At 54.4% G+C, this 139,961-nt stretch overlaps 2 protein-coding genes, 2 long non-coding RNA genes and 1 other non-coding gene across 9 annotated transcripts; 3 read left to right on the top strand and 2 right to left on the bottom strand.

Moving 5' to 3' along the window:
• Window positions 1-18,403: 18,403 nt before the first annotated feature.
• Window positions 18,404-28,326, bottom strand: GLRX5 (glutaredoxin 5). The gene is made up of 2 exons (XM_042990476.1): window positions 27,961-28,326; window positions 18,404-19,049 (listed from the first exon to the last, which is right to left on the bottom strand). The coding sequence occupies exons 1-2, from the start codon at window positions 28,253-28,255 to the stop codon at window positions 18,871-18,873; spliced, it is 474 nt and encodes a 157-aa protein (XP_042846410.1). The 5' UTR covers window positions 28,256-28,326; the 3' UTR covers window positions 18,404-18,870.
• LOC107180875 lies at window positions 22,153-27,799 on the bottom strand. Its single transcript, XR_001511632.2, has 5 exons — window positions 27,217-27,799; window positions 26,579-26,699; window positions 23,380-23,490; window positions 23,153-23,295; window positions 22,153-22,708 (listed from the first exon to the last, which is right to left on the bottom strand). It is a non-coding gene; the product is annotated as an uncharacterized LOC107180875 (long non-coding RNA).
• A 367-nt stretch (window positions 28,327-28,693) lies between the features above and the next one.
• On the top strand, window positions 28,694-33,442 carry LOC102962301. 2 transcript variants are annotated; one of them, XR_006219073.1, is made up of 6 exons: window positions 28,694-28,830; window positions 29,093-29,270; window positions 30,088-30,257; window positions 30,525-30,583; window positions 30,618-30,771; window positions 31,817-33,442. It is a non-coding gene; the product is annotated as an uncharacterized LOC102962301 (long non-coding RNA). The 2 variants fall into 2 exon arrangements; XR_006219072.1 differs by lacking the exon at window positions 31,817-33,442 and adding an exon at window positions 31,056-31,161.
• Window positions 29,529-29,803, top strand: LOC122239962. The gene has a single exon (XR_006219347.1).
• Window positions 33,443-45,545: 12,103 nt separating the features above from the next.
• On the top strand, window positions 45,546-134,425 carry SYNE3 (spectrin repeat containing nuclear envelope family member 3). Of its 4 annotated transcripts, none has more exons than XM_042990471.1 (18): window positions 45,546-45,615; window positions 79,383-79,540; window positions 87,341-87,513; window positions 88,555-88,864; window positions 96,849-97,010; window positions 98,718-99,065; window positions 102,736-102,872; window positions 103,989-104,163; window positions 111,501-111,683; window positions 112,652-112,795; window positions 113,680-113,814; window positions 116,858-117,019; window positions 117,177-117,349; window positions 117,776-117,905; window positions 119,141-119,299; window positions 122,484-122,633; window positions 123,641-123,679; window positions 134,062-134,425. In XM_042990471.1, the coding sequence occupies exons 2-18, from the start codon at window positions 79,397-79,399 to the stop codon at window positions 134,260-134,262; spliced, it is 2,925 nt and encodes a 974-aa protein (XP_042846405.1). In that variant the 5' UTR covers window positions 45,546-45,615; window positions 79,383-79,396; the 3' UTR covers window positions 134,263-134,425. The 4 variants fall into 4 exon arrangements, with proteins under 4 accessions (XP_042846405.1, XP_042846409.1, XP_042846408.1 ...); XM_042990475.1 differs by lacking the exon at window positions 134,062-134,425 and adding an exon at window positions 126,289-127,083; XM_042990473.1 differs by lacking the exon at window positions 45,546-45,615 and adding an exon at window positions 71,630-71,918.
• The last annotated feature ends 5,536 nt before the right edge of the window (window positions 134,426-139,961 follow it).

Here is a 139,961-nt window from a genome sequence, read left to right as displayed (position 1 = left end):
TTCTCTCCGTCACCACGGTCCCCATTAGAGATGAAATCCACTCACATAACCTGAAGACACAACAGAGCGGGAGACGGGACGTCTTGGGCAGGCAGTGTCCTTGGAACCTCCTAGGCACAAAGTACCGTGCCCAGTGCGGTCTTCGCCAGCCCTCTTCAATACCTGCCACGACCCTTTAGGTGGGTATTCCTGCCCCCATGTGACAGATGTGGAAACTGAGCCCAGAGACGTTAAATAATTTCCGTTACTAGATGAATAAATCCTGGGGTTCAGATGCGCAGCATGGTGACTGTGGTTAATAATACTGTGTTGTATACTTGGAATTTCCCAAGAGAGTAGATCTTAAGGGGCGCCTGGCTGGCTGAGTCGGTTGAGCCCCCGACTTCGGCTCAGGTCATGATCTGGCGGTTCGTGGGTTCGAGTCCCGCGTCAGGCTCTGTGCTGACGGCTCGGAGCCTGGAGCCTGCTTCGGATTCTGTGTCTCCTTCTCTCTCTCTGCCCCTCCCCTGCTCGTGCTCTGTCTCTCTCTCTCTCTCTCGCAGAAATAAACATTAAAAAATTAAAAAATAATAATATGCCCATTTTACAAACCGAGGCCCAGAAAAAGGAGTGCCCTGTCGAAGGTCTTCCAGGTGGTTCCAAACTCAGCTCTGCGCTCTGCTCTCACAAACCGCGAGATCGTGACCTGAGCCGATGTCAGACGCTTAACCGACTGAGCCACCCAGACGCCCCTAAAATGGGCGTATTATTGAGAAACTGTTGTCACCAAGCAAAACTAACGATTTGCGGTGATTTTCTTCTCGTTCTTTTCTTCATTCATCGATTTTCTGACTACCTACGCCAGGCCTGACACCCATTTACTGTCCGAATAAGGGAAAACGGTGTGTGTGGAACACAAAGTGTTGGACGTTGTTTATCTACTGTGTCTTCGGTGTTCCCAACAGAGAGTATGAGCTCGTTCATACCATAACGAAGCTCCGGTGGCTGAATTAACTTGCCTGGGGTCACGCAGCTGCTGAGTAGGGGTGTCAGGATTCGAACCCGGGCACGTGGCCCTGGGAGTCCATTCTCCTCGTGCGGTGGTGACCCGGGGGACTGGGTCCCTTCCTGAAGGCCCTACAGCGAGTCGTGTCGAACACACGCATGCAGTGAAGCCTAGCACAGGGCTGCTTATACAGAGGCCCAGGCTTCCAGAGTGGGGAGGCAGCATTGTTACATGGATGAGTCCGGGAAGACTTCTTGGAGGAAGCGACATGGAGCTCAATTTGCCGGCAGTGCAGAAGAGGGGTCCTCCACCCCCACCCCCCGCCCCAATCCATGCTGCTCTGGTCCAGGTCCCTAGTGACCCCCATGTGGCTAAGTCCCATGGCCGGCTCTCCACCCTAACCTCACCTGAGCCCTCCGTGCATGTGCCCCAGTTGACCTCTCCCTCCTGCTGCAGACTCTCAGGAAGCACTGCTTCATCCCTGCTCACTGTCCCTTTACCCTCCTTTGCAGGTTTCTCCTGCTCTCCTCTCCCTGCCAACATCGGAGAGCCCCGGGGCTGAGGCACGCATCTTCCCCATCCGGACCCCGACTCACTCCCCGCTCTCCCCACTCCCCGGTGTTCTGGGGCGTGAATCGCCACCCCCAGAGGTCCTCTCAACCGCGGACCTGCTTCCCCAGCTCCCCCAACGTGACATCTCTACTTGGGAGCTGCGTTCGTTCCCTGGGCTGCCCTCCCCCAGAACCACAACCTTACTGTCTCGTAGCTCTGAGGCTAGAGGCCCGAGATCAGCGTGTCGATAGCACTGTGCCCCTCGGAAGCCTCTACACAAGAGCCCTTCCCTGCCTCCCTCTGAGCTTCCGGTGATGGCCGGCCACCCTTGACTTTCGGCCGCCTCACCGCGGTCTCTGCCTGTGTCGTCGCAAGGCCTGCATCTCTGTGTCCGTGCCTCTTCCTTCTTCTTAGCAAGACGCCAGGCATATGAGACGTAGGGCCCCCCCTACTCCAGGATGACCTCCTCTTAACGAACCATGTCTGCAAACACCCCGCTTCCAAATAAGGTCACAGTCTGGGTCCCAACTGTCCCTTCCTGGAACGTATGGCACATAAGTAACCACACGATTGATACAAACAATGGGATATTCGCACAAATGTCCCCTCTCATCAGGCACCAGGGCCCTGCGTTGAGGCCACATGGGGATGAACCACCTGGTGTGTCCCTCAGGGCCTCCAAGAATGTTCCAGAAGAAACCTGAATGCAGAAGATATTGCTGGTTGGCCTTCACAGGGCCAGCCAGCCCTGCTCAGGCCTAAGAGGAATTATACACGTCTGTCAAACACAGAGATGCCCCAGTGGCATCTCTCTGCCCACAGCCCCCTCCTACGGTGTTCTAGAACTTACCACTCCCTGATGACATAGGACACATCTGCTCTTGCTTTCTTTGTCCCCCTTAAAGCGAGGGCCCTAATTCATCCTCCAAACCCCTCCCGGAGATCCAGACCCCATCCTGCACCCCTATCCGCCTTGTTGGCCCACCCCTGCACCACAGTCCAGAAGGCCCTATCAGCTCGGACAGTCCAGAACAGGGGTCTGACACTGTGGCCCAGGGACCGAAGCCAGCCCACCACCTCTTTCTGTATGCCTGGTGAGCTGACACTGGGTTTTACATTGTTTAAAGAGCTGGGAAAAAAAAAAGAAAGAAGAGAGAACAAAATAAAAATAGTATGTCACGGCACGCGAACGTTATATAAAATTCTAATTTTAGTGTTTGTAAGTAAAGTCTGGAACGCGGTCACGCGTATTTGTTTACATCTTATGGACAGCTTCTTCAAGCTACCCAGGCAGACGTGAAGAGCTGTGGCAGAGACAGTACGGCCTGCCAAGCCTAAAATATTTACTGACTCGGCCTTTGCGAAATAAGTTTGCCGATCCCCGGTCTAGAACGCAATGATCTGCCAGCGGGGGGCCAGGGAACCGACAAGCTAATCCAGCCGGGTCCCCCGCGAGCAAATCCAACGCGTGCGAGTCCAGAGTGGCGAGAGCAAACTTCAGAGCTGTCTCCTCACTTGGCAGGTGCCCCTGTCACAGCCGGCCCGTCCGCTTCAGACTTGGACTTACGCCGTCTGAGGTCAGCGAGCTTGACTTTGGAGTTGTATCACCATTTCCAACTGGCTTCCCACCCAGCACCTTTCTAACTTAGCGAGATGGTTCCTCGATTCACAAATGTCCACGGTTCTGAGAAAGAGTGGCCCTCATCTAAGGAAGTGCAGTGCAGAGGAGGAGTCTCCCACTAAAATTGGCGTTTATTGAGTACCTACTACGTTCTAGGCACCGTGCTGGGTACTAGATGGGATACAGGAAGAAGGGAGACATGGGCCCGCCCCCTGGGGGCTTACATGGAGTGGCAGAGGCAGGTGAGGGCTGCCATGGAGGGTCCCAGGAGACACCAGCTGGGACTGGGGGGCTGCGACTTCCTCGAGGAAGAAGAAGGGGTATTTTCAGCTGAGGTCAGTGGGGCGAACATTTTCTCCAACTTCCGAGGGGGCAGCATCTCTCAGACCGTGGGAAGAGAGTGAATGGAGGCATGGCCAGAGGGCACCAGAGCCAGGAGGACCCAGAAGTCCTTGCGAGGGGCCTTCTGGATGTTCTGGGCAGTGGGAATCATTGAGCACTCTGACTGACACAGGGTGAGTTTCACGTGGTGTTCTCAGCAGGGAGAATGGACAGGCAGGGTGAGTCAGCCAGTGGGGCATGGTTGGGGGGGCGGGGGTGAAGGACGAGCACTGATGCAAGAGGTATCTGGGGCAGATACCAACATGCCTGTCTGGACAGGGCAGAGACAAAGAACGTCTGGTTTATGCAGCTGGCTGGAAAGTGGATTCAGACGACATCATAGCGTGTAACACGCGTGTGACACTCACGTTTTCCAGCACAGCATCACATCTATCCTTCCGGCCTCACGGCCACCCTGGGAGGAAGGACACGGCCCCCTGATAAGGGAATGGAACGTGGAACACGGGAGACTGGGGTGCTATCCGATGGCCCCGATGGACAGATGCAGGGACAGCCTGTCCTGAATGTGGCAGAGTTAAAACCCCAGGTGTTTTGGAGCTCCACGGACAACTCCAACTGCTTCCCTCGATGACCCCCCGGCAGGGCCGGGGCAGAACACCCAGCCTGGCCCTCTGCAATGCCAGCCACTCAGCGCCTCACCCAGACAGACAGCTCCTATCTGTGCCTTTGCTGCATGGACATCCATTCTTTGCTGGTTTCCCTCGTGGAGAAGCAGGATAACCTGCTGAGTGTTGCCTGCGGCCGCTTTATTCTTTGACAGGAGGCACTGTGATGAGGCAACTGAGGCACGGAGAGCTGAGGAGGCGCGTCCGAGTTCAGCGGGAGCCCAGATTCCCATCCTGGTCTTCGGTCCCCAAACTCCTTCCTCGCCATCCCCTCCACCCCCCCCCCCGCCCCCCGGCCCCGGATGACTCTCAGCCTGAGGACCCGGGACCACCCAATTCTGCCTGTTCCGGGAGACATTTCCAGGGGGGGGGGGGGGAAAGGATGGACTCGAAACTCACCAGGCTCCTCTCTATGTGGTTGGGCTGCCGGTGCCAGCATATACTCGCTCACACCCGCGAGGCGTCAGGGAAGAGTGCGAGACCCCTTCCGCGGAAGTGAGGGCTGTGGGGGAAGCGGGGGCTGTACCCGGGGACACGTATACATCTGCCTGATTTGCTTCCCACGTGGAGGATCCTTCAGGAAGGGCAGAAGACGCCTCAGCGTGGCTAAGCGGGGGACAGACCCCGAGCCGGGCCGCACCACCCCCTAAGTGGAGGGCTCAGCGCCGGGGAAGCGGCGCCACCTGCTGGACGTCTGGAGCGTGACGCTGTCCGCGACAGAAGAGAACACTGAGCAAATAGCATCTCGGACCCATAAAAAGCTAACTTGGTATTTTACTGTTTGCAGTGGAATTTGGGGTTATGCCACGGTGTTATCTACTTAACATTTAAAACGAAGCCCAAGTGAGTGTCAACTGTGCCCTAAATCCGTGTTGAGCACCTAATAGAATAAGACAGACGTGGTTTCTGCCCTTCTCGGAAGTTGTGTTTGGTAAAGGGTAGCCACACCTTCCCGTGCACACACATGTACAAACAGACCTACCTACATACATACCTGTGCACACATGCATATGTACATACAGAAGCTCGGTTTAGGCATTGACAGATGCCATGATTAAGACAGGATATTTATACAGATACTGATACTGATATTGATTTTTTAAAAATTTTTTTGATGTTTATTTATTTTTGAGAGAGAGAGACAGAGTGCAAGAGTGGGAGGGGCAGAGAGAGAGGGAGACACAGTATCCGAAGCCGGCTCCAGGCTCCGAGCGGTCCGCACAGAGCCCGACGCGGGGCTCCAACCCACAAACTGCAAGATTGTAACCTGAGCCCAAGTCGGACCTTAACCGACTGAGCCACCAGGCGCCCCTCGATATTGCTATTGATACAGATATTGACCAGGGTTCTGGGGGGTGTAGGGTTTGCCCCCCCCCCCCCCAGCCAGGGTGCTAGACATGGCCTCTCTGAATAGAACTGAATCACAAGAAGGCAGCAACCCCGCGGGAAGGAAGAACTTTTTAAGCAGAAGGAAGGGTGAGTGCAGGCGGGGACAAGCCCGACAAGTGTGAGGGACAGAAGGAAACCACCACGATCGGGGCACAGCTGAGTTCTGTAAGCAAAAGACCTGAACTGGTGAGACTGATTTTTCTTGAAATTATCTCTTGAAAAAGAAGACACTTCTTATAATTGATCCTTTGCAAAATCACACGCTACAGGGCATTTTTTCACCTACGTTAGTTGAAATAACTACCTTCCATCTGGGAAAGCCTGAAATGTCCTCACTGGGAGCTGGTTTGGCCAAAGAATTTAAACAGGATGCAATCGATAGCCCCCGATGGAATGTTGAACGTCATTATAAACAAATCTTTTAAAGATAACTTTAAAAAGCAAAACAGAGGGGCGCCTGGGTGGCTCGGTCAGTTGAGTGTCCCGAGTCTTGATTTCAGCTCAGGTCGTCATGCCAGGGTCGTGGGATTGAGCCCTGCGTAGGGCTCTGCACAGAGCACGCAGCCTGCTTGAGATTCTCTCTTTCCCTCTGCCTCTCTCCCCCGCACACACACACACTCTCTCTCTCAAAAAAAAAAAAAAAAAAAAGGTAAAAATTAAGAAACAAAACAAAACAGTAGGTGGTTATACCATGGAGACTGTGGGGAAACACCTAGAGGAAAACAAGAAAAATTCAAGTGTCCTAATATGCATAAGATAAGATTCCCATGCAAGTGGTCGTATGGAGACTCAAAGCTGCTCCTTCTCAGGCAACTTAAATAAAAGCCAAAGGTATGTGCTCCTGGAACCTGCTTCTCACTCCACGGTCTTCAGACCAGCAGCAGCAGCGGCATGGGACTGGGAGCTGGTTAGAAATTCGGAACTGGAAACTGCATTTAAACAGGATCCCTCCATGAGTGGTTTGTATGCACCACAGGGTCTGAGAAGCACTGCTCTAGAAAGCCCATTACAGATCTCAAAACGCGCTCTCATTGTGACAAGGACATCGCTGTTGAAAACGCAAATGGAGAGTTTTAATAGTGTTTCCTAAACAGTGGGAGGGGGGAAGCAATGCTCCTTAAGAAATATGTTTCATAATACATTGTATGTAACTAAACTGATAGCACAGCAGTTACGATTATGGGCCCTGGAGCCACTTGTTTGGGCTTATTATCCAGCTCTTTCACTTTTTTTTTTTTTTTTTTTTTTTAGCTGTGTGTCCCTGGGCAGGTCGCTTGACTTCTCTATGCCTCAATGCTCTCGTTGGGAAATTTAAAATCAGTGTTAAAAGCGGGATGGTTGCGGCATATATTTAATGTGTTTGAGTGTTTGGAAACATGAAGCGGTTCTGTTTCAGCTGGAATTCAGCTAGCTGGTGGAGTTCCTTTCAGTTCTTCGTTCTTAGCTGGATTCGGCCCAAGTCCCGGCTTTCAGGCAGTGTTTGTGTTGACCAACTCTGCTAACCTCAGTAAACACTTGGGTCAAGTCTTCAAAGGCAAACAATCTATTCAATGAATAGATGTAAATCCAGGGGACTTTGAAAAGCACAGGAAAGTTGCAGCTTGCCCAGTGTCATTCTACAGGACGATCCCCCTAAGTGCCCCTGACCGTGGGTGGATAACGGCCGGCTTACCACCTGGCACCGGGGCCAGAGGTCTCTCCCAGAGACACCGACATACGAAGGAGGCTGGGACCCAGATGGGAAATCCCAGCTCAGAGATTGGCTCTGGGTAGGTGACAGTGAGGGCTTAGAACCGTTTGTCTCTTGGCTTGGGCCTTGAACAGGGCGGAGTCCCAGTGTGAGTGTTTGGGGGCGGGGGCGATCAGGGGTCTGATCCAGGATGGAAGGTCGCAGCGGACAAGTCCAGGTGCAGAGGCTGCATCTATAAGCCGGCTTGTCTACTCTGAGCGTGCTGGTTCCCCAAGTCTTTAGAAAAGACTTTGGCCACGTGTCGCAGTCTTGACCCGGCTATGCTAAAGGGCACCATGGGAAGGGGCATGGGTCCCCGAGTCTGAGGTCAGCCTGGGAACGGTGGAGGTAGTTTTGTAAGGAGTTAACGAGATACGGTCACTCTTCGAGAAGAGTGTAGGGGATTCCGAGCGCAGCCGGTTGGAGATCCTCCCCATTGCCAGGGTCCCCAAGAGCACCTGACAGGACTCATGGGATTCAGAAAGGCTACTACATGGCTTATACAGTGAAGAGATATAGATAAATTTTTTAAAGTTTATTTATTTATTTGGAGAGAGAGAGTGTGTGTGTGCAGGAGGGACAGAGAGAGAGAGAGAGAGAGAGAGAGGGAGAGAGAATCCCAAGCAGGCTCTGCACCATCAGCATGGAGTTCAATGCTGGGCTTGAACCCACAAACCGTGAGATCATGACCTGAGCTGACGTTAAGAGTCAGACGTTGGGGCGCCTGGGTGGCTCAGTCGGTTGGGCGTCCGACTTCGGCTCAGGTCATGATCTCGCGGTCCGTGAGTTCGAGCCCCACGTCAGGCTCTGTGCTGACCACTCAGAGCCTGGAGCCTGTTTTAGATTCTGTGTCTCCCTCTCTCTCTGACCTTCCCCCATTCATGCTCTGTCTCTCTCTGTCTCAAAAATGAATAAACGTTAAAAAAAAATTAAAAAAAAAAAGAGTCAGACGCTTAAACAGTTGAACCACTCAGGCGCCCGGGATAGAGATAATTTTTAAAGCAAAGGTAAAAGGTACACGGGGCAGAGTCCACGCGGGACCAGGCAGAGCTCCCCGGTGCCCTCCCCGGGGTGGCCACAGGGACAGCACCTGATTCTTCCAGCACAGGACACGTATGCTGTGTATGACCGAGCAGGGGAGCTCACCCGAGCTGGGGGCCCGGGGTTTTTCCTGGAGGTCAGTGGTGCACCTGCTACTCTTGAGCCACTCAGTCTCCAGTCCCCGGGGCCCCTGGCCACGCAGACACTCCCAGCAGGCAGGATGTCCCAAGGGCCAGGGGCTGTCACCCAGGAGCCAAAGGCCAGTCCTTTCTCTGAAATGTGCAGGGTATTGAGCACTCCGAGCCTTTCCTACACCCTCCCACGTGCCACACTCCTAGGTTCCCCTTTCGTTTCACGTGGGAAGGTGACAGATCAGCGTACACAGGCCCACACTATGGTGGCTTGTGGGAGGCGGGAGAAGAGACACTGGCCAGTGTGGCCAACACCAGACGGGGGCCCCAGCCCCGAGGTCGGCCCGCGGAAACCTGCAGATGCACACATACAGGTAGGGCCAGTGGGCCCGTCCTGTGCGGCCCGTGCCCCTCCTGGAGCCCCGGGGCAGCGCTCATCGGTGGTGAGCCTCGTTCTTGGCACAGAACCACCAGAAGAGCGAACGTCCAGAGTCGGAGCAGAAAGAAAGCCTGCAGCTCCACCCAGAGTGTTCCAAGCCGGTGGCTCCCACCTCTTGGTGGGTTCCCCTCAGTTAGTCTTAAATCCAAACTGAGCTAAGCTCCTGCCAGTACCTTCCTCAGAAACACGGAGAAGAATCCCAAGGTAGGAAGTAAAAACAAACGTGAAGGGGCGCCTGGGTGGCTCAGTCAGTTAAGCATCTGATTCCGGCTCAGGTCATGATCTCGCGGGCCGTGAGTTCAAGCCCCGTGTTGGGCTCCGTGCTGACAGCTCAGAGCCTGGAGTCTGCTTCGGATTCTGTGTCTCCCTCTCTCTCTCTCTGCCCCGCCCCTGCTTGCACCCTGACTCTCTGACCCTCAAAAATAAATAAACATTTAGAAAAAAATTTTAAAACAAATGTGCAAAAGGGGCAAGAGACAACCCGGGTCACATCCCTCAGCAGGTGTAGGGGGAGCACGTCTGTTTCCTCAGGGAGCCTATCGCTTCTCGGCCTTTTGGCTAAGATCAAGTGTTTCCGCAAGGAGCCTGCACGCAACCATAGGACCCATGGCAGTGTGAGAAGGGAAAGCCAAAAGCAGGTCTCTGGAGGTCCTGGGGGCGGCTGGACACCTGCAGGAACCCAAGAGAGCCCCAGCAGGAAGCGGGGTGAGGTCCTGGGCTCTAACAGCAAGGGAGGGGTGGCAGGTGGGGGGCCCAGCCCTCCTCGGCCAGATGGCTCCCCTCAGTGCTATTCACCACACACGGCTTCCTCATTCCTAGAATGTTCTCGGCCACGGAACGGCTACACTGGCTTCCAGGCGAGCATTTCCAGCTCAGGTTGCAGCCTCTACCTCGGTCTCCCCAGAGCTCCCTTCTGCTCCCCCCACGAAAAGTCATCAGGCATGTGTGGCATGAAGGCTGCTCCAGGCTCGTGTCCCGCTACTCCCGGCTTCACCCCTGCCTCTCCCCCTCCCCTCGATCTTCGCTGTCCACCCACCAATCACCAGTTGGCCCCCACCCGCCTTGGCCGTGCCGCAGGCTGCTTTCTGTGCCGGGATGCACCCCCCCCCTTGCCTGGGGAGGCCCTGGGGAGACCTGAGACGCCTGGACAGCCACTACACTATGTCATTATGGTCGTCCTTCCTACATAGGTGCAGCCAGAAGATCCTGGATGAGACAGAGACAAGCCCCATCTGGTACGAAGCTACATCTAGAACCCCCAAATGGCCTGCTAAAAATCTTGCTATGCACGGGGCAATTCGGGCCATCTCTGACAGGTGCGGCGTAGGGACGGAGTGGGGACTCGCCCTTGGTCCTCCCGTTCTCCGTCCAGTGACTCCATCCAGCACCCGGGTGGGGGTGGGCAGCTGAATGTGGACGCTGAGCTCTGTGTCCAGGCTCTATCCCCAACTGCCCATGAACTCTTGGGCAGAAGGTCTATCCACTGGTATGACGGCACTGTCCTCCCTCAAGAACACGGACTAAGAAGCTTTTGGGCCCTTGAAGCAGACGCTGGGCACCGAGGCGGAGAGTTCCCAGATCTCAGTTACCTGCAGGACGGTCTCGGGGAGGAAGAGAACAGGGTTCCAGGTAGGCACGGCCCTTTGGCCCCACTAACCGTCCTGCAGGAAGGGAAGCAACTAGGAGGGGCCAGAGTGGGCGCAGAGGAGGGGCCCTGATGCAGGGTCCAAGGGTGGCTGCCTGCAACTCAGTGCAGTCTCTGGCCAGCCAGCAACTCGACCTTGCACACGTACGCACGCACGCACACGCCTGCGTGGCAACCCAGCGGGACCACGCACACACTGGGGCCGACGCACAGATCCTGCCGACGCGATCCCTACCGAGCAGGACGCAAAACTGCACGGGGACCCTGGCCACTCAGACGGGCGCACCTCCATCACCTGCAAACCAACATGGCCCCTCGTCACCAAGATCTGGCCATGATGGGACTCGGGTGACACAGCTGTCTGCTGTGGCCTGGTGGCCCCCCCTGGGTCATTGTCCTGCAAGCCCAGCAGAGGGTCCACCTCTTCAGTGACCTCAGCCCAGGAGGCCGCCTGCTCTGTGCCTCCCTGGCCACCCAAGCAAGCTCTACTGTCGCGTTAGAATTTTCTGTGCACTCACGCTCAGCCACAGCCCGCACTAGACTGCTGTGAGGAGCGTGGGTCTTACTCAGAATTGGGCCCCTGTCACCTGTCTATCCGTCCGTAAGTAGATATGGAGTGTCTGCCCCGTGGGAGTGTCTCAGAAGACAGGCTCACGCCCCCTGGATGTGTGGCCTTAGAAGAGGGATGTCCAAATGCTCCCAGACCTGACAGTGGATGGCCGGGGGGGGGGGTGTCCCCCCAAAGATCCAGCCTCCCTAGCTGCGGGCTCCTATGGGGGGTGAAGACCGAATTCAGTGATTCAGTGGCAGGAGCGGTTCTTGCCCTCAGGCCTGTGCCCCCAGACCCGGCAACCACCACGGAGGGTGCGGTTACTTGGCTGGGCCTCCCGTGAAGTGTGATATAACATGAGGACTACAGCTCAACCCTCGGCCCTGCTACACACAAGGCAGTGACCTTGGACAAGTGCCCCAGCCTCTCTGAGTCTGCTTGATCATCTGAGGCAGAGATAATATCCCACATTTGCAGACCTTTGGTGGCAAGTGTGTTAGGGATCTGAACGCCTGGCACGGGGCAGGGGCTCAGTAAGCGTTTGTCCCCTGACCCCTGTCCACTCCTACCAAGTGGTGCCTACCGTAAACATCCGGGTAGCCAGTGGTAGGAGATTTCTGTTGCCGTTGTAGCAAATAACCCCAAACTCGGGGGCCTACGACAAGCTGAATTTTTTTTCTCTTACAGTTCTGGAGGTCAGACGTCTGAAATCAGTCTCCTTGGGCCAACGGCAAGGCTGGGAGTCCTTATAGAAGCTCCAGGGGAGAAGCCGTTTCCTTGCCTTCCCCAGCTTCTGGAGGCCCCGTGCATCCTTGGCTCGTGGCTGCTTCCCCACCTGCAAAGCCCACCTCTCCACGCTCTGCCTCTTGACGCCCCACCTCCTCTCTGACCGTGGTCGTGGCTCCCCCCGGTAGGACACGTGTGACTGCACCGGGCCCGCCGGACCATCCTGAACTTGACCACGTCTGCGACGTCTCCAGTAACACAGTCTCGAGTGCCAGGATCAGGACGCAGGCACCTTCGCAGCTCCTTGTTCAGACTGCCAAACCAGACCGTTTGGGAGTCTACCCGAAGCGTAGTGATTTGGACGGGTGAGACGGCGTCCAATCCCTGCGCTCGTCTCCGTAATAGGGGTCCGCTCTGCCAAAGATCATTCTAAGGAGACTTTACTAAGTGGGGAAAAGCTAAAAAAATCAAAATTAAAAACGCCAGCGGCATTGCCAGCTTCCCAGGATTCCAGCTTCCTTGTCAAAGTACTGAGTCAATGCAAAGTCCTCCCCCAGATTCCAAGGGTTCTGACACCTGTATCGGACCCTGGCCCTGCCTCGGCTGACCTCCAGCGGGAAGGCTCGCCCCGACCAGCCTGGGTCCGGGGCAGGAAGAGGCCCCCAGGCAGAGTCGGGGGTTCAGCGTCGACCCTCCCCTCCCACCCAGGGGGACTGGCGCATCCATGGCTGCTGATTAATTAATAAAGCCCCTGCCTGCTCGGGACTAGTGACAGACACCAATAATCTGGAAATGCTTTCTACACTTCATCCCCCAGCTTCCTATGAACCAGGAGACATTTCTACCTCTTTTTTCACCCCCCCCCTGGCAAAACGCATCCCTGTGAAAACTGTTGATTCGGTAAGTAGAACCCAGTACCATCAACCTGGCTACTGGTAAACTGGAATTAACTAGTTTGATTGTGTTTATTCAAGCCTGACTCTGCACACTAAACGCGTAACCTATCCGTTCGCTAAAGAGTTCCCTCTGTAGGACATAAAAGTAATATTAAAAAAAAATAATAAAATTCCATGGCAGTCAGTGAGATTGTAATCATAGGAAGGTAATTCACAGGGAAGTCTTTGTCCAAGGCCCTCCTGTCGCCAAGAGCAGTGGGGTAATGCGCTCCACTGAGAAGACTGTCACAAATTCTTGTCATTTACCTTCAAAGAGGAGTCTCCATGCTTCTGGGGTAACCAACTATTAACAAGGGTCTGTCAATAAGTAGGGACTTAGCTCTGCTCCTTTAGATCTTAGAGTGCTGGTGAAGAACATAGCACAAAACAGTCTAGATGTGGTCCGAGGGAACTGCAGGGGTTCTCTTTCCTCGGAGCTCCCTGCGGGCCGAGCTCTCCATGGGATTCTCACGTCTCAGCCTTTTGACAAGCCTGACGTAGGTGACATCGGCCACTTTCCTGATGAGTCGAGTGGGAAAGGGAGGTTATTAGCGTCTGAAGTGTTACACGCCTGGGAAGAGTTGGGATGAGAATCCAGGAGGTGTGATCTTAGCTTCTGCCCCGGGCTTTGGCTGGTAAACCAATAACCTAACACTTCTTGTGACCAGTCCAAAAGGAACGGAGAAAGGGAATCCTTTGCTCATGATTTACGTATTGCTTTTGAGCATTACATCTGCCAGATGTAGGGGGTCCCTGAGCAAAGTTAAGAAGGCGGCCATTAGAACCCAGTATGATGGACAAAGGGGCTGGGAGGGAAGAGGGGGATCCGGGAGGGCTTTCGGGGCAGCGACCCAGGGAGGGTCACAGGTAGGGGAGTGAAGTGGCCCGTGAGGTGTTTGTGGAACGCCACTCTGGCTGAAGCTGGGACAAGGTCTTTGAAGCCGGGTGGACTTTCTGTACCAGCTCCCGCCTTAGACCCAGGCCAGACCTGCTCTCGGCCCAACTGCCCTTGGCCCACAGCCACAAAGAGACTATTCTCAGAAAGTAGGACCGGGTTCCCTCGGTCACCTTGTGTGTCTGCGCCTGGGCTTGAAAGCAGCTCTTCTCCCTTCCCCCCTCCCCCACTCACTCTCGCTCAAGGTGGCTGTCATAGCCTTCTTAGGTATAACTTAAAGCTGTTTTGGGGTTTACTAGACAATTCATAAGCAGAATATAAAATCTTTTTTTTTTTTAATCTATCGATTCAGCTACTTTTTTGACTGTCTACCAAGATCTATTTTTTTTCCTGTCAGTGACTCTCAGGAACAACGTTGGAAGCTTCCTCACCTCTGGTTTAAATTTACTTCAACCAAACCTTGCCAACACAAAGTTTAGTCCCATGAACCCTGAGCACAATCTCCCCTGTCCAGGTAACAAGGGACTTGACCTCTGATACACTTTCTCCCTAAATATCAAAATAAGCTATTTAACAAAGTTACAAGAATTCTCTCTCAAGCTAGGTGCTGTGGCTTTATTAATTACAGGAAAGCTGAATGTCCCGGATTCTGCACATGTCAGTTCACTAGGGCCAGTAACAACAAACCCGAGAGACTTCTTAAAATCTACTGTCTGTCCTCAAGAATCTCCAACACTCACTGCTCAAATGAAGTGCGATGACATTTATGTAACCAGCTTAGGAAACAAAAACTACCTGAAACCATGCAAAGGTCTAAGCTTCTAAAACAACGTCCGCTACCTCTAAAGGGTCCATTAACACAGACTTTGAAGCTGTGACAATAACCCAATAAATCACAATGACACAAGCCAAATGTACTCTACTGGAAAGCTGTGAAGCGGACCTTGCATTTCAAAATAGATGATGTGTGATATTGCTGTTTGTACAAGGAACTCTGGTGTCACTGTTGTAATTATCACAGTGAATTCTAATTATGCAGATCATTAAAATTATTCCCACTGACATAAGATAGCATCTTCAATTTTCTACTTGGTAAAGACTCGTTAAGCATATAGGGAAAAAAAAAAGTATTAATTAACTTCTGGAAAGAACATTTCTGCTTCTGTAGCGCTTAGCGATTTCCTTAAACATCGAAGCTCTTGTGAAATTATTCAGTTGGGAACCCTTCCCCCGGTCCTCATATTCTGGGGGGCGGCGAGGGGGGGAAGTTCTCCCCACTGTTTCCATGCTAATCTTATCATCTCATTTTTCAGACAGACTCAAAGGGCATATAGGCAGACCTAAGGAAAAGCCAAAACAGGTAGAATTAGGTTAAGGTACTGGCTACACAGCAGATCTGAAGGCGAGGAACAATTGCCATGTGTGAGCCCCGCGGCCCCGGGGCTCATCCAGGGACAGTATGGAGCAATTTGTCGATGATCTTCTCTCCAAAGGTCAAGGTTGCAACCTTGGCTCTGCCGCCTCGTAGCAGCAGCACAGGGGAGACCTAGAGCCTTCCTCGTGTCCACACTTTGATTTGTAGAACAGGAAGGGTCACTTGGCTGAGCTCCAACCCCCTCTAGGGGGTCTACGTAAACTCATTTTGAGCAGACACCAAGGCAGTGATGGGGTGGAGTGCCCAACTCATGTAATAAAAAACCTTGTGACAACAATCTGCTTTTCTCTCTCTGAAGCCCTGAGCTCAGAGACTGGCCAGGAGCCGCCCTCTAACCCTACTGGTCTCCAGTGCAGTGGGGGTGGGGCTCCCACTTTCCTTTCCTTTCTTTTGGGATCCCCAACACCTCTGCGGGAGGGATGGTGGCAGGAACTCAGCAGTTTCTACTTACGTCAGTCTGTTTTCAGAGCTTTTTTTCAAGAGGCGCTCGAGCGGACTAAACACACAGAACAAGCTTCGAGACCGGCTCTGGGGAATGAGCCACGCCGTCCTCGTCCCTCCTGCCCTTTTCACAAAAACCTGCATTCTTTGTCCTTCCTCTGCCACCGGGAAAGATGCAATTCCAAGAGATGTTCTGTTTAAGGCCCTGGAGATGAATGAAGGCCTCTGGGGACACAAAGGCGCTTGGTGACAGGATGGGCTTTCTTCCCAGGAGCCACGGTAAAGCTCACCTCCAGCTCCGCCTCCAGCCTCAGGACAGAGACACATTGAGAGTCTTATAAAAAGATACCATACGCTGGAGGCATCTCTGCTAGGATTCCAATTAATCCCTTTTGTATAAAGACCTTTTTTCTTTTTTCATGTGCCAAAGCTTTTTTTTTTTAATTCCAGTATAGCCAACGTAGTGTTAACATTAGTTTCAGGTGTACAATATTCAACAGCCCTGTATATTACTCGGTGCTCATCAAGGTTAAGTATACGCTTCATCCCCCACCCCCACCCCATTTCACCCATCCCCCCACCCACCTCCCCTCTGGAAACTGTCAGTTTGTTCTCTATAGTTAAGAGTTGGGTTTGTTTGTTTTTTTTTGGGAGGGGGAGATCTTTTTTTTTTTTTTTAACCCCTTTGTTCCTTAAATTCCACATAATAGTGAGATCAAATGGTATGTCTTTCTCTGACTTACTTCGCTTAGCATTTACTCTCTAGGTCCATCCACGTTGCTGCCAATGGCAACATTTCATTCTTTTTTTATGACTGAATAATATTCCATTGTAAATGGACACCTGGGTTGCTTCCATAATTTGGCTATTATACATAATGCTGCAATGAACACAGGGATGTATATATCCTTCCAAATTAGTGATTTTGGTATACTTTAGGTAAATACTCAGTAGCGCAATTACTGGGTCCTATGGTAGTTCTATTTTTTACTTAAGGAAACTCCATACTGTGTTCCAGAGTGGCTGCACCAGTTTGCATTCCCACCATCGGCACAGGAGGGTTCCCCTTTCTCCACGTCCTCCCCAACACCTCCTGTTGCTTCCTGCCTTGTTGATTTTAGCCATTGTGAGGTGGTATCTCGGGGTTTTGATTTGCATTTCCCTGAGGATGTGATGTTGAGCATCTTTTCATGTGTCTGTTGATCATCTGGATGCCTTCTTTGGAAAAATGTCTGTTCATGTCTTCTGCCCATTTTTAATTGGATTATTTGTCTTTTTAGGTGTTGAGTTGTATCAGTTCTTTATGCATTTTGGATACCAACCCCTTATCGGAAGTCATTTGCAAATCTCTTCCCCTATTCGGTAGGTTGCCATTTCGTTTTGTTGTTTCCTTTGTGCAGAATTTGATGTAGTCCCAATGGTTTATTTTCACTTTTATTTCCCTTGCCTCAGGAGACAGATCTCGAAAAACGTTGCTATGGTTGATATTAGAGAAATTGCTGCCTGCGGCCTCTTCCAGGATTTTTATGGTTTCGCATCTCACATTTAGGTCTTCAATCCATTTTGAGTTTATTTTTCGTACCGTGTAGGTGGTCCAGTTTCATTCTTTTGCACGTAGCTGTCTAGTTTTCCCAACACCAATTGTTGAAAGGACTTTTTTCCATTGCATATTCTTGCATTCCTTGTTGGAGATTAATTGATCATATAATTGTGGGTTTATTTCTGGGTTTTCTATTCTGTTCCATTGATCTATGTGTCTATTTTTATGCCAGTACCATACTGTTGGTTACTATAGCTTTGTAACATAACTTGAAACCTGGAATTGTGATGCCTCCAGTTTTGTTCTACTTTTTCAAGATTGCTTTGGCTGTTCGGGGTCTTCTGTGGCTCTATATAAATTTTAGGATTGTCTGTTCTGAATCTGTGAAAACTGTGTTGGCATTTTGGTAGGGATTGCATTGAATGTATAGATTGCTCGGTTAGCGTTAGTGAGTTAGTTATTTTTGGTGCAATTATAGATGAGATTGTTTTCGTAACTTCCCTTTCTGCTGCTTCATTATTAGTGTATTGGAATGAAACGGATTTTAAATCCTACTTTTCTGAATTCCTTTATCAGTTCTGGTAGATCTCTAGTGGAGTGTTCAGGGTGTTCTCTATATAACATCGTGTATAGACCGTATTTTTTAAGAAAACACAATGCTCAGTGGATTCCTGTCTTTGGAAGACCGCTGGTGACGTCCCCCTGACGGTAGCGCAGCTACCAGATCTCAGGGGCGGGCGAGCGGGGCTGCCTCCTCCAGCCTCAGCCACCTCCCTTCTCCGCACGCCACCCGGGCGCCCAACTTAGCCAGTCAACACCACCCGGCACTCACAAGGCTTACCTTCCCTCAAGAAATTAGACCATCGCTTGATGGCAATTTTTATGTCAAATTTAACAGAAGAGTATGAGAATCACTCCGCATTTCTAAAAACGGAAGGTCACGGGCACTCATAATCCACACTGCTACGGACTGAATGCCTCCCCTCAACATTCCTGTGTTGACCCCAAACCCCCAGAATGGTGGTGTTGGCGGCGGGGGGACTTTGGGAGGTGACCGAGGGCAGGGTCCTCACAAATGGGATTTGTGCCCATTTAAGAGGGACCCCAGAGGGCTTCCTCATGAGGACACGGTGAGAAGATGCCGTCAATGAACCAGGCACAGCCCTCACCTGACAGCTGGTGTGCTAGAGCCTTCATCCTGGACTCGCAGCTCCCGGAACCAAAAGAAATAAACATCTGTTGTTCATAAGCCCGCCCAGACTGTGGTATTTTGTTACAGCGGGCCCGAGCAGAGGAAGGTGCAGTGTTCCTGCTATTCAGAATGAACGACTCACACACAGGATCCCTGGGTTGGCAGTTTATTTAAAAAAAACAACACCCCAGTTATCACATCTTCCTCCCTGTCCATCATTTTTCTTAACAGAAGCAGCTACGAAAAATTTGGGGAGATATAATTATCTTTGCAGACTGACACATTTGCAGAGGATTCATGAAGAATGACTCAAAAGCTCCTCGTTTTACTCCTGAATCAGGCAAAGAGCAAATGACAACCTAAGAACAGATTTTGTTGACAGCAATATCGTAATACAACATTGAATCATTACAGTGCAGTGGTTCTAATGAAGTTCACGACAGAATATTCGCAGCCCCAACGGCAGACACACCAAAATCGCCCAACTGCTTACAGACTGGAGAAATCCGTGCAAGCAGCTGCCGTCGGAAGAGTCAAGACCAGAATCGGTAAGGCTTGGCCGGCGGGGAGTCTGGGCGCCAACAGCCCCTGCTGCTCAGGGAGGCCCCGGGCCGCCCTCACTTGGAGTCTTGGTCTTTCTTTTCATCCAGAAGGGCAGAGCGGATCCCCAGCTTTTTCAGTTCCTCCACCAGGTCCCCGTTCTGGTGCATCTGCAACAGAATGTCACAGCCCCCCACGAACTCGCCGTTGAGGTACACTTGCGGGATGGTGGGCCAGTTGGAATAGTCTTTAATGCCTACGGGGAGAGAACATTTCAGTGTCATTCACATGGTCAGAGCTGAACTTCTCGTGGCAAAATCTGTTTTCCACGCGCTCCCAGCAGGACATCCGGTGCCGTTCCCTTCTTGCTTCCCCCATCCCCGAGGGACGTGTTTGCCACAGACTCGGAGCTGCAGAGTCAACTGGGTCACGGTTCAAACCCCACCTCCTCCAATTACGAGCTGTGAGGCCTCGGCCAAGTCTTTCCACCACCCGCCTGTTTCCACCCCCATCTCGAAAAGCTTTCACGACGGGACAATCAGGTAGGCGAGGCTGTCGTAGAATGTCTGACACACACACACACACACACACGCGCGCGCGCGCACACACAATCGGCAGGGACTGATGGCAGAGAACCGACCGGTTCATGTAAGTCACACAACACGTACGGAGCCACATTCTCCATTCATCTGCCAGTCATGGTTTCAGTGAGACCAAACGTTAAAGAAATGCCAGGACTTCATTTCCAAGCGGACTACTTAATATGGGTCTATCATGGACCCACGGGTCCAACTCTGCCAAATGAGGCAGTCCCCGCCTCACGGTTTTTATGCCTATCTAGGTTGGTCATGGGTTTTTGCCTTTACTTCTTTGACCCAGAGAAAAATCTCTGTCCTAGGGCAGACTGCAGCCCTCGCCCTACTCAGCCCCTCAGATGGGCTCTCCACAGGGCAGGTGGATTCGGCTCAGCACAGAACTCGCAGCGACCAAGTCAAAGCAAGGAGAAGCCCGAAGCTCGCCTAAGGCCCATCTCCTGGGCCAGGAGCGGTGCCAGAGGGTGAGGGGGCCCCCCCTCCTCGTTCTCAAGCGCTCACGGAGGGCAAGAAACCAACCAGCATGCACGGGATCAGTCCCGTGTGTGAGCGGTGTGGAGGACACACAGAGATGAGGCACATTCTAGGACAGTGAGGCCGTGTGGTTCTTCTGTTCAGCTCCGGGCCATGAGCCCGATGGTCTTGACAGCAAGGTAGGGAAAAGGCGTGGTTTCGATCTCAAGACAGAAGGCTGCTCTTTCCTCACATTCTTCCAACCATTCTACTTCCTTCCTACTTGTGTGCTGAGATGAGAAAACACTTCCAAAAACATGGCCTTCCAGCAAAACGTGTGTTGGCTCTATGAAAAACGGACGATGGTCAAAACCATGGCACGTGACCATCAATCACTATATACTTGCCATGTTTACACTTCCATAGATATTTTCAAGTGGCCAAAACGAGCAAACAAACAAAACAGCAACGTCAACAGGCCGTTCAAACAAAACACAATACCGTGCAAATTAAAAGTCGTTCACGTGGGGGTTTTCATGCAAACCAACGAAAAATACTGGTGCTAAAAAGCTGGTCCTGGATACCCTATCATTTACCCAGCATTTATTTTCCAAATAAAAACACCACCTTGAGCGATGGCCCAAATCCTAAGAGGCAATGTGTTTTTCTCTTTTAAATAAGTCACTGCCTTCTAAAAAACGGTAACTTAGCTCCTAACCACAGCACTAAAGATGGCCCCCAGCTGAGAGCTTTATCTTTCTTCCCCAGACTTCTAGGGAGATAATGGGTCCAGCGTTATAGGCCCCAGAAAGCACACTTAGTTTTGGGGTTTTTTTTGAGGTATAATTGACATATGACATATTATTTCAGGCATACAATATAATGACTTGATATGTGTATATAGTACAAAATGATCACCACAATAAGTCTGGTTAACACCTGTCACCGTATAAGGTTACAGAGGTTTTTTCCTGTGATGAGAACTTTCGAGATTACCTTAAAAGCTTATAAATGTGCAATACAGGATTGTCAGCTATAGTCACCATGCTGTATGTTATATCCCCAGAAAAGCACAGTTCTAAGCCACTTTGAGTGTCTTAAAAAAAAAAAAAAAAAAAAAAAAAAAAAATCAGCTAGAGGTAGGGGGGTTACTAATAAAAGGAAAATTTCATTTAGCCTTCAGAACGTCTTTAGAATACCAAATATCTAGATATGTTAGAGTATCTTGATGAATTAAAGTTTTTCATCATTCTGATACTTGATGCCACAGAGACGACTCAGCATATGAGTTGTATTTAAAAAAAAAAAAAAGCTCTGTCCTTAAATAGTCTGTTAGAACTTATTTCACAAAGAAGCCAGTGATCCATCTTTTTTTACTTTCATGTGACCGAGAGTGGGTGTGGGAATTAAGAAATGTTTAAAGTCAACACGAATCTCTTGTAATTCTTTGAAAGCTTCTTAAGAACCTTCTGTATTGTGTGCATGTGCCACTTATGTGCGTGCTTTTACATCTGGGTCTTTTTCAATTGGTAATACGTTGTGTGAAGCTTTCCAAGACAATGAATATCTACTGATTCTTTCGGTGAGTCCCTACAATTTTTGAAACGCACCATAAATGAGAGTAAATCTGCCATCTGAGGTCGCCCGAAAACCACACGCATCTGATCCTAAAGAGTAGTTTTTTTACATAAGATCTTTGCTAAGTAAAAGAATGATTTGCTTCCATCAATCGTATTTATAGTACCACACTCAATCAAAGCTTTAGGCTCGATTCCTGCATTAATTTCATGCTGCTGCAGATCACACGTCCAGACAAGACAGAAGAGGCAGAGACGCCACCATTAAAACTACCCAGCCAGTGGGCTTTCCAACCTTCCCGAACATCCACCCCCTCCAGTCACGTGCGAGGGAGCTGGGACTCCTTCCAAACCCCAGAGTCACACTATCTTGCCCAATAACTTACATTTCAGGAACTCAGAAGCACCGCCCCTCGGAGCCCATGATGGCATTGTGACAGTGGCCAACGGGCCTACCAGCTGACAGTTGATCAAAACGAAACCTACCTGCTTCTTTGGCTTTTAGAGTAACAGAGGTTACAGGCAGCTGATAGCAAGGCAAAGCTTCAGCGTCTTAAAAAAATACTACGTTCCTTTTTTTAGAAGCCTGATTACAAGTTTAAATATTTAACGAGATAACCAGTGGATTCCTATAGCACGAAGCGAGTAACTTCTGATAATAAGAGACCGCGGCTCACAAGTTGAAAATTAAAATGAATCCCATCGGTCCACCATTAATTGTTTAAACATGGCTAATTTCTCACACTTTTTAATTCTCAAAACCTGCAACATACAGTGGTAGTTAACTTTCACTCCAAATAACTCAGGATCGGAGAAACTCGTGAAAATGAGAAAATCGTATCCAAGAGTGGATTTTAATGACAATGGCATTTTAAAGACGATAGATGACAATGATTCAATTTGGGACAAAAGTACTGACTGCGAACTTCTACACAGGGTGACACTAGGAATCTGGAGCGACGAAGGAGGTGGTCTTACAAAACCGGTTCTACCTCTACCTACTGCCCCACCAAAAAAATTAATATTCCAAAGCATCAAACCAGAGTGGAGAAAAAGTACTTCCAGAACTTCCGAAAGGGACTTTTCAAAATTCATCCCATTTCGGAACATTAGACTTCGTTCCCGGTTTGGACAACAAACAAATGGTAAGAGTTTCCTTTTTTTTTTTCCTGGTAGATTTTCACCATAGGAGCTTCAGAGTCTGATGCAGGTTAACTCTGCCTGGGGCAAGTCACATCACCTCCTCCTGAAGTCCTTAGGAAACAATGACGTCAGCACCCCCATGAGATCACCTGAGCAGAGAGAGCAAGGGAAACGAGACCCTCAACAGGGGAAAAGCAAAGGCTGGGGACAGAGTGAACAAAGCAATGGCTTTAAGGGCAGCCGACTGTGGCTTGCTAGCTTGCAGATGTAGCTTCAGATAAATTTGCTCATGTCTTAGCCTCAGTCTCCCTACCTGGGAAGTGGGAAGAAATCCATGCCTCACGGATTTATTACAAAGATGAATTGAGACCTAACTGGTGAAAGGATTGAGCTCGCACATTCCAGGTGCAAGGCGGATACGCTCTCCTCTCCACCAATGCCCCCTACTCCACCCTTCAAGTCCTGCCTCTCTAGAAATACGTGCAACAGAGGACGCCCAGGGAAGAATGCTGGAAAAATACCAATCAGGTGTGCCAGGCACTTGCTGATAGGGTTACTGAATTTCACATTCTTTAAGTGTTTTCAATACATACCCTCACTTAACCTTTGTAAGAGTCCTTCCGGGAAGGCATAATTAGTCCCTATTTATCAGAGGAAGAAACTGAGGCTCAGAGAAGTTCTTTAACCAAAGTCACAGTGCTGGCAAACGGCCGGGCCTGGATTTCCATCCGGGTTTCTAGGAATCCAAAGGACAGGTTCTAGACCTCCGCAGGTGGCCTCTGGCTGGCACATCCCACCCCTGCCCACGATCCATACTTACAACTGACATGTGTCCGCAACACGTCGGGCCGTTTCACACCGGTAACGTCTGTATACACGAACGGCATTATGCCATGACTACCTTTTTTGCAACTTACTTCGTGACTGCATCCTGTAATTTTTGAGATTCAGTTACATGAGATACATCTAGAACTAGATCACTCTACCACAACTTAGTTTTCTATCGCCTGGCTAAACCACAGTCTGTTTATCCAGTCTGCTAATAGGCCAAGATCCTCTCTTGCCAAGTTTTCATTATTACGAGCGGTGCTTCTTCAGGGAGTATCATTACATGCATCTTCTAACTCAAACACGGGGGTCTTCCTCGCTGGAGAAAGAGGTGGCAAACTACGGCCTTTGGGCCAGATATGGTCCACTTCCTACTTTTTGCAAATCAAGTTTTATTAGAACTCGGCCACACCTACCTGTCTAGGTACCATCCCGACTGCCTTCAGGCCCCCAATAGCAGAGTGGAAGGGTCCACAAAGACTGAAGTACTTACTCTCTGGCCCTTTACAAAGGTCGTCTGTCAACCCCCACTTTATTTGTTTGTTAACGTGTGTTTATCTTTTGAGAGACAGAGAGAGAAAGAGCGGGAGTGGGGAGGGGCTCCAGGCTCTGAGCTGTCAGCACAGAGACCAATGCGGGGCTTAAACTCACAGACCACGAGACCATGACCTGAGCCGAAGTCGGACTCTTAACCGACGGAGCCACGCAGGAACCCCTGGCAACCCTCACTCTAGACTGTATACCCAGGAGGGAAGCAGCTGGTCCCCTTCAACTTGACCCGGCACCGACAGTTACTCCTCCCAGGTGTTGGTGCGACTGGATTCTCTCATCCACAGCATGTATCACATCCATCACAACAAAGACCCAGAAACACCCCCCCCCCCCCAATCTTTTAACATTTGCCAAGGTCCCAGATTTGTTACTGTTGCCCAAATTCCCGGATAGTGAAAAGGCCGTGCATATCTTCAAAGGCTTAATAAACATTCACCAATAAGATAATGGCTATTCATTCAACAGACACTGCTCCTCGTGAAAGCAAAAAACAATGGTGATCTGAACAGGCAGAAATTTAAGAGGGTTTGTTTTTAAAGAGCATGGAAGATGGTTTCCGATATGATAGATAAGAGAAGTGTTTACTTATTCATTAAAATCCTCACCGAAAGCTCGCGCTGCATAAGCAATATACAGGGTACTCAGGTAACGCGGTCAGACATGGTCCCTGCTCTCCAGAGGGCAAAATGCTAAGCATGGACACGTGTGATCTCAAATGCATTTAAAAACAAAACAAACAAACAAACAAAAACCCAACTAGAAACTAGGTACAAATGTTAACGGTATATGCAGAATTACAGGTAGTTTTCGTTTATTACTTTCGGCATTTCCAAGTTTCCTCTTTCCTCGGTGAGCATGTTACTTTTACAAAGGAAAATAAAAGACAGGCTTTGTTAAAAGGAGGATTTGGACATGCTGACATCTGTCTGCCGGGACCCGATCCCTTTGTGGCTCCCTTCTGTGTGTATTCCAGATAAACAGGAGAAAGAAAAGACCGGAGGAGGACCTCACAGTCGTCTTTGTTCCCTGGGTCACAGGTTGAGACCTCTCTGCATCACACCTTGGGAACCGGGCAGCAGGAACGAGACAGAGTCTGTGGGTGTTCTTCAGGCTCTGAGCCCTTCGCAAAGCTGTGGCACAGGGAGAAAGGAAAGGCAGTTTGGCAGCTGCGCCTCTCCAGTTACTAGCGGGGACCTTGGGTCTAGGAAAGGTGCACAGAGGTAGCTCTGACTAGCAAAAGCAACCATCAGACAGCCTGGCAGCTTCTCTTGGTAAAGTCAAAAGTGTAGAGAATAAAGAGAAGAAGAGTCTGAATGTTTTATAAAGTCTTACCCTGGCTAAATGAGTCCCCACTGCAGGAACACGCACACGCTACCCTGCTCCGTAATAGTTGCACGCGAGTTTATTTTTCTAAGCAACACAAAAGGTGGATGTTATGTTCAACATATATGCAATACATTTATCGACCAAGATGACAATCTGGTATGAAACAAAATGGGAATGGAAATGTCGAAACTCTACGGTCAAGAAATTTAAAGGCTGGGGCGCCTGGGTGGCTCAGTTGGTTAAGCCCCTGACTCTTGGTTTCGGCTCAGGTCATGATCTCACGGTTTGTGAGTTCAAGTCCCACGTCGGGCTCCGCAGGGCTCCACACTGCGCGGAATCTGCTTGGGATTCTCTCTCTCCCTCTCCCTGCCCCTCCCAGGCTCATGCTCTCTCTCTCATATACACACACACAAAATAAACAAATAAAGCTTAAAAAAAAAATAAATTTAAGGGCTAAACTCCTGTAGCTGTTGTCTGAACACTTAAGAAAGTGAGACTTAGGACACCTGGGTGGCTCAGTCAGTTAAGTGACCAACTCTTGATTTCAGTTCAGGTCATGATCCCTGGGTCGAGGGATCAAGCTCCGTGTTGGGCTCTGCACAGACACCACGGAGCCTGCTTGGAATTCCCTCTCTCTCTCTCTCTCTCTCTCTCTCTCTCTGCCTCTATCCTGCTCATGTACATACACTCTCTCTCTCAAAAAAGAAAGATAAATAAACTTGAGAGAGAGAGAGAGAGAGAGAATGTGAGAGACTAGAAACCAGACAGGTGAAACAGAAGCCAGGAATCCAAGTGCTATGAGTCAGCCCTCTTATTTCTGCTCCTACTTTGTTCTTACATTCCAGCATAGCCTATCTCCGTTGTATTCCACAGGAGAACAGAAACCACAAACCGAAGAGCTTCAAAACTTCGTACTGAACAGGCTGTTAACAACGCAACTTTTTATGAACGGCCATACTAGCAATTTGCAGGGGACCTGTGGCGAGGTCCCCACGGAAAGATTACAGAGTAGTTTCTCCTATCTTATCTTGTAAGTAGAGCAGCCACTGCTGGGTGAAGACCGCAGATACTCCCCATACATAGAAAAACCAAAAACCAAAAACACCCCAAGGCCTAGTGACCGGTGGCATCCTAGCAGGAAAACAAACAGGGATCATGAGCATAATACACGGTAAGATCACATAAAGCTGGTAATGTTAACCTGCCTTCACTCCTCCTAGTTTCCACCCACAGAAACCAACAGTTTCCCAGGGATTAATTTGGGGGGGGGGGAATACTTTGAAAACCAAATATCCCAATAATAAAATAGCTACCATTTAGTGGGTGCCTTCTGTGTGCCGGATAAAATGAGGGGCACTTTTCTAAAAAGTTTTACTTTCTCTTTCTTCCTCATCAAAACTTTGTCAAGTCTGCTTTCCTCGTATCTTCATACGACTGAAAAGGAAAATGCAGGGATGGGATTTAAGGTTGCACAGCAGACTGGCTGCAGAGGGATTACAACCCAAAACCTTTCCACCACAAGTGCCTGTCTCATCAAGCAGAAAGGACTACGACTGATCATTTCAACTGGAGAATAACAGTCGTAAATATGTAATAACAAAATGGGAGAATTTTAGGCTTGGGATAACAGAGAAGCTGGCCCCGTAAAACCGTTTCTGGAACACTGTCACTAAAGAACAGCACTAGGCTCAGGGAGGTGCCAGGATTCAGTCACTGGGAGTCTCTAACGGGAAGGCAGGACACCAAGCCACCCTCTAGGAGGTACATACAGCCTCCCCACTGCTCCACCAACTCTGACCCAGGACCTTAGCCAAGGGGCAGGTCAACACACTCCTCTGTCCTCTTCCTCCTCCCCCACAAAACAGGAGAAAGCATGTCAATAAGGTTCCTGGCACGGTGCTTATTAGAAGAAGTACCAATTAGCTGTCCGGGCCCTCCCGCCTCTACCTACCTGCTGCATCTGGCCCCAGACCCTAACTGGTCCCTGGTTCCTTCAGCTCCAAGCTTCAGTTACCTAGGGCACGGGGTTCATTCCTTATCTCTCTGTCCACAGGCCTCTCCATGCCCCAGCACGCCCCCCCAATCCCAACCTGTCCTTGAGTATCTAAAAACAAATTTCATGACTTTTCCTCCCACACCAAGTGATCCCAAGTAAGACTAGTCTAAAAGCAGTGTCAACCCCCTCCTTGTGGCAACAACAAAGGATGGTTCCGGACAGCCCGAGCCTTGAAGCACCAGGCAGCCTCAGACAAAGGCAACCCCGGCCCTTCCTCCACCATCAACAGTACCGGCTCCTTATTCGTGAGGCAGGCCGACCTTCTCAACGTGTCCCCCAAAGTGCCTACCTCCTAGTGGTTCTTACTGTATTCCTTCTTGCCTCCCTTCCCCATCACTCTCCCCCCGACTGAGCCTGAGAGATCTGGCTCCGAAACGCCTCCCTGGGCTCAGCGTGGGGACCAGTGAACAGCTGGGACTTACCCAATGCCCAAGTTGGCCAGAGAACCGGATGCCCAGATCCTCAAGATCCACTTCAAGCCAACCATGCCCCCCACTCGACCCCGAATACAGTGCAGGAACCCGCGCCCTTAGCCCCGCTCGAACCCCCCCCCCCCGCCCCCCGACCTCTTGCGCGACACACCCAAGCCCCGCGGAGCGGCCCCGGCCCTTCGCCCCTCACCCGGCGGGCCCGCCTGACCTTGCCGGAGCTGGGGGTCGTCCAGCACATTGTAGGCCGCGTAGTCGCGGACGCCGTGCAGCCGCAGGATCTGCACCACTGCGTTGCTGAAGCCGCACTGGGGCTGCTCCGGAGTCCCCTTGAGGAAGACCACCACCTTGTCCTTCTTCACCAGCGCGTCCAGTTGCTCGGCTGAGCCGCCCCCGCCGCCGCCCGAACCCGCCGCCCGCACGCCTGGGCCCCAAAGGCCGCCGCCGCCGGAGCCGCGCCCCCAGCGGAGCAGAGCCACCGCCACCCGGCCCAGGGACCCGCTCATTCCCGCACGCTGGCCGGAGCCCTCGACGGCCCGGGACCTCGGCTCACCCCCGGGAGCCTTCCCCGGGCCCGCGGCAGCCCGGCCCGCCCCCCGGAGGCTCTCATTGGGCCGGCTCCGAGCTCCTCCCCGTGATTGGACAACGCTAGCCCGCACTTACTCGATTCTACCAATCGTATGACTCGCCCGGTCCCCGACAGGATGGAGGTGGTCCTTAAGCCCGCATCCTACAGCCCTTACTATTGGCCACTGGCAATCGCTTTGTCAGTTGATTGGAGAGAGTGAATGTCCATCAGGGTCACGCTCCAAGGCGAGGAGAGGCGAAACCAGAGGGAAGACGACTTCCCTCCGGAGGGTAGACGGGCCTGCTGGGATACTCCCGGATGACTGCGAAAGGCAGTGGGCGGGCTCCGCCGTTCCGCGGCACGCCGGGAAGAGGTCACTTCCAAGGGAAGGTTCCGGTTCCGGTGTAGGCGGTGGTTGAGTTGCCGTGGCAACGCGGTAACCCGGCTCCGGGTTTCCGCGTTAGGGGCGGCGGCGGGGCTGGAGCCGGCCTGTGCCCGCCTTTCCCAGCCTGGGTGAGCGACGCCGGTACCTCCGTGCGGCCGCGGCGGAAAGTCGCCGTTCGTGGTGGGAGCGGGGCCGGGGCCTGGCGCTGGGGGCCGGGGCGCCCGCGTCGAAGCGGGCGGCCACGTGTCCCGGCTGTGCCTTGGCCGCGCTGCCCGCTTGGGAGCCGAGGCCCGGCCCCGGCCCGGCGGCGCCCGCCTCCGGCGTTCAATTATGTCTCGAAAATAACTTTTAAAATTGTGTAACGTGCTCTCGTGTGCATATCCCTTCCAGGTTTGGGGCCTCGTGGACTTTGCAGCCCGCCTCAGTCCTTTGTTGCCCAGGGAGCCACGAGGGAATTGGTTCCCTGGACAAACGTTTTCTGAGCGGGTGCTGCGTGCTAGGCACGGTGCCTGCGCCGGATGCCCGGACTTGGTGCCCAGAGCTCGTCAGCGGGAGAAGTAAGAAGCAGGTACAAAGCAGGGTGCGGGTACAGAGAGGAGGGCAGAAAGCCTCCCGGGCTCGTTGCTTTCTCAGTTTTCCATTGTACTTAGTGCACCTTGAAATATATATTCGCTAGCTCGTTTATTGACCCCCCCCCCTTCCCGGCACTGGACTTTATTCACTACTGTAGCCTCAGTTCCTAGAACGGTGCTTGAGACGTGGCAGGTGCTCCTGTTGGTGGAATGAGCGATTCGGGGAAATCGGGACTCACGTGAAATCGAGACGTGATCTGTAGTCTTGGAGCCGCCCTGGGTTGGTGGTACCCTAGAGCACACCAGACTTGCAGAAAAAGCATACTCCAGAGGAAGCTGAGGCATGACTGCTCAAGAGCCAGCCGTTCTATGTGCAATTTTCCTCTGATAGTTCCTGGGTGCTGTTGCCACGGTGATAATGACCGCGCGGTGTCATTATCTATCGACCGACAGCAAGAGAAGCCTTGCAGTCGAGATATTGTTTAACAGACAGAGTGGTTTCTGTTGGACACTGAGTACTGCTACATTTTTTTTTTTTAACCTTACGTATTTTAAAAATGGTTTCGAGAGGTGACCTGTTTTGGAGGTTCTCAACTTTAAAACCAGAGAACGAGGCCGTGCTGGTAACAAGTAATCTTGCAACCATTCTGCCTGAAACTGGGACCCTGGTGAATTGAGAATAAACTCAAGATATTCCTCAGAAGTGCTCGTCCCTGACATATTTATTTCGTCCTTATTGACGGTATGGATATGTGATAGTTTTCTGACATTGATCCGCTTCTTACAGAATCCTTTCCCCCCCCCCCTCCCCAGCTTCATGGATTCCAGGTAAATCAGAGGAGCAAGCATCATGAACAGAAGTATGTACAGGAAATGCCGTGGTGCTGAAGCCTAAGTGATGTTGCAGAAGTCCAGGACCTGGTGTGCTTACCAGTTGGGAATGTATTATTTCCCAAATCACCTAATTTTTCCTCATGCTTATAGTAAGTTGGGTTTTTTAAATAAATAAATAGATAGATTAAAAATATAAAAATATAAATATATATTCTTATATATAAACATACATATATTTTTATATATTGGTATTGTATTGGTATATATATTGGTATATATATGTATGTGTGTGTGTGTGTGTGTGTATATATATATATATATATATATATATATATATATAGGTAATTTGTTCCTGCAAAGCTAAAACTGTTCACTGCCTCCACGAAACTGACCTGTTTCTGTGTTGACTGGAATAGGGAGAAAAATTCGCAGACTTCTCTTCTGAGGATCCAGGGACGTAGAACAGTAACGCGAGGTGACACATCTCTGACGTAGAACAGTAACGCGAGGTGACACATCTCTTACCTAGTATGTAGCATTGGCTTGGAAGCTTAGATGTCTTTCTTACTGTCAGACGTTTTATTGAGAACACAGCTGTCATCATAAGATTACAAGTAAACCCTGAGCAGGAAGAATACCCGGCCTGCGTTCTGGGAACTTACAGTAAGTCGAGTTGCTGTGGGCAGTAGAGCATAAGAACGCAGGTGAAACCTAAGGCTATGAGAGAGCATGTCTGTGTTCATTCAGAACACTCGGTGGGGCGGCTTTGATAGCACGGTCAAGGGCAAGGTAAAGCTAAACTTTTGGGTTAGGCATCGCAACCAAAGAAATTAAAACAATTTGAAGTTTCTAATAAAGCAGCCAAAAATACAAAATTTTATGGATGTTGAACATACTCCTTTCTGTCTTTGATTTAAAGCCACCCTTATACTCTGGTTTCTCTTCAGATCGAATAAATCTTTCGCCTTCTAAAACCACCGTTGAGGGCGCTTGGGTGGCTCAGTCAGTTGAGCGTCTGACTTGATTTCAGCTCCTGTCACGATCTCTCGGTCCGTGGGTTCGAGCCCCACGTTGGGCTCCGCGCTGGCAGCACGGAACCTGCTTGGGATTTTCTGTCTCCCTCTCTCTCTGCCCCTCCCCTGCTCACACTCTATCTCCCTTCTAAATAAATAAACACTTAAAAAAATAAAAAATGAAACCACTCTTGGAGTATTGCCTCCAAACATCGTGATTTAAAGAAACCAAGAAGATGGCACGTGAGATATTTCTTCCAAAGCATCAAACTCTCATGTATGATTTGGCATTTTAGTTTTGAGGTTTTTCTTTAGAAATCCGTTCTATTAATGCCGGAATCACTGTATTGTACACCTGAACCTGATGTAAAACTATACCTTGACTATACTGGAATTAAAAGCAAAACTATTTTCTGTAATGAAAACATGACAAAAACTGTTGTCAGAAATCTGCTTTTATACTCCAATGTATTTTGGGCGTTTTGAGCACGTAAGTCAATTATCTTTATCAGTTCGTGATGTCTCCCATGTGAACATTAGTAGAAGGTGGAGGTGGGAAGTACACAGAAAGTTATTTAAATCCTGGGATTTTGGTCACAAAATGTAATTAGACCACAAACTAAATAATCGTGCCGTGTATAAACATGCTGGCTCAGTCATCCTAAAAACGTTTTTCTCTCTGTGCTTATTTATAGATAAAGTTTTACTGTGTTTCGCACAATCTCTGCTTTCTACCCAGCCCTCCAGAAGCAAATTCAACATTGAACCTATGGTTACAAACCTTCACAAAGTTGAGCTAGTTTCTTCCCATATATCAGCTCTAAATGAAGAGTCCAGATTGTTGAGCCTAAGACAGTACGTTTTCTGAACGCTCAGCAGATCAGCGTTTCCAACTTCAGGTCTTAAAGTCCCTGCTTTATTCTTGCAAAGAGGGTGTGTTTCTATGCATAGGGACAGGTGATACAGACCTGTTGGTCCAAGCCGGCCAGAACATTCTGCAAGTGTCATTTTAAGAGAAAAGTGGCTGTTTGAGCCACCAGACATGCCTCAGCTAAAGTAAAATAGCATCGGAGACCCCGAGTTCCACAGTCATGAGCTGGAACCTGAACCCTTTTGCTGTGGTGCACGGAGCTAGTATCCAGTAATTTTAGAGCATCAGTGTGACCGTGGAATTAACTGGTTTCCCCAGCCGCCCTAAAAACAATGGAAAGTACGAGAAACCAGGACAATGCCCAGCCCTCTGGGAGAATTTTTGCTAATCCCTAATGCCAGACAGAAACGCCTTTGGGGATTCCTAGCCTCTATTTGACAAGACAGCTGGTTTTATAAATACTGCTCTGGCCATGGGAGTGGCCTCAGTTTTTCTAATCTGTGTTTCCCACATCTCGTGGGCTCAGCCTCGAGTCAGGAAGGAAGGCCTCGTTAGGACCCACCTCTACTGGTCCTGCTCTCCCCTGGGTGAAATGAAGAGAAACGGTGCGCTGTAAATTGGGTTAAGTTTAGTCCGGAACGGACGGGGAGACGCCTTCCCTGAAGAAGCATGTGTGGAAAGCTTGGCTGCCACAGCAGAACCTGCTTCCCTCCTGGGATTTGGAATGTAGAGGTGTGACGTCACCGAGACGGGTTCCTTCTTGGCACTTTCCACCCCTTCCCACCTTCCCCTTCCCGGGTTTGTGAATATTACGTTTGCGGTGTCTGCGAAGGTTTACGCCGATTTCAAGATGTCTCTATATGAGGGCTGCAGAGTTTTAAGGCCTCATCTGTACTCCGTTCCTCTGCTTCAGAACATTCGCCGCCCCCACCCCCTGCCCCCAAATAATACCGTCTTGCGTGTGTCGCGTACCATTTTGTTCTTCCTGTGTACGTGAACTCATTTGATCTGTTCGTTAACCCTAGGATAATGGTGCTCGGACGTTGTGGTCCCCAAATTACGTTCTCCAGTATTTGTTGATCACATCTTTTTGGCAGACTCCAGCACTTTGGGTTCCTCTATGTGTTTTGTTGCCTTGAAAGCACTTTTTTTTTTATTTTACTGCTGAATCATAGCCTCACAAGCAAGTCCCGCAGAAAATCAAATATTCCTGAATTATCTTTGCTGCATGTGTATATATTGGATACAGATGTGATTTTTTAGACGCCCTGAAACTAAAATGGCAACAGTTTCACTCCAAAAATCCAATGAAAGAAAATATCAACATGGCTGTTCAGTTCAGAAGCTCTGTGCTCCTTTGTCCTCATGCTGCTGTTACACAGTGAGGACCAAACTTGGGAGTAGCCCTTTAAAATGACACATATTTAAAAAAAAAAAAAAAAGGGGGGGGGACACATATGCTGGACTTTGTTGAGAACCTCATTTTATTCAGAGGAAAAGAATCCAAATCATAACCTCCTATAAGGTAATAATAAGAATGAAGTGATGGGGCGCCTGGGTGGCTCCGTCAGTTAAGCATCTGACTTTTGATTTTGGCCCAGGTCATGATCTCATGGTTTGTGGGCTCAAGCCCCATGCCCATAGCGCGGAGCCTGCTTGGGATTCCCTCTCTCTGCCCCTCCCCTGCGCGCGCTCTCTCTCTCTCTCTCAAAATAAACATTAAAGAAAAAAAAAGTAATCAGAAACCGTGTTAAGATGAGATTAAAAGTGATAAAACAGGGGCACTTGGGTGGCTCCGTTGAGCGTCCAACTCATGATTTCATCTCAGATCATGATCCCAGGGTCATGGGATCAAGGCCCTCGTCAGGCTGCGTGCTGAGCTGAGCGTGGGGCCTGTTTAAGATTCTCTCTCTCCCCCCCTGCTGCCCCACTCCACCCCATCCCCTGGTCACTCTTTCTCTAAAATATATTTTTGAAAAGTGATAAAAAAAAAAAAACCTTGATTAATCTTGAGATAAAAGAATCTCAACCGTTCAATGAAATTTTTCATCTTTTGCATTATGTGCTTTTTTTTTTTTTTTTTTTTTTTTTGCCAGCAGATATTTTCCATAAGCTCAAACTGCTAACTATATCCCAACAGCTTCTGAGAAGCTGCCTGGACCCCAGACTGTGGAGAGCAAGGAGCCAGTGCTGTTGTGTGTCAGACCTGTTACGAGGATTTATCCGTTAGCAGAAGGTTATGTCTCCCTCCGATGATCACTGAGGTTGAGGCCAGACGAACATAGAGGAAATTTTCATTGTTTTCTCTTGAATGACCGCTAAGACGTTTTGCCAAGACCACAAATACTCTTTCCGATGAGTCAGAATTGCACTCTGTACTTCAGCCTTTGAGTCTGAACCCGTGCCCTCGAAATTAAATCTTGCCATCACAGCGATCCAGTTCCGGCCTTCTGCAACCATCCAGCCAGCCAAGGAAGGGAAATTCACCCAGGGTTTGACAGAGGAAGGGGGTGGGGTGGGAATGGGAGGAGACATTCATTAACTGTTCGATTCCTTTACAGGGAAAAAGTGGAGGATTTTAAGTAATTCCCCCCCCCTTTTTTTTTTGCTTTTATGGCCGGAAAGATCCCTTTTGTTAATTCTAAACTATACATTCTGAAAGTGTAGCCTACCGAGATACAATTAATTGACATCAAATTTCTGTGCGTGGGAGCTTCAGAGTTTCAGGAAAAGACTGTATGAGAAACCAGTTATACTCTGTAAGAGAAAAAAAGGAGAAGTGCTTTGCAAAAATTGAGTGACCAAGAGTTGTGTATGAAAAGCCTTGGGCAGAAGGTGACATATTTCAGGCCCGCCACCCTCTGCAGCTACACACGCAGCTGACCTGGCATTCTCACTTCCGGGGGGGGGGGGGGGGGGGCCTGTATCAGCACAGCCCTGTGTGAGCCGGGTCGGGGTTGGGGGCGAGAGACCCCCACTGGTTCATCTCGCTTCCTCCCATGCAGCTGCAGCCCGGTGATAGTTCACACATCCCGCTGGCTGGCTGGCTGGAGACGGGGCCGATATGATACCCTTTTACTTGAAGGGATTTTTGCTCGTGTTCAAAAGTAACACACGTCTTTCAAAATCATTCTTTCTGTCTTTTGAGAAACTTGGAGCTCTTCCCTAGTGCCTGCCTTTCCCGGCAAGGCAGGTAGGGGGCACTAGTCCTTCTAGGAAGCCAGGGCAGTAAGAGCCAATACCTGCCGTCTCTGTCCTTGCACAGAGTGTCTGGGAAGTCTTCTGCTGGCCGGATTTTTGGAAGAGCCCCTCCATCCTCCCAAGGCCCGCTCTTGTTTTAGGGAAGGCCTAGCTTGCTTACTTTTCTCCCATTACAGCCACAACACATGAGAAGCAGTAAACTTGCAAGGCTAACGCTAAATGCAGGAGGAAGCAAGGACTACAAGGCCAACAGGAGATTGCAAAAATTAAGAAGCCAAAGCCGACCGTCTTTGGGATTTGTTTTAAAGCAGCATTCTGGGAGCATTTGATGTGAGTGGGGCCAACAGCCCTCACATGGCACTATGCCTTGAGCGTTAGAGCCTGGTATAAAAATTCCAAGTCACCAAGAAAAGACTTACGATCCATGTGCTTTGGTGAAGAAGTCAAGGAAACATAGCATATATTAGGTTGCCAGCACAAATTATGCACACTGGCTTTATTAAAGGGGCGATGGTAAAAAACAAACCAGAATACTTTCTTCCTTCATTATGCCAGATAAACAGAATATTATCCTCCTCCTGTTATGTACGTCCTTTTAGTCCATGGTAAGCCCCTTAGAAATACTCCGTTGAATTAGATGGTGAGGGATTGAATGCTATGGGCGTACAGTTGGGTCTTTCTAAACCGCGAACCAACTGTTGGGCTTAAGAGAGCTCAGCTAACAGCAGGCCTGCAGACGGCCGTCCGTACAACGGTTTGAACAGTGTCGTAGCGTGCAATCCAGGAGGCAAACTTGGAGGCGTCAAGGAACATAACCACTGCGTGTCCTGTGGCCCAGCCCCGTTTTCTCGCTGTTGGGGGCCAAACCCTTCAGGGGTTTTGTACGGATTATGGTGGTGGTTGTTGTTGTTGCTGTTTTCCTGCTCCCCTCCCCCGCCAGCCGACCATCAGCTTCTGGTCTGACAAAATTCATTATTTTGCCCCCCAGTCCTTAGCACTTAGTACACGCTCCATGCATAATTCTCAAGCGAAGAACTCGTACCACGGTGAGCGATACAGGACAGTATCTCAGAAATCCCAAATTGCATGAAACTCACACTGCCGACCACCGATGCCATAGGATGTGAAGACACATCCCCCCAGGGATGTTAAGCAGGGTTCAGTGGTCAGCAAGACACTCCCGCTCCCCAGGGCCTCACAGCCAGATGGCGGGGACAGATGCAAGAATGTCCCGGTGCTGGTGCCGGTGGACCCCCCCCCCCCCCCTGCCGCCAGGGCAGTGAGTCAGCGCCTCTGGGACCAGAGAAAGCTTGGTAGAGGGGTCGGCACTTGAGCTGAGTGTTGAAAGAAGGGTGAAGAGCCGCTCTTTGAAAAAGGAAGGACGGTCCAGGAGAGGAAGCATCCCCGGCAAAGGCACGGAGGTCCGAGCTCGCTCTGGGGAGAGGAGGACCCGTGGACCTAGCTGAGGGGCTCGGATCTCCTCCCCAGAGTGAGAGAAGGTCACGGAAAGAGTGTAAGCTGCGGAGCTCTGGAGAGTTCCCCCCGGCGGGCACGTTGAACGTGAAAAGGAGGTGGCAGGGTGGCAGAGGGGGGCCAGGAAGGCACCGGGGTGAACAGAGGGCACCAGTGTGAGGGTTTCCCTGAGGATTTGGCTGGGAAGAAAAGCCAGGGCCTTGGGCTTATCCCCGGGTTTCTGGCACGGCAGCTGCTGTCTCCTCCTTACTGAGGCTTGGGATACAGGGGAGAAGGGGGGGATCAGAGGGCGAGTTGTGAATTGCTTTCGGACATTCAGAGGGGACTCGAAATCATTAAGTTGTACCTAACATATGGGGGCACAGAGGGCGCCTGGGCGGCCCGGCCGGTTAAGCGTCCGACTCTTGGTTTCGGCTCAGGTCACCATCTCCTGTCTCGTGAGACCGAGCCCCGCATCGGGTTCTGCGTTGACAGTGCTGAGCCTCCTTGGGGGTCCTCTCTCTTCTCTCTTTCTCTCTGTGCGTCCCGTGCTCGCTTGCTCTCTGTCTCAAATAAGTAAAAACTCAAAAATTAAGTTAAAATGAAATAAAAGACAACGTGGGAGCACAACACTCAGTCTGTTGCCTCCACAGGTCTGGGCCTGATGGCTGGAGATTTGGGCGGGAAGAACAAGAAAGGAAGCTGCAGAAGAAATTGGGGAAGGCGTGCAGTCAGGAAAGAGCAGGCCATGGGACTGAAAAGGAGGCAGGAGGCAGAGAGGGCACAAAGGACCCAAGTGTCGCCTGGATCTGGTGACCGAGGTGAGCATGGTTGGGGGCTGGAGTGGCCAGGGTGTTCCCTGGACCTCTCAGGGTCTCTGGAACACGGAGCCGGGCCAAGGGGTGTGGAAAGTGACTTCTGGCTGTCATCCCCGGGCGGACGTGCGAACTCAGAGTCTGTAAACGGAGCAGACAGGCCCCGGTGCTTTTGCCCAGAGTCGGCAGTGACACGAGCAGACATTTCAGTGTGGATGGTGAACAGCCTGGGCTCCCGAGGCGCCGTGCCAGCAAGGGCCTTCCTGGAACACCCGAGGACACCAAAAACGTGTGCGCGCGGGGCTGCCTCTGCCGAGTGTGGCCTTTTCATCAGCCGGGAGGGCGCACGGAGTGGCACTGGCCGTTCCTCTCTGCATGCCAGCTCCACAACATCAAAGAAGGAACTGAGGAGGAGAGTTCTTTCAAATCTTAGGCCAGGTGCAGCTCCTGCAGCAGCGGGAACTCGCGAGCAGACCGTCTAGAAAGCGCTCCTTCTGCGAGTCTGCGGTCAGCCGTTTGCTGCAGGATCCTTTTTTGTTTTTGTTTTTGTTTTTGTTTCCTTTGCGGCAAGAGCCTAATGCTCTGTGCATGAGGCCCTGCTGGGGAACATCTTGGGCCATGGAGAACTGTCCCCAAGAGCAGCAGGGTTTCGCACAGAGCCCGGACCGTGCCGCTCAGGCACAGGCCCCCCCCCCCCCCCCCCCCCGGGGCGGGCCGCTCCCCTGCTGATGGAGGGGGCGACGCGGAAGCCCCGCCTGGGAGCCTGGGTTCCGCTGCCCCCACGCCAGTGCCAAGGCCACGCCCCCGCGTGCCTGCCAGGCGGGGCCCAGAGGCCTCCCGGCTTCCCGGGCACGCTGCCTACCGCACAGCACCTCTACGTTATCGCCTGCCCAGCACAGCCGAGCCCGCTGAAAAGCAAGCCGAGAACACTTCGGCAGGTCACAAAAACGTGTCTCCAGGGGGCAAAAGACTGAAAGATTTCTCTTGCCCCCGTAGCGGAGAAGTCTTCCTGACTCACAGCCTCTTCCTGAGCTGGCTTCTGTCCTCAAGTTTTGTTTGCAAGCATCGTAATTGCAGGATCTAATTTCCCACAATAGCACACATTTGCACAGAAAACGAGTCTGTGGCACATTCTCGTCATCCTGACGCTCATGGACAGCTCCTGCAGGGAAGACAGGGCGAAACTGGCCCCACTTTCTAGATGTGGAGACAGTGTGGGGGCGGGGGGGGGGGGTACATGGCCCAGCAGGGTTAGCCAGTGGGGTGGGGGGGGTGGGGGGGGTGGGGGGGGTGGGGGGGGACGCAGAGCCCAGAGGGACCACCACATCGGGAGATTCTCACCCAGCGAGCCCTTCATGCTGCCCGCCCACCCCAGGGCTGGCAGCAAGGGTGCCCTCAAGGCTGCATTTCGTTTTCAAAACGAAAGCAGACAAATAAGCCAGGTTGCTCGCATCCTGTCGCTTAAACCAAAATGATGAAGTCGTAAGGGCGAGTGGTCGTGGACGCTGTGATGGAAGACAAATCATACCCCTCGTACATTTAGCAGCCACAGAGAAAGCCAAGTGCGGACGTGGCTTTTGTGGTATACAGCGATTCAGAAAACACGAAAGCACGTTATCTGAAATGCACTCAGCCAGCCTGGGTGTTTTATGGTGTAAACCTGGGAGTCTGGTGCCTTTCTTGCCGCACACACAGGTAATCAACATAACCAGAGCGTTCAGTCCTGCTGTTTATGTGTGTACATACGGAGCAGACTTCTAGGCTGGTCCTTGCCTCTCACAGCAGACACACGCACACACACACACACACACACACACACACACACACACACACAGAACAGGCTTCCAGGCTGGTGCTTGCCTGTCACAGCACACACATGACATGCAGGGTTCTCACCTGTTGCTAAAGCTGGTGCCGTTCTTTCCAAAGCACTTTAAGTTTTCATCTATAACCTTGACCCCTAAGGAATTCATCACACCAGGGAAGCCAGAGTTTAACATTCCAGGTTCAACGTAACTCTGTGTAAAAATATAACCTAACAAATGGGTGGGAATTGAATCACGACCAGGAAATGGTCCTCCGCCGTTCCCACCAGACAGACGGAATCCACAGCGATTAAGTGTGGCCCGAGGCCAGAACGCCTGGCTCTGTACCCTAGATGGGTCATACGATAGCTGTGTGATGACGGGCAAGTTATTAGCCTCTCTATTCCGTCATTTGTAAGATCGGTTAATAGTAGCCACCCTAGAGGGTCGTGATTGGGGCGCCTGGGTGGCTCAGTCGGTTGAGCATCTGACTTTGGCTCAAGTCATGATCTCGCGGTTCATGAGTTCGAGCCTTGGACTCTATGCTGACAGCTATAGAGTCGTGATGAGGAGCAAGTGAGTTAATATGAGTAAAGGCTTAGTACCGTGCTTGGCACGTAGTAAGCCCTTAATCAGTGTTAGGTATCATCATTACCCAGAACCCCTTCCCCCAGACACTTGGGCCTTCACTCCTCCCATTTCTGGATTCCTCTAAGGTTCAATTCTGTACCGCGCAGCCTAGCATTTGATAACGTGCGGTGCTGTCTTGTCATTTCAGCGTCATTTCAACGTCTGAGTCTCGCTGTTGCTCCCTCGATAGATGGCAAGTTCCCGATGGTAGGAACCATGGAGTTTGCTTTTGCCGGATTTCCACGACTCACAGCCCAGTCCTGGGCAACCACCGCACACACATAAACATCCCGGGAGCGTGCGTATCACTGTAAGCAAGTAGGAACCCACCTGGGGGTGCGGCATTACGGACGGGTACTACAACCAACAGCTGAAACACCCAGTGGGAAGACTTCTATTGACCCCCCCAAACCCGTACTGAATGTTGACCACTGCTCTACTCACAATAGCCCCAAACCGGAGACGACCCAGTTGCCCTTCGGCAAGTGAGCGGCTAGACAAACAGTGGTCCGTCCGTGCCATGCAATGGAGGGGTACGAACTCTTGGTACAGAAACACTCCGGAAGAATCGCCAGTGAATTCTGCTGAGTGACAGTAGCCAATCGCCAAAGGTTACACACCGTATGATTCCATTAACGGAATGCGAATGGATTAATGGTTGCCAGGGGTGAGAGAGGGGATAAGAGTGGGGGAAACACCTGCATTCTGAGGGTGTCAGCCTCAACATCCTGGTTGTGATGCTGTGCTACGTAGGCAATGTCTTTTTTTGCAAGACATTACCATTGGCGGAAACTGGGGAAAAGGTACAGGGATCATTCAGCCTAGTTTATTACAACTGCGTAATCTACAATTATCTCCAAATCAAAGGTTTAATTAAAAAAAAAAAAAACCACTTACAGGGTGCCTGGGTGGCTCAGTCAGTTGAGCGCCCGACTTCAGCTCAGGTCATGGTCTCGCGGTTCGTGAGTTCAAGCCCCGAGTCAGGCTCTGTGCTGACAGCTCAGAGCCCGGAGCCTGCTTCGGATTCTGTGTCTCCCTCTCTCTGCCCCTTCCCCGCTCATGCTCTGTCTCTCTCTGTCTCTCAGAAAATGAATAAACGTTAAAAAAAATTTTTTTTTTAAAAACCGCTTATGGTGTTCCCAGAAGAAGCAGAAAGACTAGATAGGGTTGCCCATGGATGGGAGAAATATAGAGCAAGCCTCTTCTAGAAAGATTTTATTTTTTAGGAGTGAAGTTTGTCGATTGTACTTGACATTTTGTCTCTGTTAGTACTTAATCCTTGGAATATATTAACAGTCGTAATACGATTAAAATTCACACAGTTTTTTATTATTTTTTAAAATTTATTTATTGAGAGAGAGAGAGAGAGAATGTGTGAGCACGAGAGGGGCAGAGAGAGAGAGGGAGAGAGAGAGAGAATCCTAAGCAGGCTCTGCACCATCACTAAGGAGCCTGACTCTGGGCTCGAACTCACGAACCACGAGATCATGACCTGAGCTGAAATGGAGTCCGATGCTTAACCGACTGAGCCACCCAGGTGGCTCAGGTTTTAAACTGAGAGGAGTAACCGGGAGGTGATCCTGCTCTAACTCCCTCGTTTCCAGATTCAGAAACTCAGAAGTGGCCCAACGTTCCACAACTAACTCGCAGCATTAACCAGGACTGGGACCCAGTCATCCCAGGATCCAGTCCTGTGTTTCCAACACACTCTGTGTCTTTATTTTATAAAAGCAGCACAGTTCGTGTGTGTAGACGGGTGTCCTGAATTACTCCGGTTCCCATGCTTGGTGCCTGATAGGACTCGTGGCCCTCCAGCAGGGGTGTCCCTGCCCAGTTACAGGGTGGCTGCTGCTGGTGGGGTCAGCAACGTACTCTGAGAACGATCCAGGCTGGTGCCCCACCCCTCCCCGCTACAAGCCCATGATAGGACCAGAGTGGGAAAGACAGAAGAGCACTCAGAGAGCTGGCTAGAAAGAAAACAGAGGACGAAGCCGCTGAGAGCAGAGCCAGGATGAGAACAGCTCTCCTGCCCAGCTCAGGGCTTCTCTGAAGAGGCACCCCAGAAACGGCCACCCCCGTGCGAGCTTTTCATCGCCCCGCGGCCAATGGGACCGACTTAAGTCATCACGAGGGGAAAGCCAGGCTAGAGACAGAGAAGTGGCAACAGAGGTTTCCGGAGCGCCAATTACCACGTGGGACCCTGGGCAGGGCCCCTCCTTCCTGCCCCCTTGCCTCAGTTTACTCACTCCCACAACAAGAGGTTTGGATGAGCCCGGAGAGCCACTCCAGCTTGTGTTCTAAGCTCCTCATGGAGACCGAACACACAGACAACTAAAAATCATGCCTGCAAAACAAGACTTGTACGGATCGAGGTGGAGGTAACAGACCAGGTAACAGACCTGGATCAGTTCCCCCGGCTCAGTGAGTCGGCCCCTGCTTCCCCACGGGTGGTGGTGGCGATGTTGGCTGCAGGGAAGAGAGATGGGGGAAAGGAGCAGAAATTTCACTTTTTGGGAGACATTTTGTACGTTACACAAACAGCCCCCGCCGCCAAGTGAGTCAGAATTTCCGAATGGCATAATTTTAGGGCCTTCTTGCGGTTCCCTCTCTGGGCCACTTCTGAAAGGGAGGCCTCAGGGCGGGGTTTCCTGTGCTCAATTCCAGAGATGACAGAGGGGCTCTCCCCCACCGTCCTTTGCCAGAATTTTCTTTCCAGATCAGTTTTCGTTTCCACGAATTTCTCTAGCAGCGGGTGATGCTGAACACGAGGTGAAGGCTTCATAGCCCTCCGAGTTGCCAACTCCCCCTTTCTCCCGCACCGATTCCTCAAGGCTCTCCCCTTCGGCATGGACTACTTTGGAGTGGCCGAGGACTGCCGCAGAATTCGCGAAAAACAAGGCCCTGTTTTTCATGGCAGGCTTAAGAAAAGCAATGGGAGAGGGGCGCCTGGGTGGCTCAGTCGGTTAAGCGTCCGACTTCAGCTCAGGTCACCATCTCGCGGTGAGTTTGAGCCCCGCGTCGGGCTCTGTGCTGACTGCTCAGAGCCTGGAGCCTGTTTCAGATTCTGTGTCTCCCTCTCCCTCTCTCTGACCCTCCCCCCACTCATGCTCTGTCTCTCTCTGTCTCAAAAATAAATAAATGTTAAGAAAAAAATTAAAAAAAAAAAAAGAAAAGCAATGAGAGAGCGTTCTCACAAATCCCCAAGCCCGGTAAAGCTAAAGATAATAACTGATGACAATAAAACTACTAATATGTGCCAAGCATTTTGCAGCTTCTGGATATTTTTTTTATCACATCTATTTTCACCTGTGGAATATTATTGCTATCTCCACTTAAGAGATGAGAAAACTAAGGCTCTACGAGGTTGCATGGCTTGCTAGGGTTCATTCAGGAAAGTAGCAGAGCCGGGTCCCGAATGCGGGTCTGGAAGGTTTGAAGCCGGTGCTCTGCGCTCTCTAAGCACCTCACGGCCCGTTCAGGAGACGGCCCCCTGGACACGGAATCCTTGCACCGGGACTTCCTCCTCCCGGGGGGTCCTATCCTACTCCGTGCCTCCCTCTCCATATCCCCAGGGACTAGCACATAGTAGGTGCTCAGGAAATGTTTGATGAGAGACTGCATCGCTCTTTACCAGATCACACCATACCCGGAACAGCTCACGTGAGCCGGGTGCTCACGCCGTCAGGCGCAGAACCATTCAAGATGGATTCCTGTTATCAGGCCCATTTAACAGAAAAGGAAACCAAGAATGAGTAACGAGCAGAAAGCTGCCAACTCGGGCAGTTTGGTGCCAGGGCTTGAACTCCCTACCCCAGCTGTGCCCCACCATGGCTCACCGCAGGACGCCGACCGCTGGCGGCCAGCCGCTCTGTCTTTCCAACAGCGCCGGTGGGGCCATTTTCGCGCTCGGGCAAAGCCCCTGACCTCTGTGCGTCTCAGTCTCCACCCGAAGACAGAACCAATTAAGCTTTTCCTAATTACCCAGAAGACCTGTGCAGAGGTGTAACGGGGAGACCCACGTGAAAGCTGTGGGGGGAAAGCAAAGAGCGCTATCCAAGCACAGGCATCGCGATCGTAATTGCCCTCTGGGCCTTCCACGCGGCTGTCGTGACCCCAAGGCCGGTGTCAGCGTTTCGATGGAGTCAAGATGATAATGAGGAACATAATAAGATACCTAGAACGGGTCAAGGGGAAGCAGGGGAGAGGCCCTTTGCTGGCAAGTCCTATGACCCTGTGAATAATCATAGCTTAATGAAGGGAGTCCTGAGTCCTGCCTTAGGAGGTGTGGCTGACACTGGCATTCTAACTCCAGCTTGGTCTACCCCAGTGTTAATTCTGGCCTTTGGCATTCTTCTCCTTTGCCCTCAGTTTGGAAAAGACACACGCGCGCGTGCGCACACACACACACACACACACACACACACACCCCATGACTATCTGGTCCTGTTTTACAATTTAATCTTTCTCTTAGGACACTGATTTTTATACTGATTTATTCAACAAATACGGATACAGGAAAACACCCTCTGGGAAGCACTAGACTTGGGGCAGCTCCCTAACTCCTCAAGCCCAGCCTCCATTTCCTCATCTGCAAAATGGGCATAGCCACACTTAAGGTGCAAAGCCTGGAGTCCCCGTGGTACATAGTTCCACCAGTTGTGTCCTTAGCGGCTCTCATCCCCACCCAAGGGAGACAGAACCAATCAGGCAAAGATGTAATTAGTCTGACAAGGATCAGGGCTGGGGTGGAGAACAGTTCAAAGATCCCTGATGCGCTGGGAGCCAAAGGCACAGAGGCAGATAAGATTCAGACAGTCTGCCGTGAGGTTTAAGAGTTGGTGGAGTTGCGGATCAAACGCGGGACGGTAAGCCTGTTGGGCGGCGGTGGGGACAGAAGGGAGACACTTACCAGGGCCTTGCGGTTTGTGAGATATCCAGATTATGCCTTTAATTCACATTCCTTGGGGCTCACCCCCCCTCCCCCCTCCCCCGCAGTCGCTTCCTCTGGACATCCTCGGGGGCTCCCATCTGAGCCCGGGGCCAGAGAGATTCCCCCCCGCGGTGGCTCCGGGCACTGTGGGGTAGGAGTGGCCGGATGGGGCGCCCCCACTGTCAGGCCAGCTGATAGGTGTCACTTCCTCCTTGGATTTCGCGCCTCCGGGAGGAGTGCCCCTGCCTTTGGCCGCACCTCGGCTCTGAGGGGGGCCAGACCTGCCGGCCCCCCTCGCCTTCTCCCCAAATCTGGACGCCAGAGGATCTCCCTCCCCAGATCCAACTTTCCCCCGGGGACAGGCAGCTCCGTGCCCTCCCGAGGATGAGACCCAGGCGGAGGCAGGCGGGGGTCCGGGGATCCGGACGGCTCCTGGGCCGGAGGGGACAGCCCGGGGCGCGGAGCCCGGGGGTGAGGATGGGGAGCCCCCGCGGCGGCTCTCCTTCCCGCGGAGGGGGGCGGTCGGCGATTGGGCGCCGCGGGGCTGGGGCGGTGCGCCGGGGGCCTCCGCCTGGAGCGCGGGGCCGGGCGCGTCCTGCTCGGCCCGGCCGGGTGGCACGGCCCCGGGGCGGCTCCCGCGGCGGGTCCCCGAGGGGACTGGGCGGGGCCGGGGGCGAGTGTCCGGCCCCGCCCCGGCCCCGCCCCGCTCCGGAGCCGCCCGGGACGCAGGGAGGAGGGCGGCTGGGCCGGAGCTGCCCGCGGCGCCGCGCTCCTGCACGCTCCGGACCCGGTAAGTGGCGCGGGGCGCGGAGGCCGAGCCGGGGCCGGGAGGGTCGGGGCCGCGGCCCCCGGCCCAGCCCCGACGGGCCTCCCAGGGATCGGGGTCGCCGACAGTCGAGGGGACCTGGGGAGGCGCGCCCGGCGCGGGGGCGGGGGCCCTGGCGTGACAGCTGCGGGCGGGCGGGTATTTTTAGTTTAAACCTAACCGATCCCTGCCGCCTGCGAAGTCCCCGAGCCTTTCCGCTCCCCAAGCCTGGAGGCGCGGCCCCCAAGAAAAAGCCCCAGAGCCCTGGGCAGCGTGTCCCCGGCGGGCCGGGCGCCGCCTCCAGTCTTCACTCAGCCGCCGCTTGGGGCCAGCGGACCTGTCACCGCGGGCCCGCGCCGCCGGCTGTCCCGGGCCTGGGCAGCAATCGCGGGCATCAATACCCCCTCCTGGCGACCACGCGCTCGCTTCCTAGTGCCTGGGACAGCCCGGAGCGGGCGCGCTGGAAGTGGGGGGGGGGGGGCGAGTAACCCCGGACAGCTTCGGGTTCATTCAGACACCTCCCGGCTGTGCCGCTTTGGGCAAGACGCTCGGCCTCTCTGAGCCTCATCCCACATCTCTCAAGGAGGGCGTAGTGAGGCCAAAGATCTCTTGCGGGGCTGAGCGAGCCCCCAATGGATGCTGACCACCTTTAGCGTCTTCAGATCTTGACTCTAGACAGTGGGCCCGGTGGATGTAACCAGGCAGGCAGCCGGTGGAGGGGTGGGGGGGGGAGCCTGACATGCGAGGGAAGCATGCCCCATCCCAGGCGAGTGAGGGCAGGAGGAGACAGTGAGGGACAAGAGACTGCCCTCGCAGAAAAGGGAGTATGTCACAAAATCACTGCCATTCTGAGCTTGGCGGGACGGCCTCCTTCCTCCACCAAGAAGAGAAGAAACAGGCCCAGGGATGGGCAGCGATTTCCCCGGGGCTGCACGACTGAGAACAGAATCGGGCTCTCTGGAAGGGTCAGGCCCTGCCTCCTGCACAGCCAGCAGCCCCCAGGGGTCAGGGGCTGGGAGGCGGGAGGCACGAGCGGGTGCCACCGGGCTGTTTTTGCTCTGTTTCCGGAACCGGTCCCCAGCGGGGCTCTCTGACACGTGTGGGTCTGCACATTCCTCAAGCAGGACCTCTCTCTGCTGCCCGACAGCCGCAGCTGTGTCCAGCCTGCTGGCCCCAGGGCACCGTTTTCAGCCAGAGAGGCCTCTCTGAGGGCAGCTGGAGCGGGGAGTGGGCTGGGAACTCCTCCTGTCTTGCTGGGGGTCCTGAGGGGAGGGGTGAGGATCTGGGCTCTGGTTTCTGCCTCAGGGTGCAGGCTGGCCCCCTGCAGACACCCTTCAGGGTGAGTTTGTCTCCATGGGAACAGCCCTGTAGCACAGCTGCTTTGCATGTTCTGTTGCGGCCGCAGACCTGTCTGTGCCTGGGTGTCCCCCCACCCCCATCTCCTGATGCAAAAACCTGGGGCAGGGACAGCTGTGACTGCCGTCCTAGGGAGGTAAGACCGGACAGGTCCAGCACAACCCCCTAAAAGCCTTGGGGCCCCCGAGAGCCAAGAGGGCTGAGGGCCTTCCCGTGTTGCCTAGCTGTTGAGAATGGGGGTGGCCATGTTAGACTCCCTGGGTCCAGTCCTGCCTTGGCCTTGGCCTTGGCCATGAAAACCTCCCTTCCCCTCTCAGAGTTTCGGTTTTCTTCCCCACGAGAGGGGGAATAACCGTAGCACCCACATCGTGGGTGCCATGAGCATTCGATGAGACGGTCCACGAATAGTGTTTTGTAGGGTGCCAGGCACCGCACAGCGTTGTCACCGTGTAGGGTGACGGGACCTGGTTGGGACACCTGAGTCCCTCCCCCCTGCCCACCTCAGCTCTGCCCTTGCCTCTCTGCCTTGATTTCCCGTGTCTGTCAAATGGTGGGTGGCCCTGGATGATCTCCCTCAGAGCTTTTCCATCATGGAAAGCTGGTCTTTGAGCCAGGCAGAGACATTTGAGAGGGGTCTGCCAGGGGATCCCCTGTGTCTGTGGGCTCCTAGGAAGCATGTTCTGTCTCTCACCTCCTATGACCCCGACGAAGGCCAAGGCTGGTGCCATTGCTGGCCCATTTACGGATGAGGAGACAGATTTCAGAGGGCAGGGGTGGCTGAGTCAGGATTCGAACTCGGGGCCTTTGACTTGCTGATCTTCATTACACCACACAGCGCGTCTCAGGCAATAGAAAGAAATGATGCTAATCACCGGGCCAACAGTATGGGCGAGGCAGGATCCCGCTCATCATTAAGACATTGGCATTTGCCGGGAAGAATGGATTCTGAACTTTCTTCCCCCGTTAACGTCTGAAAGTAGCCCAGTAGGGCCACCACGAGAGGAACCTGGGAGGGGGAGATGGAAGTTCTGGAATTGTCTACTGACCCTCTCCACCCCCAGGGAATCACGACTTCAGGATTTGGGGATGATGTTCCTGGGGCTGAGCTGCCAGGAAGCACATGGGGGACAGTCCCCGCAGCCAAAGCCTCAATTTTGTCTTCTCTAAAGTAGAGATAAGAGGCCCCCTGTGGGGTTGCTGTGGGGATAAATGAGACAATTGGGGACAAGCCTCAGCAGAATGCCCCGGGGGGGGGGGGGTGGGGACACATCATAGGAGGAGTTACCGTGGTTTTATTATTCCTAATCCACCTAATGCGATTGTGACAATGTACTGTGGCCTGCACCTCTTGCCTGGATTTCTAGGCTGCAGACTCTGTGCAGGGAATCCCAGCATCTCCGAAATGCTTTGAAAGGCAGGGCACAGAGCTGCTAATTATGAAAGCTCAAAACACAAACACGAACGAGGAGTCGTTTCGCGATGCATGCACGAGAAGTCAAGCAATCGTGGGGCAGAGCTGATCATGGGGTGGGGGGGGGTTGCGTGGGCAAGAGGGGATTGGTAGGGTCATGGGGTCCGTGATAGAAGAATTTACCTTGGAACTACTGGTGACGCCGTGTAGGTTTTATGTGTGCCTCTCTATATGGAGTCTTTTTTTAAATTTAAGCAGATTTTATGAAAAGCAGGGAAATGGTAACCCCCAAATCAGGGTGGGGAAGAGGGCACGGGGTCAAAGAGGAGCCAGGTCCAGTCTCGGTGGGATCCATTATGTTTTTCTGTCGAGTGGTGCAGTCGTGGGTGCTATTAAAGTATTTTTATGCTTCATCAGTTACAAATATACATTTGTTTATACATATACATGCCTATATATTCCATTGCGTATATCAAATCTTACATGCAGATACAATTAAAAGGTAATGTGAGGGGCGCCTGGGTGACTCAGATGGTTAAGCATCTGACTTCGGCTCAGGTCACTAATCTCACCGTTCGTGAGTTCGTGCCCCACATCAGGCTCTGTGCTGACAGCTCAGGGCCTGGAGCCTGCTTTGGATTCTGGGGCTCTCTCTGCCCCTCCCTCTCTCTCTCAAAAATAAATAAACATTAAAAAAAATTTTTTTTAAAGGTAATATGAAACATTTCACAAAGCTCTCGTGGGAAATCAGACTCTTCCCACAGATTCAAGTGGTAGTCTGGCTGGATTTGATAAAACACGACAAACACAAACCCTACCGTGGGACAGACCCATGGCATCTTACGCGGAGAAATCATCTCCCTCTCTGAAGACACACGACTGGGAAATGGTGTAAACGCTCTGCAATCTCAGATTATCTATGAGAGTTTTTAAGGTCTTGGCGTGATGATTTATGCTTGTGAATCAGAAAATCCTGAAATATTTGAGCTGGGAGGAACCTCGGGTCCCCTGGACACAACCTGTTGGCTTTTGTGGCTGGTGGAAATGCCCCGGCCCAGGTCCACATCAGGCCCAAAGGTAGGGAAGACAGCTTGCTGTGCGTTGCCACATCTGAATGCCTCTCACCGCGACACCACTGTGGCAAGGGCCCCCTGGAGACAGGGCAACGGGTGGCCCTGAGATTAAACTAAGATTTCCGTTTATTTATTTTTTTACTCGTTTATTTATTATGTTACTTAAGTTCACATTTATCCGAGATTAAAGTGATCATTTTAATTGTTGAACGTGAGAAGAGAGCTGCCGCGTGCAATGACCACACGACTTCCGGAACTTACACAAACGCAAACGTCACCAAAGGACCTGCATAAGCAGTGCCCACGCTCTCCTTTCCCATGAAACCGGCCTTGGGCAGCCACTCCTATTTTTCCTGTTCTTTGTGGGGCATGCTGGATATATTTAGAAGTTATCAGGACAACTTAACCACTACGGGTATGGTTATTGCCATTTTGCATCTGGGGAAACAGGGTCAGAGAGGTTGAAGGCCTTGCCCCAAATCCCATGGCAGGTGAATAAGTGATGGGGCGGGAGCTTCACCCAGAGGATGCGTTGAAAAGACGGGAAGCTTTTTTTGCGTGTGCTGTGCTGTGAACGCAGCCTTCGCTCCTCCGGAGCTGCAGTCCCTGTCGTCCCGGCCCAGCTGGCAGGTGGGGGGGACATGCCCTTGTCCAGGGTCGTTGGGTGGTTTCTGCCCAGCTGTCAGATCACAGGAGGCTCTCGAGCCGGACGGGTCTAACCGCCACACCTTCTTCCTTATGACGGAGTGGGGCAGCGGTGCGCTGAGATTTGGGGAACCCATCCCACTTGGGGCCCTGGTGCTTTGAATGCTCGCTTCGATTCCTGGCCACCTGCCTTCTGCCCAAATCCAAGGTGTTCTTTGGGTCTTCCCTCTGCAGAGATAGCTGTCCCGGCCAAAGGGTCTCAGAGCGCCGGATGCCCCAGGACTGATGCATTTGGTGGTGGTTCTGATGCGCGTCGGGCACGGAGACAGCGGTTGTGTCCAGCTTGTGTGCTCCCTTGGGGAGTGGAGACCTGGGGCCGGGTCCCCCTGCTCTGTGTCCTGTGACCCCATTTTTTTCCTAAACGGTATTTTTTTTTAATGCTTATTTTTTGAGAGAGGGAGAGAGAGAGCGAGGGCGGAGGAGGGGCAGAAAGAGAGGAGACACAGAATCCGAAGCAGGCTCCAGGCTCCAAGCTGTCAGCACAGAGCCCGATGCGGAGCTCGAACTCACAAACCGCGAGATCATGACCTGAGCCGAAGTCAGACGCTAACCGACAGCCACCCAGGCGCCCCTTTGTGACCCCATTTTTCACGTGCCTGATGGGGCTGGTGCTACCTCCCCGTAGGGCAGGGCTTAGGACCCGCGGAGACAGAACTGCACAAGTCGGGCATCTTTTAGACGCTGGGAAACAAGCCCTCAGTGTATGTGCCTGCGGGGAATGTGTGTGCAGTGTTCTCGAACTGACAGCTGCAGCGGAGAATAAGAGAATGCCAGAGCCAGCCGGAGCCTTGGATTCCTCTCATCTGAGCCTCTATTTTTACCCCTGGGGAAACTGAGTCTCCGCAATTAGAAGTGACCGGCCCAGGGGCACCTGGGTGGCTCAGTCGGTGAAGCGTCCGACTTCGGCTCAGGTCACGATCTCACGGTCCTTGAGTTCGAGCCCTGTGTCAGGCTCTGTGTTGATATCTCAGAGCCCGGAGCCTGCTTCGGATTCTGTGTCTCCCTCTCTCTCTCTGCCCCTCCCCTGCTCATGCTCTGTCTCTCTCTGTCTCAAAAATCAGTAAAAACATTTTAAAAAAATTTAAAAATAAAGAAAGGAAGAAAGAAATGACCGGCCCAGGTCTCTCTGTGGTGCCTCGGGGCCAACCTGGGATCTGCGATGGTGTCTGCTGGTCCTCGGCCAGCATTCTTCCCTCGCAGCCACCTTCCCTAAAAGTCTGTTTGGTCTGTATTCATGCCTGACACAATGCGGGCTGGTCACGTGATGAAAATGGGGAGGCTTGTCTTTGGGGTCGGGCCCTCCCACTCATCACCAACGCCTAGATAGAGTAGGTGGGTCCCTGTGGCCACTGGCGGGGCTCTAATTAAGCCAAGAGTTTTATTTGAGGTCTGAAAAGGGCTGAGCCCCTCCCGAGTGACATTTGCTGAAATAATACAGCAGGCTGACTCACTGGGGTAGCCTCTTTCCTTGTTGTTTCAAAGAGCTGGCTCTTCTGTGATGATGGGAGGTGCTGGTAGTTCCCCAGGCACCTCGACCTTCAACCTGGGCCAGTCTCAGGCTTCCTGCCCTTCAGAAGGGGAGGCCGGAATGAGGAGAACTCTAAGGTGCCTTGAAGTCTGGATGTTCTCTCATCCAAGAACCACGGCCTCAAAGTAGGTGTTTGGGGCCTCAGTCTCTCCCGATGGCCATGTGCCACCCTTGGGAGAGGCCAGCTCACTTAAGGGGGTGAGTCCCTGCCTGTCCCCTCCAGTGGGTCCCGCCTGCCCTGAGGAGGAAGTCCCAGACCCCCAGCCTCCCCTGCTGGCATTTCATGCTTTCTACCACCTGGTCCCACGAGGCCGCAAACTCATCCTGGTCTTTCCCACCTCCAGACCTGCGCTCCCGCTGTTACCTCTGTCAGACGGTGCACCTGCCCCCCCGCTCCTCCCCGCCAACCCCTGCTGCATATCTCCTCCTAGAAGCCTTCCTCCGGCAACCCAGTGGGGTCGCTGGTTTGTTTTCCAGTATACTTTCCACTCATTTCCGTTTTCGTGTCTGATTCCCCACTAGGTTGTGACCTCCTGGAGGGCAGGGATACAGGATTTTTCCTTCTGTCATGATTACTGTCTCACGAACAGGCTTTACACTTTAAAATCAGATCTCGCGAACGGCAGGGGGGCTGTGTCGCCCCAGCGAGCACCCCTGAAGGAAGTGGACGGGACAGATCCTGGTGATCACAGGACACGGAGGGGAAAAGTGGGCTCCAGAGTCATGAACCAAGGCTGGGGAGAGAAGGGGGGGATGCTTGTCACCTCCCTTTGGGGTCCTCTTTGGAGATTGCCCTTCTGGAGAGCTGTCCCTTTTCCGGGGCTCCCCGGGGCCGGTGCTGGAAGTTGAGGACCTCCCTTTGCCTGTCTGGGACTCAGGTCTCACGTCCATTTCTTCTCCGAGGACGCTGGGCGCCTCCCCCCTCAGGCCTGCCTTCTTGCCCTTCCTCTGCCTACAGACTGCACCCCCGCCCCCCTCAGGGCTTTCTGACGCTGCAAATGCTCATCACTGAGATCCCGAGTCCCCGTCACAGGCCACTGGAGCACCTGTCCTCGCGCCCTGCCCTATCGCCCTGTTTCACTGTCTGTCTGACACTTGCCACCAACTGAAATGATCTTACGTGTCTGCCGTCTGCTCTTGGGTTTATCATCCGTCCCCTCCGCTAGTACGGACACTCCCTGAGCGCGGGGATTTTTTCCGTCCCCAGAGCCTGGCCGTAGTAGCTGCCGAGTCCATATCTATGGAATGAAAGAAGGGATGAATGAAAGTGTAAACTGATGAGGAGGACTGGCTGCCACCTGGGGCGCCTCGCGTGCTTTAGCCTGATGGCTGGCGCCCCTCGGTACTCAGTACTCGGTACTCGGTACTCGGTACTCGGTAGGGAACGCTAGTGTTGCTTGAATGCCCTCTGCATCTTCCCCTTCAATCCTCAAGACAGCTCAGGAGGAAGGCTCTGCTAGTCCCATTTTACAGAAAGTTTCCACAACCCGCCCTCAGCAGGGGATTGGAATTTAGCTCCGATGATCTGATCCCACAGCTCATGCAGGGAAACCACCAGTGTCCCCTGGCCTCTCCATGTTCTGTGCTAGGAGCGCACTGGGCAGGACGTGGTGAGTCAGACCCAGACTTCGGGTCTCCTCCCCCAGCATCTAGTTCTTTCTCCGCAACCCCCAGTGGCTCTCGCACGGACAGGCCGTTCCTCACAGGAAATCCTTTCTGTGTGGCCAATATCACACGGGGCACAGTTTCCCAGAGCGGGGACCCACCCTGGAGCGCCCTACCCTCACCGCCCTGACCACACCCTTTTCTCGAGTGGTTCCAGGGAAGTCTGCGGGCTCTGTCACTCGCTGCGGAGAGCGTGGTGACCACAAGCCGCGGTTGTAGGCTGGATGAGAGCCAGTCGGGGCGGCCAGGTTAAATTCCTTCACTCAGGACTGGGCAGCAGTGGAGTCTGGCTTATGTAATTTGCCTGTTTATCTGTTTGCTGATTTCAAATTCAACTTCGCTCAGGGATAATCTTAGAACATGAGTTTTTACAAAAATTCCATCTTGTGGGGTTGTCTTGTCCCCACTTCCTTCTGGGTGGAAGCACCTGGATGCCTGGGGGTGGGGGCATATGCTCCCAGCAGTCTTTACTTATGGATATGCTCCTTTGGGGAGGGGGGTGGTGGCCCCATAAGTCCCTGCCCTTGTCCCCTGTAGGTAGCAGCGGGGGTTTGTCACACAGCTCCTAACTGGAGCCACTTTAGTTTGGGAGCCAGAGAGGCACGCGTTTGTGGCTGGGAGGTAGCCCTTCCGCTCTGGAAGCCGCCTGGCTTGGGCAACCACATTCCTTTAACATGCTGACATTGACCGAGCTGGACAGGGGAGGAGGGCTCCAGGGCCACGTCCGTGCCCTGTGGATAGGAGGAGTGTGGTGGGTGAGGTGGGTGCTTGAAACAGGATGTCCCATCCTGGGGGGGGGGGGGCAATGGCTCAGAGAGAGGGGAGCCCAGGGGCACCAGGAAGGACCCTTTTATTTTGTTGGAGGGCACGGTCTTTGGGGACCTCAACTCCCTTCTCTGTGAGGTTGGGAAACATGTGCTATGCTCTTGACCATGCTGGCTGTGTCTGAGTATGCGTTGCAAACCAAAAACCCCTACCTGGAGCTAAAAGGCCATTAACATGGCCAGTTTAGCCCACGGACCAAGGCGTCACTGTCTTCCTGTGCAGAAGACAGAGCTTTGGCAGAGTTCCTCCCCGCTCCCGGGCCTGAGGGGTGGGGCTGGCAGCCTTGACTGGTGGAATCAGACAGACCTGGGCTGGGACCCGGGTTCTGCCACCTGCAGTGTAATCTCGGCAAATCACATCACCTGCATGGCCAGCTCACCTGTTTGGTGGGGCTGGTCACACCTTCCCCGCAGAGTTGCCGCGAGGGACCGATACGATCACAGGCGGATGAGGAATTCTTAGCTCCGAGTGGGTGCTGGGTCCCAGCATCTCCAGCTTTTCTATTTCCAGCTTCTCTGAGCACTCCCTATTTCCCCGAGGTGCTCCCTGGCTGCGGAGGTGACTTTGGTGGCAGTGCGGGTCACATCGAAGGGAGCGGGGGCACTTCCGCCTGCCTCTGCCCCGGCCCACACAGTAGTTGGATCCGCACAGCCGCTGGTGAGTCAGCCCCCTGGCACAGGTGTTCTTGGCTGAGGCTGTGCTCTGGCCGGGCCCGGGGTGTGATGGGCTGAAGTCAACTCAGCCAAGCCTGTCCCACTTTGGAAGACCCTTATTGAGGTGGACAGCGTGCAGACCAAATGCCTTGATCACCCGTTTCCCTCCCGGCCACCCCTAATGGCCAGTGGGACCTTTTGCTTTTATAGAATTGACTATGGGAAGAAGTCAGTGTCACCCCACTAGGCTCTCCGGTCTTATCCCAGCCCTGAGCCTCGGGGTCCTCAATACAGTGCAGGGGTGCAGACGAGGTCTGAGTTTGGACTGGGGGCTGCTGGTCACCAGCAGCTGCTGGTCACCTGTCATCATGGACAGGATGAATGTGTTGGCAAGTGCTTGGAGCACGGAATGCCAGTGATTCCCTACTCCATCCTCCGTGCCGTCGTCCCTTTGACTTTTTCCTTCTATCCTTCTGACTATGCAATGTTTTCCTAATCATCGGGGCTCTACTTTACGCCAGTGTAGGAGTTTCTGGACCAAGGGCTGCTGATCTGAGCTTCTTAAAAGCTCCCCGGGTGATCCTGCTGCACGGGGCTCTTTGGGAACCACTGGATTTTGTCAGGAGAACGTCTCCGTGTGGGGCCGGTCTGGCTGTAATGCTTGCACATCCCTAACCGGGAGCGGGCCTCAGGCACAAGCTAGCATCGGCCTCAGATGATAGAAGCACCGTATTGATCCCTTATGTTGTTCTATACACGGCAGTCGATTCTCATTCTGGTGGTCTATTTGAAGTAAAGATAAAAAAATTCTCCTTCTGAAAGAAATTTAAGTTTAAATGGGTGGAATTAAAAAAAAAAAAAAAAAAAAAACTAAGGAGGAAAAGTAAGCAAGCCAGGCATCCCTAGATGCGCCCAGAATCACGGATGTGATGCGCAGACGGTCGGCCCATTCTGGATATCAGGGATTGCAGACTTGTAGCTGAAAGGAATAGAATGGAATCTTCTAGATTTCCAGACCTCTCAGGAATGCTGTGCTGATAGGCTGGGGGGGGGCGGGGTGAGATATTTGTCTTGAGCTGATAAATGGAAGTGGCAAACCTTTTCTGTAAAGGGACAGATAGTAAATATCTTTGTCTCAAGGGCCGCACAGGCTCTCATAATTCCTCAGTTCTTCTGTTGTATCTGAAGCAGCCACGGACTCCCGTAACGAGTGGGCGTGGCTGTGCCCCAATAAAACTGCATACGGGACACTGGAATTTGAATTTCGTGTCACTTTTACCTATCACAGAATATTACTCTCTCAATTTGTTTTTCAACCCACTTGAAAATGTAAACATCATTCTTAGCAGAAGAGCGGTGCTGAAACAGGTCATAGTTTACAGGGCCCTGTTCTAGAAGCCTTTAGAAGCCTCTAGAAGCCGGGGAGGGAGGGGGGGGGGCTTGCAGATTTGAGGAAATCTCTCTAACCATTTCAGTTCTGAAAGCTCTAGTTCTGAAACAGGTCCTGATCTTTTACACCGGCTGCTTAAAATAAAATGGTTCATTACTTACGACCTGCGTTCAGCAAACCTCAAGTCTAGTGGCAAAGAGGGGAGGAACCCGGAGGGAGGAAATTTGTCCCGTGCTGGCTGTGGAGCCCTGGGCTGGTGGCTGACCCTCTCCGAGCCTCACTTCTTCCATCTGGGGAGGCAGTAATAGTGGGACCTACCACATCAGTGAAGCGATCAATGCGAGGGTTAAGGCATACCTAGCGCATAGCACCCTCTCCACGGAGGTCAGCTATATTCTCTCCCCTCCGCGAGGGTTCCGGGGTACAGGCGGATGCGAGTGCTTTTCCCTTCAGCCAGCAGACCCCGCACAGTAGACCTTACTTAGCACTTTATGGAGAAGGAGGCCCGGAGACCTTACGGAGCTTGTCCAAGGTCACGGCTGGCAATAAATAGCAGAGCTAGAAGACTGTGTAACTCGTAGGACCTAGCTCTTTCTATGCAATGCCCTTTCAGGGGACCAGAGGAGGCATTGAATCTAATTCAGCTCCATACTTGTGGAGGGGTTAATGCAATCAGCATCTTTCCCTTTACAGCCAGGCTCTTAAAGCTCCTCTGTGCTGTGCCTCAAATTCTCTGGGGGATGAGCATCATTTGAGGGACCCCACAGACTTCCAGCAGCCCGTCGGGGACTCCAGGCTGAGGGTTTTCTGTCAGTATCCTAGGGGGAACTTTGTTGCTCTGCAGGGAGCTCTGGTTTAGAAATCCCAGCCTGGAAACGGGCATCTGGGGAAGTCTTTAAGTTTTTCTGACTCCCCTTGGGTGAGAGCGCTCGTCTGTGGGGTCTGAGTCTCTGCAGGGCTAGTGGGGAAGGCTCTAGAAAGTTCTAGAAGACTGGATTCAGGGTAGCCGCATTTGAAGAAAGGAATCATCAGGGTCTTAGGAAATAACTACTGGCTGTGAGTTCCTAAAAAGTGTTATGCCTTGGTTTTCACTTCTGTAAAATGGAGGTGGAAATGTCATAATTAGTTGCCTGTTGCTTGAGCACGTGCTTGTTGGACGCCCGCCACGGGCCTTGCTCTGAATGCACAAAGGACGCCTGGGGGTGGGGGGAAGCCTGACCTTGGATCCCGGAGGCCTCTGGAGATAAAGCTTAGACAAGGGGAACAGTGAAGGGATCGGTGATTCCGTGTTTCTGGCAGAGCTGCGGCCAGGCTCCGAGCTGGGGAAGGTGTGCTGAGCCAGGGTTTTCTGCGCCCCTGGCACTTGTCTGAAGACTCAATCAGAGAAGGGAGGACACATGGATGTTGGAAACTAGCCGGCCGGCTGCCCCATCTGTAACCTGGAGCACCTTCCTGTCCCTCTCAGTTACCTGAGGACAGGCTGCCTCAGTGCAGCCCCCACCTATGAGCGGCTGAGAGGTGGGGGTGGGGACAGGGGTGTCAGGAGTTGGGGGGAGGGGTCTTGGGCGAGAAAGGAAGGTGGGGGCAGGTGTGACCAGCTGTCCCCGGTTTGCCCTGGATTGAGGGGTTTCCTGGGACACAGGACTTTCAGGGCGAAGACGGGGAAAGTCCTGGGCAAACCAGGACAATCGGTCACCCTTGGTCAGCGAGTCATGGCACCTTGACTGTGGCATTGGGCAGTCTGGGTCATGGCTGGGCAGTTTAAGAGGGGTCCGCTCTCCCCCGAGCCTCAGTGTCTGCTCAGAGCCCCTGTGCGTGAAGAACCACACTGACTGCTGTCCCTCAGGTCTGTGGGCGCATGATGGTAGAAACCAACCCACCCCCGAGGGGACCCACCCCTGCGGGTCCCAGAGCACAGAGCACTTAGTAAATGCTGTAGGGTGAATGGATGGGGGCTGAAGGTCTCCATCACGCTGGGGTAAAGGACTCAGATGCTAATTCATGCTTTGCCACTTTGCACATGCTGTTCCCTGTCCCTTGTCCACCTCCTCTGTGCCCCATCCCTTGATCCTTCACCATAAACAGTGTCTCCCACCTCCTCTGTGTCTCCCTGAGCTGCACCTTTCTCAACTCCCTAACTGGGCGTCTTTCTTTATGCATCTTTCATCCATACACTGTGGCTCCTTAGGGAAGGTCCCTAGTGTAGTATTTCCTCTGTCGCCTTTGGGGCCTGGAGGTTTCTTGAAGGAACGACTGGCACTGAACCCATGGAGCAGAGCGTCATTCGTGCCTTGCTGAGGGCCTACCGTGAACCGGGCACTGTCCCAGGAAGTGGGATGGGAGCCGTGGACACGACTGGCAGAGTCTTTGCTCTGATGGGACTTACATTCTAGAAGAATCTGGAATCATCCAGATTCAACAAGCAAGCAGTAACTACGCAGCCCGTATCAGAAGGTTGCCTATGCTCTGAAGAAAAGGAAAAGAACGAGGCAAGTCTCTGAGCCCCCGCCAACTGTCAACAGGCGGGGGGTGGAGGCTGCAGCTTGGTGGCGGGGGTGGGGGGAGGTGGGGGATGGTTCCGGCCTAGCGCATCATGGCACCTTCCTATGGAGGCAGAAAGAACGTACCTTCTCCTGGGTGGCCGCAGCCTTACTGATCACTTTGGTCTACTCAGGGTTGGTGGCGTGTGGGCCATCGGTCCCTTCAAGAAAATCTGTCAAAGCCAGCATTGTGTGAGTGAGGGAGAAAACACATGTTGGAAAGTCAGATGATGTTTTGTGCCTGGTGTGGGGGCTGAGTGTGCGTCTGCCCCTCTCCTCAGCGTGGGAGTGCAAAGTTCCAGGCTCACGTGCTGGGTGGTGACCTTGCCGGGACAGCAACAAGAGGGGACATGAGCTCTGCCAAGGGACCGGTGGCGAGAACCCGGGAGCCCAGGCTTTTCCGGCGGGAAGGGGATGAAACTCGCTCCAGCCCAAAGCAGGGAGCGGGTCAAGGGGGTTAAGCTTGATCCCTTTCCATGAATTGCACTTGACAATGGAGTACTATCCCCTGGGACTGATGGGGAGCTCAACCTCAGACACTGGCCCTTCCAGGAGGGAGGAAGCTGCCTCCTCTGCAGGGCCAAAGCACCCCGAGATTGGGGAACACGCTGCTCCCCAGGGCCCCAGGGGATGGCTTTTGTCTGCAGCCCCTAGTGCCAAGGTCTGGGAAGTTCAGGTGGCCCCTGAGTCTACAAGGGTGTCACGCGTGTTGGTAACATCCTCATGCTGAGACCCTGGAGGACAGAGCCACGGAAGTCAGTCTACAAGCCCGTGCCCTTGGCTTCCCACAGACCCGTCCTAAACCTGGCGTCTTGAAGCCCTGGCAGGAACAGGCATGTGCTAATTATAATCTGCGTGGACTGTTAACACTCGACCTTGGGCACCGGGGAGGTGAAGGTTCCTGGGGGGAATGTCCCCAGGGTGCTCCGAGGCTCACAGATACAAGGCAGGGGTTGGCAATCCAGGGCGTGGAGTCTTCTGGATGGCCCAGTGGATATCACCTTGCAGCTCCAGAGGAATGGGGACAGTTTTAAGCGTCTTGGGCTCCGCTAAGAGGAGAGGAGAAGGCAGCAGGATTACTTGCTGTGCGACCTTGGGCAGGTTATATAGCCGCTCTGACTCGATTTCTTTAGAAAAAGGCAAGCACTCCTACTTAACAGTGGGTGGGAGACCCCAATGAGTGATGTGTATAAACACCTAACGGTGCCTGGCACCTGGTAGGTATTTAGCCATGTGAGTTCCCAGACCTCTGCTCGCTGAGAAATCCCGGAGTGCCTCCTGGAGGCAGTGATGGGTCAATGTAGCCAGGGAAAGAAGCGCATGAAGGGGAGAAGCCCCAGGAGAAGGAGAGGCTCCAGCTGCAGGGAGAGGAGGTGGGAAGGGTAGGAGACGAGGCTGCGGAGATGAACAGAAAGGGACTCCAGCTGTCCTGTTAAGCATCTCGGATTTTCTCGGTTGGGGGCCGTGGAGCACTGGACGGTTTAAGTCAGAAAGGCCTTGACCCTGAGCCCTTAAATACCCTTTTCTGTCAGGAAGAGAGGACTCTGGTCCCTCTGCCTCCTGCAGGCTTCTGGGGAAAGGGACGAAGTACCCTGATGCCTGAGGCTCGGGCAGGGATTTGGCTCCGAGGGGCCATGGCTCTCGCCAGGGTTCAGTGAGCACAGCCCCCAGGGCGCGCCGCCTCCAAGAACCGCCCCCCCCCCATCTGGAACGAACCCTGTTTTCCTTGGGCTGTTCGTCCCACAGCTGGAGTGCCTTTTCTTAATTGAAAAGCGATGTTCAAGTTGTTCTGTGTCGTTTTCTAAGCCAAACCTGAAAACCATGGGAGGGCGTTTTTCTTCCCCGGAAAGTAAAGCGTGCCGGGCTTCCTAGGCTGCCTTGTTCTTGGTGACGACCGGGGCCCCTGTGGGTCCCTGTGGGTCTGAGAGGCGAGCCCTACTGGGCCCCAGGCTCAGCGCCAAGCCTTTGTATGCCCCTCGGTGCCGTTGTTAGTCTGGCTTTACAGACAAGGAGAGCTAGGAACAGAGAGGGTAACAAACTTGCCCAGGGTCACACAGCTCGTATATGGAGCAGCCAGATTCAGTCCCAGACTGACCGTACTTCAAAGTCTCTACCTTTTCTGTGCAGCGTAATGTGACTGCTGGGCTTAATACTTATTTGAACTTATTTTGAAAGTCGAACAGGACAGAGAAACCTCTTAATTTGTTATTAGGCTGTATGTCACTTTAAAGCCCTTTAATTAAAAAAGCAGTTTGTGGGGCACCTGAGTGGCTCAGTCGGTTGAGCATCCGACTTCGGCTCAGGTCATGATCTTGCAGGTCGTGAGTTCGAGCCCCGCGTCGGGCTCTGTGCTGACAGCTCGGAGCCTGCTTTGGACTCTGTGTCTCCCTCTCTCTCTGCCCCTCCCCCGATTGCACTCTGTCTCTCAAAAATGAATCAACGTTAAAGAAAAAAAATTAAAAAAAAAAAAGAAAAACAAAGGATACATATATTCATTCAGGGAATCTTTATTAAAATATGGCTTTTGGAGCGGCGCCTGGGTGGCTCAGTCGGTTGAGCGTCCGACTTCGGCTCAGGTCGTGATCTCGAGGTTCATGAGTTCGAGCCCCGCGTCGGGCTGTGTGCTGACAGCTCGGAGCCTGGAGCCTGCTTCGGAGTCTGTGTCTCCCTCTCTCTGCCCCTTCCCCGCTCACGTTCTGTCTCTCTCTCTCAAAAGTGAATAAATGTTAAAAAAATAAATGAAAAAAAATTGTAACTGTCCCCTTAAGGAAATCGCAGTTTTAAGTGTCCCTCTGATCCCACCGCTCTAAGAGAGCTCCTTGTCTTTTTCCATATTCTTTTCAATCTTTGTTTTTGACACAGCTTTTGCTGACGTTGCCAGCAGGGCTTGGCACACTGCAGCCTACTGGCCACATGCCACTTGTTTTTATAAACAAAGCTGTTGGAATACAGCCACGCTCATGGCTCACTTACTATTACCCACGACTGTTTGCACACCACAGCCGTGGATCTGAGTGGCAGCGACAGAGACCACATGGCTTGTGAAACCCGAAATCCTCCCCGATCCTTTCCAGAGAAACGTTGCCGGCCCCTGGTCCAGAATGCACGGGGTGTCACGGCATGCTCTTTCTTCTTGTCAGCTGCAGCATTATGCCACGGTGTGACCTGTCCCAGTTTTCCTTGTAAATGGCCCAGAGTCCGTGAGACGGGTATCACAGAATTTTCCCGATCTTTTCCTTTTTGCCGGCCTGTTACATGTCACATCTTTTGTGTGATTTCGTCTTGTTTTTCCTCGTGTCCGCATTTGCTAATTTATCATTTCTTTGAAACATGGATAGAACACCCACTGCTTACCGGTACCATTCTGAGCTCTTTACCAGTACAACTCACTTTATTCTCAGATCGGCGATAGGAGGTCTTCTTCTTACCCCCATTTTACAGATGAGAAAGTGAAGGCAGGGGAGTTAAATGCACTTGGCTTAGATCTGAATCTGCTAAGGAGGCTAGCTCCGGAGGCTTACCAGCTGTTAGGAAGCTTCCAGAAGAAGCAGGCCTTTGTGACTGTGATGAGGTGCGGCGGCGGGGGAGGGGGGGGGAGGAGGGGGTCCAGTGACTCACCAGGATGAACCCTGCCTTGCCCAGCCCAGCCGCCCCACCTCACCCAGCTTTGACTATTCTCTGATCATCCTTGTCACAAGCCCGGCAACCAGGGCCACGTGAGCGCAAATTCCGTTTCTTTGTGGAAAATGGCTCAGAAAAGAGGGCTGGCCGCCGATGCTGAAGATGCAGTGAGGGGCCAAGAAAATGATGTCTCCTGGTCAGAAAAATACCGCGTGGGTGTAACAGATCAAGGGCTCTGCTTTGTGGCCACAGGGATCCAGGGTCTTGCTCAATTGTTAAATAAGCGAGAAATGTGCAAATTCTCTAATCAAACTGCGGAGAACAACAACAAAAATGCAACGTTTCGGTCCGGCAAAATGGCAACGTTCAGGATGGTTTGTGACATCCACCCCGTGGAATATTCTGGGTCGCTTACAATGAGAAATGTTCATGGTTAACACCATGAGTGGCGTGGGGAGGGCTTGGCTTTAGCCTTCCCCGAGCCAGGGGGATCCCGAGAGATCCGCGGACCTCGTCGGGACAGCAAGCGGGCCCCAGACGAGACCTAAGGTTCCGGGTCCGTGGGGCCCTCGTGGCCCCTCCAGAGCTCCTCGAACATTGTCCCGGGGGGCGGATTAAAATCCTTGGTTCACAGAGACATGCTGAAAAGGTGCTTCCCGTAGGACACATGAGCTGGTGGGTGGCAGAAGGGCTCAGGTAGAGAAACGCCTTGACCTAGAGATCCGGGTGGGAGAACACTGGACACCGTGCCCATCTCCCAGAAGAGTAAAGGGACGCTGAGCTGCCAGGCCACCCAAGGGTGCAGGACCTGGTGGTTCTCTTCCTCTCTGATCTTCACGCCGACCGACGACCGCAGCGTCTGGCACAGAGCAGGCGTTGAGACGAGCTTTGCCAGTAAAGGCACCGAGCCTCTCCCGGGCTGCGGGGCGGAGGAAGTCAGGCCTGCTGTGGTTCTCGCTTAGGAGACAGATGAGCCCGACCCGAGTCTCTGCCTGCTCACTCGGGGTCCTTGGAGGGCGTGCCCTGAGCCAGACACCCAAGAGACCCGCTGGGGAGGCATCACCAGGCCCATCAGTGCCAACTTCAAGCCACGCGTGCCTCTCGGGCTTGCCCCCCGTCCCAGCCGCGCTCACCGTGGAGGGCTGGCCCCGCCTGGGGGCCTTGTCAGCCTGAGCCTCTGGGGTTCACCCCCGAGCTTGTCTGCCTCTGCGGCCGGTCGGGTGTGTGATGGGAAATCCTGTTCTGACTCAGAGAGGAACCCGTCCCCCCCCTTCTTTTGCCTACCTGACTCACTTCCTCATTTTGCAGACCATTTTGTACCATGGCATGGGTGATGGAGCCAGACAGGCCCGGGCTTGTTCCCAGCTCTGTGCCTCAGCAGCTGTCTGACCTGGGCGGCGCAGGTGGCCCCTCTGGGCCTCAGTTTCCCCATCTGTAAAGGGGCGCAGTCACCCCTGCCTTGGTGTTGGTGGGTGATGGATGGAGAGCATCTGGCCAGTGCCTGGCAGACAGCAGGTGGCCTCCCACGTGGGCACTTTCGCTGACATGTGCCCCAACCCAGAGCAACCTCCTTTGGCACCGAAAGGTCAAGATCCGTGGTGAACCTGACACCCGTGCCCCCCACCCCGCTCCCAGGGCCACTGCAGGTCACAGCTGAGCTTGGGGTGGGGACAGGGTAGAGCAGGCAGGACACCTGTTACCCACCATGGCGCGTGGCTGCGTGCTTTGCTGGCCGAGGGCCCGCGAGGGCAGGCTTCAAGCACAAACACTGGGAGGCGGGAGGCTGTTCTCCGCAGCTCATCAGATGTCTGCACGTTCAACCGGTTGTCGAGGAAAGATCTTTCGACTTGAACTCTCACCCTTGTGTTTGAAGAGCAGGCTTCGGAGGAGAACGATGCCTTGGGTTAAGTGACACTTTACGAGGCGCTTCCCCGCGTGTGGATTGACGTGCCGGGTGGCAAGGAGCCCGCTCGGTCCAACATTGTTTTCAGGTGGTCGGTCAGATGCTGTCTGGCTGCTTGCGGGTCCGTCCCTGACCAGAGGATGCCACTCCCTCGCTCGCGGACCCTCGCTGGCTCCCTATTGCCTGCAGACGAAAGTCAGTGCACCCCTTTGAATCCCGTGCCGTTCGGGCCCCGTGCAGCCTGCTCTCTGACAGCTGCATCTTTCTGCCTCTCTCTAACAGTTCCCAAGCCCGCGCTGCAGCCTGAACTTGGTCTTGCACTTCCCCACCTCCCGGCACCGGGCGCATCTATTTGTCATGCTCTCTGCCACTTTGCGTCTTATCCAGACCCTGCTTATCCTCCACATCTCAGCCAGGGTGTCCCCTTCTCTGTGAACCCCTTCCTGGATCTCCTGATCGACGTCATTGCTCTGTTCTCTAGGCTCCACAAGCTTCTGGGGTGCCTCTCCACCTGGGCACCCATAACAGCCTCATTTAGAGTTCATGGTCATGCAGACCGTGAACTTAATAACCTGCAGGGTATGTGGGGCTCCGTGCATGTCATAGGGTCTTAGATTTGACCCCTTGTCTCCCAGCTGTTAGCTCTGGGACCCTGGGCAGGCCACGTGGCTTCTCCATCTCGGTGTCCCGATCTAGAAGATGGAGCTGAAGATTGAGACCGACTCTTAAGTGTAAAAAATATTTTTATGGTTAACTCAGCAGAAGCCGTCGAATCGAGTAGCTTCTCACAGGGAGGGTTTGTCCCTCTCGGGAATGCCCGATACCAGATGGCGTGTCCTTGACTTGCAGACCCTGTCGGGATGCTTCCGAGGGCCTCACTTCTCGTAGTTTCCTCTGAGATTGCTCAGCTTTGTAGCCCCAGGATAGGTTACCTGGAATAGGTAGTGAGCCACCCATCACCAGCGGTATACAAGAGTCTTGGAGGCCTTTGGATGGGTATATTTTTTTTTTTAAATATTTATTTGTTTTTGAGACAGAGAGAGACAGACCATGAACGGGGGAGGGACAGAGAGAGAGGGAGACACAGAATCCGAAACAGGCTCCAGGCTCTGAGCCGTCAGCACAGAGCCCGACGCGGGGCTCGAACTCACGGACTGTGAGATCATGACCTGAGCCGAAGTCGGACGCTGAACCGACTGAGCCACCCGGGCGCCCCTGGATGGGTATATTTTTAAGGAAATTCGGGCAAAGATGGATGCTTAAGCTAGGTCTTTTTGAACAACCCTCTTAGTTTTCGGATTCTTACTGTTTCTTAAAAAACAAAAAACAGCTCTGTTGAGATATAATTCACCACATACAGTTCACCCATTTCAAGTATACAATTTGGGGCGCCTCAGTGGCTCAGTTGGTTGAGCCTCTGACTTCGGCCCGGGTCATGATCTCGCAGTTCACGAGCCTGAGCCCCGTGTCGAGCTCTGTGCTTGACAGCTCAGCCTGGAGCCGGGTTCGGATTCTGTGTCTCCCTCTCTCTCTGCCCCTCCCCGGCTTGTGCTCTGTCTCTGTCTCCCTCTCTCAAAAATAAACTTAAAGAATTTTTTAAAAATTTAAAGTATACAATTTGATCCCTTCTAGTACATTCACAGCGTTGTGCAGACATTACCGTGATCATTTTTAGAACATTTTTATTACCCCAAGAAGAAACCCTGCCCAGCCCTCGTCCTCCCCCGGCCCCAGCCCTCGGCAACACCAGTCTGCTTCCGTGTCTATAGTGTTGCCTGTTCTGCACATTTTAAGTACATGGAATCATGCCATCTGTGGTCCTTTGTGATTGGCTTTTTTCATTTAGCATCATGTTTTGGGGGTCATTTGTGTTATAGGATCATCAGGGCTCCGTCCCTTTTTCTTGCTGCAGAATATTCCATGGTATGGATATAACACATTTTATTTATCCACTCATAGGTTGATGGACATGTTGTTTCCACGTTTTCCGCGTCTTTTTCCATACTTTGTTTTTGTCTGTCTTTTTGATTCTAAGCATCCTAATGAGTGTGTGGTGATAATCTTGTGGCTTTAACTTGCATTTCCCTGGTGGCTAATGATGTTGTGTGTCTCTTGATGTGCTTGTTGGCTATCTGTACGTACATCTTCTTTGAAGAAATGTCATTCAGTTCCTTTGCCCCTTTTATGATTGGGCTTTTGTCTTTCTAGATAGAAGTCCCTTGTCAGATAAATCATTTGCAGATTTTTCTTTCATCCTGTGGGTTTTCTCTTCGCTGTCTTGGTGGCGTCCTTCAAAACACAAGTTTATCATTTTGATAAAGTCCCGTTTATCTAATTTTCCTTTGTTGTTTGTGCTTTTGTTGTCACATCTAAGAAGTCAGTGCCTCATCCAAGGCCGGGAAGATTTATGATTTATGCTTATGTTTTCCTCTAAGAGTGTTATGGTCTAGGGGCACCTGGGTGGCTCGGTCGGTTGAGCGTCTGACTTCAGCTCAGGTCATGATCTTGTGGTTTGTGAATTCGAGCCCCGTGTAGGGCTCTGTGCTGACAGCTCAGAGCCTGGAGCTGCTTTGGATTCTGTGTCTTCCCCTCTTTCTCTGCCTCTCCCCTGCATGGGTGTGCTCTCTCTCTCAGAAATAATAACATCAATAAACTTTAAAAAAATACACAAAAAAAAGATTTTTATAGTCTGGCTTTTACACTTTGGTCTTTGATCTATTTTGAGTTACTTTGTGTATATGGTGTGAGGTAGGGGTCCAAGTTCTATCTTTTGCCTGTGGCTATCAAGTTGTCCCAACACCATTTGTTGAAAAGACTTCTCATCGAATTGCCTTGGCACCCTTGTTGAAAATTAACTGTCTGTAAATATGGTCGCTAATTGTTTCTTTATCTGTGGGTCAATTTGAAGACATGCGCATTACCTCGGATGTATTTATACCAAGATAAATCCTGGCCATAGCTCTGCCACTGAGCAAGATCTTGGGTGGGTCTCTTTCTTTCTCTAAGCCTCAGTCTCCCCATCTATAACATGCCACAGCTAGATAAGATTCCTAAGAAGTGGTCCGATTATTACGTGCTGAGACTCAGGGAGGTCTCTGCAGAATCTTTCATTGGCTCCTTGGGGCATCCCATCATCCTGTGAGCCCAGCCCTGCAGCCTGAGGTCGTTGAGTTGTGCAGGCATCCAGGTCCCTTCTGAACCCAGCCTGTCTGGGAGCTGCAGGAGCACGGCATACGGACCCCAGGGAACCCCCGTTTCAGAGCTCAGAGAGCCCTTCGCACAGTGCGTGCTTCTGACTGTTGGTTAGAGGTGCTGGCTTTTGTCCTCAGGGAACCTCCTGTTCAAGGAGTCGGATGGCAGGGCCCTTGGAATTGGATTGGGTTCCTCTTGGCTGCGTGTCCCCCTGTCACTCAGCTCCTCGCTCTTCTGGCCGTCAGCCCACAGCCTGGGAGCTGAGCCACCCACAGCCTTAAAGGAGGAGGGGCTTGGGAAGTGCTCCTCGGAGCCTGGGAGCTTCGGACGGGAGTTCTAAGTACAGATGAAAGTCAATCAGGTGGTTGGCCTTTGGGGACTGCAGATTACAACCACTATGAGCTATCACGGCCCGCCTAAAAGAAGAGTTAAGTTTGGAAAACTGGCCGTGGGAGGGTGTGCGGGAGCCAGAAACACCTTCACACATCGCCGGTGGGAATGGACAGAGGTGCGGCCGCTTTGCACAAAAATCTGGCGGTTTCTGAAAAAAATGACAACACACACCTGCCATCTGAGCGAGCCACTCCGCTCCTAGGTATCTCTGCGAGAGACATGAAAGCCGAGGTCTGCACACAAAGTGTTCAGAGCAGCATTATTCATAATCGTCGAACACCCCATCAGTGGGTGGACCGAGGGAACCACCTGTGGTCCGCACAGACCGTGGGATATTACTCAGCACAGAAAGGGATGAGCCATCCATATGGGCCACAGCATGGATGCATCTCAGAGTAGTTGTACCGGAAAAAAAAAAAAAAAAAATGTTGCGCCCAGTGAAAGAAGCCAGGCCAGAAATGAAGAAAGAAAGAATTTAGGGTGTCATGCAATTTATGTGAAATCCTCCAGAAAACGAAAAGCAGTCTCCAGGGACGGTGTGCACATCAGCAGTTGCCGGGGACGGGGTGTGGGCAGAAGGGAGGGATCAGAAATGGGATCAGGAAACTTCAGGGGGTGATGGATGCGTTCTTTATCTTGACCAGGGTGATGGTTTCATGGGTGTATATGGCAAAACCTACAAATTGTACAGTTTAACCACGTGTTTATTAATCAATCATACCCCTAGTCAAGCTGTTAAAGATAAAGGCGACCCCATCTTCCAGTTGATTCATCAATAAGATGAACCTGACCCTGCCCTCCTTCAGAGAACTCCTGTCTGTGCCAACAAATATGAACAATAAAATACGAACAGCACTGCCGAGCTGCGGGGTGCCATCCTGGGTCCGTGGCTTACTAACCACGCCATGCCTTCCAAAGCCCCCATTTTCTTTCTGTGCAATGGAACCGATAATTGCAACGACCTCCAAGGTCGGGAGGAGAACATGGGGAGATCCACACAAAGTGCTTAGTAAACACGCAGCGAATCGCAGAGTGCACACGTCCCGCGGGCGCCCAAGAAGGGAGCGTCCTTGTGTGGAGAAAGAGGAAGCTGGGAAGGTCTCCACCTCTCAGTGGCTCCGAGTGGATCTTGGAAAGGGGAACAGGAAAGAGTCTGAGGGAGGAAGGTATGGAGGGGTGGGGTAGGGAGGGCCTTAACCAGGCAGAGCTACGCTGGGGGTGGGGCAGCATCCCAACTCTAAGCTTCTGGAAACATCTGTGCGGTAAGATAAGACTGGGGTTAGGTGGGAGCTTCATCCTTGAGGGGCCCAAGGAGCACTGGCTTCATCCGCCAGTCACGGGGTTTCTCAAATTGGGGTCTGAGGAAGATCTTTCTGGAGAATGATGAGGTTTGGGGGTGTTGGTGGGGGTTCAGAGTCAACAGCCAAGAAAGAATTCTTGAAGATGTCTTTTGTGCAAAAAGGTGATTTTAGGAAAGCAAGGGGGGCAGGACCCATGGGCAGAGAGAACGGCCCTGGGGTTGTGCCGGGTAACTGGTTATATGCTGTGGAGTTGGGACCGATGAAGTCAAGAGAAAGTTTCTTTCTTTCTTTTTCTTTAAATTTTTTTTTAAATTTATTTTTGAGAGAGACAGAGATAGAGGGGCAGAGAGAGAGAGGGAGACACAGAAGCAGAAGCAGGCTCCAGGCTCTGAGCTATCAGTACAGAGCCCGACTCGGGGCTCGGACGCGGGGCTCGAACTCATGAACCGTGAGATCATGACCTGAGCCGAAGTCGGTCGCTCAACAGGACTGAGCCACCCAGGCGCTCCAAGAGAAAGTTTCTTAAAGGGATTTCCACACACTAAAGAAGATTTACGGATTACTGGAGGCCTAGCTAATGTCAAGCTAAGGTTGTTTTTCCCTCTAGCCAAGCATTATCATTAAGACAGTAGGGGGTTCCCAGAGATTAGGCTATTGATGAGATATTTGTGCACTGACGGAGACTCTGATCAATTTAACCAGTTGTTTTCCGTCCTTTCCTTTGTTCTTGGGCGGCTGGGAGTCCCCGAGGAATATCACACATGACCCACCCGGGGTGGGGGGGTCGTTTGCGCGGGGGGAGGGGGGGGCGGGGGTGACCTTGCCTTACGCTCCCTCATCAGAGACCGCAAGCTCTCTGAGACGTTCTACAATTTTTGTCTAATAAAACCAAAGGCAAAGTTAAAAAAAGAAACAAAAACCTGCCTATGTTGGTGCGATGCTTTCGAATTGAAAGACATTTTCATCTAAGTGGAAAGCTCTCATTTCTAAAGTCAGCGTTGCTAAGGGTGGGTTCTGAGAGTACGTTCCGGTGCAGCCGTGGTTTTCTTTAAAGACGTTTGCTCACGCGTATTCCATTAGGGACCGTGTTCCATTAGGGTCACTGTGACCCAACCTGCTCCCGTGGGCTGGGGTGTCGATGGACCGGAAAGTCCAGGGAGGGCGCCCTGGTTCCGTGGGAGGTGAGGAAGGTGGGGCCAGAAGGCCAGGCCGGTCTGGTGAGTTCAGGAGGGACTTGGGAGTCACCCCTCTCTGGGGATGATTCCTGCCCCAGAGAAAATGTGAGCTGCTGGGGGCCTGGCATGAGGCTCTGCTTCGCAGGGCCGGTGAGAGGCCTGGAGGGGGAGGGACGCCCGTCGCTGCTGTCCGTGCTGTCGCGGATGCTGCCGTGGATCGCTTGGGAAGGGCGGTCTGGGCAGGTGCAGGGACAGAGGGCTGACATCCCATCCTGGCTTCCACCCCATTGGGTCATTGTCTCAGGGTGGGGGCTGGGGCGGCACCTGGGGCTGGCCTTGTCCGGGGCCAGATGGAGCGCTGTCCTCCTGGCCAGGGCCTTGGGAATGTCATCTACGAGACACGTGGGAGTGTGGGTGGTGCTTTTATTGCCCGGGCAATGAGGTTGAGTCACGACCCGCGGTGTGAAAAACCAACACCGACCTAAGGCCCTCTTTTGAATCAGAGACCAGTAGGACTGAGTTGACTGGCCTGCACACCCTTAGGCCTGTGGTCTGAGGTCCTGTGTCCCAGCCAGTTTCGACCAGTGCTGACACCCTGCCCCCAGCGCTCTCTGACCTGCATCTGACGGCCAGTCCCTGCCTCCCTGACCTCTGGCCACCCTGCCCACACCGCCAAGCACACCTGTGCCCTTGGAACTATGTCCCCACACCTCGAAGCCACCTGCCCTGCCCCAGGGATGCCTTCTGCCCGCAACCCCTCCCCCGTTCTCTTAGGTGCCCTGCGCATTCTCTCCCCTCGCGGATATTTATATTTGACCTTTGACCCCGCTTGCCAAGGTGAGCGTTCCCTGGGTAGAAATCCTGGCGTTCCCCACGCCGTGCCTTTTTGAAGGAGAGCTTGGCTTCGGTCAATTTAGAGTGATTGGAAATGCCGTTTTACAGTCAGAGTGTCTGGGGCAGGAGCAGGGCCAGAGATCAGCTGGTTTTCCCTGCCAGATACCATTTATCCGTGATGGAGAGAGAGCTGTTTGAAAATCCCTCTCCGAGCCCTTGTTGTGAAGCCAGGGCTGGCCTGTCCCCTTGGTGGCTGGAACTGTGAAGCGGCCCCTGCGGCCCCGTTACCACGCGGGGTTTCCTGTGTAAGCGTTTACGAGGCAGTGGGCAGAGGGTGGGCTGGGGCGCCCTGCCGGCTGTGTGGCTTTGGTGCGGTCCCTTAGCCTCTCTGAGCCTGTGCTTACCTCTGTGACCGGATAAAGCCCAGTGATCGATCCCACCTCTGGACTCAGCCACCTTCGAGGGTCGTTAAAAGATCAGCCAAGGTGGCGTGAGGGTTCTTTCCCTGCTCTTTGCACGTTGCTGTCAGCATCATCTTCTGCAAACGCCACGCAGGACAGAATCCCCCAGGAGCCTCGGGACGCGCCGGGCGACGCTGTGAACGATGGCCTGGCCACGTCGTTGCCTGCTGTACGTCAACAAAAGAGCGTGTTCCCAGAATCCACTTGGAATAAGCTTTGGGATTAAAACCAGCTGCCCGCTGGTTCCTGAAATTCCATCTGCGTGTGTGAGAGCAGTGGGAACGAGCGAGGGTGGAAAGGGCGGCAGGGCAGGAATGAGTCACGGGGAAGCTGAGGGAGTCACCGGAGGGGAACGCGCCCCGTTCCCTGGGCGCTGGGTCAGCGTGTGGTGGGGGCCCCTGGCCAGGCTGGCAGAGCAGGTGCACCGGGCTGTCCCTGTGTATAGAGCCTGCCAGGGGGGCGGGAGTTTACCTGGGTCAGTGTCCTGAAGCCTCTGGGTTCCGGAACAAATGCTGGTGGCCAGGCAGTGTATGACTGAGGCTGTGTGTGTGGGGGGGGGGGGCTCAGGTTATTGTCTCTGACTCCAGATTCCTGAGCAGAGGCCCAGATCTACCCCTGCAGTGGCCTTCCTGGAACCTGGATGTTCCTCAAAGATGATCCAAAGAGGGCAGGCTGCCTCAGGCTCCCCGCACGGCACGGGCCGCTCCCAGTGAGGTTTGGGGGCACACGGGCAGGGGTGTGGAAGCCGGGTAGGGCTGTGGTGTTTAAGAGCAAAGGCACCTGAGCGGCTCGGTTGGTTAAGCATCCCACTCTTGCTATCGGCTTAGGTCGTGACCTCGCGGTCGTGAGATCGAGCCCTGCGTCGGGCTCTGTGCTGAGCATGGATTATGCTTGGGAGGCTCTGTCTCTCCCTCTCACTCTCTTTGCAAAATAACTAAATGAACGTTAAAAAAAAACAAAAAACAAAGAGCACAGACTTTGGACTTGGGCCATCCTGAGTTCGAGTCCTGCCCCTGCTACTTAGAATCCCTCTGACTTTGGGCTGTGTTCTTAGTATCATTGATTGGCAGTTTTCTCCGCAATAATGTAGGGGCAATAACAAGTCTCTGGGTGGGTCTTTGGAGAAGAAATGAGTTAACAGCTATAAGCCCTTTATCCTAGAGTCGGGTACACACACGATGCCAAATATATGCTGGCTGTTACGATTATTATCGTTAATCCTGCACCAGCCACTTTTGGCAGGCTGTTTTCCTTTCTGAATCTATTTCCGTCTTTTTTTTTTTAAGCTTATTTATTTATTTTGAGAGAGAGAGAGAGAGAGGGAGAGAGCAAGAGCGTGCACACGTGCAGGGAAGGGACAGAGAGAGAGAGAGGGAGAGAGAGAATCCCAAGCAGGCTCCAGGCTATCAGCGCAGAGTCCGACGGCGGGGCTCGAACTCACAAACCAGGAGATCGTGACCTGAGCCGAAACCAAGAGTCGGATGCTTAACCAGCTGAGCCACCCAGGCGCCCCGTTTCCACCTTTGTAAATTGATACTAGCCACATGACAGCCGCTCTGTGAACCTGACTTTGCCCCCTCTCTGCTCGGGAGGGGGCCGGTGTCACGTTCTGGGGTGTTCCCTAATGGGATGTGGTCGGGTCCTAAGCAGGATTCTTACAGGGTCCGCATCACCACATGGCAAGCTGGATTATTGTGTTTGCACATTCCCAGAGACTGTGTCGGAGGGACCGAGGCAGGGGACTGTCCCAGCCTGGTCCTTACGGTGTCTGCCCCTTACCGGGGGCACCGCAAAGCCAAATAGGGGTCTCCACCGTGCAGCCTCAGCTTTGTAGGTCCCAGGAAAGGGAAGGGAAGGGGGGAGTGGGGTCTGTGCCGACGGACCCCCTTCAGGAGATGGGGCTTGGAGCCCCAGTAGGCAGTCACTGGCAGGCAATTTTGTCACTGCCAGGACTCAGCACCTGCTGCTCGGGGCTCCCAGCCCGGGTCTGATGACGTCACCTTCGTCCTTCCAGTTGAGTGGTGGGGGTGGCCGGCCTCTGGCTTCCCTTCCGTCTCCTGGGAGCTTCTTGGCCCCTCCCCCCACCCCCAATCAGCCGCAGTGCACGGCTCTATCTGCTGTCTTCCGCGTTACCTACCCCTCCGGTCCAGGTGCCACGGGGACCGGAGCCCAAGTGCCCAGCACAGAGTGGGCCATTTATCATGGCAGCTGGGTTAGTGCCCTTGCCTTTCCTGGATGGTCTTTTTTTTTTTTTTTTTAAGGCTATATCACATCTCCAGCACCCTTTGCCCACTGCACGTTTATTTCTTTTTCACTTTTGTTTTGAACGTTTATTCATTTTTGAGAGACAGACAGAGAGTGAGCAGGGGACGGACAGAGAGAGAGAGGGAGACCCAGAATCGAAAGCACGTTCAAGGCCCTGAGCTGTCAGCACAGAGCCTGACGCGGGGCTTGAACCCACGAACGGCGAGATCGTGACCTGAGCCAAAGTCAGACGCTTAACCCACTGAGCCACCCAGGTGCCCCTTTAAACTTTTTTTTTGAGTTTATTTATTTTGAGAGAGAGAGAGCGAGTGGGGGAGGGTCAGAGAGAGAGAGAGCGCGCAAGAGGGAGAGGGAATCCCAAGCAGGCTGTCAGCACAAAGCCCGACGTGGGGCTCGATCCCACAAACCCTGACATCATGACTTAAGCTGAAGTCGGAGGCTTAGCCGGCTGAGCCACCCACCGCCTCTCGCTGCGCCCTGATTGAGGACTTTTCCGCCCCCTCCCTTTGTCCTCAGCCTCCCGCTGAGGCTCTGGTTAAGCTCTCCGCTTTTGATCTTGGTCAAGCCTGCGAATCTTGCCGGGCTCCTGTCACCGTGTTCTTCTCACCGACCTGTGGCTGTGGACCCAGCTCCCTCTCAGCACCTGATCTGTCTTGATCGAGGCTCTTCCTCTGCCCTGGCCCCGCTTGTCTGTTGTCAAGGCAAAAATGTCACCTCTCTTCTGGCTGTCATTTGTGATAACCACACAGGATGCTGGAAACCAAGGCAGTTTATTTACTCTCTCTCTCTCTCTCTCTCTCTCTCTCTCTCTCTGCCGGCAGACCAGCACCAGCCCGAACCGCAAAGGGCTATGTCCTTTTGCCTGGCTCTCTCGCTGATTCCTTAGGGACAACCCAGAGACACACGGGGAGGCCCAGTCTCTGGCCACCTGTAGCCACACCGCAGGGCTGCTTCTTGGACTTGGAAATGGAAACAGCATTTTTTTTTTAACCCTGAGCACATTTTCTTCCTTTCCTTCTCCCTCCCTCCCTCCTCTCTCCCTCCCTTCCTTCTCCCTTCCTTCCATCCTTCCCTCCTTCCTTCCTTCCTTTGTCTCTTTTTCGCTTTTCTTTCTTTCTTTCTTTCTTTCTTTCTTCCTTCTTTCCTCTCCCTTTTTCTCTTTATTTCCTTCCTTCCTTCCTCTCCCTTTGTCTCTTCTTTTCTTCCTTCCTTCTTTCCCTTTTTCTTTCTTTCCTTCCTTTCTTCCTTCTTCTCCCTTTTCTCTTTTCTTCATTCCTTCTTTCCTTCCTTCCTCTCTCTTTCTCTTTCTTTTCTTCCTTCCTTCTTTACCTCTCTCTTTCTTTCCTTCCTTCCTTCCTCTCCCTTTGTCTCTTCTTTTCTTCCTTCCTTCTTTCCCTTTTTCTTTCTTTCCTTCCTTTCTTCCTTCTTCTCCCCTTTTCTCTTTTCTTCCTTCCTTCCTTCCTTCCTCTCTCTTTCCCTTTCTTTTCTTCCTTCCTTCCTTCTTTCCCTCCTTCCTCTCTCTCTTTCTTTCTCCAAAATGTTTGGAAAATACATAGTCCCATTTTTTTTTTTAATTTTTAAGTTTATTTATTTTTTCGAGAGAAAGAGAGCAGGAGAGAGGCAGAGAGAGACGGGGAGAGAAAATCCCAAGCAGGCTCCACACTGTCAGCACAGAGCCTGACACAGGGCTCGAACTCACGAACTGTGAGACCATGACCTGAGCCGAGATCAAGAGCCAGACACATAACTGACGGAGCCACCCAGGCGCCCCTAGGCAGTCCCATTTTTTAATACTATGTCCGTTCAACCCGTCCAAGGACAGACAAACAAACCTGCCAAGGCTGAGAACTCTCCTCCGGAGAGGCATGCCTGCGTGCTCCCTCCCTCGTCCTTCCCTCATGGTCCTTGGCCTCCCGCAGCTGTCCCTGTCTGCACTGACCCCCAGCCTCCACCCCTGCCCCCCTACTGTATTTCCCCTCCCTACCCTCCCTGGCCAGGGTCACCTGTCTGAAGCCTAGAATAGTTGTGTCACCACCACCCGAACATTTGCTGGCTCCCTGTTGTCCCCAGGGCCCTGGACCTGGCTCCAAAGGCTGTGATCTGGCCCTTGCACACCGCCCCGCCCCCACCAGCCTCCTCCAGTCACCTCCTCCCAGTTCCCACGTTCCAGCCTCACCATCCCCCAGGAGCCTCCCACAGCCCGCAGCAACAAACACCTCCACTCGGCCCTGCTGGCTCCAGGCCGGGTGACAAGCCCTCTTTTGTGGCCCTGTGGTTGGCGTCTCTCAAAGCTCACGTGGGTCTGTCCCCGTTCCCCCCCGCCCCGCCACACCTCTGCCCCTGGCTTCCACAAGACAGATTCCCAGGAAGCTTTCAGTGAGGGATGCCCTCCTGGTCCTTACGTCAGTTGTGGGTGGGCTTTTCTTGAGCTGCCCATTTGGTTCTTGAAACTCAACCTCGTGTAACAAAACAGGCTCCCCTTCCTACGTGAGAAGGCATAGAGCAGGCTTCCTCCCCAAGGTCCGGGTCTGAGAGGCCATTTAGGGGCCCAGAACTCGGATGGGAAGCCGTAGTCTCATCGCCTCGCACCCTCTACCTGACGGCGGTTCCCTCCTTTAGGTACGAGGCAAAGCCAAGGTGAAGCTCTGTCTCGCCTTAGCGGTGGTGGTAACTCCGTCACACCTATTTTCACGCTGCAGTGAGGTTGTACGTATCTTGAGATGTCGTGTCTGCTCGTCGCTACTTCGAAATTCTGGTAGTTTTTAGACCCAGCGTTAGTGCTGGTGATTTAATGTGTTAATAAAGAAGCCTGTGCCTGTGCGTGCACGTGTGTGTACTTCATTGACTCAGTTCAGTCTGTTTGAAAAAAAAAATTTTTAAACGTTTTATTTGTGTTAGAGAGAGAGAGGGAGAGAGAGAGGGAGCACGAGTGGGGGAGGGGCAGAGAGCGAGGGCGGGGAGAGAGAATCCCAAACAGGCTCCACGCTGTCAGTGCAAAGCCCGACTGGAGGCTCGAACTCACCAACCCTGAGATCCTGACCTGAGCGGAGAAGGGCTCTCCAGGCCTTTCGGTGATTAGGGCAGCGTTTCCCCGCCACCGTTGTGCCATGTGAGACTCTGGGAGACTCGTCCCTGCCCCTCCCGTTCCTCGCTCGGTCAAGTTACGTAAAAGCCCAGCTCTTGGAAGCCAATCAAGTCCCACACTAGACAAGTGATTAAAGTCACAATGAACCAATTTAAACGCCCGCACAGTCTCCTGTGCTTTACAAACGAAGCATTCAAAGACTGGGAGTGGCTTCAGGGAACATATTAAATGGTTAGAAAAACTCCAAACAGCTCTGAAAGGAGAACAGGCTGGGAGACTGAGCTCTGAGCCGCAGGCCCAGGTCTCCCTCGCCGCCGACAGCGTCCCCCGGCGGTGACAGCTGTCCCCTGCAATCTGGTGGCAAAGCCCACCCAGGGCGGTGGGGGCGGTGTTCAAATCCTCTGTCCGCACTTGTTGAACCACCGACTGCCGGTCCAGAAGAGAGGGCCAACGCAGTTCAGCCGAGGTCAAGAGACTGTGTAAGTTGAAAGTGATGCTCTTTCTAGAAAGTTCACAAGACGCCTAAGGAAAAATAAGGACACAAAAACTCCCAACTGCGTGTTCCCACCATCCGCACGCAAATCGTCCGTAATCAGGTGGCCTCCGAGAACACTGTGCCCGGAAAAGAGAGGCCTGAGGTCACGTGGGATGTGACTCGGGCCACTGCAGCCCACACCCCTTGTCACGTGGACACATCGTGGCAAGACCGCCCAACCTTTCCCTGTGAGGGTAGTCTTTTGTGGTTTTGTTTGCTTTTACTGGTTGTGGAGAGCCGTGTCTGCTAAAGATACAATTTTGCCTAATTTGAGGGTGTCATTATATCGCAAGAATGCTCCCTTATTAAATTCATTTTAGGCATACTTTTCAGTGGCTGCGTGATATCCTGAAATACTCACCGTGCTTTCCTTAACCAACCCCCCGTTATTGGGCATTTGGGCTTTTTCTAGCTTTGTCCTGTTTGCCATTTTTTTTTTTAAATTTTTTAATTTATTTTTGAGACAGAGAGAGACAGAGCATGAACAGGGGAGGGGCAGAGAGAGAGGGAGACACAGAATCGGAAGCAGGCTCCAGGCTCTGAGCCATCAGCCCAGAGCCCGACGCGGGGCTCGAACTCACGGACCGCGAGATCGTGACCTGAGCTGAAGTCGGACGCTCAACCGACTGAGCCACCCAGGCGCCCCTGTTTGCCATTTTTAACTAATGCTGTGTTCATCAGCATTGAACTTTATACCGATGCTGGGCCATTTCACCATGGTGCGAGGCGTTGCGGGAGCTGGAAGATAAGCCACATACAATCCCTTCCCGTAAGATGCAGATATAAATAACTTTAATCCAAAGTAGGTGGTAGTTGCCATAAGCAGACAACTGGAACCGGAATGTAGGAAAAGTCTTGCCTGGGCTGCACGGGATTCTAAGAAAGTTACCCGCGAAAATCTGAGCCTCTGCGTCCGTAGCTACGAGGTCAGGAGAAGGGAGCTGTGGGCAGTGTAGCCAAGGGCTGGTTCGGCTGCAGGATCCAGGCCAGCAGGCAGGCGTCGCTTAAGGGGGCAAAGCGGGTGGGGATCGTCTCACATGCAAAGGCAGTGGATCGTCAGTGACGTCTGCCGTGGACCCAAGTTGGTGGCGAAGTAGCGAGCGGGCACCTGTCTGTCTGTCATGGGCACCCCCAGCCCTGAGATCGTGATATTCAGGCGTGGTTTTGGGGCTGGCATCAGCCTGGCCCAAAACTGTGTTTCTTCAGTTGAGGCTTCTTTTTTTTTTTTTTTTTTTTTTTTTAACGTTTATTTATTTTTGAGACAGAGAGAGACAGAGCGTGAACGGGGGAGGGTCAGAGAGAGAGGGAGACACAGAATCTGAAACAGGCTCCAGGCTCTGAGCGGTCAGCACAGAGCCCGACGCGGGGCTCGAACTCACAGACCGCGAGATCATGACCTGAGCCGAAGTCAGACGCTTAACCGACTGATCCACCCAGGCGCCCCCGGTTGAGGCTTCTTGATCCATGCAGCTCAAGATTCGCTATCCGTAGTGCCCATCTCAGACCGTATATGTGTTTTGGGATCACCTTGCGGAGGGGCTTCAACCCACAGAGACAGAGGAGAATTGCCCCTGAGTCTCCAGCAGGGGAGCTGAGAGGCCAGCCCAGCGCCCGGCACCTGCTGTCCCTGCTCCCACAGGAGAGACCTGTCCTTCCTCCCGGGTCCTTTGGCCCTTTGACGACCACAGTCGCCCCCAGCTGTGGGGCCAGGCGGACGTGCCTGCCGGGAGGGGCCCTGGTGCTGTGTGGGCCTGTCCCCAGCGTTGGCTGTCCCCCACCCCCATCCGGCGTCACCCTGCTTTCTCGTCTGCTGGCCTGATCTCACGTGTTCCTGCCTTCAGCCTCTGCAGGTGCCATGACTCAACCGCCCCAGGAGGGCTTCGACAGGAGCGTGGAGGAAGCCCGGCAGTGGATGAAGGCTGTGCAGGAGCGGCTGCAGGTCAACGACAACACCCAGGGGCCCCGGGCGGCCCTGGAGGCCAGGCTGCGGGAGACCGAGGTACGCAGAGACCGGGGCTTCCATAGCCCTGGGGCCTCGGCCGTGTCCCTCCCTCGGGCCTCGTGTTTCCTGACTCTTAAATGGCAGGGGCGGACTAGACTAGTGTCTCTCTCAAACTCTGACGTGTTTGAATCTCCTGGGGATTTGGGTTTGGGGGCCGCTTCTGATCCAGGGGGTCAGGGTGGACCCCAACTCTGGCATGTCTAACACGCTCCCTGGTCCTGGGACCACACTTTCATAGGAAGGGGCTAGAGGGGCTTTCTGGTTGTCCCGTCCTGGCAGAGGCACCTTGTGGCCAGGGTGGCGGGGGGGGGGGGGGGGGGGTGGCGGGGTTGGGGGGTCCCCAGCCCAGTCCTTCCTGCCGCTTCCCGGCTTCCCTGGGCCGGGTCTGGGTGGGCCCAGATTGGCCTTCAGGAGGGTGGAGAAGGGTTCTGCCCCGTGAGAAGTGACCTGTCAGCTTCTCCAGGGCCAGGGTCTGGCCTTGCTCCCCACCTGGCACGAGGCAGGCCTCAGGCGTGTGGTGCTATGCCTACCGGAAGTGCTGGTGTCCCTTGCCTGGCCCGGCATTATGGTGCCCCCATCTGAGGGCATCTGCTTCAGGCCAGGGGGCCAGGGGGCCAGGGGGCAGAACCTGGGTTATAGGCTCCATGCTGATGTGAAAGTGCTGTGTGACCTCGGCCAAGTCCCTATCCCTCTCTGGGCCTCCGTTGCCCACGTGTAGGCAAAGCCATGACTTACGCATCTCTGGGGTCACACCCATTGGGATAGACAGCTAACAATGGTCGCTTTTTAAGGGGGGGGGGCCACCTTCTCGTACACAAACTGATCTCCTGACCAGGCTAGAAGGGGTGCTGGCCGCACACCCAGTGTCCTGCGTGCTTTCTTGGGTGTGCTGTCTCACTGATTTTGTGCATCTTATTGAAAATACCCAATCCTCGTTTTGGAAACAGTCAAAATGAAGAAAATTCGTATCATCTTTTCAGGGCCGATGGTTTAAGGCTCACAACCACGTCACGAAGGGAGAGCCATGGTCTGCATTTTATGCATGGGGAAACTGAGTCTCAGAGAGGTGCCTTGTCCACGTTGAAAAGGTCTCCGGGTGGGACATTCCAGCCTGGAAGTTGAGTCTTCTGATTCCTTGTCGGATGGGCTTTCTGCTTCCCTGCCAGGACACGTGCCTCTCAGATGATCGGAGATGGGCATTCACAGTAAAACCGAGCCCGGCAGGGCAGACAGTGGGGGACCACTTTTAAGTCATATGGCCAGAGGCTTCCCAATTGGACAGTGGAGTGAGCAGAGAACCCGGGACTCTCTGAGGCAGCCTGGGGCATCAGGCCTCTGGGGACAAGTGACTTTATTGCTGAAGCTGAAAGACAGACGAGGTCGCCAGGCTGGGGGCCGCAGGGGTGAGGGTGGAGAGGAGGGGGCTCTAGGGGGAGGGAGCAGCAGAGGAGAGAGACCCAGCAGGTGGGCATAGCCCGAGGCACGTGCTCAGGGCCCCAGCAAGGCTGGGTTGGGGTAGCACCAGCCATCAGGCAGGAGCCGGGGACAGGGCCAGACGGGCGGTCAGGGGTCAGAGGGTGACGGCCTGGAACACTGAGCCAGGGAGCTTGGATGTCGTTGCTGCGACAGGGGGATGGTAGGTTGGAAACTTGGAAGGAAGGTCAGGGATTCAAGGAGAGGAGTTGGCGGCCCGGAGACCCTTCTGTTGTCGGACTTGGCCTCGGTCCTCATCCACATTGTTACTGTCACCAGGAGGCATTTATCAAATGATTGGTCCTCACAGATCAGACGGAGGGGACCCGACATTCATTCGGCACCTGTTTGTCACGTGCCCGGGGCCGCACCGTCAGCTTTCATGTTGAATTTCACAAAAGCCCTGTGAATGTGGTTTTATGGTCCCCAGTTTTCAATAATAGAATGTGATTCCTAGACGCGGTGATGGGCCCAAACTCTAGGAACCGATCTTGTCAGGACCTGAGCCCAGGGCTGAGTCCAGAGCATCACTGGCCATCCCCGTGGGGGGTCCTGGGGCAGTGGAGACGGCAAGGTACACTTTACTCTGGGGCTCACAGCATAAAGGGGAATGGGGGATTATACACATAATCCAGGCCGCACAGGATCTCGTGATGTTATTGATGTTTATTCTCCTCCTCTAGAACCTTCCGTGGCTCCCCATTGCCCACAAAACTAAAACCAAGCTTCACCTGGCACCAAAGTCTGCCACTGTCTGCACCACCCCATCTTCCAGCCTCAGCTGTCCCGGCCGTCCCATCTACCAAGCACAGATCCTGTCCTGGTGGCAGACAGCCTAGATTTCCTGTCTGTAGGTCTCTGTCCCGTGCTGTTGCCTCTCCTTGGGATGCCCTCCCGTTTGCTTGTGTGTATGTGCTTGTGAAATGCAACCCTCCCCCTGCCCCCGAGCTCTGGCCCCAGCTCCTGATAGTCTGTGTCCCGGAACACCGCGGCCCTGCGTGTGTACTTGCTGTTTCAAGGCCAAGGGTTGCTAATCCCTTTGAACCTTGCACCCTTCTACCGGCAGGCCATTCCCCTCCGGTGGTGGGTCGGGCTGCAGCCAAGGCAAGGGTGGTCCTTGGGAACAGCCCTCGGCCAGGCCAGGGTGGAAACCGGAGGGGAGCACGCCCACCGGCCGAGCCCCCAGGGACTTGACTCAGAGCCTAGGCGGAGGGGGTCACGTCCAGGGGCTCCGCCTCTGGCTCTCCCATGGGGCTCAGGCATGCTATTTTCTGGGCCTTGACATTTCAAAACCAATTTTGCAATAAGAAAGAAAACATTTCGCTCCTGCCATCTGGTGAAGGGAGCGTCTGGTGACTTTTCCACCTCCGCAGTCCGTGGGGCCTCACTCTGGGGTCGGGGTCTCGTGCCCACCCCCTCCCCCCCCCCAGCTCAGTGATGTGCGTCCAGGGTGACTCTTCTCCAGAGTGGCCGGGATGTGAGTTCCCATCCAGCTCTGACGCCGCATAGCTGCGTGGCCAGAAGCGAGTCCCGTGCCCTCCTGCGACCTCACTTCCTAGCTACAGAGTGCGAGCAGAGCCCTCTCCCCCTTGCGTACAGAGGGGCTGTTGGCGGCTCCGGGACCCTCGTGGTGGTGAAAGCCTTCTGTGAAGGGAGACCGGGAAGAGGGTTGCTCCCGGGGTTCGAGTCCCCGCCGTGGCTGTGGCGCCTTAGGACAGTTTCTGGAGCACCTTGGGTTTCAGCTCATTGGGGGTGGGGTGGGGTGGGGGTGGGGCGATGGTTGCCGCCTTGCAGGAGGGACGGAACATGGGGGCGAATGACTTACTGGTGCGCTTGGCAGAGCGCGGGCGTCCTGGCAGAGCCGGCCCGATGGATGGGGTTATTTCTTGCGGTTTCGATGCGGGGACACGCGCACGCCGACCCTGCCTGCCCGCCGCGCCCGGGCCTCCCGGAGCTGGTCCCCAGGTCCCAGCTCCTTGCCCTCTGGTTTCCAGACTTGCGGCCCTGCGCTCGGGGCCCGGCCTCAGCCAGGCTGCTTCCTGACCGGCCTCCAGGCCCCTCTGTGGCCAGAGACGGGCTGCCTTTCCTAGGACGTGGCCTCCGGACACAGCCGTTGCTCATGCCCCATCTCGAAGGCTTGCGCGTCACCGAGGCTCGGTGCCGACGCCACCTACTGCCCACCAAGCCTTAGCTTTCCCCAGATCCCTCACTGGAGCTCCAGTAGCTACCCCGTGGCGTCGGTGGCTCTGTTAGTCATTTGTGCTCTTCTCTGCAGACCCCAGCACGGCCTGCAAGCACTAGGCTCCTCCTGGACCCCGGTGCCCGACACAGTAGCCAGCATAGTACCCAGAATAGTATCTAGCATAGTACCCAGCTCAGCTCAGTACCCCACCCACTACCAAGCATAGTACCCAGCACAGTGCCCAACCCGGTACCCAGCACAGTACTGCACATAGTACCCAGTGCAGTGCTCAGCTCAGTACCCCACCCAGGACCAAGCATAGTACCCAGCAGTGCCCAACTAGGTACCCAGCACAGTACTGCACATAGTACCCAGCATAGTACCCAGAATAGCATCTAGCATAGTACCCAGCTCAGCTCAGTACCCCACCACTACCAAGCATAGTACCCAGCACAGTGCCCAACCCGGTACCCAGCACAGTACTGCACATAGTACCCAGTGCAGTGCTCAGCTCAGTACCCCACCCAGTACCAAGCACAGTACCCAGCACAGTGCCCAACCCGGTACCCAGCACAGTACTGCACATAGTATCAAGTGCAGTGCTCAGCTCAGTACCCACCCAGTACCAAGCATAGTACCCAGCACAGTGCCCAACTCAGTACCCAGCACAGCACTGCACATAGTACCCAGTGCAGTGCTCAGCTCAGTACCCCACCCAGTACCAAGCATAGTACCCAGCAGTGCCCAACTAGGTACCCAGCACAGTACTGCACATAGTACCCAGAATAGTATCTAGCATAGTACCCAGCTCAGCTCAGTACCCCATCCAGTACCAAGCATAGTACCCAGCACAGTGCCCAACTCAGTACCCAGCACAGCACTGCACACAGTACCCAGTGCAGTGCTCAGCTCAGTACCCCACCCAGTACCAAGCACAGTACCCAGCGCAGTGCCTACCTGGTCTTGGCTGCACTGATGGAAAGCCCTGACTAACCCCCTCCGTCCGGCTTTCCTGATCTATCTTTTCTTCTCTCCCCAAAGTTTTCCCTCCATCCACCCCCCACCTGACTGTTGCCCTCATTGGCTCCTTCCAATCAGAATAGTTTTGTACTCCGTCCCAGCTGGCTCGTCCCTCCTGCCAAGCACTCCTGGATCTGCTGGTGATCAGCTCTAAAAGAACCTCACACCAGCCGAAGAGCGTAGTCATGACTGCGGTGAAGAAAGGTGGAAACTACTTCTGGAAAGCTGGATTTGCCAGCGTAGCCACGGCCTCTGGCCTCCTGGCCCCCCAGCCTCCAGCAAACATCCCATTGGTTGATATTTCGGTTTGGGGGCAGACGTTTCTGCTTTGGGCCAGGTAGGGCTTGGTGTTCTGCCTGCCTTTGGGGCTGGCCGGCTTTTCTGTCTCTGGCAGGAAAGCAGCAGACTCACTCCCCTGCGAAGGGCAGGGAGTGGGGCGTCTGCCGTGTCTCCCCCGTCCGGCCTGCCCGTCTCCGAGCAGGAGTCAGGAGAGCAAGAGTCCAGAGGCCTAGAGGAGGTCACACAATCAGGAAACGAGGCTTTGGGAAAGGGGCCGTTGTCCTCATGGGGACTTTCCAGGCCCAGCTGGCTCCCTCTGGGTGTGGCGGAGAGAACGAATTCAGCTTCTTCTCCAAAGCCGTTGGCTCCCTCGATTCTGGATTCTGACTGAGCCTCCTCTGCACAGCAGGCGGAAAGGAGGCCTCTCTGGCTGCTGCAGAGAACAGCCCTGCAAAGCTCAAGGTTTCTGTGGGTTCCCAGCGCCCTCGTCCGTTAACTGCGATTTCCGCGGCGTGCGTCTTCCTAGCTTGGAGGGTGGGTCTGCAGTCTGTTCCTCAGCGCTGGGTGTCAGAAATAACAGGTCCTTAATGAAACTGAATGTCACGGGATGGCACGAAATTCCTCCCCAGCCGCCCTGTGGGGCTCCCGCTCCTGAGTGGTGTGAAATGTTCCACGCGGGGGGTGGGTAATCTCGCTCAGCCCAGAACATCCCGCAGTGGCCCTCGGACCTTTGGTCCACACTAATTGCCATAGTACCTTTGTCTTCTACATCGCTGCCTGCTGCTGAGCGGGACTTGGGGTCTCGGTCGGATTCTCGTCGCAGCCGTGACCCTGCGGGGTCCTGCCACATCCCTCCGCTCGGCCGGGCTCAAACAACAAACAAAACGGCTTTCCCCTTCTTGGGGTATCTCCCCGCTCTCCACTCTCATCTGCCCCCCACCCCGAAACACACACTCATGGACCGCAGAGAGCCTGTGTGGAAGGAGCTTGTTTAATTTCACTCTGATAACACAGGTAGGAGGGGACGTCCCTCTCTACATCATCGTCGCCGTCATCGCTAACCAGTCTCACGTGAAGCAACCGAAAGGATTGACACCCTTGCTCACTTGCACATCTCAGAAAAGATCTACACCTTTTACACCCCCCCGTTTACGAAGTATACTGACACATCGATGTTTTAACTAACTGTATTTTCAAAAATTAATGTTAGAACCCTATGGGGTAGACAAAGCAGGCATTGTTATCACAATCTCAGGGTAAGAGAGGGAGGCCCAGAGTGATCGGGCAACCTGCCTGGGGTCACACAGCTATCAATGAAGCAGCATTTCGCTCCCCCCTCCCCCACCCCTGCGCCATCCACAGAGAGGGGTCAGAGACGGCTGGCCCACTGGGACTTCATTCAGGGAAGGCTGGCTGCCAGCCTCCCAGGGAGACAGGCTGGGGAATAGAGCTTGAACTTCATGAGAGTGAACACTATTAGTGTTGGGCCAGGCGGTGTGCCCAGGGCTCTCTCGGCTTCGCGGAACGTTCCTGGAGCCCTGGGTGGTGTAACTGTCCTCTTCCCCCATTTCATAGGCCTCGCGAATCGAAGTACCGTGACAAAGGTCAAGCAGGTAGGAGGGAATGGCTCTGGAGTTGGAATCCAATTGTACTTTTCCTACAGAGACCACGCTTGAGTTGCCAAAGAACTAAATAACGGCAGGTAGTAAGGACAAGAGCTGATGTTAATCAGAAATATGCTACTTGCTAGACGTTGTATATTCGTGTTGGTCCTCCCACAGCCCAAGGCCAAGATGAGACTAAACGCACGAGATGTTTGATAGGGAAACTTCCATGAGAGAACAGGTTGGGAGCCCAGGAAGGCTGGGAGGGGCGAGGTCAGCCCGACGCAGGTCTGACCCCCAATCCGGGAGACCAGGGAGTGTCTGGGACCGCGGTGTGGCTCTGTGGGAGTCTGGCAAGGCCGTGGGGCCTCCTGGACCAGTCACCCATCAGAGGAGCCCGATGCCACAGGGGAACAGGCCTGCCTTCCTCTTCCTGCTTGGTCACTGGTGGGAGCAGCTGAGGGAGCAAGGCCTCGGAGCGAAGTGCAAATTCAGAGAGAATTCCGGAGCCTCGGCTGGGGCCCCGGGTCAAGCCCACTCCCTGCGGTAGACGTGAGAGGCAGATTCTCACAGCCCCACACACCGCGACGTGCACCTTGCGTTTTCTCGTTTATTTTTTTAAAAATGTTTACATTTATTTATTTATTATTGAGAGAGAAAGAGAGAGCACAAGCAGGGGAGGGGCAGAGAGAGAGAGAGAGAGGGAGAGACAGAATCTGAAGCAGGCTCCAGGCTCTGAGCCGTCAGCCCAGAGCCCGACGCGGGGCTTGAACTCACAAACCCAGCGAGATCACGACCTGAGCCAAAGTCGGCCGCCTCACCGACTGAGCCACCCAGGCGCCCCTACGTTGCATTTTCTCACTTAATACTGAAAAAAATCTGGGAGCTCGGTACTATGAATAACCCCATTTTACAAACGAGAAAACCGAGGCCAGGGAGATGGTGAGACGTGCGTGAGTTCGCACAGCCCGAAGCGGCCCAGTGGGAAAGGGAAGGGACTTAGGCCAGCAGACGGCTGCACGGTTCTGTGCTCCCCTCGTCAGTGCCTTGCTTCCGACCTCAGGGCCTTTAGCTGGCCACCCACGGTCACAGGAGAAAGCTGCAAGGGCCACCATTTGAACCCCAGCCCCTCTGGCCTCAGAGTCCCGGCTCTTTCCATCACGCCACCGTTAACGCCAAGGCTCTGCCTGCTCGTGGCTTTGTCTAACCCCTGGAAACCGGCTTTTGTGTCCACGACAGAAAATATGCCAGCTGGAGCCGGAGGGGCGCGTGAAGGTGGACGTCGTGCTGCGGGCGGCGGAGGGCCTCCTGGCGTGTTGCCGTGACGGCCAGAAGCCCGAGATCCTGGCCCAGCTGAAGGACATCAAAGCCCAGTGGGAGGAGACGGTCACCTACATGACCCACTGTCACAGGTAAGGCGGCTGGGGACCCCGCCGGGCCTTCGCAGCCTCTGTTGACCCTCCTCGTCCAGCACCGCGCTGTCCTGGGGCCTCTACCCCGGGGACATTTCTCCGGTCCTGGGATTGCTGGGAACAGGATGCTCTCTTGGGATGTGCGCCAGCCCTGCCTGCCTCTTTCTAATTATAATCGAGCTTAATGATGATAATGGCAGTGGGAGTCCATCGGGTTTTGCCAACACTAAATTCTTAGTAGACTCGCCATGTGTTCGTCCCCCAGCAGAATGGCGGAGTGGCCCTGTTGCCTGGCTGGCGACGTAGCCTAGATCCTGTGCTGCCCCTGAGAGCCAGGGAGGGATGGGGGGGTTAGGCAGACCTGAGATTGCTGCCTGCTTGCTGTGTGGCCTTGGGAAAGTTCCTTGAGCTCTCTGAGCCCCAGGCTCCTCATCTGGACAACGGGTATAATCAAGCGTTCGATGAAGGCTGCAGGAAGACACAAGAGGAGAAGCAAATGTCAAGAGCGAGGCACAGTAGGGCCCTCAGGGACCAGGAGCTGCCAGGACCCCCTCCATCGCTCTGAAGCCAGAAGGTTGAGTGGCTGGGGCGACTTTGCACTGTGCTTTCTGCTTTTCAAACCCTCTCACTTGGAATTGCAAAGTCGTTTGATGTGGGCTGGAGAGATGGGGCCGTCTCCGTGTTACGGACGGGGAAACCGAGGCAGGCGAGGAGGCAGGGTTATGCAGCAAGCTCGTGGCGCCTCTGGAACCCACACGTAGGCCCCCCAGCCTTCTGCCCCACCGAACAGCCACAAGCCCCCCAGACACTATTGCACTGTGTCGATTATTAGACACACTCCCACCACACTGAGGTAGGGCCCCGAACCTGGAGGGTCGTCAAGCTGCCCAGGTGACCCTGAGGCCCAGAGAGAGTGTCATTTCATTGCGCTCCTGCCCACAGCCCCCCCCCACCCCCCCACGAGTACTGGGGAGGGGGCGGCTGCCCGACCCTGGGGCCAGGTGGGCGGGTCGTTCACGGCCCCCCTCTCTCTGTCCACAGCCGCATCGAGTGGGTGTGGCTGCACTGGAGCGAGTACCTGCTGGCTCGAGATGAGTTCTACCGCTGGTTCCAGAAGATGATGGTGGTCCTGGAGCTGCCCGTGGAGCTGCAGCTGGGCCTGAAGGAGAAGCAGTGGCAGCTGAGCCACGCCCAGGTCCTGCTGCACAACGTGGGCAACCAGGCCGTGCTCCTCGACCGGCTGCTGGAGGAGGCGGCCTCCCTGTTCAACAGGATCGGGGACCCCAGTGTGGACGAAGATGCCCAGAAGAGGATGAAGGCCGAGTACGCCGCGGTGAAGGCCAAAGCCCAGGTGCGTGAGGCGTGGGGGGCTCTGTCTTCACCTGTGCATCCATTATCCGCCTCTGTCTCCCCGTGCATCCATTATCCACCACTGTCTACCCATGTAGCCATATTCACCTGTCTCCCTGTGCATCCATTAGCCACCTCTGTCTCCCCGTGCAGCCATTATCCACCACTGTCTACCCATGTAGCCATATTCACCTGTCTCCCTGTGCATCCATTAGCCACCTCTGTCTCCCCGTGCAGCCATTATCCACCACTGTCTAGCCATGTAGCCATATTCACCTGTCTCCCTGTGCATCCATTAGCCACCTCTGTCTCCCCGTGCAGCCATTATCCACCGCCGTCTACCTGTACAGCCACCCATTCACTCCCCATACACCTATCCCTCCATCTACTCACCACCTGCTGAGCAACCACCCAACACCCACTCACCCACCCAGCCACCACCTCCGTCTACCCACCGTCCTGCCCCCCCACCAGCTACCCCCACTGAACTACCCTATCTGCCATTCACCATCCAGCCACACCCACCCACTTACCTGCCCAAACGTCTCTCTGTGCCCACGCTCCCGTCCGCCTCCTCGCGCCTCCGGCTCTCTCCCACCAGCCTCACCAACCTCTCGTGCATCTGCACAGCCACGTAACCACCCACCCGGCCATCTACACGCTCATCCACCTACTCGTCAACCCGTTCACCCATGTGTCTGTCTGCTGTCCACTACCCGTCCCCTGTCTCCCCGTCACCTGCTCGCTACCCACCCGTCACCCACCCCCTAACTACCACACACCTTTCACCCACTCCACCACCGACCCCTCCTCCTTCACCCACCCGTCAGCCTGTTATCTGTCGTCTGCCCACCCACAGCCGCTCAGCGCTGAGTACACGTGTCGGTGCTTAACACGCGGGCACTGACCGCCTGACTGACGGACTGTGATGCTCACCTTTGCCCGGCTTCTCTTCTCCTCTCCCCGCCCTTCCTCCGCTGCTCTCTTTTGCCCTTCCCCCCGTCCTTCTGCCTGTTCTTTGTCCCCATCCCCCACACCCCATTATATCCTTGATTTTTAACCGGTCCTCTGAGCTATCAAGTTCAATTATTAGTATCTTGCAAAGGAATTCTCATCGGGTTTTTATGACACTCACTGTTCTGTTTCGCATCGTGTAAAATTTGCCCGCCTTCCGGGTATGGGTTGTATCTGTAATCATTCCGAGTGTACGTATTTTACGGTCTTCATCAGATTGTTCAAGTAGCTGAACTTTCAGAGCCTGACGCTGCAATTTATCGGGTCTCCTGTCGTGGTGGAGCCTTAGGGCCTTTGTGGTTCTGGGCTGTGAGCTCGTGCTAAGCAGGACCTTATCTGCAGACCCCCGTGGCTGGGGCCTGACGCTCGGAGTGGCTGGCGTTTCCCTCAGCCAGGCTCCCCTGGGAATTCACCTTCATGGTTCCTATGCTTACATCAGTGCGTTCTTGACTTGGGGATTCCTGCATCTGAACTTGAACCCCAAGCCAAAATTACGAGAGAGGCCCCTGGCTCCACACGCTGAAAGGCGATCAGTCTTTCGTTTGTTTTGTTTCGGGTTTTGCCCCAGAGCCCGCGCTGAAACCCGAACTTCTTTCCTGGATTGTGCATAGGGGGAGATTTTTCTAGTTCATCCTTTGACGGTGGGGGACGCAGCCCCTTGAGGGTCCTGCCTTTTTGCTTCTGGGCCCAAAGCCTTACTTCCTCCTCCAACCGGAGCCTTCAACCCAGGAAAACCTCAAGCACACAAGTGAGTTTAGCAACCTGTAACATCTCTGCGTGTCGTCCACGTGATGTCACTTACCTCGGTGTGTGCATGTAAACAACGCTTGTTAAATTTTATGCAGCCGTTTCGGCCGTCTATCGTGGAAGGGTGCCCAGGCTTTCTAGTCTGCCGTGTTGCTGGCTCCTTCGTGATTACAGTTTAAGGGCAACAGACCTGTAATGGACAGAGATCTGAGAATGCACTAGCAAGAACAGGACTCTGGTCCTTGAATGCTTGGGAAGGGGCCTGGGTTCAAGCCAGGCTCTGCCAGCTTTCCAGCTGTGTGGCCTCAGGGCAGCTCGCCCTACCTGCTGGCAGTTCACAAGGGAGTTCTTTGAAAACTGGCACCTGGTTTCCCCACATAAAGGACACCTCGGCCCCCCGACAGCAGTGAGAACCAATAGCAACAACAATGGAGCTTTGAGCAGGTGCTCAAAGCTGTTTATTGAATGAATGAGAGCCCCGCCCTTCAGCTTGGAGGCTCACGAGTCCTGAGCCCCGCCCCCCTCCCCCCCCCCCCCCCCCCCCCCCCAGGGAAGCGGCGGAAGGTTCTGGGGCAGCTGTGCAGGGGCCAGAATGGACAGGCAAGGCGGGTGTGGACTTTGGCTCTCACATACGCAGTCAGCTGGCCCTTACCAAGTCCCGAGTGGCAAGGGCAGGCTTAACAGCGATTCTTTCTCCAGGTCGGCCCCTGGGGCCGGGCAGAGAAGGTGTCTGCCCCCGTGGCCTCATTGCGACTTCACAGGAAACAGGTGCACCTGTCAATCAGCAGAGAGCCTTCCGCGCAACGTGCGGAGGACGGGAAATGGAAAGTAGTTTGGCCCGTGTGTGTGTGTGTGTGTGTGTGTGTGTGTATACATGTGTACACGTGTGTGTGGAGGGGGCGTGCCAGGGGCACCGGGTGAGCACCAGTCCTGGCCCACGTGTGCAAACGATCACCTCAGAGATTCTCACAGTCGCTGCTAGGGGACCCTCCCCTCGCTGCGTCCAAAAAATCATAGACCTCACAATTCTTGTTGACGACTGCTGTCCTTTCCAAGTCTCTTCGTGTCTTTGACCTCGTTTGGTCCCCCCAGCCTTCTCGTGTGGTGGAGAGCGAAGGTTTCGAACTGGGCCCATTTTGCGGACCTAAAAAAAACCCCATGTAAGTGGCAGATGCCATTGTCCCGCGAGAGAGACCCAGAAGTTCTAGGCGACTCGCAAGGTGGGGTCTTCCCTCAGTGGTGCCCCAGGTCCTGTCCCCTGTGCCCGTCAGGGAGGAGCCCGGACGGCCCGAGCTGCTGTGGGTCTGGCTGAGACAGTGGAAGGCAGCAGTGAGTGGGCAGTGTGGAGACCCTGGAGGCGGGAGCACATTGCTTCCAGAGGTTTCTAGGAGGCAGCGACCAGCTCGCAGGGCAGGAGAGCGGGGGATCCAGAGTGTAAGGACACCGTGAGTGCATTTTGCTGGGGAGAAGAGCCACAGCTTCCTTCAGATTCTAGAAGGGAACTTGACCTTCAGAAGACTGAGGAGCTACTGAGAAAATCTAACTTTGGCGTTGTCCTTAACGAGATTTAACTGCCAACCCCACAGTCCTCATTAGTAAAGTGGGGTAGAGCCCCAGACCCCAAGCCCCTGGTCACAGCCCCTCCTGCCAGCCCTAGACCACAAGAGAATGCTCGAACTCCATCCTAAGCAGGGTAGGGAACTCTGCATGTCCTCTGGGGCCCCCGAAGATTCTCCGTGGCCCAGATGCCTCCTAGTCACCTGCCTCGGACATTTGATGAAGGCCTCACCTTGCGCGAAAGGCTCTCAAGGCAGATAAGATGGCCATCCCGAAGCAGGCAGCTGAAATCCCCCAGCCCAGGGACAGGACTGGGGCCATGTAAGAATCCCCAGGCATCCAGGCCTATCTCAGGGTGGCTCTCTGTGGTGTTGCCTTAGTCTGCTTAGGCTGCCGTAACCAAACACCATAGACTGGGGGGCTTAAACAACAGAAATTTATTTCTCACAGTTTTGTAGGCTGGGAAGTCTACAAGGTACTGGCAGAGTTGATTCCTGGTGACAGAATCCGAAGCAGGCTCCGGGCTCCGAGCTGTCAGCACAGAGCCCGACGCGGGGCTCGAACTCACAAACTGTGAGACCACGATCTGATCTGAAGTCGGACCCCTAACCGACTGAGCCCCCCAGGCACCCCTAGATGGCTGCCTTCTTGCTCTCATGGCGGAAAGAGGGGGACAGGGGACAGTAGGCTCTCTTCTGTCTCTCCCTATTAGGGCACTGACCCCCTCATGGGGACCCCACCCTCATGACCTCTCATGATCCCGGTCACCTCTCAAAGGCCCCACCTCCAAATACCATCACATTAGGGGTTAGGACTTGACCCTATGGATTTAGGGGACACAGCTCAGTCCGTTGCAGACCTTGTGTGTATTAATACCTTGACTTTCACCAACGAGAGAGCCCGTTTCAACATTTCTCAAGCTAGTCAACGGGCCATTGTGTTCACCTCTGAGAATCCACTTTTGGCTTCCGATATGTTAACTAGCAAAGCCTCTGGTGTGGAGGGGCACGGGAGCCCAGGAGCGCCGTGGGGGCCACCTCCGGACCCGTGGCCTCTGCGACCGCCCGCGGCAGGGAGATCCGAGGACTAGATCAGCGGGCCAAGCCCGGGAGCGGGGGGGACCATAGGGCTGTGTCAACCCCAGACACTGAGAGTCAAGAATAGAGCAGGCTGGCTGCCAGTGGGGTCCTGTTGGTGTACTATGAGTGTTTTTAATGCACCAGGTACGTTTTCTGAAGGGCCAGGCACACAGCAGCCGCCTCCTCCCCCTCCCTGCCTCCCCTGGGCGCCTCTCAAAGGAGGCGGGTGCGTCTGGCACCTGGGCCATGAATCAAACCGGCCGGCGCAGGCTTGCGGAGACATCAGTCCTCGCTGCCCTTGTTAATTGGTGGGGTTTGGACGTTCCCGACAACCCTGCCCGCCGCAGATGGTTTCGTTGTTTGGTCTGATGAGGGCAGGTGGAGGGCCCTCCCCCCCCCCCCCCCCCCGCCGCCATCCGTCACCCCTGTCATTCTGCGACGTGGCCGGCCGGCAGCGGCTGAATTGTGTGCTGTGATCGCTACGCCTGGCACGGGGCTCGCTCGTCTAGACGCCTGCCCTGCCGGGCCACGCTGCTCTCCGAGGGCCTGCTCACGATCACGGAGGCTTTTATTTACTCTGGGCTTCCCGAGTGCTGGCACCTCATCGCTCACACACGGGGCCGCCGGCCAGCGCGATCCGGGGGAGCCTTTGCTGCGCGACGACATCTATCACCGGCAGCGTCGACCAGGGGCCCCGGCGCTTATTCTCTGCTTGTTATTCCTGACCCACTTCGTTTCATAAATGAGGCTTTCCCGGGGACGGCGGAGGCTCTGGGAGGGTTTGGACGGACGCAGACAGCCCCGCGGGAAGGGGGGGCCGGTGCGGGAGTCGCGAAGGAGGTGGCGGTGGCCTCTGTCTCTTGGTCCGCGTTTGGAATTCGGGCCCCGCGGGGCACTGCTGTCGCTGCTCTCCGGGCCACGCTCCCCTGAGTGGGAGGTTCCCAGCTCCGCGCTGAAGGACTCGGTCCCGTGCCTCGGTTTCCCCATCTCCAAAGCGGGGGTGTCTTCTCCTCCCTGCCATGGCTGTTGCAAATTTAAATGAATTAACCCGTGTTTTCAGGTTTGGTGAGGACTTTCTCAAAGGGCAGGGGAGGCATGTACGAAGAGCGGGGAAGTTTTCTGAACCCGCGTGTCTGTCCGCGCTTCCCTTTGGAGCACTTTTGACCAGGTTTTGTAGCAGAGGGCCGGCGAACTCCTGGACACAGCCTGCTCCCCGGCTGAGAGCGGAGGCCAGCTACTGAGGGCCCGTGGGCCAAATCGAGCCCATCTCCTGATTTTGCGTGGCCTGGGAGCCAGAAATGGTTTCTGCCCGCTTAAATGGCAGGAAAGAAAACGCAGAATCTTCCAGGACATGGAAAAATGCTATGAAATTCACATTTCAGCCCCCATATTTCAGTTTCACCGGAACACAGGCCTGTTCTACGTGGTTGTCTGTGGCAGCCTGTGGCACAACGGAAGGAACGCATCACCGGCTGCAACAGAAGCCACATGGTGGCTAAAGTCGAAAACGTCTACTCTCCACCGCCAGCCAACCCCTGGATTAGAGCAGTGGTTTCGGAGTTGGGCACCTGCCATTTAACTCTTGTCCAGAAGGCCCGTCAAGAGCTACGTGACCTCCCAGCCTCGGCTTGGACATCTGTGTAGCGGGAGGGCTTGGCATCGTGGTGACGATTAAGTGTAAGATAGCTTGTCACGCTCCCGGCACGTTGGCAGGTGCTTGGTAAATGGAGGTCCTCCCTTTCCCTCTTCTTGACCCTCCTTGAAAACTTCCCTCCAGCGGCCACACTCAGTGTTGAATCTTCCTGCCATTTGGGAAGCACTCATTCACAGAGCCTGGGGGGGAAGTCAGCAAGGGGCCGCCTGGTGTGTAGGGAGCTCTTGACTCTCCCAGCGGATGGGGAGGCATGGACAATGCCAGAAGGGAACCACAGGACAAAGGGAAGGCTGCTAAGTCAGCCTGGGGCAGCGGGCCAAGTCAGAGAGGCTGTGGGGCCCGGAGGTCAGCGTGGCCGGGCAGAACTGCACCCACTCCCGCTCGGTTGGGTGCGACAAGAGCCCAGGTGACAGCAATCAATGGCTCACAGGTGCTTACGAGCTGCCCAGTGCGGTTCCGGGGTCACGTGAGTTCTGCCTCATTTGACTCCACTGCGCCATAGTGAGGTGGGGTTGTTATTAACCACACGCACAGAGAGACGCGGGCACGTAGCAGGCCAGGGTTCAAGTCACGGGCAAACCCTCCAAACCCAGGGTGTTGACTGCAAGGCCACAGCCACATCGCGGGGTCCTGCCCTTGACCAGAATGCTGCAGCACTTGGATCCGGGCCTGCGGGCAGCGGGGAGCCATGGAGGGCTTGAGAGAAATGGTGTTGCGATCAGGGGCGTGTTTGAGAAACGGTTCCTGGGCACACAGGTCTGATAGAAGGGGCATTTATTTCTCAGATGACAGCCCCGCTCGGGACACCATCTTGCCCCTGTGTGGCGAGGACTAGAGTAGGGTTGTCTGAAAACCGAGGTGACTCCAGCCCATGCCGCCAGCAACGCCGGACCCGTGAGGAAGGGGGGACGGCCTCCTGTGTATTTGCATGCGCTGCACACACCACCGGCTTGGGGCACGGATGCCGTTGGCCCAGTCTGGCCTTCTGGGTTTGAATTTGGTCCTTCCCTACCCAGGTGAGCTTGGGCAAGTGCTTTCTGAGGCGCCGCTCTGTGCCTCCGTTTCCCCATGTGTCAGACGGGGATAATAATGGTGCCACCTGATTGGGTGGTCAGGAGAGCGCAGTGAGATGACAATGTACGGAAAGTTCCTTGGGTGCTCCCGGCACCTTGGTGAGCGCTCCAATGACAGCGTTGTGCAGCAGGAGTTGTTAAATGTTCCTGTCATGTTCGTTTATCGTTGAGAGGGACAGAATGTGAGCGGGGGAGGGGCAGGGAGAGAGAGACACAGACAGACAGACAGAATCTGAAGCAGGCTCTAGGCTCTGAGCTGTCAGCACGGAGCTCGAACTCACAAACCATGATATATGACCTGAGCCAAAGTTGGATGCTTAACCGACCGAGCCCCCAGGTGCCCCTGTTCCTGTCATTTTTTTAATGTTTATTTATTTTGAGAGAGAGAGAGAGTGTGTATGCAAGTAAGGGGTGGGGCAGAGAGAGAGAGAGAGAGAGAATCCTATGCTGTCAGTGCAGAGCCCGATGCGGGGCTCGATCTCACAAACCGTGAGGTCATGACGTGAACCGATATCAAGAGCTGGACGCTTAACCAACTGAGCCACCCAGGTGCCCCTAAATACCCGTGTCTTGAGTCCCATTCCCCGGACACGGCAGGAAAGAAAGCCAGCTGTGGAGTTGGCGGGCCCAGTGTGGACATGCTCTGACCAAGAGTCTCTCGGGTTACGGCTAATAAGGTGGAGAAGAGCCACTGGGATGTCTTTATCTTCGGCAAAAGGGCAGACGGTCGACTGTATCTCACACCCCCTAAACACACGCATACGCACACACACGCGCACGCACACACACGTAGGCCTTGAAGGCCAAGGGCAGCCTGGGCTGGGGACCTGCATAGGTGGTGACCGTCCTCCCCTCCCACAGGACAGAGTGGACCTGCTGGAGCAGGTGACCCGGGAGCACGAGCATTTCCAGGCAGGCGTGGACGAGTTCCAGCTGTGGCTGAAGGCGGTGGTGGAGAGGGTGAGCAGCTGCCTGGGGCGGAACTGCAAACTGACCACCGAGGGCCGTCTCTGCGCGCTGCAGGTAAACTTGACCGCGTCTCTACCAGAGGGGTCCCCTGAGGAAATGCTCAGCTACTGGGCTTCTGTGTTGTTTATTTACTGGGATGTGCTGGGGGCCCCGGGGGATACAAGAGCCACGGCACGCAGAGCGCACACGAGGAGACGTGTGGAATCTAGCGCAGTAGATGTGGGGCCTCGGCTGCTTTACAGAAATCTCCGAGCCAGCGGGGCACTTGGAAACCCAAGGTCACAGCAGCGTGGTCTAGACCAGTGGGTCTCAAATGGGGGACACTTGGCAACGTCTGGAGACATTTTTTGGTCGTTACGACGGAGGGCGGAAATGCTTTTGGCATGTAGCGGGTAGAGGCCAGATCCGATGCTATTATGCACCTTGTGACGGGCAGGACAGCCCCCCCCAGCAGACCTGTCCGACCGCAGGTATCGGTCGTGCCGCGGGTAAGGAGCCCTGGTGTAGGCATCAGGCCTGCAGTGGAGACAGGCTTGGTCCACTCCGGCCTTCTTGAATGGCTGTGACCTTGAATGAGCTTCTGACTTCCTCCATAAAGGGACTGTTAAGAGTATGTGCAGTAATTCGGGGACGACTTTATAAATTTTGCCACAGATCTACAGCACCTGTACCATTTAATATTTGTATGTAAGTTGACTCTTGTTTAAAAACCAGTGAACAACGACATTCCCCCCCGCCAAAATCTTATGTGACTAATGTAAGACTGTTCGTCGGAACTTTATTTGTAATAGTCCCAAACTGAAAACACCTCAGATTTTAATCAGCAGAGTGTTGGATTCACATATTGTGGCACGGGAGATAGATATCGATGATATAGATATAGATATAGATTAGATATAAATCACATGTCCACGTCTGTATCTATATATAAAGGAATACTACTCACAACAAAGAAGAATGAAGTGCTAAGACCTACGACAGCATGGAAGAATCCAAAAAACATGACGTGGAAAGAAGCCAATTTCAAAAGATAATATAGCCAATGCTTTCAGATACATGGAGTTCTAGAATCTTTTGGGATGTTAGAAATGCTCTATATTTTGGTAACAATGTGCACTACGTGGGTGTGCATATTTCTCAAAACTCTTTGAATAGTAGTGCTTAAGATCTATGTATCTTACTCCATGCAATTGCGCTGCGACAAAAAAGGAAAATATTTTGAAGGCACTTGCAAATAAAATAGACTTGCAGGTGCCTATATAAATTTTTTAAATGGAAGACTAATGAATATTTGTATGAAAGGAAAAGTTCTGTCATTGTCGTGAATGGAAAACCTCTGCTCACTCGGCATTCGTAGATAACCCTACAAATAAATATAACGAAACCCAACGGGGTCGTTAGGTTCTATTTGGCTTCATACTTCCTCCAGCTGAAGGCTCCCAGCCCGAGGCTGCCTCTGTCTTTGTTACAAGGGAAGATCGACAAACGTCACAGAGGGTTAAAGGCAGAAACACCCAACCCAGATTTTCTCCTCGACTTAATCAAGTGGCCGTAAAAGTCACAGGAAGGGAATTACATCCTCCTGTGGCAAGTCAGTGCGATTAAGACAGACAGTCCACCCCTTGGAAAGGCGTGTCTGGCTCTCATCTAGGAGTTCATGTTTAGCATGACATTCCAGGGGCTCTGGAAAATGCAGCACGTGATGTCTTTTTCCCCTTGTATGTTTCCCCATCTGTCCACCCCCCCCCCCACCCCCTTCAGGACATCGCTGGCGATTTTCCCCGGGGTAAGGAGTCTTTGAGGAGGCTGGAGGAGCAGGCTGTGGGCGTCATCCAGAACACCTCTCCTCTGGGCGCGGAGAAGATCACCGAGGAGCTGGAGGAGATGCAGAAAGTTCTGGACAAGCTGCGAGCCCTCTGGGAGGAGGAGGAGGAGCGGCTGCAGGGCCTGCTCAAGTCCATGGGAGCCTGTGAGCAGCAGAGGCGGCAGCTAGAGGCCGAGCTGGGAGAGTTCAGGAAGGACCTTCAGAGGCTGGCCGAGGAGGGTCTGGAGCCCGCGGCGAAGGCGGGGACCGAGGACGAGCTGGTGGCCCGCTGGAGACTCTACTCGGTAAGTGGGGTTTGGCTAAGACAGGGACTGTCCAGGTGACATGTGTACCTCAGAGCTCCCTGCACGGGGAGAGAGTCATGCTAACCTTTAACCACGTTTACTCTGGGCCTTCTAGATCTTTGGTGATCTAAGTTGCCTGGGTGTAGTACACAAGTTGGGTGTTTGTACCCATCTTCCAGATGAGGAAACCGAGGTCTGGAGAGGTTTCCCTTACCCTCAACATCCCCGGGACCACGCGAGCAGTCTGTGGATAAATAAGACCAGAGGTGACTTGCCTTTCGGTCTGCCATTCCCTTGCCCCGTGGTGGGATGCGGGGTGGACTGCTTGAGCCCAGAGCAGAGAGCGTTAGGTCAGAGGGAAGGTTCTTCGCGTAGAGACGATGGGGTTCTAGGGAGACCAAGCCAACGGTGCCCATCCTGGGAGGGCAGGGCGGGTTCCAACCCAGACACAACGTCCGAGCAGAGCGCGGTCGCCTTCCTTCCACTCATGTGCACACCCGGGAGGTCTGACTTACGGACAGAGAGGTTTTTTCCCAACAAGGGTCAACATCCTCCCTCACGCCTATCATCACTTACTAGCTCAGCGGGTTAGCTCCACGTCAGTGCCATCAGGGAAACTGTTTTCAAAGAAAAGCTACCCAGATCCCACCTCCGCTCTGCGTTGTTCTGTTTTTCTCTCTTCCTTCCGATGCTTGCCCAAATGCAAACATATTTTTTGTGTGGGTAGAAAGAAAGCAGTTACCCTTTAGGGCTCACTGAGCCTCATAGTAGACGAGGTTCCACTGCGGCGATCAACTTAGCGCAAAGAGAACTACTTCCTGTTTAGGATGGTCCGCCTCGGCTCAGGAAGAGCTGGCGTGCGCAGCGGCCAAGGGCAGGGGGACGTTGGGGTCAGACTGCCTGGGTCCAGATCCTGCTCTCTCTTCTTGCTAACTGGGCGGCCTTGGGAGAAGTACTTTAACCTCATTTATACACGGACAGGGACGAACCGGCGAAAACTCAAAAAGTGCTTAGCACAGCACCTGCCAAAGTCGATTCTCGGAAAGTACCGGCTTTTACCACAAGATAAGGGATAAGGGTCACAAAGTGCAAACTCGGGAGCCAAGGCCCGGAAGGCCCTGCCGCCGTTCCACCGCGACGGCTACTTGTCTGTGCCCAGCTGGGTTTCAGGAAGCCTTTCCTGAGGCAGAGCCGACCCCATCCCTGCGGAGGCTCTCTGCCCGCCCCGATGCCAGTGGCCCCTCAATTATGATCAAGCCATGACTCACCGAAATCGGTGAAAGAGAAGCTTGGGATTTATCACTGAAGACTTTGGTTCTTAAATGAGCATTCGCACAGTGGCCGTTTGCACTTATGATGTGGTTTATAGCAAGGAGCAGACACCTCGCCTGCTCCAGCCCAGCCCTCGGAGGGGCTGGGTGCCCTGGGATGAGGCCGGGTCCGTGGCCGCCAGGCAGCCCGACCTGCTTTGGCTGGGAGCCCCCGTGGCCCAGCAGAGCAGGGGAAAGGTAGAGCACAGCCTTTCTCTCTTGCACCAAAAAGGAAATTTGGACTCTTCCCTCTTTTGAGAAACAGGCAAAGTTCGAAGAAGCGGGTGGTGTCAGGACCGCGGTTGAAAGCGCGACTTGTAAAGAAAGCATCTGTGAGAGATGCGTTCGTCTTTAAAACCGACATAGTGGGGTTGTACTTACCCAGCCTGCGATGTGCCGAGTGCTGTATAACCCTATGCGGCGGGAGGGGGGGCGGGCACTGCCACGATCCCCTTTAATATATGGGGAAACTGAGGCACTAAGGAGTTTAAGACTTGCCTGTGGTGATACACCCTACAGGTGGAGGCGGGGGTCTGAACTTAGCCCCGGAGAGTCTGACTCAACATGACATGCCTCTGACTGCCAGCTCAGACTCCCGGTTTTAGGAAATTAGCATAAAGAGAGTCAAGGACCAGGAACGAGGACATCGGGGCTCAGTCTGGCTGTGACCACCTCCTGATCTCTCTGCCGACAGTCCCAAGACCCTTCCACATGGAGAACTGGGGGCCGGGGGTGATTTGTGACATCCTTACGCGGACCAGGCCGGGACCGTTCGTGCACTTCAGGGAGACTTTCGGCAGCTGAGGTCGAGGTCAGAGTGGTTCTGTGGCCAAAGCAGAGTCCATCAGAGTGGCCTCACAGAGCGCCCCCCCTCGGGCATCCCAGCGATCCAGAAACTAAAGACGCCTCCATCATAGGTGCAGAAATGGCACGGCTGGACTGGAAGGGGCCCCTCTGATTCCATAAGGAGGCAGCTGTGTCCAGAGAGGGGCAGTCCTTAGCCAGGCCAGCACAGTGGGCCAGCAGCCTTCCCGCTGCGGTCCCCAGATGGTCCCTCCCTGGTCCCTGGATATTCCCGTGACCCTCACAGTCCCACATTGACGCGTGACCTCTCTGTGGTCCGCACGGGCCTTTCTCTTGAGGCAGCCCGTGATCCTGGTCCTCACCGCAGACCCCTGCCCTGCCTGGGCCGAGGGCCTGCCTGTCTGTAGGCTGGCCAGCCTTCCCGGGCGCTCTGGTGTGGAGTTTCTTTGTGAATGGTTTGGAAGGAGCCGGTTCACACGCACCGATCGCGTCCTCATCTTCTATGAAACCCTGTACAGATTTCATCACATTGGCCTAATAATTGAATGTGGACAAGGATATTTCTGAGACTGAATAAGACCGTCCGGGCAGATTCCACATTCTGTTGCCTCTAGAGTGTTCCAGCCTGCCACTGACCGCTGCTTACCATCCCTCTGTCGGAGCTTGCTCTCCAGCTCCAAACTGGTGGCAGTTCCACCTGTGGTCCCTCCATCACCGAGCGTGGCTGGAGCTGCCTCTGGTCCCTGTGAATGGGGGGTCTGGACCAAGGCACGAGGCTGCACGCGGGGGAGCTGGGGAGGGGCTCGGCGAGGTGGGGGGGCGGCCCCATCTTACCAACGAGGGAACAGCCCGAGGTCGCACGGCTCAGAAGGGGTCGAGGGGGGTTTCCGGCTCAGCCCGTGTCATGCCAAAGCCAGAGCACTTTCTGCTGCCCCATCTCGCGTCCTAGTGAGCGTGGCACCTGGCAAGAGTCCAGGCCAGGGTCAAACTCCGCACTTCCCAGGGCAGCAGGAAGGGGCCGTGTCTGGTGTCAGTCCCGTGGTTTGGGAGTGCTCAGCACAAAGCATCTTTAGATCACTGTTCCCTCTGGTGCTGAAGAGTCACGTGAAGAGCCAGAGGGCCCAGCTCCCTGTCGGGTCCGCCGTTTACTTGCTCTGTAACCATCGGAGAACTCTCAGGTGGCGTTTCCTTGTGTAGAAAACGGGGACGTGGCGGATGCCTTCCTAGGCTCTTCGCCCTGCTTCGATGAATGGGACGGCCAGAGCACTCAGCACGGAGTTGATGTTCCCGAGACATGAGTTACTTGTATTATTAGGTGGAGGCCCTCACGGCACCACTGGGAGGTCAGTGATCGTAGAGAAAAGCCGGCTCAGCGAGAGCAAACGCTGAGTTCGAGGCAGGAAGCCGGAAGCAGGAGAGCGGGCGCCGAGCTCCCAGGGACCCCAGTCCCTGCCCTTGGTGACAGTTTTCTCCCAGGCTAGCCCCCTCCCACCGGCCATGCCCAGGCCCCGTCACCGAACCTCCCGCGCCCCTCTGGTTTCCTCCCTGTGCTGCAGGCGACGCGGGCGGCCCTGGCCGCGGAGGAGCCCCGGGTGACCCGGCTGCAGGCCCAGCTGAAGGAGCTCATCGTCTACCCCCATGACCTGCAGCCGCTCTCCGACAGCGTGGTCGCTGCTCTCCAGGAGTACCAGAGGTACCCGGGCAGGCTGGGGGCGGCGGGACTCGGGCATGCCTCGAACCTGACGCTCACGGGGCCTTCCAGCCTCATCTAAAGCCATTTCTGGGAGGTGCGCTTGCTTCCTCTCGCGACCTGGTAACTCTTGCGCCCCTCCACGACTGGCATTTGGTTCCCAGAAGGAGGGCTGGACTTGGCTGGGCTCCATGCTGAGTGGCTCATTCACTGGTTTCCGTTAAGTCTCTGGGCAGCTTAGCCCTGGGGAGGGGTCCACAAGTAACGGCCCAAAGGGAGGACTTTGCAACGGTCACCCACCCCCCCCACCCGGCCTGCACGTGGTGCTGTGACAGCATCTTCAGACCGGCCTCTACCTCCCCCTTGGGCTCTGGGCTCAGGCAGAGCAGGGGGCTCCAGTTTCCTGGCCGAGCCCAGAACAGTGGGTCAGGTCTCCACCCCACGTGTAGAGTTGCAGTCTGTAGCTACCGTGGCTGCGTGGTTGTCCCACTGCCGGGGGGCCCACTGTCCCCGCCTCCGGAGCACCTCTTGTCCCTCTGCCTGACCCAGGGGTTCCTTCAGAACCAACCCAGGGGCCTCCTCCCTTGCAATGTGTCTGTACATCAGAGCAGGGGCCCGGATCCCCTGGGGGGCACTCAGGTGGTGGCAGGGACCCAAATATCCCGTGCACAGGGTGGCCAAGGGTGTTCCCTTCCCTCCAGCTCCTCTTGTTGAGGTTTTCCGTGCTGGCCATCTATGACCGGGTGCTGGACATCGTATCTGAAAGATTATTTCTAATAAATGATTTGGGCCTGGGACGATGGGTCTCTTACTCAGGAAGGGAGTTTGCTTTAGCTTCTGCACAGGTGCCTGGGGGTAGGCGGTTCCGGGCTAGGAGCTCCGTGATTCCTCTTCAAGGCCTGAGGTTCTCTGGCCAAGAAGCTGGGCCGCAAGTCTGTCTGGGCATTGGCTGGTGCCCGGTGGGCTTTGATCCAGAGGGAGAGACCTCTGAGGCCCCGGAGCCACTCCCGGCAGCCCGCGGGTGGGGGAGAGCCCACGGTGCGTGCTGGGCCTCGGGAGAGGCCTCAGTTCTGGGCTGACCCCGCTCTCTCCTCTCTCGGCCTCTCCGTGGCTCCTCAGCATGAAGGGCAAGAGCGCCAGGCTGCGCAATGCCACGGGGGCGGAGCTGTGGCAGCGTTTCCAGAGGCCTCTACAGGACCTGCAGCTGTGGACGGCCCTGGCCCAGAGCCTCCTGGACATCACCGCCAGCCTGCCGGACCTGCCCTCCATTCACACCTTCCTGCCCCAGGTCGAGGTAACTGTGAGCCTGCCAGGAGGGCTGACCGGTGCAGGGGGGTGGGGAGGAGGCCAGCAGCCAGGCGTGACGCCGGAGCCGTTCTTCCAGGGAAAGGCGTGTCCCTGGATCCTCCAGGTATCTGGGTAAAGGTCACTGCACCCTGCCTGGCAAGTCTTAAGTTTGCACAGGAAATGTTACCGTCGTCCTCAGTTCCTGGGTAGAAGGCAAAGGCTGGTCCCTGGTGTCCCCCTAGGACTTGGTACTGACCCTCCCACAGCCCGTCCTTCGGGACCCTCCTGCCGACGGTCCCCGGGTGGAAGCAAGAGACGTTCTGAGAGAGAGCATGTTAGGTCATTCCCTTTGCTGCGTGCGTATCAATTGGGACGCATGTGGCAGAAATTCTGAGCAATGGTAGCTTGAAACCCAGAGACTCCCAGGTGGTCCCAGAGCTGGCCTGATGGCTCAACAAGCGTCTTCCAGGACCCAGGCTCTTTCTAGCTCTCAGCCACATGTCCCCTCATGGCCCCAAGATGGCTGTCACCACAGCAAGCCTGCATCTTCACACGGACAGCATCTTGTCGAACGGCAAGGGGGCAAAAAGGCTTTCTCCGTTCACCATTTCCAACAGGGAGGCAAACCCTCTTTCCCAGAAGCCCCAGCAGACTCTCCTTACATCTCATTGGCCAGGCCAGGTCACATGACCACCCCTGACCCAATCACTGGCTGAAGGTGATGGGGTTGCCGGGATTGGTTTATACCAATCGTAGACATAACCCTGTGTTAAAGTGATCAAAGAAGACAATTTAGATGATACAAACAAACTTTATTTAACACTTCATGAGGTGGACAGCCTCCTTTTGGAGAGCTGCAAAATGGGGCAGAAGGCGGGAAGGTTTAATAGGATAAAGAATAAAGAAGGAAAAGACAAATAGAAAATATCTGATTGGCTGATGGTCAGCCTTGTTTGGGGTGAGAAAGCCCAGGGTTGGCTTGGTGTTTGGGCATCGTGGACTGGATATCCTGCGTTTCTGGCCAAGTGGAGCATTTACAGGGACTGGAAACTTAATCTAAGTTTCGCTTTGTTGCCTTGGCATCTAGGGGAGGAGCAGCCCCATCCCGAGCCTAGAAATTTATTTCAGCACCTGTAACTGGGCGCTTTGTCACCCAAACAGAAGCGCTGGCCGTTCGGTGATCAAGAAGGAGGAATGAGTGTTGGGTGAGCGGAGGGCGGTGTCTGTGGCAAATGCCAGTCAATATGGCGGCTCTGACTGGCCCGTGGACGCTGCCTTAGGGTTTCCTGGAGCTCTGAAGTCCATCAACTTTGGGGTCTAGGCATTCTAAGACACACAGAGTGGGAGGAGACACAAAAGCGTATCACGTGTAAGCCTTATTTTACATTAACTTTCATTCTGCTTATAAAAGCCATGCCTCCGTGGAGAACGTAAAGGTTTGTGAAGAAGGCAACAAAAAGTGCCCACGGTCCCCCAAGCCTTGGGAGCCCTGTTAACATGCTGAGGTACACGACATCACGCTTTCTATCTGACCTGGTAGTTCTGGGGAGGCCCTTTAGCCAGGACTGGCCTCTCCTCACCCTTGAACACGCTGCTCAGCCACACACGGGTGCCTGGAGTATGGAGTGTCTGCTCTGGGGATTTTCCACGTGGGGCTCACGCTGGAACAAGGGTTTGTTTTCTCTGTCCATATTTCTTCATTTGCAGGGCTTAGCCTTTCCTTCTGGGGTTCCTATGGCCCTCCTTGTCCCATGCTCTGAAAGATGACTGCCCATCTTTTTGAGGGACTTCTCAGGGCTCCCCAAAGTGAATCTTACACGTGTCGCAGAAATCTACTTTAGGTCCGACAATCCCAAATATACCCTTCATACCTGATGAAAACCCGTCTAGCCGTTGCCATGCAATATTGTCACCAATAGACAAAAGCTTTCACTAATTCTTTGCCATTTTTTGCGTATTTGGAATCACGTTATATAGCTGTGTATTCTGATATTTTCAGTTGGCTCTTACAAGCTTCATTTAAAATGGTCCCGGGGCAGGGGGGTTGCCTGGGTGGCACAGTTGGTTAAGCGTCGGACTCTTGATCTCCGCTCAGGTCCTGCTCTCCCAGTTTGTGAGCTCGAGCCCCGCATCGGGTTCTGGGCTGACAACATGGAGCCTGCTTGGGATTCTTCCTCTCCTTCTCTCTGCCCCTCCCCTGCTTGTGCTCGCTCTCTCTCTCTCTCTCTCTCAAAACAAATAAATAAACTTAATAAAAATAAATAAAATAAAATGGTTCAGGAGGACAGTCCAAGATGGCAGCGTAGAAAGATCCTGAACTTTATGTCCTCCCATGGATACACTGAATCTGTCGCTACATATGGAATAATGCCCTCTGAAAAAGACCTGAACTGTAGCAGAATAGTTGCTTCCATCCAATGGTAAAAGGGCTTCACTGAGATGCGTCAGAGAGGCAGAGATGCTGTCTGGCCAAAAAATCTCACCCCCCGGCGCAGTGACCCGCCGTGAGGAAGGAGCTCACAAATTTGGAGCTTCTCCTCGAGGAGTGAGGGGTTTGTGCCCCACATCAGGCACCTGACCCCTGGGACTTAAAAATAAAACCTCAAGGGGGGAAAAAAAAAACCCTAATGAAATGGAAATAAGTAATTTACCCGATAAAGAGTTGAAAGTAATGGTCCTAACGATGCTCACTGATCTTGGGAGAAGAAGGGATGAACACAGTAAGAACTTCCCCCAAAACCCCACGTAAACAATAAGAAAGTACTAAACAGAAGTCACAGAACTGAAGAATGCAGTGACTGCACTGAAAAATACACTGGCGGGTTCAGCAGCAGACTCGAATCCAAAGAAGGGGTCGGTGATCTGGAAGACAGGGCAGTGGAACTCACTCAGAGCAGCAAGAAGAAAAAAGAATTTGAAAAAATGCAAATAGCTTAAGGGACCTATGAGACCACATCAAACCGAATAACATTTGCATTGTAGATGTCCCAGAAGGAGAAGAGAGGGGAAAGGGGGCAGAAAACTTATCTGAAGAAATAAAGGCTGAAAGCTTTCCTAAATTGGGGCAAGAGACAGACATCCAGGTCCAGACAGCACAGAGATGCGTGTTCAAACAAGACGAACAAAAAGTGACCCATACCAAGATGCATTATAATTGAAATGTCAAAAGTTAAAAACAAAGATAGAATCTTAAAAGTAGTGTGAGAAAACAATGTGTTCCATGCAGGGGAACGCTCATAAGACTACAGGCAGGTTTTTCAGCAGAAACTCGGGACAGTTTTCCAAAGAAAACATACAGGTGGCCAACAGGCACATGAAAAGATGTTAACGTCACTCATCAGCAGGGAGGTGCAAACCAAAACCACGATGGGCTATCCCCCCACACCTGTTAGAACGGCTGAAAGCAAATGGCAAGAAACAACGAGCGTTGGTGAGGACGTGGAGAAAAGGGAACCCTGGTGTGCTGTTGCTGGGGATGTAAACTGGGGCAGCCACTGTGGAAAAACAGTGTGGAGGTTCCTCGAGAAATTAAAAAGAGAACTGCCACGTGATTCAGCGATTCTACTCCTGGGTGTTTGTCCAAAGAAAACAAAAACACGAATTTGAAAAGCTATACGTAAAGAGCCCCATGTCCATTGCATCGTTAGTTACAAAGCCAAGGTATGGAAACAACCTAAGCGTCCACTGAGGGGTGAACGGATGAAAGGATGTGTGATTATGTCTGTGTCTATATCTGTTTCTATGTATCTATGTCTATGTCTATATCTGTACCTGTATCCATATCTATATTTATATCTGTATCTATGTAGATATACATAAAGAAATGCCACTCAACCATAAAAGAGAACGAAATCTTGCCATTTACAATAACATGGTTGGACCTTGAGGGCATCATGGTAAGTGAAATTAGTTGAACAGAGAAAGACAAATACCACATGATCCCACCTCTATGTGGAATCTAAAAAGCGAAAACCAAACCCGTAGATAATAGAGAACAGAATGGAGGCCGCCAGTAGCGAGGGGTGTCGGGGGTAGAGAAAATGGGTTAACGGGGCTCAAAAGATACAAACTTGCAGTTATAGAATAAATAAGTCACGGGGGTGTGATGTACAGCATGGCGACTACAGCCGATATGGTAGCCCCCCGTAAAAGTTGCCAGAAGAGTGAATCTTAAAAGTTCTCATTGTCAGAAGGAAAAAGAAATTATAACTTTGTGTGGTGACGGTCGGCACTTGATGTATTATGGCGATCATTCCGCAGTGTGTACAAATATCGAATCGTGTCGCGCATCTGAACCTGATATAACGTTACGTGTCTATTATGCTTCAGCTAGAAAAGTTTTAAGAAAAAAGATAAACTGTTGCCGAAAAGTCATCGCTTTAAATGGCTGCACGGTATTTCGCAATATTTTTTGTTCCGTTCGTGTGATATTTAGGTGGTTTCCAGTATTCCTGGTCATAATTTGTATATGGTGGATGTCTATGTACACAGATTTTGGTCTCCATTTCTATTATTTTCCTCCTCATTTTGCTGACGAGGGACCAGAGCCAGAGAGAAGTTAGGGTGTTTGTTCAAGGTCGGGCCACTCCAGAGGCGGGGCTGAGGCCAGAATGGCAGGCTCTAGACTCTCATCTTATGTTTCTTATTCCTGCTGTCACCCTGGGTCCTGGGAACAGGGTTGCCATTTGCAATGTGGCAGTTTTATTTTTATCATTTGACTGTTGAGGAAACCATGTCCCAGAGAGGGAAAGGCACTGGTTCAAGGTCACACAGCGACCAAGTGGCAGAGCTGGCTTTGACCCAGGTCTGGTTGACTCCACGGCAAGTGCTTTTCCCGCTAGATCAGATTGCATTTCCATCCCGTCCTTCCCACGGGGGGCAGAAAGCTAACCAGGACCTGTGCCAGGCGGGAGGGAGAGGTTCCGTCTTTCTAGAGTGTGACTCAGGACTCCCCGGGGCAGGAGTTTCGCAGATCAGTGGGTTGGAACAGGTGGGCAGGACTATGGCTTCTCCGTGCTCTGTGCTGGCTGGGATCACGTCTCGCGTTGCGCTCACGAGCCCTTCCCAGGCCGGATGGACTTCACGGGCCAGGCTCGAGCCGCCAGCCCTGTTTTTCTTGGCTCAGTTCCTGCGCCTAGCTAGCCTCAGCGTAGCCTATCAGACCTGCAAATTTCCTCTAGGACTAAGGCGTCAGGCCCCAAAGCTGGGCATGGCTGAGATGCTCATTTCCAAGGACGACTGTGACAAAGTTCCAAAACCAGATGGCTTAGCGCGATGGCGACTCACTCTCACACAGTTCTGGAGACGACAAGCGCCGAGTGAGGAGGGCCGCCCCGTCTCTGAAGGCTCTGGGGACCATCCTGCCCTGCCTCTTCTAGCTCCTGGTGTCGACTGACAGGTGTCGTTGTTCGCTGCTCTGTAGACCTGGCCCGGCGATCTCGGCCTTTGCCGTCACCTGGACAGCTTCTCCGCACGTGTCCTCACGTCGTCTTGCCTTGGTGCCTGTGGGTCGGGGTGCAGATTTCCCTTTTGAAGAAGCACACCGGTCCTAACTGGATTGGGGCCCACCCTCATGACCTCATTCCAACTTGACCGTCTCCGTAAGGACCCTGTCTCCACATATAGTCACATTCTGGGGCAGTCGGGGCGGGGATGCTGTGACTTCACATCTTTTGGGGGGACGCAATTCAGCCCGCAGCGGCTGGTTAGATGGTACCAGAGAGACAAGCCGTCTGTTACTGTGTGTTCCCTGCGGGCTGTGCGCCAGGCTACAGGCTGCATGGGCACCGCCCCCTTTCAGCCCTCACACCGACCCTGGGAGTTGGGCGTGGCTCTGCCTGTTCTGCAGATGAGGAAACTGAGGCTCAGAACGACCCAAGGCCTCCGGATCGCAACTTCTCAGCCTGAACTCTTAACTGCTGCACTATTGTGTCCAGGCTTTCTGGAAAGGGAGTGAAGGGCACCCTCCCTAGCAAGGGGCTTGTCCTCTCACACCACCTGCCCCCATCGCGGGGGACGCCAGTTCGGCTGTGCCGGCCGTGTCTAGGCTGCCCTTGCTCCAGGGGCCCCCTCTGCTCTTCCGGGGCTCTGGCAACACCGCCTGCTCTGGGGAGGCTTCTCGGATTTCCCCAACTAGGGGCGTTCAGCTCTGCCTCCAACACCCAGAGGGCTCTGTCGACACTTGAAGGGAGATGATCACTTTCGGCCTTGGATCGCAGGTACCTACCTGGGTTGGGGTCTTTGTCCCTTCCCAGCCCTGTGCCCAGCTCGGTGTCTCAGTAACATCACCAGGGATAAAGCGGAAGGACTCTGGCCAGCCGAACACAATTCCCTTGGCCTCCGGGACCCTGGGCCCTCAGATCAGCAAGGTGTGCTGACCCTAAACAGCTCGTTAGTCAGCAGAAGCCGGAGATTGGCACAGGGCTTTGGGGCAGGAAGAGTGAGTGTAGGCTGGGGGTGTGGTCGGGGCCGGCTTCCTGGAGGAGGCGGGCCGGGGCCATGCAAAGGCCCAGGGAGACAGCTGCTCATCACGTGAGTCTCCCTTAGGTCCCTCCTTCACCTGGCACCTCCATCACCTGCGCATCACGATTCCACTCAGATGTCACCTCCTCTAGGGAGCTTTCCTGAATTCTCATGTGCTCCCATAGACCCCTGTGTCCCAAACAGCACCCAAGGGGTAGGCCCACTGCTGTAGGTGATGGGGGATTATCGAGTAAAGGATCCAACTGGTTCGGTTCAGGTGCAGCTGCAGTGTGGGCGGTAGATTCTGGGGGGACGGCTTGGGGGGGGGCAGCCACAGTGTGGGTGGTCGATTCTGGGGGGACGGCTGGGGGGGCAGGGGCAGCTGCAGTGTGGGCGGTCGATTCTGGGGGGATGGCTGGGGGGGGCAGGTGCGGCCGCAGTCTGGGCGGTCGATTCTGGGGGGGACGGCTGTGGGGGGGCAGGTGCGGCCGCAGTCTGGGCGGTCGATTCTGGGGGGACAGCTGGGGGGGGCAGGCAGTCAAGGGCTGCTGTGGTCCAGTGAGCGAGGCTGAGTCCGCTGTGGACACCGGCAGGGAGGATGGCTGGACAGGAGGTACAGTCTTGCCTGGGCTTTGGTGACAGGATAGAAGTGGGGGGTGAGAGAGGAATCAAGTTGACCCTGAAAGTCAGGGCCTCCCTGACGCGTCCCCGCCAGCCCGTTCCTCCTGGCGTCCGCCGCTTTCTCAGTTCCAGGCACGAAGGTGCGGCGTCCCGGGGAAGTTGAGGCAGGACCGATGTGCTCTCGGTACCGCTTCCCAGCCCGGTCCCGCCCTGCCCTGCCCTGCCGTGCCCTGGGGGTCACGGAGGCCTTGTCCCCTGTAGGCGGCCCTGGCAGAAAGCTCGCGCTTGAAGGAGCAGCTGATGATGCTACAGCTGAAGAAAGACCTGCTGAGGAGCGTCTTCGGCCAGGACGAAGCCACGACCCTCCTGGAGCAGGTGGCGAGCTCCGTGCGGGACAGAGACTTGCTGCACAACGGCCTCCTGCAGAGGAAAAGCAAGCTGCAGGTGGGTGTCGCGGCCGCCGTCCTGGGGGACAGCCTTCTGGGGAGGGAGGCAGGAGGCCCAGACTCCTCCCTCGGCCCCACCACTTGTCACCGGGTGGCCTTCCCTCGCCCTTTGTCCCCCGGGGTCTCAGCTCCTCGTCCGTGAGCTGGTGCGGCTAACGTGCGATCCTTCTAACTGGCATCCTGGGCACCTGCTGTGCCCACCCCTGCCCCTGAATCTCCCTTGACACTGCTCCCTCGACACTGGAACTGTCTTCCTGAGGAAGCCAGGGTGGGGGGGGGCGGGGGGGGGCTGCTGTCTAATGAGAAAATGCAGAGAAAATTGCCTGTGAACTTTCAACCACCTAGAGCCGGAAGCTAATGTTATTAGGAGCACATTTCTGAATGACTGCACTAAATCGAAGGGGTAACGTGGCATGTCGAGGACGGTGTGTTCTTTTACGTAACAAATGTTTGCCGAGCATCAGATGATGACGACGACATAACTCTCGGGCACTGGGAGGGACCGGGCCCTCGCCGAGAGCTCCATTCACATCCGGGATCTCATCTCCCCCAAGTAGCGAACGTTTAGCAAATCCCCTAGGGTTTGTGTGGCAGACAGTCTCGGCTGCGGCCCCTCGGGTCTACCGAGGCATGAGAGCGGCTAGAAGTGAATGGGCGTGGCCGTATCCCAATAAAACTTTATTGGCAAAAGCAGGCCTCCGGCGGGATCTGGTGTGTACGTATTATGGGATGCAGTTCTGTGCTAGGGAGCAGAGCAACTGTCACGGTGAGGACGCCACGGTGATTCCAAGGAGGGGCGTCCAACCCCAGCAAGGGCTCCGGGAAGGCTTCCTGGAGGGGGGTGATGCCGGAGTGGATAGGAGCCGGCCGGGAGAAGGCCGGAGTTTGGTGGTGAGTGGCCGGTCGTACAGGGTGCCCGTGAGGGGATTTCTTAATCTGCGTGCTGTCCGTTGTGTGTCTCTGCAGAGCCTGCTGGCTCAGCACCAAGATTTTGGGGCTGCTTTCGAGCCCCTACAGAAGAAGCTGTCGGACCTCCAAGGCAGGGTCCGAGCTGAGAACGGGCTTCAGCAGGACCTTCCTAGGAAACAGACCCAGCTCTCCAGGTTGCAGGTAAGGGCTTTGTGGGGCCCGGGGTGGCCCCGTTCAGGTGCTCAGCTGTGTCTCTAGGCAGCTCCCCTCTTGCGGCAGTAACTGGCAAAACAGCGGCCGCCGAGCCCCTCGCCTGAGGTCTGACCTTTTGTCCAGATCTCTGCTAGATTGATCTGGTGGCTTCTGGCCTCTGCGGGACCTTTAGTACCCTGCAGACCGCGAATTCTTGAGCCTCAGGAAAAGATCAGCTGCACTTCTGTTTACTCTGTCACTGCAAAATGTCATGTTGGTATTCGGTTTTAAAATTGCTCTGCTCTAAAAGTGTTCCTGATGAGTACAGAGGCCTTCAGTTAAATGATCTGATTTTGGAAGCGAGAATAAATGTTTTAAAACACAGGCAGACTGCCCGTAGGCAGATTGGTCAATAATGATTGGCTTGATAAGGAGGCTGCAGGATTTTAAATGCGCATGATACAATTACCCTTTTAAAAGTCAAGCACTTTTGGCTTTATACGTACCTTGAGAGGGTTCTTGGGAAGACGTTAAAAATGGTGTGTCCGGGGGCTTTAAAACTGAAGTTGGGGCGTGATTCTTCACAAGGAGAGGGGGTCATCAGGTAAGAATCCAGGCGGGAGTTTGACCCTCCTCCCCCCCCCCCAGAGATGCCTTCCAGGCCGTAACCGTTTGTTTTCAGGGTGTCCCAGAATATTTCTGTCTCCTTTTAAAAAGTCTCACCAGCTCTGAGAGTAGGCCCATCAGATGGCCATATGGTGCCGCCACTGGGGTGGGGGAGCCCCATCTTGCCGGGACCTCCCCAAGCTCCCCCACTCAGAGCCCCCCTCCCCCCATCAGCTCCCATGACAGGAGATAAACAGGACGGCCACACTTGCTCCTTTTTGCTGCAGGGGCTGCAGGAAGAGGGGCTGGACCTTGGGGCACAGATGGAGGCCGTGAGGCCTCTCGTCCAGGGGAACCCCACCCACCAGCACAAAATGGAGCAGATTTCTGCCGACTACCAGGCCCTGCAGAGGTCTCTGGAGGTAAAACCAGGCGCCTGGGATCCTACGCTCTCTGCCTTTTCTTCCTGCATTCCTCCGAACCTTTCTGTTTTCTTTTTCCCTTCCTTTCTTCCCTCACTCACTCATTCAGCAGACGAGTAGTGAGCATGGCCCCTATGGCGGGGGTGGGGGGTGGGGGGTCCTGGGCCCTGAGGATGAAGGCTGGCACCAGGCCGACAGCCAAAGCCCTGCTCCCCGGGGTTATATTCCAGTGGGGAGATGGACAGTGAGTCCGCAAAACAACAAGCTCATGTACAATTCCAGGTGTGCCCGGAGGCCAAGGAACAGAACAGGCTAACAGCCCCGGGTGCAGTGGGCGTGGGGGTGTGTAAGCCATGTTAAGAGCGGGTTGAAAGTTGCACCACGGCGGCTGGGAGCCTCCTCTGCGGCGCCCTCTAGTGGCCACCCGAGCCCTTTGAGCCCTGGGAATGGAATGGGGCGGGGGGCGGGGGGGGGGGGGGGCTGGCACAGGCTTCTTCAAAACTGGCCTGAGGACAAATTTAAGTGATTCAGATGGGGTCCCGGGCTCTGCATTTGTAACAAGTGCCCTGGGGATTGTGGAGCCGCCTCTCGGGCAGCCACACCTCAAGAAAACCTAGGCCGGGGGCACCTGGGTGGCTCCGTTGGTTGAGCGTCCGACCCTTGGTTTCCGCTCAGGTCATGATCTCACGGTTCGTGAGTTCGAGCCCCGAACTGGGCTACACATTGATAGCACGGAGTCTGCTCGACATTCTCTGTCTCCCTCTCTCTGCCCCTCCCCTGCTCGCGCTCTCTCTCTCCCCCTCTCTCAAAAGGAATACACTTTAAAAAATAAAAAAGAAATTAAAAGCCTTGAGCGACACAGTAATAAAAGGGGGACGATGCTTCCTTGAAGAAGTGTTTAGGCAACAATTAAAGAGCGCGATTGAACTGGAATGTTAGCGTTCTGCAACCGCTAATCATACTCAGGTAATGCTCCTTATTAACTATTATCACGATCAATCTGGCTCATCATTGGATAGAGGCATTAAAGTTGGTGTTTGCTGTTTCTGTGGGCCCCCAAAGGGCAGGGATGGTGATTTCCTAGTTCTCTACTCCCCCACCTCCACCTTGAGACCACTAGCTGCTAATTTATTAGGTGGAGTTAAATCGGTTCATCTAGACCTCACGCATCGCTTAGACCAACGGGCCTCCCTCGGTGGAGCCACGTCTCCTGGAAGCTCATAGGGGGTTTTGGTCGCTGTGACCATGATAGAGCAGGGGTGACCCCTGCAGATACAGGGAGAGGGACAGGTGCCCTCATCTGGCTCCCACAACGCAGAACTGCCCCACCGCCCACAAGATTTCCTGAGCCACCCAGGTGCCCCACTCAGGGTTTTTAAACCTAGTAAGTTCTAATAAGTCCTTTCCCCACAGCCCAGGCCATTTTCCGTCTCCCCCCCGGGGGAGACAGACCCCACTAAGCAATCGGAGGCCATTGAAAGCATTGGGTTTGACATTGGTGCATGGGGACAGGGGCTATGGTAGCTACAGTGCGGAGAAGTGGACTTTTAGGTAACTGTTCAGGCTCTCAACACTGGTTTGTGGCAGAGACTCGGGACGCACCCTCTCTGTCTCCCCAGTTCTAGGGGGCCTGGTGTCCAGGGGCGGGCGTCAGCCGGTGTCTGGAATGAAGGAGGGCAGGGCCTGTGGTGGCCCAAGCCAGGGGTCACAGCAAGACCCTGGGGTCTGACTGGCCTGCAGTGGGTGGGGAGAGAGGGGCTCAGAGGGCCCCAGGTCGGGTGACCAGGAGCACAGGCCCCTTCCTTTCCTGAGGACGGAGAAGAACAAGGCCCCAGCCTGAGAGTTGGGAAGGGCTGACCCAGAGGAGAGGGGAAAAAAAGCAGGACCATTTTCAAAAACTCTCTATCGAAGCATCATCGTATGTAGAAAAGAGAACATCTACCTGTGCGGTTCGATGCATTTTTAAAAACTGGACACATCCACGTTCTCAGCACCCAGATCGTGACACAGAAGGATACTGGCTCCCCCAAGCCCCTTGGGGCCCCCCCACAGCCACTGCCCGCCACTCCTGGTGCCTGAAGGCAACCCTGATGTTTGACTTGGAACACCCTGGGTTGGGTTTGCCTGACTTTATACGTTATTTTAATTGAATCGCACAGAATGGTTTTCTGTGTGTATCTGGCTCCTAGCTATCCACACGCCGGCTGTAAATTCACCCGCAATGCTGTATTATAATGACTGTTGCATAGACCGCTCGTTCCTGCTGTAAAATATCCCAGCGTGTGAATATACCTCAACATATTCATCCATACTTCTGCTGACGGGCACTTGGGTGCTTTCCTGTCTCTTCCTGTTACAAGCGACACCGCGTGCGGGCCTTTTGGTGACGATACGTTTGTATCTGTTAGGTGTCTGCCCAGGGGCGACAGGGTTGGGTCGTAGGGATGCCTGTGTGCAGTCTTAGTAGATACTGACCTCTGGTTTCCCCATGTGGTATATGATTTACACCCACGCCAGTGGTGGACAGGAGCTCTGATCGTCCACACCCTCGTCCAGACGTGGTAACATCCACATAAAAGTTAAGAAGGCTTAGAGGCACTTTAGGGGCACCTGGGTGGCTCAGTCGGTGAAGCGTCCAGCTTCAGCTCAGGTCACGATCTTGTGGTTCGTGAGTTCAAGCCCCGCGTCGGGCTCTGTGCTGACGGCTGGGAGCCTGGGGCCTGCTTCGGATTCTGTGTCTCCCTCTCTCTCTGACCCTCCCCCGTTCATGCTCTGTCTCTCTCTGCCTCAAAAATAAATAAACGTTAAAAAAATTTTTTTGAATAGGAGGCTTAGAGACACTTTAAACCAGAGTTGGTCCTGCCAGAGTAAATCCCTGTCCTGTGTACAAGGGAGGACCAGCGTCTCATGTTCCCGCTGGCTGGGAAGCCCTGGGGGCCGTCTTGCCCCAGGGAAGGTCTGGGGGCCCTGCAGGATGGGGTGGCCCGGGGTCCCACCTTTGCCTGCACTCAGAGCGCCCTGGGCCCCCTGGGCTGTGTTGCAGGACCTCATGGACAGGTGTCAGCAGAGTGTGAGGGAACACTGCACCTTCAGCCACGAGCTGCTGGAGCTGCGACAGTGGATCGCCGTGGTCACCCAGAAGCTGGAGTCACATCAGGAGGAGGCCGGCCCGTGGGACGCCCAGTCCCGGGAGGTCGAAGTCGAGGTGGGATGGCTTTCCCCACGGGGATGCCCGTGCCTTCACTTACGTCCCCAAAAGCAGGCTTGGGAGGCCAAAGAGCCCACACTGGGGAACAGAGACCCCTGTCCCAAGAGCTCACTGAGTGTGTGTGCGTGTGTGCGTGTGTGCGTGTGTCCTTCAGAGGCTGCTGGCTGAATTCCCGGAGAAGGAGGCCCAGCTGCCCCTGGTCGAAGCCTATGGCCGGCTGGTGATGAAGAAGTCTTCTCCGGAAGGGGCTGCTCTGGTCCAGGAGGAGCTGGAGGAACTGGTGGGGTCGTGGCAGGCTCTGAAGCTGCTGGAGGAAAGCCTGCTGAGGTGAGGGTCCCCCGCTCCGAGCCTGGTCTCAGGCGACACCCCCGTTTCGCCAGGGGGAGAGCTCAGCGGGCCCGTAGAAGCATGGCGTCAGGTGCCCCCGTGTATCTCCAGTCTGGCCCAGGGGCGATTCTAGCGGGAGCAGTGGGACCAGGGAGGTGTCCCGGCTTGGGGGGGGGTCAGCCTGCAGCCCCTCCTGGCTTGGGCCTCCCCCGCGCCGATGGGCGTGTGCACTTTAACGGCAGGGTGACGCGGGTCTCGAGTAGGGAACTGGAGCCTTGGGAACGTTCCGACGAACCCGAAGGATGGTCGCTGACTTGCGAGGCCCAGAAGTCGGCTCCTACCCCGTGGTGCCCCCAGTCTGTTGCTTCTGTGACCCGGTGAGTCCCCATCACAGCGCCACGCTGACTGGGCTGGGTGTCTTCTCAGCCTCATCAGAAACCAGCAGCTGCAGAGGACGGAAGTGGACTCGGGGAAGAAAACGATTTTCACCAACAACATCCCAAAGACTGGGTTTCTCATCGATCCCGCGGAGCCTCTTTCCGGGCGGCACCGCCGGGTGAGTCTGCCCAGGGGGGCCTTCCAGGGAGACGGCAGACCCGGAGGGAGGGACGGTGGGTGGCCTTCCCCCAAGCCCCCTCCCTGCCTGCGGCCGCGTGCTCAACTCAGGACTCGGCCGTGTCCTCTCCTGGGTGTGCCGCTGGACAGAGGGACTCAGAGGCCCCAGACCCGGGCCAGGGGGAAGGTCAGAAGTGTCGCTTGGGCAGACAGGTCCCCACCCCTCGGAAACCTCGCCCCTCGCAGGGCTGACGGCTTCCTGCTGGCCCCACACTGCAAACTGAAATCGCGCGAGAGGGCTACCTTTTTTGTGTGCCATAAGCCGCATTTTGTTCAAAAGAACTAACCCAACCATCTTGTATCGCTCACCCCTTCTCCCGACGGCTTTTAAAAAAAGGAACCGCGTTGAAAAGACCCATCCTCCCTTGTCCTTCGAAAACGACACCTCCACTCCCATTCTCCCATGTATCCTTGTGTCGCCCCTTCCCAAATCACTGAGCGTTACTGTGCCCTGGGGCCCGCACTTGGAGCCGGGGTGCAGCCGGGAGTGAAACAGAATCGCTTCCAACCCGCGGGAACTTCCGACCCAGCGCAGAGCTTTGCACGCGGTAACGTGCACCCCGATCGTGGGAGAAGGCACCTTCCGCTCAGCAGGCCTGGGGCGGGGCCCAGGATTCCGCATTTCTGGAAGCTGCCGGGTGACGCCCATGCCGCTGGGCTTCGGGGCACATTTTGAGGAGTGAGGAAGTGGGAACCGCAGGCAATTAAGTCAGGGTTTACAGAAAGCGCAGTAGGCACTGGCAAGGGCCTCGCTGAATGGACTTGCATTTTAGACAGGTCGCTCTGGCCACAGAGCCCGGAGGGGGACAGGTGTGGAGGAAGGGGAACCACTGTGATAGCCTTCCTGGTGAGGAACGGTGGTGGCTGCCGCTAGGAGACCAGCAGGTGACCACGGTGATCCGTTGTCGCGGCTCGGGGGGGGGGGGGGGGGAGTGGTCCAGGAGGGCGCTGAGCACTGGCCGAGGCAGCGCAGGACCCTGGACCTGAATTAGAATTAAATTTCTAACGTGGCCGCGTTGGCTACAGAGACATTCCTCCCTCTCCAGGCTCCAGGCCCCTCTCGTCACCTTTGGGCATCCTCAGCCCTACCTTCTGCCCCAGAGGGAAGCCACAGGATGCGTGGCCAGTAGGCTGACGCCCCCTCTGATGCGTCGGTCATGCTGTGTATTCCTGCAGGCAAATCTGCTCCGGGAAGAAGGCAGCCGGGAAGGTTACTCCCAGCTCCTGAGGGACTTTGAGCAGTGGTTGGAGGTGGAAAACGCCAAGCTGGTTAGCATCATCGCGATGAGAATGGCCGCAGCCAGGGATCTGAGGGCCAGGGAAACGAAGCTGCAGGTTTGTTGCCACAAAACGGCCCTCCTTTTGCACCCACGGATGTGTTCGCCACCAGGGGGTTCTTCAAAAGGAAGCACACACGTGGCTTGTGAGCCATTTTCATCCGTGTGTAAATAATAGTCTCTGAACTTTTTTGGTTCACGTATTTTCGAAGGACTTTCGGAGAACCATTCATTCCTTCAGCCTCCTTCTGTGTTCCCCAGCTTGGACAGTATCGCTCCTCACCACGACTCCTATCCATCAGCGAGCCGTGGCTGTGTAACAAACCCTTCCATCGGTTTGAGCTTCCAAACAGCAAACGGTTATCTGACTCATGGTTCTGAAGGTTGGCAATTTAGGCCGAGCTCATCTGGGCAGAGCTTCTGGTCTTGGCTGGGCTCCCTTATTTGCTATCAGTTATAGGTCAGCTGGGTGGCTCTACTTTGGGGGGATGGCAGGCTGTGGGAGATGAGCATGAGACGGACCGCACAGCCCTCATCCTCTTGTGGGACAGCCCAGGCTTCTTGTGGCAGAGGCGTCGTCTCAGAGGACAAGTGGGAGCGCTCGAGGCTTCTGAGGCCTCGAGTAGGAACTGGCGTATTACTTGCCCTGGATTCCGTTGGACAAAAAAGGTCACAGGGCCAACCCATGTTCACGGGGAGGGAAAACAGGCTCCACCTCTTGGTAGGAAGGACTCAAAGTCATATTGCAAAGGTCATGAATATGGCGGGGAGGCAGGATGGGGGCGTCATGGCCATTTCTGCAGTCCTTCTACCACAGATCTTTCTCCTTCACACCCATATCTAAATAGTCACCAAGCCCTCCTGGATTCCACGTCCTGGGAATTTTTTGTTTCTGTCTCCCCTTACTATCACTATGTTAATCTAGATACTTTTGACCTTGGTTATGGCAACAGCCTCCCAGCTGGCCTTCTTTCTTCCTGATGGGCCCCCATCCAGGTCCTGGCTCATTCTGCAGCTAGAGTGACCTTTAGCATCATGAATGTGACTTTATCCTTCCCCTGATGTAAACCTTTCGGTATAGAGTCCAGCCTCCCAAACGTATCACACAAAGCCTTTCTCATCCGGGCCCCAGCTTACCTCTCTTTTTCCTTATTTCTCTGCAGTTTTATTAGGATATGTTAGGGTTTGGATGTCTTTTTATTTTTCTTACTTGGGATTCATCTGGATACTGGAATCTGTAGTCTAGAGTCTTTCCGGAAAATTCTAGAGAATTCTCTGATACTCACATATTGCCTTTGCCTTATCCCCTTTCTCCTCTCCTGCTGTGATGCTGCTTAGACACATGTTATTCCTTCTCTCTGTGGGCTCTGTGTCTCCTACCTTCTCTTGTGTTTTGTTCATCCCCTCTCTTCCTGTTGCATTCTGGAGAGTTTTTCTACACTACCTTCCGGTTTACTAATTCTCTCTTTCACTGTGTCTCATTCACTATTACACACGTCTGTTAAGCCTTTCGCTTTTGATATTGTATTTGCCAGTTCTAGAATTTCTACCTGGTTCTTTTGAAATGCTACTCTGTCACTTTTTGTAGCTTCCAGATCCCTGCTGAGTCTGGTTTTTAATTCTTCAAGCACGGTAGCTGTTTTATATAGTGCATCTAATAATTCTCAAGTCATTTTAGGAACATTTCTTTTACATGTTGTTTCTGCTTGTTCTTGTTATCAGTGTCTTGTATATATGAGGCTGCTTTGATTGTGTGCTGGGCATTGCATTTGACGAAATAGATGGAGGGGTAATTTGAGATTCAGGATCACCTCTTCTCCAGAGAGAATTTTGTTTGTGACTGCCAGGCAAGGAGGACTTTATTGTTCTGAAACCAGTGAGTCCAAGTTCAAAGTTTGAGGCTCCCTGGACCACTGGTGACCTGGGCTGGACTTTAGTCCACTCAAGGTGTGAATTTACTTCTTTTCTTTTTTCTTTTTTTTTTTATTATGTTTCTTTATTTTTGAGAGGCAGAGAGAGAGAGAGACAGAGCACAAGTGGGGGAGGGACAGAGAGAGAGGGGGACACAGAATCTGAAGCAGACTCCAGGCTCTGAGCTGCCAGCACAGAGCCCGATGCGGGGCTCGAACTCACAAACCGTGAGATCATGACCTGAGCTGAAGTCGGACGCTCAACCGACTGAGCCACCTGGGTGCCCCAAGTGTGAGTTTACTTCTGATTCACCTTTAGGAATCTCAGCCAAAGGGGAAGCAGATTATCAAAGTCTCTATCCCTGCAGAGCCCAGACCTTGACCTTTATCTCCATAGCCCCATGAGGTTTCCCAAAGTGTGATCTGTTTCACAACTGTTTCTTCCAGATCGACAAATGTCCTGCAGACAAAAGCCGGTCTGAACACCGGCCTTACTTCTTTGGGTTTCACCCTTTCCCAGGGTTTAGCCTGATGGGTCTTGCTCTCTTGTTAACTCTTTGATGACGCTTAAGTGTTTCTAATACTTTGCCCTCGGTGAGAAGTTTGGTCCAATTACCTACGATGAGGAAGTCCTTGCGTCCCTCTTGTCTCTCATTTGGCTGTGATGCTCATTTCTCACCACCACCATCCAACTCCAGCCGTATCAGAGATTACTTGCGGCTGCTCCCGTTTAGGCCTCCTTGCTCTTAAAGAGTTCACGTTCTAGTCGGTTCTGAGAAGCTGTGCAACCTGCCCATATCACACCGCTAGCAGGATGGGGTGGAGGCAGGATCCTTGGCCAGAATTTAAACCCACACGCTCAGATTTGCAGCCCTGCTCCTACCCCCACATCACTACCTCTCAGGAGTCCTGAGGATAACAAGTGCCACCCTGGGGTGACACAGTACTATATTTTGATAGAAAAATCTGCCCGCTCCTAGTAGCACTCTGCCAGGCTTAAGAATGCCAACAGAAAAGCACGTTCAACCGTGGTGGCTCTTATCCTGATGGTGACTCTTCTGTCAAACCCTCCGAGGACTTGGTTCTAGAATGTCAGAGACGGAAGTGACCACGGAGGTCAGCAGCGTACCTGCCCCTCTCAGGCAGGAGTTCCTTCTGTAGCATTCCACAGAGCGACTGCCTGGCCTTGGCTTGAATTTGCACAATGGGCTTCTCACTTTACAGGTTCCTTCAGCTGCCCCTCGAGACAAATTCGATTGGCTCCTCCTTACCAGGCAGGTGGGGCCGTCTGGGCCATTTGGAAGGTGCACGTGACACTGCCTATCCCCACAGGAGCTGCAGGCTCGGGTGCCAGAAGGTCAGCGTCTCTTCGAGAACCTCCTTCGTGTCGGGCCAGCGAGGGGGTCCTCGGACGAGCTCGAGGACCTGCGTTACCGGTGGATGCTGTACAAGTCCAAGCTCAAGGACTCCAGCCACCTGCTGGTAGGTGCCGAGGGCGTGCAGGTCCCAGGCCCCGGGGGGGAGGGCTATGGCTGAGCCCGAGCTCGTCTGGGGAGACGTAGCTGGGCCACATCCTCTCTGCCCCACACGCTAAACTCGGGAGTGAGTGATGGAGGCTCGCGGGTCGTAGGTGCTTCATTTCCAACATGTCACCTGGCCACCCTGCCGCCCCGTGAGGCTGGCGCTCCGGTAATGACAGCAGTGACCATCACGGTTCACGTTCGAGGAGCGGCTCAGCTGAAGTCTTTATGAGCCCATTCAGGTCCTTACACCAGCCTCCAAAGGGAGAGCGGAGACTGAGAGCCGGAACTCCCACGGCCATGGCGCTAGTAAGCCAGCATTCAAACACGCCCTGCCGTGGGAGGCACCATGGAGGGGCACGCTGGACTGGGGCCCGGGGCCCTGGGATCCAGCCCTAGTCCTCCACCCATTTGCTCTGCGATTGTGGACCATCACCTTCCCCCTTTGCGTCCCCGTGCGTCCTCACACAACACGATGATAAAGCTAACTAGTAATAAATAACAGCCTTTATTAAATGCCGTGTCCCCATAGCAACCCTACAGAGGGGGCACTGTTGTCATTCCCCGAGAAGCGATGGGGAAACTGAGGCACCCGGGTTAGCCCGAGGAGGGGGGCAGTCGAGACGGCCTCTGAGGGGGCCCTCAGGCCCCAGACGCCAAGCTTCAGCGCTCTAGCTTTGCCGTCCCCGCCACGGCCGCCGTGGCCACTAGGTGTCACCGCAGTCCCAGCCAGGTGGCCGCCGGCCCAGGCTTCCCAGACGGAATCCCACCTGGGCCTGAAGTGCGTTAAAAAGCTCATTAAATCGAATCACCTGCTGGTTCAGCCTGTCCAGATGACCAGAAGTTTTAAAGAAACACTCCCCTGACAAAATGAATATTCCATTACAGGCTCTGCTGGGATTTGAGTATCACTCACTTAACTTCTCCCCCCCCCCACCCCCCTTTTCCTCTCCTTCCCGAAAATAACAGACACAGAGTTCTCCAGGGGAGCCGACTGGATTCCAAAAGGTACGGTGTCCACCATCGGCTCCACACGCTAGAGGGCAGGGCGTCTGGAGGTGGGTAGGCCTGTGGCGCTGCAGCCAGACTCCCGGGCTTTCTGGAAGGTTCCGCGAGGTCTGAGGAACGTTTATGGGGAATGAGCTGCGGGCTGTGTTGTGCTGTGCCGGGCCCCGGGGTCCTCGGGAGGCCTCAGGAGTGTGTGCGGAACGTATTCAGCTGTGACAAACGCATGACAGAGGAGGGGCCCTGGAACTTTTCATCGCACGCCAGGATGTGGTGGGGAGTGAACAAGGACGCTATTAACAATTACGTTGTGACAACAGGTGTCAACCAGGACTGTCCCAGGAGACCTGGATCACTCCAGGCCAGCTGGATCGTGTGGCCGCCTGAGGGGTGGTTGGGCACACGGGGGCCAGTGGGGGAGTAACGGGGGAAAGGGGGGTTGTGCCTCGCGTGCTCTACGAGGAAGGTGTTTCCACTTCCGCCCGCTGAGAAGCGCTCAGAGCCACTCCTGTGGCGTTTGCAGGCCGAAGTGGTAACCGTGGGAGCAGCACTAGTCGTGAGTACTAATCGTTATTACTTGAGACGCTCTGTGTCGTCCATCCACCGTGTGCCAGAAAATCCTGCTGAATCATGGTGAGGGCATCTCATTTAACGGTACCATCAACACCCAAGAGGCATCACCGCCTTCACGGAGGCGTGGGGAAACTGAGCAATGCAAGGTCGGAATGAGTCCTTCAGCACAGGCATGTGGCTTCCGGGTGGTCTCTGGGCTGTGGCCCCAAGGCCATCATCTGGACTTGCCACACCGTGCCTTGGAGAAAGCATCCCTGGGGCCTGGCGGGTGTCCCTGCTTCAGGGAAAACCCGATGTGAATGGATGTCTCCTTTTGCAAGGGAGCTCTCGTTTCAAGCCCTGGCCCAGAACAGAGTGAGGCTTCAGCAGTCTCTGCTCCAAAGAGCCCCGGGTTCCTCGAGGTCCCTAATGCCATGGGATCGGTTTCCAGGCGCTTTGCACGCTGGGATTTCTTCTTGGTCTCCAGCGGGTTTTTGTGTCTCACATCCGTAGGAGAGCGGGTGTCCTGTGGACTGGGCCGGGCAGTCACGAGACCAACGCTGTGCTTGGGGCCCAGCGTCAACTAGCTTGGTGGCTTTGGGCAAGTGGCTTTGCCTCCTGGGGCTTGACTTTCCCCATCTGTAAAATGGAATTAGTGCCGACTTTCGTCGTGAATGAATTCTGAAGATCAGGTGAACTGTCATTTGTAGAGGTCCCTCAGGGAGACTGTAGCCCTGAATCCCCCCCTCATTTAGAATGACAGAGGGCCCCCTCGAGAAATGTGCAAGAGCATCAGGAAGGACAGGGTGGCTCACACAGTCCAGCCCGGTGGCTTCCGGGGGCTTCCATACTTTTAAGCCCTGCACTGGGGAGCCCCCATCTGGAGGTCCCAGGGGGGAACCCGGAGGAGTCATGTCTGGGTCCCCTGATCCCTTGCACACAGTGAGTGCTCACTAAATGTTTCTGAGCCGGGGGACACTTGGCTGGGGGAGGCCAGGCCTCCCGAGCAGGCTGTTTCCTGGCAGTCCGCGATTGGCTTAGTGTGGAATGCCCTGTCATTCGGGGCTCAGCCACAGCTCATTTGCTGTCCGTCATTCGTTCCACAAGTATTTACTGAGAGCTGACCGGGCCAAGGACTGATGTGGGCACTTGGGATCCATCAGTGATCACAAGAGCCAAGTCCTGCCCTGGTAGACTGCAAACCCGTCCTGGCTGGGAGGAACGGCACGTCTCTGAGTCCGGGGCTCTGAAGGGCAAAGGTGGACTGGGGTCCTCATAGCTACAGGTTGTGTCTTATCTGCGGCCGGCAGATACCGGGCACGGCTTTGTGGGGTATGCAAAACGGGCAAGCTCTAAATGGCTAAAAAACACGCTTATCCGGGCTCTGTGTAAAATAATCGGGTGCGTAGGGGTGCCTGGGTGGCTCCGTCGGTTAAGCGTCCAACTCTTTTTTTTTTTTTTTTTAATTTATTTTTTTAAATTTTTTTTTTCAACGTTTTTTATTTATTTTTGGGACAGAGAGAGACAGAGCATGAACGGGGGAGGGGCAGAGAGAGAGGGAGACACAGAATTGGAAACAGGCTCCAGGCTCCGAGCCATCAGCCCAGAGCCCGATGCGGGGCTCGAACTCACGGACCGCGAGATCGTGACCTGGCTGAAGTCGGACGCTTAACCGACTGCGCCACCCAGGCGCCCCGTTTAAGCGTCCAACTTTTGATTTTGGCTCAGGTCATGATCTTGCAGTTCGTGAGTTGGAGCCCTGCTTGGGATTCTCTCTCTCTCTCTGTCTCTCTCTCCCCTCTCTCTCTGCCCCTGCCCCGTTCATGCTTCTCTCTCTCAAAATAGGTAAACTTTAAAAAGTTAAAAAAAAAATAATAGTAACATAAAATAATCGGATGTGTAACAGTTTGAGTTTGCGGCTGGCCACCTGGCTTTCGTGAAGCCCGCCCACGAGGAAAGAAGCACCCTGCAAGGCCGTGTACGGAGGCCATCTCGGGCTCATCTATACGACAGCTTAGGCACCGATTTCTGGGTCCCACCCTGAGTTTTTGGTCCACTAGGGCGGAGACGGCCCAAGAATCTGCATTCCTAGCAAGTTCCCAAGTGACGCTGACGCTGCTGGCCTGGGACCCCACTTCGAGAACCACAGCTTGACGCACCGGATTTGAATCTCGGATCCACCATTAGCGTGCGTGACTGTCGACGAGCCACTTAGCCACGCTCTCCAAGGAACACAACGAGGGTCCGCCAAGCTGATGGTAGACAGAGTCCTTGTAACTCTGCGCATAGTAGGTTCTCGATTGCCAGGTAAATGAGGACCCTGAAGACTTTGCAGACGCCGCCCCTGCTTCTATCCCTCGGAGAACAAAGGGAACAATGACACCCCTGGGGGGGGGAGACCCCTCCCTTGGGTGTGCTTCTTGTGTTGTTTCTGCGGCCTGTGTGTGTGCGCACAGACGCATATACACACACACGCTGACAGGGTGACAGTGCTGTCTTCAGAGGCTGTAATCTGGCCACCTTAAAAAACATTTCATATGTTATTTTTAGTCCAAAAGAAAAAAAAAAAACTGCCCCAAAGCTAATTATTTATGAACAGTTGGTTCTCTGCACTTTTTTTTTTTTTCTCTCTGCACAAAGTCACTGGAAGCTCCAACTACGTCAATGGCTTCAGCCTGTTTGTTTGTATAAACACGGTAATTAAGATTTATTAAATTTGCAGCCTGCCTACGCCCTCGCCAGCTCAGTGCCCCCGGATACGTTTGCCTGCAGCATTCAGCACATGAAATGTAACTGCTTTTTTTATCTTTTTTAATTTTTGTAAGTGTTTATTTACTTTTGAGAGAGAGAAACAGAGTGCGAGTGCGGGGAAGGGCAGAGAGAGAGAGGGAGACACAGAATCCGAAGCAGGCTCCGGGCTCTGAGCTGTTGGCATAGAGCCCGATGTGGGGCTCGAACTTGGGAACGGCGAGATCATGACCCGAGCCGCCGTCAGATGCCCAACCAACTGAGCCACCCCGGCGCCCCTGTAATTGCTTTTTAAGTTGCACGTGGGCCGTGAGGGGACCGTATTCCCGCATCCGCCCAGGGCAGTGGCGTCCAAGCCACTCTCAAGTCTACTTGGGACAAGCTTTGCGTCCAAGCACAGATTTGCAAATGTGTCTCTTTGGCCTGGGTAAACCGGGCCACAGCCAGCGTGCCGTTTTGCAGGAGTGGAGAGCAAACACTGCCCTCCCATGCACGCTGTGGCCTCTCGGGATGGGGACCCAGATGGCGAGCATTTTATTTACTGGATCGCATTTCGTAGGTTCTAAGGCTCGTCGTGACTTTTCACATTTTCACATTTCTGGAATCCGGGTGACTTATTACGATCGAGTTCTTCCCGTGAGGATTTGGGTTTGCTTCCCTCCACCACCCAGGACACTATCCACCTGAGATTTCTCGAAATCGAAAATCTTTGCTGGCAGGGCGGTATTTTGTTGTGTTTTCCTTCGGCCCACAGCGACCGCGTGGATTCCGACACCCAGCCCCTGGGAGCTCTAGGGGCTCACATTCTCGGGGAAGGGTCTTACCCCCCTCCCTCCACCCAGTGCCAAGCTAACGCGTCGTATTTCCTCGCTTCCCCTTTCCGTGAGGTGGGACTTGCTCTCGATCTCCCTGATGTTGAAGGCGCGGCCCCCCGGCTTCCCAGCTTTGTGGGGGGCTCCAGTCGGACGCTCCGTCATGGTAGTTTCCTTTCTTAGCGGCGTGTGAAATCATGACCCGTCTCACAGTGAGCACCTTCGATCACGCGAAATACTCAGATACCACATCTAAGGAAGCCTTACCGAGTTTTCCAGGTTAGATGGGAACTCTCTCTCACGATGACTATGATTTTTTAAAAAATCTCTCCTGGGTGCCAGGCGCTGCTCTCGAACACTCATGTGCCCGGTCTTTGCCCCTCACGACCACCTTCTCCTTTTTAGTGGGAGAAGCACGGCCTCTTGGCCCCTTCTCCGTATGTGACGACGGGCCCAGTTGGGACTGGAACAGAGGAGATGTGACTTGACACTGTTCCCCTTGTGATTCACTGTGCAACTTTGGGGGCTAAATTTGGCCCTTCCTTCGTCAAAGGGCTGGGCCTTGCTGGGGCAGTGCAGTCTTTGAGCTCCCACAGGAGAGAGCCCGGGACGGGCCTCGACCCACGTGCTGTGTTGTCCCAGGGCCCTGTGTGTCTGTCCATCTGCCAAGCCTAGAAGCCACTGGCCATCGCTGATGTGTGAAAGAATCAGCGTTAACTCTTCAGACATCAGCTGTTTGAAACTTGTCTTTGACTTCAGAAATCCAGACAACTGTCACCTGTATTTACTCTGTCTTTATCCTCCCGTCACCCAGCCCGCCTGCCTTCTGATTCCCCGCCCCCCACTCCTCTGAAGCTCACCCCCGTGAGGTAACGGTAGCTGCCCGTTCAGTAAGCCCAGTGGCTGTGTTTCTGCCCTCCACGCGGCTGGCCTCTGGGCAGCCTGGATGGGTGACCGCACTCCCCGCCCACAGCCGCTCTGGCCGTCCTCACATTCCATCGTGGGGGCCTCTCTCCTTGTTTTATTTTTTTCCATGGTCAGAATCAGTGTGGATAAAACTCAGTGTTGATGACACCCGATTACTTAACACAGAGTCCCTAGTCGAGATTTGCAAAGGTGCCTCAATGGCCTTCTAAAAAATTAATGGGCATTTTGGTTTTGGAACAGTTTTAGGTTTACCAGAAGAACTCAGCAGATCCTACAGAGGGTTCCCAGGTAGCCCCTCTCCTCCACCCCTCTTCCGTTTCCCTTACTACTCACATCTTGCATCAGTCTGATAGATCGGTTACGGTCGACGAATCTCCACTGGCTCATCACGTTAACTAAAGCCCATAGTTTAGGGTTTTCTGGGGTTCACTTTTTGCATCATGCATTCTATGGATTCGGACAAATGTGTAATAGCACGTATCCACCGTGGTGTGTCACACAGAACAGCTTCACTGCCCGCAAAACTCCTCTGTGCTCCACCCACCCATCCCCTGGCAACCGCCGATCTTTTTACTGTCGTTATGGTTTCGTCTTTTCCAGAATGTCATACGGTTGGAATCAGTCCGTAGCCTTCTCAGATTGGCTTCTTTCACGCAGTAACATGCATCTGAGATTCCTGCACGGGTTTCTTTGTTGCTCGGGAACTCCATTCCTTTGGTCACGGGGTAATACGCCATCGTCTTAATATTCCACTTCGGGTCTTTCTTATAGGCTTCTCTTCCCAGCGAGGGATCCAATCCAGGATCAACCCGTTGCATTCAGTTGCTGCATGCCTTTTCTTTCCTCTAGGCTAGAGGTATCCCTCAGTTTTTCTTGACCTTGGGCACAGGTCAGAGATGTGATGGAATGTCCCTCAAAGTACGTTTCCCTGATACGTGCTTGTGATTGGAGTCAGGTTGTGCATTTCTGGCAGGAACGTCACGGGCGATGTTGGGCTCTTAGCGCATCTTCCCGGGAGACCCCCGGTGTCGGTAGGGCCCCAGCATCCCTGATGCTAACTCTGAGCACGTGATTAAGGGGGTGGCTCCTGGGCTTCTCCCCTGGACAGCGCCGTCATTTTTTTTGTAATTAAGAAGTAATCTGCGGGCGCTGCTTAGAAACACTGAAGTACAGTGCCTCTTTCTTCAGTGGTTGTATGTATCATGGGGTTTTTCTGCAGCCTCTTTCTCCCCATGACTCATCTGGATGGTTCCTTCTGCTACCGTGGCTTTGTTCCCTGACTCTGGGCCCCTCAGCTCCATCTCTCCAGGCCAGGTCTCCCTTCTGCCTTCAGCCCCAAAGTCCCAACCACCTGCTGGACGTCTACCCAGGAGTCCTCTAGACCCTCGGACGCAGCATGTCCAAAGCTGACCTCACTGTATTCCCTGCACCCAAACAAACCCCAGTCCCCGTATCAGTGGACAGCATCATGACCACCCACTTTCCCAAGCCGGACGCCTCCGGGTCATCCTAGACCCTCACCGACCTTGGTTCTGGTCCTAAGCTCAGAGCCTGGTCATGATGGATCTTAGATGAGAAATCGTGAGGGTAGGAAGGGAGGGAAAGGGAAGAGAAATGAGCCAGATGGCCATACATCTGTTCCCAAATGAGGCTCTGTCCTTGCTTGAGTAATAACAAAATCTCCAGTCATTCCATCCAGAGGAACTTCCCACCAATTACCTAAACCACCTCCAAAAGGCCAGCTCAGACGGCCTCATCTCCCATCCCTCTCCAAAACCAACTCAAGGTGCTGGAAAAATACAGTTCTATGGCCTATCACGTGCAGAGCCACCCCAGGGAGGAGATACAACGAACCCAGCCCCACCCCAGCCACTGACATCTTGTCCCCATGGGGCAACTATCCAGAGCCTCTGAATTCTCACGGGAGTGAATCTTGGGCTCCAGGACTGAGCCATTAGTGAGGAAATTATCACAGGCATTGTGAGCAGGCCCTGGCCCGGGAAACCCTGGTCTCCCTAAGACTCACTGGTGCAGCCAGGGAAATGCAGTGGGCCCCACACACAGCCCCCTCCTGAGGAGAACCCAGGGAGGAAGCCAGCCAGCACGGGGCGCTGCAGTCCAAGAGGGTCCTAAGAGGGACCTTCAGGGACTACACAAATGGCTAGTGAGGGCTTCCTGGCGGCCTGGGGACTGGCCCATCTTGAGTTGCCAGAGAAAAGCTGGCCCCTGCCCATCACTCTGGGTGCTGGCCCAGCACACGAGCCCCAGCCAGCTCCCAGGAAAGCCCCTGAAAGCCCCAGAGGTGACACAGCGTGACTTCTACACACGGGGCCCCAGGTCAGGGTGGGACCAGATCCGACAGGCCCAGGCTGACCGACAACTCGGGCCCGGGGTGACTGTCGTTGTCGGTGTTGTTGCTGAGTTGTTTCTTGTGAGAACACCATGCAGGATGGTGGGCGGAGCCCGGGCACCGGACGATGCTCCTGAAAGATCCTTGGTGAAACGGACGCAGGGAGCCCACGTCCCGGAGCTGTGCCAGAGCGCAGGGAGGCCGTGGGCAGGGAGGAGAACCGACATCTGGGCCTGGGCGTTGTGGTCAGGGTGTTTGGTGGAACAGCCAGACAGCGAGAACAGCCACAGAGAGCGGTCAGCGAGCATCTGTGTGGTTACACCATGGGCACCAAGGCGGGGAGCAGACGGTCAGAGGCACAGGCAGGGAAGGACCCTTTCCTTCGCTCAGCACGTACCTGTCGGACACCGCTGGGAATACAGCAATGGGCAAAGTTAATGTGGACCATGCCTCTGAGGAGTCAAGGGGAACATAGACTTTAATCAGTAATCCGGAGGAAGGTACTTGGGCTGTGAAAATGTGTTAACGGGGCTGTTTTGGTCTATGGCAGGGAAGGTCCCCCCCGAGGAAGCCACTCACAAGCTGAAATTAGAGTGATTGGCAGGAGTTAACCAGGTGCACTGGAGAAAGGAGAGAAATTAGTATTTCAGACAGAGGGATGGCCTGTGCAAAGGTCCGGTGGCGGGAGGATGTGAGGGCCTTGGAGGGGCCAAGAGCTGGCATTGAAGGAGGCAGTGCTTTTCTTTCCGAAGGGCCTGTGGAGATTGCTGATCCCTGGCATCTGGTGGAGGGAGGAGCTTGTAGGGCTCAATGACGTACCTGTCTGCCCCTGTATCCATCGGCTAGAGGAGGAAGGGAGTGGGCATTTATTGAGCGTAGCGTGCATTGCCTCATTTATCCTTATGACCTCGGTAGGCAGGTTTCATTCCCTCTTTTCCCCGACAGATGAAGGAACCGAGGCTCAGAGAGGCTGAATGCCCTATCCTAGGTCACACAGCTAGGACGCCATAGAACCAAGGTAGAACCAGGACTCCAAACCTTTTCTTTTCCTCACATCACCTTTCTTTCCATCAATGGTAGAAGATGCTAGAAAATCAGGTCCCATTTACTGTGATAAACTCATCTTGCCTGAACTCCTCAAAACTCTAGAGCCTCAGATTCGTGTGAGATCCCGAAGGACCCCCAAGCATTTAGTTACCCAATATTACGTGTCCTGTTTCTGCCCCACTACATGTGCTGTCTACCCTCGGCCTCCATACCCTTAGGGATTAGGAGTTTATCGCTTCCCGAGGAAGCCCCTTCTCTCTTCGGATAGTTTTAACTGGGTGGAACACACGTAGTCCTTTCTGTGGGCAAACTGAGGCACAGAGCAGCTCCCAGATCTGGGAAGAGCTGAGATTGTCAACTTCTTCGTGGGCTTCTTGAAAGGTAGTTCATGCCTCTGTGTGTGTGTGTGTGTGTGTGTGTGTGTTTTCTAAGCATTTGAGGGTCATATTAAAACGTGTCTTTTAATTCAAAGAGCGTTTTAGAATTCAGGTCCCTCCAAGTGAAGATGTGAGCTCTAAATGAACAGCCACTGGGTAGGCAGCAGGAGTCTTTTGAAACAGACCACCCCCTCGTCAACACTTGTAAATGCAAACACGCTTTGGACCTTCAGAGATGTTTTCCCCAGAGGATCGTGGCCAAGACACCGCTCCTGGCTTCAGTAAGCCGAGGGTTAGCTCTGAGAATGTAGGCGCAAACACAAGGACCCTGTAAACAGATTCCCCGTTTGGGAGACCATTGATTACAGGTTTTCAATTTGGTGCAAAGCCAGGCTAGAGTGAACCTGTAGCTTCTTCTTGTCGCTCTTTCTTTTTCCCGGACGGGTCAGAGATTTGGAATCAGGCGGCGTCAGCGTGAAACGTCAAGGAGTCAAGTCAGAGTCCACGCAGGCTGAGGCAGCCCCGCATGAACCAAGCAGGTGGGCAGGAGCATGCACCAGCCAGGTGTGGCCCGGCCCAGTGGCCGTGGGAACTCACGCTCACTCAGCTGTTCGGGTGACTTACTGCCCCCCGCTCCTGAGTCCCTGCTGAAATCCGTGCACCCAGCAGAGTCCTCGCCACAGATGGGGGCAGGTGTTCTATCCCCATTTATCAGAGAAGGAGACAGGCTCGGAGAGGTTATCGACCCTCCCCAGGGCACGTAGATGCTGTGTGACAGAGTCTGCACTGGGACCTAGTCAGCCTGGCTCCTCCCAGTCAGGCCCCTACCCTGCACCACGTTGTGTTTTCGCCGGGAGGTGGGGGGGGGGTGGTGCTCTCCTTTCCCGACTTTCTCCTCTCCTGCACTCCTTGGCGGTGAGGACATCCCATGAAGCCACAACCTCACCGGTCCCTCTGGAATTTCGGAAATGGCCTTTGGCCACTTTCGTGGACTCTAGGCATTTGGACCTGGGAGTCTGGCCCTCGGGTGATACTGGTGGCTTGGATGGTGAAGAGGGTGGAGGAGAAAGAGGAGGAGGAGGGAGCGATGGTGAAGAGCACGGTGGTGATGACCCTGACTTAGGTAGGGATCGTGTGAGTGATCGTACTAATCGTGGCCGCAGCCTTGGGCACCTGCTGTATCTCCCGTAATCCTCAGAAAGACCCTGTCAGGTAGGTACCGTTCCCCCCCCCCCCCCCCCCCCCCCCCCCCCCCCCCGTTTAGAGATGAGAAGTTTGAGCTTTGGAGGACTTGAGTGACCTTCTCAAGATTTACGGCCGGGGCTCTCACACGCCCGGCGAGGATTTATGTAAGAACAGGCAAAGCCCGGAGCTCTGTGTTTTTTCCCTACCCTTCCTGCCTTGAATGGTTTGAGCAAACCAGACACCTTGGTTTCTGGCGAAACCGACCTTAGCCCCACTTGACAGTCGGGAAGACTGAGACCGGTACGGCCGGCTTGCCCTCCCCTCCCGCTCAGAGCCCCCCTCCCCCCCGCCCCGAGCGCACTCACACGTCCTGCTTTGGTTCCGCAGGCTCCGCGGTGGCGAGGACTCGGGCCCCTCTTCCGGAAGGTGTGCTGTGTGGCTCTCCCCCTGCAGCTGCTGTTCCTGCTGTTCCTGCTGCTGCTGTTCCTGCTTCCGGTCGGGGAAGAGAACCGCAGCTGCACGCTGGCCAACAACTTCGCCCGCTCCTTCAAGTTCATGCTGCGCTACGATGGCCCCCCGCCCACCTAACCCGCCGGGCCACGCAGGTGACTCTCTCCTCCAGCCCTCCATCCGCCCCAGGGCTCCTTCCGAGGGGGCCCAGGAAACTGGAAGCAGAGGCAGGCTGCGACCGGCACAGCTGCCTCGGTGAAAATACTGCATTGATGCCCCCCAAACAAAACCACTTTTTATATGGTGTCGTCTTAGCCTATTTATCCTAAAGGTGCCCTATGTGCGACTAGGGAGTGATGCATAGAATGTTTATATCCTCTGTGTGTAGATACGCTCAGTCCGTATAGTTTCGCATATGGCGTCTATTTGTGGGTGCGAAGGTTCCTAGCAGCTTGCGGGTCCTGTGGGATTTTTGCCTGGGTCTGCGGCCCCCCCTCCCGCCCTGGGGAGCGAGAACAGGAACGTGTCACTTTTCTGGCAACCGCTTAGCGGGAAGCCACGTCCCAACCCCAGATGCTAGTGGAGAGGCCCCTGAGCTGTCAACACAGAGGAGCAACACCAGCCCTCACTCAGCTCAGTCGCTCTCGCTCTAGACACTGAGAACAAAATGACAGCGGGTTAGATGCTGGGGGTCAGAAGCGTAAGGGTGATGCTTGAAGGCAGGGCCGGTGACGGCAGCGAAAAGTGACGAGTGATAGCGTGCTATCCCTGAAGGAAAAGAAAGATGACAAGCAGGACCCAGGACTATACCAGCTCACAGAATTTTGGGCACCCTGTGCAGGGGCGGGGGGGGGGGGTGCTCCCCCCCGCCCCTCCACCTCTTGGCCTCTGATGGCCCAGAGCAATGCAGAAGGCCGTGGCCGTGACCCTGATCTGCAGGTCTGGTTAGAGCATGCTCCCTGTGTTCTGGGAAAGGAGAAGGGAAGGAGGGAAACTTCCTTGCCAAGGTCTTCATTCAGAATGGGGAGCACGCTGTGCCGGGGAAGTGTGTCCTTCCGTCCCTCTTGGGCTGTTTTCCACTGTCTACGACTCCAGCTGAAGGGTCAGAGGGGGGGAGCACGTGGCCCTCCAGGGACCAGGGATCGAGGGTCCAAGACAGAGATGAGAGATGGGCGTTGGAGCTCAGCCTGTCTAGGGGTCTCTGCCTCTTCCTCCCTGGAGAACCGACTTCGGAGGGAGGTGGGTCTTCTGGGCTGAGAGTGTCCCACACGTGTCCTCACAAGGGGACCCGAACGAGGCTGCCTGTGGGCACCCCCAGGAGAGGGCCCCCCCGCAGACCAGATGCGGGGCCCTGAGGCCAGAAACGTGTCCTTTCCTCCTGAGCGCATTATAACTGGATCGCAGTTTCCCTAAATCAACAAAAACACTAAGTTTCCTTTTGGAAAACGCCTAGTGGCCCCTCTTTACAAACTGATTTTGTCCCTTCACCTACAAGTAGTAGACCGAGAGGGGATCCTGCAGGCCTTTGGAATCATGAAGTGTCCAGCCTCAGAAAGGCCCTGCAGAGAGGGAAACGGAGGACCCAGGAGGGTCCTGACTGCCGGCACCAAGCCCCGCCCCCCAGCGCTCCGGCAAACACGGCCCCTCCCTCTGCAGAACCCAGGCCCCCCAGGCCCCCCACCCCCGGACTGGGCCAAGCTGGACATTCCCAGGGCAGGAAAACGCAGCTGCGGAGAAGTTCGCACTCAGAAAGCACACTTTTCTCCAGATACTAGGAGGCGGAGCCACTAGACGGGTCCCCGCAGGCGACCACTGTCCTGGAGAATCAGGGCTGCCGTGGCCGAGCCCAGGTGCTCCCCGGGCCGTGCGGGTCCGGCGCTGGAAGGTCAGACTGTGGCCGGGCCTACTTGGCGGGGGGAGGAGGCTGAGGCCCCGAGAGGGGAGGAACTTGCCCAAGACCACACAGCGAGAGGCGGGCGCCCCGAAGCCCCGGCTCACCGTAGGGTGACCTGTCGCGTCGGTAACCGTGCTGCGTGTAGCCCGCGTCCCCGGGCGGAAAAACTGCATGCAATACGCAGGCCGGGGGGTGGGAACGTCTGTACGTATTTTTTAAATTTTGATAACGAGGCCCTAGAGCCTGCTTGTTTGCATCGCTTTTTTAAAAAAGAGAATGGGTATTTTTATTACTTTCATATAAATACAGTTGTGAAATAGCCCACGTACTGGTGCTTTTCACGTGTAATCTCTCCTGCTTACAGTGGATGCAGACGGTTAGGATTTGTAGGACTTTCTAGCTTCCTGCACAACAACTACAAAGAGCTTTAAAGTGCCGTGTGAGAAGGGTGCCCAGTGGGACCCGCGTGTGTTTGTTCTTCCTCCGGCCCCAGAGTGAGAGGCGTGGAGACACGTGCGAAGATCACGGCCTGGCCCACCAGCTCGTGTGTGTGTGTGTGTGTGTCTGTGTGCGTGTGTGTGAAAGAGACAGAAGAAGAGAGGGAGAGAAGGAAGGAGGGGGGTATGGGAGGGGAGAGCAGAGGGAGAAGGGAGGAGGGGAGAAGGGAGGAGAAAAGGAAGAGGGGGAGGGCAGAGGAGAAGAAGGAGGAAGAGGAGGGTGGAGGAGGGGGAGGGGGGAGTAGGAGGGGAGAGAGGAGAACGCGGTATGATCGCGGTGCTGGTCGCCCTCCTCGGCTGCCTCCCGCCCCTGCCCTTCCTCTTAGTCTGACCTCCTTGCAGACCGGCCCGTACAGGCCCCGAGGGTGTTTCTAAAGAAGCCAGACGAGGGGTGGGATGTGCAGGTGCCGATGACAGAGGAGGCCCAGAGACTCAGGGAGGAGCAGAGGGGACAATGGCATCGAAACCAAGAGTGCCTTCCATTTGGTGCTTGCGGGTGCCCGGCCCCTGCGTGGGCACCGGAGAAGCCATACTTGATTTAACCCCCACGACAGCTCTTAGGGCGAGGCATGAACTTTACCTCCATTCTCCAGATGGGCAGGCTGAGACCTAAAGACAGAGACGCTTGCCCGCGCAGAGGTGGGATTCGAACCCAGGTCTGCCCTGTGCCAAGCCCACACTGGCGGGAGAGGAGGGGGGTGGAGGCGGTTCAGGCTGGCTCTGCCAGGGCGCGGCCTTTGCAGATGGAGCTCAAGTGCCCCCTGCTCGGCAGGACGGGCCAGCTCCCACATCGGCCTCCCTGCTGCTCTCGCCCTGGGTTCTGGGAACAGTCACCCCAGGGGCACAGTCACAAGGGTCCCCTCCGGACACCTTCACAGAGGTTACTGCCTGCTGCAGAGGGAAGCAGGGCTTCCTGCCCATCTGGGGGCTGAGCCCCTCTCTGTCCACCTGCGAGGTCCAGGCATGGCGGCCGCGCGTGTGAACCCAGTGCCCAGCACAGGGTGGGGGCCTCAGCTGTGGTTGTCGAATTGCATGGAAAACCCCAGAGGCGAGCGTGTTTGGTGACCCCCCCCCAACCCCCCTCCCAGATACAGAGGAGATGAATCCTGCTGGATGGGACTCAGTTGTCTCTCACAACCTCTGATTTCTTTGCTTCAGGCCGCAGCAGGGACCAGGGGTCCGAGGATGTCTGTCCCTGCTGGGGGGGGGGGGGGGGGAGAGTGGGGGGATTGGCTCAGGCTGCCCGAGGGTGCGGTTGGGAGGGGATCGAATCTTCTCCCGGAGCCTGAGCCGGGGAGGCTGAGCCGCCCTGCGGAAGCTTTGGGGATGTGCCCGTGAAGCTGCCCTGGTTAGAGAGGGCGGACGGAACAGGTGAAGGAGCAGAAGACAAATGAGGGGCAAAGGCAGGAGGGGACAGAAGACCTGACGTCACCAAACTTTACACTTAAAAATGGCAAAGATAGTAAATTTCACGTTCTGTGCCTTCCGCCACAATTACAGAGGGAGCGAGGGAGGGAGGGGCGTCAGGCTGTACCTTTATAGGTCTCGACTTTTATCCGAGGATGTCCCGTGGCCAAGTTTTCACTCCCCAAAGACAGAATGAAAATAATGGTACTAATCAGGGCAGATGCCTGGAGGTTTTTGCGCTTCGTAGGATTTTATTTCATCTAAGTGCCGGCTCTTTATTCTCAGAGTGTATCCTTCCTCTTGTTGGGCGTCCTGTGGCCTCTAGGAACGAGGGAGGGGAGAGAACAGCTGTATCTTCCTTTAGGTACGTTTTCTGAGTCTTTAGAAGACAAAAATGGCCAACTTTCTGCTGTTTTCCCCAAATGCACTGTTCTTTCTGGAAGGACAGGAGAGCCCTGCCAGAAAAGGCTGGGAGAAGGGAGGGGTGCAGCTTGAGAAGTGCCTTGGGCTGGACTCTCAGGGAGGGAGGAAAGAGAAGCAGGAGGAGGACAGGGTGAGGGTTGGGTGCAGTTTCTTGCGACAGGGCCGAGGAGGGGCCGGGAGCCTGCCAGCTGTGGCCTTGGAGAGACGGACGGAGGGCCGTTAGCACGGCACTCCCGATGGCCGTTCGGGAGCCCGTGTCTGTCGCTTTCTGTCTGGCCAACTGGGCAGAAATGCCCCGTGCTTCTTTGCTCTTTAACTCAACGCAACAGGTGTTCTCAAGTCCCTCGTCTGTGCCAGGCTCGTGCTGGAGAATTCAGGTCAATAAAGCCCCAGGCCCGCCCTCCAGGAGCTCACAGCCCAGGGGAGAGTTTGTGCCTTAGAAGATGCCCAACCAAGTGAAGTCCTTGCTCTTGACCTTGCCCATCTACCCTCCCGGAGCGGGGGGGCAGACCCACCGTCACTGAAGCTGGTAGGGCACGCAGTGGGATAGCCGAGGACGTGGTCCTCGTGTGCCTTGCCGTCCCTTGGAGGTCACCGTGCCGCTGTGAGCCAACCTGAACGGAAGGGCGGGTCAGGATCAGGGTGGCAGGATGAGGAGAGGACGCAGGCACGACAGAAGGAGCCGGGAGGAGAAACGGATGGGCTGGGCTCAGGACGGAGGCGTGGTCCCTTGGGCGGTGCTTTATCTTGGAGAGGGCTTCTAGAAGTTTCCGGCGAGGCCCAGGGCTAAGGCCAGGGACGTGTAAGCCCTCAAACACTGCGTGTTTATTGTTACTTCTGTTACTGGCACAGTTACTCGTCTGCAGTCATGGGTCATGGTAAAAGTCTGCGGTTGGAGATACCAAGCTGAGAAGCCCACTCTTCCCCGCTGGAGCTTTTCCGGCTTGGTAACGTACACCAGGCATCAATTTGGCCAAGAATTAGGATAATCATGCCCTCCCCACTTCCCACCCACTGTTAGTCCCTGGAGCAGGGGAACTGAGCAGCCCCCTGAGGGAGGCTGCGCCTGGGGCAGAAGGGGGCGGGGCAGAAGGGGGCAGGGGAGGGGTCCCTCGCGTCCTGAGGTGCCCACAGCTTCCTTTGAAACCTGTTACTGGAGCGGCTCTCGCTGGCAGTGGCACGGTGACCTCCAGTGAGCCTCTCGTATCCCTGGCCCAGCCAGGACGGTGCCCTAATTCTTTCTCTCGTGGGACCTCAGCCACTCCAGCGGGCCTCCCCCGACTCCGCTCCTGTCACCCAGTCTGATGGTCGCCAGGCCCGGTCAGCACCACGGAGAGGTGGCGAGGCCGTGAGCTGTGGGCTCGGCACAGGCCCAGCACTACCTACGTGGACTTCTCTTACTGCATCCATGGCAGACATTGAGAGTTGATCACCGAGCCGTTCCCCTCCCCCTGTCTATCCTGCACAGACCTCACAGTCCTTCTGGAAACCACCCAGGCAGCTGCTGCCAATCAATCCTATTTGTCATGTGAAAAATGCGTGTTTGACCTCCTTCTCCCTGATACCAGCCCCCCTCAGCAAACTCTCAACTCTGGCCTCCACCCCCCTTTTTTAAA

The sequence above is a fragment of the Panthera tigris genome, chromosome B3 (assembly GCF_018350195.1).
Source record: "Panthera tigris isolate Pti1 chromosome B3, P.tigris_Pti1_mat1.1, whole genome shotgun sequence".
Lineage (NCBI taxonomy): Eukaryota > Metazoa > Chordata > Mammalia > Carnivora > Felidae > Panthera > Panthera tigris.
The sequence above is the reverse complement of the archived record's forward strand: the minus strand, read 5'-3'. Positions and strand labels throughout refer to the sequence as shown.

What these genes read in the sequence shown, in the direction of transcription:
- GLRX5 (XM_042990476.1), bottom strand. Translation starts at nt 28,255, where the DNA reads ATGAGCGGGTCCCTGGGCCGGGTGGCGGTGGCTCTGCTCCGCTGGGGG. An exon ending in CGACCCCCAGCTCCGGCAAG is followed by an intron (nt 19,050 to 27,960) that starts GTCAGGCGGGCC and finishes CTCTCCCCGTAG; the next exon opens with GCATTAAAGACTATTCCAAC.
- SYNE3 (XM_042990471.1), top strand. Translation starts at nt 79,397, where the DNA reads ATGACTCAACCGCCCCAGGAGGGCTTCGACAGGAGCGTGGAGGAAGCC. An exon ending in CCAGGCTGCGGGAGACCGAG is followed by an intron (nt 79,541 to 87,340) that starts GTACGCAGAGAC and finishes TGTCCACGACAG; the next exon opens with AAAATATGCCAGCTGGAGCC. An exon ending in CCCTGCAGAGGTCTCTGGAG is followed by an intron (nt 113,815 to 116,857) that starts GTAAAACCAGGC and finishes GCTGTGTTGCAG; the next exon opens with GACCTCATGGACAGGTGTCA.